General features: G+C 36.6%; 1 pseudogene; it reads left to right on the top strand.

Moving 5' to 3' along the window:
- Positions 1–134,115: 134,115 nt before the first annotated feature.
- LOC149225907 (tyrosyl-DNA phosphodiesterase 1 pseudogene) lies at positions 134,116–135,371 on the top strand (annotated as a pseudogene).
- The last annotated feature ends 8,808 nt before the right edge of the window (positions 135,372–144,179 follow it).

Genomic DNA, 144,179 nt, shown 5'->3' with positions numbered 1-144,179 from the left:
AAATAAATTTTATGGCCAAATGAGAATGAATCTTAAAAATCTAAAACATGAGTTTTTCTCTGAATGGGGTGAGTTATGTTTAGTGTGTGAGTTTTCCACACAATTCATAACCATTTGAGAGATTTTCAGGGTTCTTTGGAGCTTTATTTGTGAGGTTGCATGAAAACAAATGGTTTTCAATTAAATGCAGTGAGAAGCTAAGGAAAAGGCCATGGCGATCCAATGGCCTAGCCACAGAACCATGGCTAGCCGCCATGGCCAGCCACCCAGCAGCGTTGCCAAGTTGCAAAGAAAAAATTAATCAATAATTTTTTAATTTAAATTACAAAAAAAATATTAATTATTAAGAAAAAAAATTCTTACTGCAGGAATTTTGAGAAGTGATATTTTCATCATTCTTACAACTTGAAAAAAAGAAAAAAATATAAATAAAAAAATGCAAACATTTCCCAAGCTTTTATCGAATAAAAATTGGTTAAAAAATCTACTTTCTAGGCAAAAATGATGAGTTCAAAAGATATGAAAAATAATTTGGCAAATATTTTGGAATCCCATTTTCCTAAAACTCTTAGAAATGATGAATTCAAAAGATATGAAAAATGATTTAACAAATATTTTGGAATCATAGTTTCCTAAAAATCTTGGATTTAGATTGGCCACCTGTCAAGTTATTTCAATTTTCATTTTTAGAATAATTAAAATTTCCAAAATTCCATTAAATTCATAAATGTGATTTATAATCTATTGGCAAGTCATTCAAATTTCATAATGGGTGTGATGAGTTAAATTTTTTTGGGGATTAGAATTTGTTAATTATTCTATGATTTTGACACAACATTAATTAAACAACAATTTTTCCAGCACATGACAATAGAACATTGAGCAATGTTGCACATTCATCGCCACATCACAAGTCAAATAGTCAACATGTCACATCATCCATTTGCCATCTCACTATCACACAATCACGCTCTATCTACAAGCCCATTTTCAACACTCAAAATGGATCAAGAAGAAGAATGATAAGGGTGCCTCATCTACAGGATTATTGTTTTGCAAAATGCCTTGAAGAGAATCCTATAGATAAAAGATTGAATCCTGTAGACATGGGTTTTTGTTTCATAATTTTTTTTATATGATAATTTTCTTTGAGTCATGCAGGTATAGAAGCCAACAACATAAAAAACTAGAAAATTTTATGTCATGGCTCAGCCAAAGAAGATAGACAAAATTTTTAGATGCAAGAAGGGCACAATCCTCCAACTAAGAAACGTTATGGCAATCTTCACTGTTCACCCAAATTGCAAATAAGCACAAATTTCTCATACGACATCAGATTTCAATGATTTAAGTGTCGGTAGAAATATCTCGACGAGATCTACTTAATTCAAAATATATCATCAGAATTTGAAATGTTTTAATAATGAATAAATTTTCAACAAGATATAACAGGTAAAATGAGGCACTAATTTTGACACAGGTATAAATTATTTTGGTTTTTCTTTCATGAATTTCTTTTATTAGTAACAATTCTCAGTCCTTTTGTAAATGTCATAAATAGAGATATTTATCACCTCTCGCTTATGATAAACTTACATTTCATTGCAGAAAAATTACTAAGTTTTTGTAGGTTCCAGGAAGATAAACAAATCACGACAAGCAAACATTATCTTTTAAAGACCCCATTTCAAGAATAAGGAAATTATTTTGGGTAATCCAAGGGGGAGAATGTCATCGTATCTACAAAATCATTGAAAAGCCTCTCAAAGACTACATTTCTTTCACAAGAAAATGATCAAAGCAGCAACAAAGGTGAAACATCAATGCATGAGCACATTATGTTAGATCAGATCCATCACTTACAAGCCTTTCAGATCCCAGTGTCTCCATTGCATCCACGCTTCTCCAATCAATAAAACATTCCCCTCATTTCCCTTTACATTCATCATTGTATTCTTCCTTTTTCAATCAATAATACCTTCATTGAATTCTCACTTTTTCAGTCAATAAATTTTCCTTCACAGTCATTTTCCTGCTTCACTTTCACTAACTTGCAACCCATCAATAAAAACATTTAGCTCCTCTACAAAGTTGATTCATTCCATTTCATTTTCATTTTTCCAAATAAACCTTGATTGACTACACAATTTCTCATCCATAATCCTTCAATTATTATTTCATGCTCGATTTAGATGATGGAGGATTCCTTAATGCCTCCCTTCTAACAAGACTTGGCCTATCGACATCAGTACATTATCCATGTTCAAGGATATAGTCCTTAGTAGTACCTTGAGGCTTGTATGCCTTAATGATAGTCTCTCTTTCCAACAATCATGGGAATACACTAATGTCCCTTGATCGCTGGATCTTGCAAGCAACCTCATTGACATTAACGGTGAGTTGTCTCACATTGGTTAAAGACGTGCATCAATGGTCGGTAATCCAATGACTTCTCTTCATGCTCGACATCGACACATTTATTCACATGATTAGAATTGTACCATCAGGTGTTGTAACGATTGAATACTATATCATTTTAACAGTTTGTTGTAGCTCAATTTGTTATAGCAGCAATAAATATTCAAACCTTGTTATCAACAAAGAGAACATAGAAGAAGATCCAAATTCCTTTGTTTACATACTCCATGATCTGACAACATCAGTAGGCACACTCTTTAGCGTCCACAACTCATGTACATTGAGGGTATGTGAAGGTAATTGGTTTTCTAATTTTTAGTCACGAAATTCCTTAAAATGCTTAAAATTGTAACTTTGGAAAGTTCCTCACTTCCTTTTTCACATTGTCATATCTCTATTTGGAGGGGGAATTCATGTTCATACCTATTCACATTTCATGATATATGTCACATTCATATTCCATTATCACCTTTCATATTTCATATATGCCCTTTATACACATGCCATCCTAACCAACATACATTTCCAAAGAACTACTATTGTATTATAATTCAAAATGTTACATGTTTTCCAAATGATGATCATAGAATGAATGGTTGATTAAATGTTTTCAAAGTCTTTTGGTGCAACACAAAAATAACAAAAGTATTGTTACACAAGAACCAATAGTAGTAAAATTTTGTTGCAACACAAGAAACAACCAAAGTAATATGTTGCAACCAAATATTTTTCAAAAGGACACTTTGCAAAAGGAACAAAGTTATCAAATGATTATGCGAAGATTAAAGAAGAATTAACATTAGCCAAAGTTCATATAAAAGGAAGACAATTAAAAAGATCAAATCATGATTAAAGTAAATCAATGCAATAGATTGCGTGAGGACATGCAATAACTTAAGTTGGGGGGTATGTTGGGCCACCAAATTAGCATACACTTTCACTCCATTTCACCTTTATCCCTATTTTGTCACCTCATTTCATCACATTATCATTATATTTTCCAGTACCATATGGGTTCATATTTTCATTTTCCAAAGTTATTTATTTTATGTATTTAAAGTGAATTATGATTAAAAGGTAGAAAAATAACATGTATTTGCTTATACCTAAAGGTGGAATGAGTTTGGTCACCTGTCTAGGTGATTTGGAAGGTTCCAAGACACTCTTATGTGGCCTTCAAGACTCAAATTCGAATTCTCTTTCAGATTTGAAGGAGATTTGGGATAGGGGTCAAGCATATCTCGTGGAGAAAAACTCATGGATAAAGGAATATGTGTCTCATATTGATTGTAACAATATGAAGGATTTGTGGATCTAAGAGGTATTAGTGGATCTCCATTAATGAGTTAGTTTCTTATGTTTTGTATAAATAGGAGTACCTCCTCCATTCCAAGGAGAGGAATCTTGGAGCATGTATCCTAACTTATGATGGAATAGAATAAGGTTTTATTTCTATTGTTTTATATATAAATTGTCCTAATGTAGTATATGAATTTATGGAATAGTTTGTCACTATGTTCTTAAGAGAATTGAGCTGACACTAAAAGGATCAAAGAAACATTTTATTTCATTATAGATTTTATTTTCATTTTATTACTTAGATGTTTGAAGATTTTTCATTATTAAACAATGAATTTTAGTTTAAATCTTATCAGAATATGAAAAGCCAAACAAGGGTCTAAGTTAGGCTCTCTTCCATTTGATATGAGTAATAATTGAAATTCATTCCCTTTTTCTAGTTTCAAGTGATTTTCCAAATTTCCAGTTTTATAACAATGGCATCAATGATAAATGAATTTGTAATGAAGAACAAGAAGGACCTCCTTAGTTAGGAGCCTCTTCTATTATTTTCTTATGCATCTTAAGCTATTATCCCTTAGTGGTTTTTTATTTTTGTTCATGAAGTAGTATTCTAGAAGAATGACAGATTTGGTTCTCTTAAGTTAGGAGGCACTTCTCCTGCTTATTACATAATGAGTTAGAAATTACTTAGTTAAATTCTGTATTTGTAATATGCACTTATAATTAGTTTATAATTGCATTCCCTTCAGTTCCCATAACTTATCTTCTAAATTTGATTATAGTTGCATCTGAGGTCTCACATATTTTGGTTTTCTTCTAAGTTTTATGAAACCCCCGGGTTGACAATTAAATAATAGGGATTGAATAGGCAATTAAATCACCCAAAAAACACAATTAAGACAAAGAAGGAGACAGGAAAGTGGTGTGAGTTCCACAAGAGCCCCACCCACAACACAAATGAGTGTCGGGCCAAGCAATCAATGGTGGTTATAGTTAAAATATTCAAAGTCAAATGCATGCTCCTACTATTAGGCATATATTTAAAATGGGAACAACAAGGTTAAGTTGATTATTGATGTAGATCCCAATGCCACAATTGGCACCACTGAGGTCCTAAAGATTGATCCTAACTATTTAGAGGAGGGGCGTAGCCTCTTCCACTCACAAATGTGGGTGAAGGGTTCTTTGCTACAAATTATTGTTTATAATGGGAGAAAAAATAGCCTCATATCAGTAGAGGTCACTAAGAATTAGGGCCTGTTGAAAACACCACAACAATGCCCATTTACCATCCTGTATCTCCACCAAGGAGGAGATCTTCGCATCAGTCAATAGTGTCACCTTCCCTACAACATCAAGCCCTTCACAAATAAGGTAGTATGAGATGTTGCTTCTCTTTAAGTTTTTTAATTTATTAGGAAAACCATACTTTTAGAAGCTTCGTGTTGTGTATGATTCTATACCTCACATTTTTTTTATTACTTTGGTTAGAAAATTGTATAGCCCTTCCTACCATGTGTGATAGGGAGTGTTAGGGAGTGAGACATAAACACAAAGGATAACTAGTTCAAAATGCATGGAAATGAACAAATAAGAGTGTGTGATAGGGAGTGTCAGCAAGTTCCAAGTGTGCTAAGGAGGAGGTGACAAAGCCATATGCTAGGCAGTGCCAAGGCATGCAAAAGTTCTAGGACATGTCAAGGAGTGGTACAATGTACTAGGGAGTGTTAATTCATGCCAAGGAATGCAGGGTATGCTAAAAAATGCCACATAGTGCCAAGGGGTTGTTAAACATGCTAGATTTTATGGCATGTTAAGATATAAACTATGTTGCTTAGTTGTTTTATAGCAATGGTTGGACGTTATCCTTGACTTGGTAACTTGTTAAGCGGGATGAGTTAATATTAGAAATTAGTAGCCTAAAATGAAGTATAGGACATTATTAGCTGAACAAGTCATAGTATATTTGTAGTAGCTATAACTTGGTCAAGATGTTGTAGTCGAGGTAGAACTTTGTTGGTTCCCAAGTCTTAAAAGAGATAAGGGTAGTTATGAGGTCATAATAGCCAAGGAGTGACAGGGCATGCCAAGGAATGAAAATGTGTGCTAGCACATGCCATACAATGTCAATGCATATCGATGAGTGTTAGGGAGTGTGTGGGCATCACAAGGGAGAACTAGGTCAAGGTGCATGGAAACAAATCAATAATAGTGTCTTCCAAGGAGTGTCAGTGAATTCCAGTTGTGTCATAGGATAATTTCATAATAGGACTTGCTGTAGGAAATCCTACGATTATGATAAGGGGATGGAAAAAAAAGTTTTAAACAAAGGGATACTTTGGGCTAGGGAAAACGCAATTTTTTCAATGACTTGGTTGGGTTCCCAAGTCACAAAAAAAGTAAGGTTATCTATGAGGGCATGACAACTAGGGAGTGATAAGGTGTGAAAGGAATTTGAGGAAGTGATAACAAATTATAGAAAGTTCTAAGGTATGTGAGGCATGCCAAGATATTCCAAGTGCTAAGGCATGCCTAGATGTGATAGGTGCTAGGGTTTGGCATAAATGCATGCTAGGGAGTGTCAAGGAAGCACAAGGGAGGACTAGTTTCAATTACATGTAAGTGAATGAATAAGAGTGTGTGATAGGAGTGTTATAAAGTTTTGGTTGTGCTAAGAAGGGAGTGAGAATGTATGTTAGGTAGTTCCAAGGCATGATAGAGTGCTAGGAAATCATGTCGAGATGTGCCAAGTTCCATGGTGTGCAATAAGTGCCAAGTAGTGTTAAGGAGTGCTAGGGAAACACCAGGGATCACTAGGTCATAATGCATGGAAATGAATGAATAAGAGTGTGTGAGAGGGAGTGTCAACGAGTTCCAAGTGTGCTAAGGAGGAGTGACAAGGCATGCTTGGCAATGCTAAGGAATTTTAGAGTGCTAGGGTGATATGTGTCCAAGATGTGACAATGCATGCATGGAAGTATTAGCCTGGAGTGTCAAGGAAACACAAGGGAGCACTATGTCAAAATTCATAGAAATGAACAAATAAGAGTTTGTGATTGGAAGTGTCAGTGACTTCCAGGTGTGTTAAGGAGGGAGTGACAATGTATGTTAGGCAATGTTAAGGCATGCTAGAGGCTATGGAAACATGCCAAGGTATCGTAGATTCTAGGGTGTACCAACACATGCCAAGGAATGTTAAGGAGTGCTAGGGAAACAAAACGGAGCACTACATCAAAATGTATGGAAATGAATGGATAAGATTTTGTGACTAGGAGTGTAAACAAGCTCTAAGTGTGCTAAGGAGAGAGTGGCAAGGTATGTTAGGTAGCGCCAAGGAATGATAGAGTGCTAGGGTGACATTTCTAGATGTGCCAGGTGCTAGGGTGAACCAATGCATGATAGGGAGTATCACGGAAACATGAGGAAGCATTAGGTCAAAATTCACTGAAATGAATGAATAAGAGTGTGTGACAGGGAGTGTCAATGGTTTCTAGGTGTGTTAAGGAGGTAGTGACAAGGTTATAGGCTAGGTAGTGCCAAGGTATGCAAAACTACCAATGTGTGTCAAGGAGTGGTAGGGTGTGCTAGGGAGTGTCAAAGCATGCGAAGGAATGTAGGGGATGCTAACACATGCCACATAGTGCTAAGGAATTCTAAGACATGTCAGTTGCTATGGCATGTCAAGATGTAAATTATATTACTTAGTTGTTTTATGGCCACAGTTGGATGTCGGGAGCCTTGTCTTGGTAATTTGTTAAGTGTGATGAGTTCAGATTGGACATGAGTAGCATAAGATGATTTATAGGTAGTTCTTAGGTGAACGAGGCATGTGTTGAATTTCCATGGCATGTGAGAATATGGGTTCGGTCTTAGAATCTTCGAAGCAAATACACTCAAGTGCCAAAACACATCTACTTCACACAATAAAATCTACACACATCAGGGAATCAACTAATGCACATGACAATTTTTAACTTTTTCAAGCTCATCTTCATTATATTACAAACTATAATAGAACAAGCTAGAGCTCCCATACCCGAGATCATGGCACTTTACAATCACACTGATACACAGGATAAAACTAAGGCTTGTTGTTAGTCCTTTGAAAACTAATATACCTTGAACAAGACAACAATTTACCTACTTGTTAATGGTGGCCACATACAATCCTTTCAGTCCACGTGCCATGAACACATCTAGAAGGTCCTCTTACCTCCCATTCTATAACTTCTCAATCTGCCTCTATCAAAAACCTCAACTCCTTTAGGTTACTAAACTCAACTCAATAGAATTTTCCCTCTAGCTACCTCCCTTTCCCTTAAGGTCTATAACACTTAGGGTCTTTAATAAGTTTTTCACAACTCCATTCATGAACAACTCTTTGTTCTACCCATTTTTTCCATACTTTTGCTCCAAGATGACAAGTCTATGACTATCGAGGTCAACCTTCTTCTCACTGACTCAATCCTCTACAATAAAGTGATCTAGGGCTAGTTGGATACCCACTTGAATTCTACTTTATTCCTTAAAAGTTTGCACGTCCTTAGGCTCAATACACCTACCATTCTACCAGTCTTCTTGTCCTTCACAAGTAAATGACTTAGGGATCTTCTTTGATAGTCACCTAACAACCCTCCATCTATACTTGGACTTCCTTAAATTTTCCCAACCATAGTGAATTATTTTATTGATATAGGGCCCACAAAACTGCCCTCATCTAGGGCTCTTCAAATCTGACAGCTAATAGTGATTTCATTTCTCTAAAAATCACTATTGTTGTGTACCAATTTCATTATTGTCCAATATATGAAAATATATGAACTACTCCTTTTATGATCCTTCGAAAAATTTGTAGAGGACAAAACTAGTGTCATAAATCATCCACTAAAATTCCATTGAGTATTTTTTATAGGATTCTTCAGACCTCTACCGAAAATGCTATGGGCAGTCTACCAAAATCAACTCCTTTTCATGTCAATCGATTCATCATATGGAACATTTATTTTTTCCAATATTTTACACAGGTTCCACCCTCCTTTGGGTCTTCTATCTCCATGCATATTTTTGCTAACCATCTTGTAGATCTGAGGTTTTGTATTGTAGAGACAAACCTCGCTCCAAGGGTCACGACCCATTTTCTTCTACGCAGATTTGTCACAGTCTTAAGGGCATACCTTATGGACTAAAGATGCAAGGAAGCCACCCTAACTAGGGAATTATACTTATATTATAATTTCTTTAGAACAAATCCTATCCACCCATAGCGAAAACAACAACTCTTGCCTCCATAAGGGACTCAACCTAGCTCATATGGATCCATAGATCCTGGGAATTTATTTTACTTAATCTTGACCTAAAATTCATATCTTTATCACTGATCCCTCAAACTATGGTTACCTCGGTTAATATTACACCTGTGACTACTTCGATTTTGGTCCTAAATCCTAGTGTAGACCCTTCTCCATTTGTGTTGGTCTTTATCATAGACCTTGCAACCTACTAACTTCCACAAGATAGGGTCTCAACCTTCTATGCTATTTCATAATTTCATGTGACCTTCACACAAAAATACCACTAAAATCACATGCCCAAATTTTGATGAGCCAACTCTCTTGAGCTCAATCTACCAAAAGAGAGCAATATGTCATCCTACTAACTAGCTCAAAACCATTAAGATATACAACCTTCTTGTGAACTCTCACATGATGATCTTTCTCTTGGTCGATGATCATGGTCTCACTTTAGAAACCCTTACTCAACCCTCTAACTCAACCTACTTTAGGAATTCATCTCTCCTAGCCTCCTTGATCAAATAAGCTCCTTCTCACTTGATGTTCTTGCCTTCATACTAATTCCTCCCTAAATAGATTTTCCTAGCTAGGCCTCTTAGGAACCGTCTAGAACTTATGATTTTTATCCACTTAGACCTTAGGAAATATTAATTTTTCTTTTTAATTTTCTTTTACATTTTAAACCCCATCTTGGGTCCAAAAACCCTTCTCTTGGGTTCTTTTCTCATAAGGGATTTTGTGGCCAAACTCACACAAACACATCTCACTAAGCATGTGGAGTACCCCCCAGGCTACATAATTCAACAATATAGTCTAACTTTAGTAATCATAACTTTTTCAAGCTTGTAGTCAAGCTAGGACCTGGTTGGGTTCCCAAGTTGTAAATTAATTAAGCGTAGTTGTGAGGGCATGATAGCTAGGGAGGGTCAATATGTGACAAGGAATGAAAAGGTGTGCTAACACATGTCAAACAATACCAACGCATGTTTAGGAGTGTTAAGGAGCTCCAAGGCATAACAAGGGAGAAATATGTAAAAATTCATGGAGATGAACTAATAAGACTGTGTACAAGGGAGTGTTAGTGAATTCAGGTGTGCCAAGGGCGAAGCGTGTTAGGAGAAGTTCATAATAGGATTTACAAAAAGTAAGACTGTGGTTGAGATAATGGGCTCAATAGAGTAGTTTTATACAAAGGGAGACTTTGTGCTAGGTACATTGTTGCTTTTCCTTTAGATATTATTTTGATATGATATGATGAGTCACATTTTGGAGAAATGCTCGTGTTTTAAACTATTATAGACAATTGCATATTGTACATTGTTGTGTATAAGTTTTGGGGCACTCGGCTTGTGCCAACATATATCATGTGTGTCTTCTGCATCTTGTGGTTCTTTCAAAGTCTTAGTTAATTCTCTATTGTTTATATGAACTAGACATAGATATCAAATATGGTGTTTGTAAGCTATGTGGCTTAGTTGTTTTATGGACATGGCTAGATGTGATCCTTGTCTTTGTAATTTTTTAAGTGGGAAAAATGTATCTTTGACATGAGCAGCCTAATTTGATTTATAGACACTTCTTATGTGAACAAGGCACAATCTACTTGTAATAGGTTCAATTGGTTAAGTTATTAAGTTTGAAGAAGGCCAATGCCACAGGAACTCCAGTAGCTAAAGACTTGATTGAGTTTTCAAGTCGCAAAAAAATGTAAGGATAGTTGTGAGGGTGTGAGTGCCAAGGCGTGCTAGGGAATGCTAACTTGTGCTAGATAGTGTGAAGGCATGTCAAATAAGCTAATATGTGCCAAGTGCTAAGGCATGATAAGATGTGAAAAGGTGTCACAATATGTGTTAGGGGATATCAAGGAAACAAACAGGAGAAGCAAGTTAAACTAAAATTAAATGGACATACCAGAGGGTTAATACATCATCAATTTAGCTTTTCCAACAGGGTCATGCTAGTCAAACCCATACTTTGTGCCAATAGGTGCCAAGTGCCAAGTGTTAGTGCATTCTAAGTGCCAAATATTCCTCTGTTACTTCGCATCTACTTTCTAATAGTTTATCTAAAATAACTTTTAATATTAAACCATGCCAAATCATACCAAGGCATCTCAATGAATGCTAGACATGCTAAGACTTTTCAAGTTCCAACACATGCTAAGTGCCAATGTGGGTTAGGTAATGATACACATGTTATGAACTAACATGGCATGTTGAAGAGTGAAAGGTTGTGCCTGAGAGTGCTAATGCATATTGAGGAGTGTTAGGGAGTACTAGGGAAACACAATGGAGCACTTGGTCAAAATGCATGGAAGTGTATGAATATGACAGTGTGTCATGGAGTGTCAGCAAGTGTCTGACATGCCAAGGAGGTAGTGAAAAGGTATGCTAAGCATTGGTAAGTCATGTTATGGAATATCAAGGCATGTAAAGAAGTTCCAAAGTATGCTAAGGAGTTCCAATATGTGTTAACATGTGCTAAATAGTGCTAAGGCATGCCAAGACATAATAGAAACTAATGCATGCTAGGATGTGACGGGTGTTAGGTTATGCCAACATGTGACAGGGAGTGTCAAGGAAACATAAGGAAGAACCAAGTTAAAATGCAAGGAAATGAACACATAAGAGGGTTAATAAGTCAGGACATTATATTTTTCAAAAGGAGCATGCTAGACACACTAATAATAGGTTCCAATACATGCCTAGTGCCCATGTGTACCAACTACTAATGTATGTTAATGCATGCCAAAGTGTTCCAGGGCATGCTAGGGACTACATGGCATGGCAACACATGCTAGGAGAGTGCTATTCTATGCTATGGCCTACCAACATGTGCTTGGATATCCTATTCATGGTAAGATGTTCTATGTACAAAGATGTTCCAATACATGCAAGGTGCCAAGGAATGTCAGTGTGTGCTAAAACATGTTAATATGTGAAAAGAGTATTGAGGAGTGCTAGGTCTCTCTCATTAATAGAATTGATAGAGCCCAACCATGTATTAAATAATATAGTTCATACACACACTAGTGGAACTTTATCTAAATGGAATTTGTCAGATAATAAACGTAATAGAGATGAATCGTGCATTGACTCATAGGAAAATTATATTCCCATTACTCGAGGGAAATGACACACACTAATTAATTCTAACAAATTGACTGAGTCTAAACACTATGGCCTTAAACAGATAATGAAAAAGACTCCACAAAAATGGTCTTGAATAATTACCTTTTGACAAAAAATATAATAGCATGCACATTGCGTCATCAAAAATTCATTGGAATGATAAATGATGACGAACATTTTTTTACCATCACCAAAACTAACCAAAAAGAGAATTGGTGAGGGTCAATAAAACATTGTCACTAGAAGTGTCACAAAACAGAGAATTAGTGACGGACCTTTAACAACCCTCACTTAAAGTGTCACTAAAAATGGCTTTGGTGACAAACCTTAAAATACCATCACTATATGCACTTAAAACAATGCTTTTTTAAGGACTGTCACCATATGTGACATTTTTGACAGACCTTAAAGGTTCATCATAGGAACGCCCCTCACCAATGACCTTTTTTCTTGTAGTGAATATTGATTTAGCCAAATTGAAGCCAGGTCCCCATGCCGATGGAATAGTCGGATCGATCGATAACATAACGTCTAACATGTTAAGTCAATTTCAACAGTTGTCTTTATAAACTGCTTCTTCAATTAAGCCATCGTCATCTGTGCATATGCCTTCTCAACCTTTAACTATTAACATTTTCCAATATTCTAACCCCAAAGGAAATCAACAATCCGAGGGAAGAAAAATAGATGTGGTAAGAGGAAAGATAAGGATGGGAAGGGAAATGTTAACAAACCCAGTAATAATGTTGGAGAGGGTAAAAAGGAGTCAAAAAAAAAAATTAATTTTCCTTGCAAATTATGAACTGGAGACCATTTAACTTATATTTTCCCTAAGATACATCATGCTCAGCGCTTGTTAGTGCATCGGGGTTCTTCTAGCTTTGAGACTATTCTGACTAACCCTTCTCCCCAAGGGTAGCAAATGTTTGTTGGCACAAATGATAATACTTGAACCCCCACAGGGGCAAACTAGGAAGGATAAAATCCATCGAACATATACATGATGAGTTCCCATGTTTATGTTGCTGCAAGATCACATGATTATGATGAACCAGAATCGTCTAAGGCTAAGGCCGCTCCCAATGTTCCAGAGCCACTCCATATTCAGAGGCCGACAGTTGAGCCTATACCTCAGATGTTGAAAGGCTCTGTAAAATGTTCGACGATCAACCCTAATTCCAATGTTGTCGAGAACTACTCCATTGTTGAAGATTTGGCTCAAAGTCCTTGTGCGATGTCTGCATTAGAGGTACTCTAGTCATTTCCATCGCAAAGGAGTGTTGTGTTCACTGCGATCATGGCAATATATCTAAAAAAACACTATTATTATTACATTTTACATGTCAAATATTAATAAGAGACTCCCTCATCATATGGATTTGAAATTTAAATCTACATATCAAAATACCAATATCTTTCAAATTGTAGTTGATGAGGGAGCCTCCACATTTGTCATGTCGATTGCATGTTGGAAAGCTATTGTATCTCCTCAAGTTGTTCCTTCACCTACTCTCTTGACTGGATTTGATGGTCATTCTCATAGACAGCATGGAATTATTCCAACCTTTCCCACCTTTGTTATTGGAAAGGTGGTCAATATCGAGGTAGAAATAGGAGATGTGAATTTGGATTATAGTATTTTATTGTGACAAAATTGGATTTATGAAATGGATGCCATTGTATCATCATTATTGTGCATCCTATGCTTTCCCCATGAAGGGAGAATTGTTATTATTGATCCTATGGATTACTGTCCAAAATAATTTGATGCATCCTATGATTCTATCATTCCCTTATTGAAGAATGCCAAGGATCCTATTGAGAATTTAGGAGTCTGAATGTATTCCTCGTAGATCGGTATTTTTATCTTCCTTCTCCTATTACTTGAATAAATTATATTTCATGATCCAAGGCTTCTTCTTGAAAAGTGTTCTTCAGAACTCACTATTTTTCAGATCCTTGTCCCTTACCCTCTTCTACGACCACATTACAATAATCGAAAATGGGTGGAATGACATATCCCATGTCTGCAATTGAAATTTCTTATCAATTTATAGTTAACACTGCAGATTGCAATCCTACTCCTCTTTCATTGGAGGATTTGGATGGAGATGTGTCTCTGGCTTGGACTCTTGACTCTACCTCTTCTATGGAGTGCCATGATCCTGTTATACCATCTATGGAATAAATCCTAAAAGAAACGATGGGTATAGAAAGTCTATGAGATGATTTGCATCATCGATCATATTTTCTCCTAGATTTGAATGACGTAGAATCACATTTGTCTATCCCTTTGTCAACTGGTGGTGTTCACAAAGCTAGCAACCCTTTGGCCCCATCACAATTTTTTGTCGAAGGTAACACATCTATCATTTAAGAAACAGTTCTAGTGAACATCTCTAGGGATCCCAATATAATTGAGAATGTTTTCATTTGCGCCAAATGATCCCCTGAAGAAATTCAAATTTATACCAATCTTCTTGAAGAGTTTTGTGATGTGTTTGCTTGAACGTATGAGGATATGCATGGAATTGATCCATCAATAGTCCAACATGAGATCAAGACTTACATGAATGCAAAGCCTCTATGGCAAAAGCTTCAGTCGGTAAATCCTAAGAAAGGGACATCTATCAAAGTAGATGTTGAGAAGATGCTTAAGGTAGGTTTCATATACTCTGTTCTGTTATCTAAGTGGGTCTCAAATCCAGTAGCAGTTGATAAAAAACAAGGAATGATCCACGTTTTTAGGGATATAAATAAGGCTTATCCAAAAGATAATTTCTCCACACCTTTTATTGGTCATATTATTGATGAATGAGTGGAAATGAGATTCTCTCCTTCATGGGTGGTTTCTTGTGTTATAATCAAATTACTATCTGTCCTAAAGATGAGCATAAGACAACTTTTATTTTCCCCTTGTGTAACTTTGCATACAAAAAGATGCCTTTTGGCCTTCAAAATGATGGAACAACTTTTCAATGGGCCATGTACTATGCTTTACACAATATCAAACATATCATAGAAGCTTATTTGGATGAGCTAAGTGCTCATTCTCGAAAGAGAATTGATCATTCTCATCATATTCGACTAATTTTTGAGTGATGTCATCATTGTAAAAAAATTTGAACTCGAATAAATGTTTTTTTCGATGTCACGTCTGGTTAGTTATTTGGATCCATATTTTCTAATGAAGGGAGTCAGGTAGATCCTTTGAAGGTTGAGCAAATACTTAAATTTCCTCCCCCATCTACCATCCGTCAACTTCAAAGTCTCCAAGGACAAGCTAATTTATTGAGGAGTTTATCATCAATTATGTTGAGATCACAAAGGGATTTATAAGATTCATGAAAAAATGAGTCCCATTTTTATGGGACAATTCCACTTAGTACTCATTCGATACTTTGAAAAATACATTGACCTCTGATCCTTTACTGATTCCACATGATTATAGTAGGCATTTTCTATTATATCTATCTGTAGAAGAATAAACCATCGGTATAGTTCTGGTTCAGGAAGACAATTCTCTCCATTAGAACATGATTTATTTCTAAGTCAAGACTTGGTAGGTCTTGAATTACGATACTCTCCTATAGAGAAATTAGCTATGCCAGTTGTTCATTTTGTCCAGTGACTTTGACACTATATTATTCTTAGAAAAAATTTTGTCTTACCAGTTTTCAACCCATTTCAATTTCTTCTTTGTAGGCAAGTGATTGGGGGAAAATATAATAGATGGGTTGTTATTTTACAAGAATTTGAACTTGAGTTTGTTTCAGCCAAATTTAGGAAATATTTATTATTTGCAGAATTAATCTCATAGTTTCCTTGCGAAGAAGAAATGGTTTATGCAAAATCATTCCTTGATGAACATATTTTCCTTATTTCTTCACAAGATCCTTAGTATGGAGATATTATAATATATCTTCAGACTTCGAATTTTCCTCTCACTTTTTCAAAGGATGAGCGAAGAAAATTGCGCCACTTAGTTAAAAGTTATTTTATTATCAGTAACAGTTTATATTGTTGCGGGGTTGATTCAATCCTTAGATGTTTCTTAACCTTACAAGAAGTTGAGTTAGTGCTCAATGATTGCCACAGTGGAACTTATGGTGGTCATCCATCTAGGCTTGCTAGAACCCAAAAAATCTTGTGTGCAAGGTATTTTTGGCCTTTGATTTTCAAATAGTATGTTGAAGCGGTCAAAAATGTCATCCTTGTCAAGTTTATACTCAAAAAATGCATGCTCATCCATCTCCTCTCTTTCCTATTATTACCATCGGTCCATTCACAAAGTGGGGCATTGATTTTACAACTTGTAACTTGGCAAAGGGTCATAAGTATATTATTGTAGGAGTGTATTACTTTACTAAGTAGGTCGAAACTATGCCCACTTTTGTGAATGATGGTGAAACAACAAGCCTGTTTCTATTCAACCAAGTCATTTCTCGTTTTAGTATTACAAAGGAGACTATCACTAACCATGGTAGTCATTTCCAAAACAAGGCTAAATTTGCTCTCAAGTTGGGTTTTCGGCAGGAGCACTCATCTCCTTACTATCCTTAGGCCAATGGTCAAGTGGAAGCTATGAATAAATCCATAAAAGTAATCCTACAAAGGATAATTAATAAATCTTGATCCAGTTGGCATATCATATTATATCATGTGCTTTGGGCATGCTGGATGTCAGTTAAGAATGATACAGGTTTCATTCCTTCTCAACTAGTTTATGGTTTGAAATCGATCTTCCCTGTGGAATGTGAAATTCCTTCTCTTAAATTAGCTATATAACTTCTTGCAGACACTTCCAGTCTTGAAGAACGCCTTCTTTATTTGGAACATCTTGATGAGTAGTGTCAAGATGCAATCAAAATTAACGAAGCTCGTAAAAAGAGAGTGAAGATCCAATATGATAAGGTTGTGCATCCTAGGGTTTTCGTTGTAGGTGACCTTGTTTTGGTCTATGACCAAGAAAAAGATGCCTTGGGGGTAGGTAATTTCAAACCCATGTGGTATGTTCCTTTTATCGTTAAAAAGGTCTTGAAAAAAGGATCTTACAAATAGGTTGATTTTGATGGAAACGAGCTGGTGGAGCCCATAAATGGACTCTATCTTATGAAGTATTATGCCTAGGCTTTTGCCTAGCATTTTATTCATTGGAAATATTGTATATATTTGTGCATATTTTTCTATAGGTTTCATAATGATATCGATATTTTTGATCTGTTTTGGCAGGTATCGATGGATGATCTGGTATATCTAGGGTTCACCAATGGTGTTAGTCAAAATACTCAGAATTTGGCTTCGGTAGCTTGGGTGATATATTATCCATCTGGTCAGTTGCTGCTTTCAAGAGGCATATGTATCTACGCTAATTCTAACAATGTTCCTGAATATATTGTTGTTGTTAGCTTATTATATGAAGTAATATCTTTTGGTATTGATTTGTTAGTAGTATACTTGGATTCACAAATGGTGGTGTCTCAGTTAAACAACATCTATCATGTGAGGGATCCTTATTTATATCGCCAATTTATGAGAGTGCATTTATTACAAATATCATTTAATTTAATCACGTTTATTCATATCACATTATTAGAAAACTCATTTTTTGATTCCATATCTAATCACTCATTAAATTGGCATATTAATCATTCATCACATTAAATTAAAAAATGATAAAAAAACATATGTATATATGGTTGTCACATCATGAAACCATATGTATATAAATAGAAGTTATATGTTCAAAATATTATACAAAATCAGGACAAAATGTCTTACAAAATTAGGGCTTAAGCCCAATCATATCTACCAAAATGATTAGGACATCTATAATCTATATCTGTGGACCTTGCCCTGGATATGCATCTCAGAAGAAGAATATGGTAGTAGCCACCCATCGAAAAAGCACACCCAATCTCATGGTACTCCTACGACGCAGCTCTGCATTTCCTCTGGTAGATCCTCTACTGCTGTGATAGGTATCTGGTGAGTCAATCTCTCCAAGTTCCTTTGTACGGCATGGAGAACTCTCTCAGTCTCAGCTGTGGTACCCTCCGCGTATCTTCCATGATGAATATGCTTGGGTAGACCCTTAGGTCTTACCAGTCCCACATCTATATCATGATCAAAAAAATTTGTAAGAATTTTTCTCTCATAAAAAAATTTCAGTTCATAATTTTGAAATCCAAGAAAATCAAATAACATTAAAAAACATAAAAACAATTTTACCAATGGCACCCCATGCAGCGCCGGGTGGAAGCACTGGATCTGGATCTTCTCTAAAGTCCGTGACTTCATATGGGTAGTCCTCGATGGAAATGACTTTTTCTTCCCAACAAAGGAAAAACTCGTCATCAAATGACATTCCAGGGACCCCACTACACCCTAGTCTCTTCATTAGGTCAGCCTATCTACCTGTTCGTGGATCTCTTGGGCTGCTGATGGTGGTAATAATTTGGGTAGAAGTCTTGGTAGTCTCTCAAGGAAGAAAGTACAAAGAATAGTACCATAACCAAAATTTTTGGTATTAGTCCTCTTGATGGAGGTAAGTATCTTTTTAAGATTGGTTAGGAGGGTTGTGCAGTTGTCAAAAAATGTGGTAAGGCAATGTACTGCCAAGCTCATTATAACATGAGAAGCTTGGTGCAATGAGTTTGATCATGCTACCCTCACAATGGTGAAAAGGAGAATCTTTATGGGTAGAATTTCCACATGCTTGATTGTGAACTGTGTTCCTACCTTCGCGGGGTTTTCAGGGTGATAAATATGAATGTAATCATCCACACTAAGGCTTCCTCAAGCCTTCCCTTTCAAATTGACTAGCTCTCATCTCTGGGAAAGTATGGTAATGAAGTATATGTATTCTACTTCAATACACAGGGGAATTTGATCAATCATGAATGCATCTTATTCTAGGTTCTAGTAGTCGATGAGCATTTCCAACAACCTTGTATTGGTTTTCATATTTGGAATTTTGAAAAAATTCAAGAATGCACATCCTCTCAGTGCATCTAGTGCTAATGTATCATTCATAACTTCATTATCTATTGTACTATTCTCTCTTCCCTTACAAGTAGTTGTCATCCTGCAGTTTCAAGTATTTTGATCCATTAAAATCCGTGATTTAAAATCTTTGACCACACACACATGGGTTTGATTCATACACAGTCTCTTAAAGGGCTTCCAAATACATGACTTCGATATACCAAACCATCATCAATGCAAAGTAAAAGTCCAAAAATAAATTTCTTACAGTAAAATTATTGAAAAAATACTTGAAATGAATGAAATTTCATTAAGAAATCAAATTAGGAGATTACCTCAAAGATTGATATGTGTTTTGGCTAAGAAATTTGGTGTATTGTGATTGTTAAGTTTTTCTCTAGAGCTCGTGCACTCAATTGTATAAAACACAAATGAGGCTTGGTATGTCAAAAGGTCTGTTTATAAGTTGTAATTTCAAAAAATAAAAAAATAAAAATCCACTTTTGCAAAGTTTATGTTTTATTTTTATAAACTTTGTGACCTTTTGGCTTTGAGTGCTAGGATAGGTTGTTTTTCAGGTTAAATTGGAGACTTTGAAATGTTTTTTACCACTTCAATTCCATGATATCTAACCCATCATGGTAGGTATAATTTTCGTCACTGGCATATAGCTTAAGGAAGATCAATTTTCCATTGCATTATACATTATAGCCTCCATACTGCGATATATTGCCATAGGGTCGACCCCATTGTGTTATGATTCTTAAACCATTTTTACTTGCGAAATTATGAAATCATGACATGATGATAGAGCCATTCTTTACATGGTTTTCCTAGTTAGATCATCGCTAGCATATGTTTCCCATGCTGCAAATATTGAGTAGGATCGGGAATCCTCTTTAGTCCCGCCATCAATTTTGTGATGAAGCTTCATTCTGCTTCTTCTCCACTATATTTCTGGCATTATACCCTTGACGCTCCCACATCTTGATTTGTATTGCTGCATTTCATGTTGACTATTTTTACCTTTTAGCCTTAAGTTGCCTTCACTTGGACTCATGTATAAGCCACTGTTTAACCATGTATTTCTGTAAAATCAACCTTGCAATCAATTAGCCTCTGTAACTTGATATCTTATGCTCGTGCAAAGAACATTCCATTGAGTTTCATTCACCAGTTTTGTCACCTTGCATTAAGCATAGGAATGTTCCACTCCAAAGAACTAGCACATCTGTATTTGGACACTTGTTCTTTCCACTATACCATAGACATTATTTTATTCTTTTTTAGGACTTTTAAATATGGAAATGAAAAAAAAAATACATATTTCAAAAATGAGCGGGAATGAGACTTTACTTCTATAATCGATGGCAACAAGAGTTAGTTGTGTCACCCTTGAGCAAATCACTCAAATAAATTCTTTCCTCCATTAGGATGGGATTTAGTTTGACTTAGGAGAGCCATAACCTTTTCATTCAGTCAGTACTCCTATGGTTGGTTGTCTCTTCCAATCATATGGAGAGTTTTTTTATGCGTCCTGCATGAAAAAATTATACAAAGTTATCATATGCTACCATATAGTCATAGTTGACTTGTGCTTTTGTTTAAGGGAAGTAAACCTGAGTCGACCTTTCTACAGTGTCTCTTGACTCATTTTTAGTTGGCCATACGCGTTCTATCAAAGTTATGTTTAGTATCACATCAACAATTTAGTCCTTTTCTCATTATTATTAAGAAGGTCTCCATTGACTTCTTACTGACAGGTCTTCTCTTATCAAATTCGACAAATTACTTTCAGAGTAGGCCTAGAGCCACATCGTAGCCCTATTTCCATCAATGATAGGTGACCTTGTACTTAGCATCGATCAATATCATGGGTCTTTGACTGAGTGGTTTCCCTTTTGTTTAATGTCAGTGTACATGATCCCACATTGGGATTCATGTAGTACCTTGGTTTCCATTTGACCATATTGATGGATTCCTCGCCTCTGTGTCATATTTCATTACTAGTTGGTTCAGAGGGTTTCTGTCGTGTGCTAGAGACATCTTGTGTACATTGGAAACACGCTTCGGTATGGTTACTTCATATTTTCTCATCCGATTCTCCAAATTATTGGCCTATGGTTACACTCAAGCTGGATTGATGTGGGATGCCTTAAGGCCTTCCTTCTAGTAGATCTTTTCCCATCGAATCCAACTCATTACTCTAGGAATAAGGTCTAGAGTCCTTTTTTAGTACCTTAGGGTTTGTAGTAACAAGTGGAAGACTTCTCTCTATCAACAATGAGAATACAACAATGTATCCTAATTGGTATGTTTTCTCAAGTCTTCAACTTCAACTCATTTATTCACACTTATTAGATTCTACTGGGGTACCTTGACTCTCATCATCATTATCCATGAGTTGTCTTGTGGTTGTTAATGATATACATCAATGAATGATAACCAATTGATTTCTCACATGGTCAACTTCAAGTCATTTATTCCCATAGTGTATAAATGTAACATGGCAGTCAGTGAAGAGCTCGGGTTGCATCAACATTTGTTGGTTCAGTTGTCAGTTCCTCTAGTTTTCTACTAGTGACACCATCCACCTTATATGTTGCAGTTCATCACAACAACATTTTATATTTTGGCACCCAATTTGCATGAAGTACAATTATTCCACTTTTTGACATGGTACTTTGAGGACCATTTATGTGACATAAGTGATCATATATCTCCTTCAACATCATTGATCAGTTATTTTATATGTGATATTGTGCCATGGCCTTGATATGTATTTTTACGAATATGATCAAATGATCCACTATGTATTTCTCAGTTTCCTTTATACTTGTATACGTATTGGATCCACTCTACACATGATATGTAGACATTATTTACCATATATGAGCATGGGTATGCCCGCCTAAGACATGAGCTTTCTTTTTGATCTCTTCCACTGGATTGGCAGGATGGAATCTGGTGATCACCTCCCAAGTCCTCGCATGATTATTTCTATACATTTAATACATTTCAGTTATCGTGTATCCCTTTTGACCTCATATACTAGTGTGCATCTATTATAGCATCATTTATTAGCCTTGCATAATTGATTTTATGATTCATCATCTTGGGCATCCCATTCCCTTCACACTTGGTCCTTTTACTAAAAGACATTATTTTAAATTCCATACGCAATTCTCCCCTCCAAAAATCTCTTGCACACGTGATTCTAGACATACCCAACCAGCGTATATAATTTGAAATATTAAAAATGATATAAAATCCATATTTCATGGGAGAGGTTTATAGGTTACACCGCAAGACCACCTACAGGGGCCCACTACCTAACTGTATCCCAACTGAAACAATTATTTTGGGGTGATATAAATACAGCTCATGGGAAGCCTTAATGGGGTAGAAATATAGAATATTGATATTATATCCAATTGGTCCCTAATCAAGTTTGATTTATCCATGTGCTTCCTGCATTCCCAAGTATAGGAAGCCCTTGTTTCCTCATAGATATTTCCATCTCCTTTATATGGCATATATGTGTATGCATTCAAAAGAGGATTATTGAGGCTTGGGATGGACGAATCATGAGGAAGGTTTCACTTGGAGCCATGGTCAAATTAGGTTGTATTCTTCCACATTATTTGTAGACATCAATAAAAAATATCTGTCTTGTTCTTGATGCGATGATCTTTATGATTTAGGTCATGTTATGGTATAGTTATGTATGATATCATGTTATATATATATATATATATATATATATATATATATATATATATATATATATATATATCTGTGTGTATATATATATATATATATATATATATATATATCTGTGTGTATATATATATATACATACACACACACACAGACAGATATATATATATATATATATATATATATATATATATATATATATATATATATATATATATATATATATGAGTGTGTGTGTGTGTGTATGTATATATATTCTTATATGATCTAACATTCATATCTTGAACATACTTTGAACTACTTCTAGTATATATGTTTTTTTGGAATGAGTTGCAGGCTTTGAAGTATTGGAGGAAGAAGAGGGTTTGGACCATACGAAAACATCATCAAACATAAGACCTATAGGTACTATCTCTTCATCCCACTTTAGTAGTTTAAGCCTTAGGATTTCTTGCTTACTTGCTTCTTGTTGATGTTTTCCCTTCGATCTATTGGGGTTTTCAACCTAGACCCTAGGTTGTTTTATCCCATAACACCCTTTAACAATTATGATAGATTCAACTACAACCATACCAAACTGTGATGGCCCCTTCCTCTGGCAAATATCTTGTTGCCTCCTCAGATCCAACGGAGACACCAAGAGCTTCTTCTTCAAGCTTCTCTAAAATCAAAGCTTGGGATTTCTTTTCATATGCATTCAACCATCTCACAACCTCTGAGAAGGAATCAACCTTCAGAATCGGCCTCATTCAACCCCAATTAACATTTACAACACTTACAACACTCCAGGCCAGATTCCTTCCATGGTACTACTACCTCAACACTGGTAAATGGCTCCCATAGGGTTCCCTTAGTGCTACAGGTCCCAAACTGTTCTCCTTCATTAGCACGCCCTCTCACCATTTAGTCAAAAACTCAATTATAAACCAAGAAATAACCTAATGCTCTGATACCCTAAGCCTATTCAGAAGTATTCACATCCATTTTGCAATTTAAAAGATATATCATGTAAGAGTAGACGAAAATATGTGTTGATCTCTTCTATTTAGAATCTGATGAATAAGAGTACACTCTTAGTATATTATTACTCTTCTCTCTTTACTTCAACACATACACATTATCTGGGTTCTTTATTCCTCTAGAAAGGATTCTCTTTGATCCTTGCTTCTGAATGATACAACCTTTGGAGTTAAAGTTTAGTTCTTTTCATCCATCAATAATTTGTCTCACACTTAAGATATTATGATTTAGACCTTCACTGAGCCAAACATATTTTTCATTTGTCCTCTTCTCACCAATATTAGTTTTACTTCTTCCCAAGACTCTAGTGGTTTCTCTACCTTCAAACACAACATGGCCATTCTCAAGTTTATTAAGAAAATGAGATTTTCTCTTATCCCCTGGCATATGGCATGAGCATTAGCTATCTATATACCAAATGTCATCCTCATCATGAGAACAAAGTTCAATGTCACATCTTCCTAACTACTTCTCTTTCTTCCTTGTGCTCCTAAGATGCACATTTTCCCTTGACTGCTTCTTTTGAACAAATGGCCTCAATGATTTCATAATTTTATAATCCTTGGCCATGTGCCGAGAATTATGGCACACATAACACTCTATGTGACCAAGATACATAGCCAAAGGATCTAATCTCTTGCTGCTCATATTAGGCCTGCACCTTTTGACACTACCTCTACAATCAATGGTTTTATGCTTGAAAATGTTACAAACGAAACTGAAACCATTAAAATAATTTTTATACCTGAATGAAGGTCCTCCTTTTCGTTGATAATACTACTACATGGAGGAGGGAATTATCATCCTAGAATTAGCTGCCACATGACCAAATTTGTAACAATTGAAGCACTTAATTTCATCCATCAAGGGAGCAAAGTAGTTTGAATTTCTCCTTTGAAAACTGCTACCTCTAACCATAGGAGAAAATGGTCTTCTAGATGTAAAATATCCTTTTGGTTTTCTAGTTCACTGCAATGTTATGAAACCAGCTCACAAAAATATAAAAAAGATAGATCAACGCCTTAGAATTCAGCCTCTTCAAGGGGGAACCTCCTTTAACAATGTAAACTTTGAAACGGGAACTGATACTGTTACCCGTTTCGTAGAGGTGGCAAAAAAATGACCCGATTTTCAAAAGTGGTGATGCAGAATACACATGGTTTTTTTAGAACATGGTTTTTGGAACTTTAATTTTTTTAAATTCTTGTTATGTACATTGCGTTTTAGAATGGTAGTGATTTTCATGCCGATTTAAAAAAATGGTTATTCTGCATCAGACCCTTTTTTCAAAAACCTTGTTTTCTTGACTTTAACTTTTCTAATGTATGAAATGTAAACAATTATTTTGTAAATTTAATAATTTTGGAAGTGGTCTTCCTCTTCATAGTTTTTTGTTTCTATTTATTTATTTATTTATTTTTGTAGTGAGGTTTTTATTGATTTGTATATTTAAAGAAGAAGGTCGATATTTTTCATTTTCGATATTTTACATATTTATACATCGTTAATTAAATTTTCAATCCAAATGAAATAATTCTCTCTAAAAAACAAATAAAAAATTATATATAAAAAAAGGCAAAAATAAAAAATAAAAAATGTTAAAAAAAATATCTTATAAACCATAAAACAATTTGGAAAAAAAAAACAAAATTAATATAGATATATATAAGTCAGTAAAAATTGAGGGAAAAAAAACATGAGCAAAAACTAGGGAAAAAAATTAAAAACAAAATAATTAAAAAAAAATAATAATAATGATGAAAAAAATTTAAAAAATAGTAAAATTAATATTTAAAAAAAAATGTTAAAAAAATTATCTCACAAACCGTAAAAGGATTTGGAAAAAAAAAAAAAAAACACAAATTAAAAATATATATATATATATATATATATATATATATATATATATATATATATATATATATATATATATATTAAGTAAGTAAAAATAGAGAAATAAAAAAAAAAAAAACATTAGAAAAAACCGGGAAAAAAAAAAAATTAAAAACAAACTAGTTAAAAAAAAAAATAGAAATTAATGAAAAAAATTTAAAAACTAATAAAATTAATATTATAAAAGAACAAAAAAAATTTCAAATTATAAAAAAAAAACCCAAAAAAAGTGTATTTTTTATTAAAAAAAAAAAAAATGTAATTAATTTTTATTAAACATAGATATTTTGTTTAAAAAAAAATCAAAATTTAATTTAAAAAAAAAAAAAAAAAAAAACGTTTTTTATTATTAAAAACAATTTAACTTTTATTTCTATTTTTTATTTAAAAATAAAACTATTCAACAGATCTTTTATATTTAAAAAAAAAAATAAACCTATATTTTATATTTAAAAAAAAAAATTACATTAAATTTTTTTTTTAAACAATGTTTTAAAAAAAACAAAAAAAATTGAAATTCTTTTTTTTTTTAAACCATTATTTTTGGTTATAATTAAGAATAGTTTTTTTTTTTTAAACCATTTTAATTTTTTTTTATTTAAAATTTTAAAAATTATTAAAAATAAAAATAAAAACTTTAAAAATTAAATGGGTTTTTTTTTTTTTTAAATTAAAAATTTTAAAAATAAAAAATTTTAAAAATTTTAAATTTTAAAAATTAAATAAAATTTTAAAAATTAAAAAATTTACAAAATTAATATGGGTTTCTTTTTTTTTTAATGAAGAATTTTAAAATAAAAAATTTAAATTTTTTTTTTTTTTTATTAATTAAAAAAAAATAAAAAATAAAAAATTGGTGCCCGAGCGCAGAGCGTCGATTCCGGGAATCGACGCGCCCCCGGCGGCCCGCGGCGGCGCGGCCCGGGGCGGAGGGCCTGTGTGCAGCCCCTCCGCCCCGGGCCGCGCCGCCGCGGGCCGCCGGGGGCGCCAATTATTATTATTTTTTTTTAAATTAATAAAAAAAACAATTAAATTTTTAAAATTTTTAATTTTAAAATTTTTAATTAAAAAAAAAAAAACCATATTAATTTTTAAAATTTTTAAATTTTTAAAATTTTATTTAATTTTTAAAATTTAAAATTTTTAAAATTTTTAATTTTATAAAAAAAAAACCATTTCATTTTTAAAGTTTTTAATTTTTTTTAATAATTTTTAAAATTTTAAATAAAAAAAAAAATTAAAATGGTTTAAATTTTTTTTTTCTTAATTATAACAAAAAATAATGGTTTAAAAAAAAAACAATTTCAATTTTTTTTTTTAAACATTGTTTAAAAAAAAAATTAATGTAAATTTTATTTTTAAATATAAAATATAGGTTTATTTTTTTTTAAAATATAAAAGATCTGTTGAATAGTTTTATTTTTAAATAAAAAATATAAATAAAAGTTAAATTTGTTTTTAATAATAAAAAAAGTTTTTTTTTTTTTTTTTAAATTAAATTTTGATTTTTTTTTTAAACAGAATATCTATTGTCTAGATATCTTCGGCAAAATCACATAATCAATCTTTTGTCGATGCGTTTCGAACCAACCAGTGTGGTTCATCGTCAGGACAAGTTGAAGAACTGATCAGGCTAAGCTTGATTAAATAGAGTGTGCAGAGACTCCAACGGCTATATTGCAACGGCTAATTTTGACCTGAGGATCAAAGTCAAACCCTAGATTTTTATTAATAGAAGCATATAATTAATTATTATTAGTTAATTGAGTAATGAATATAATGGTCATTATATCATCATATTTATTAAATAACCTATATTTAATATTATCCCCAAATTATTTAAATATAATTAAATAGTATTAAATTACTATTATTCCTAGAATTTAGTTACAATAGGTAAGTGTGTATTAATTTAATAATAACTGTTTAAATCAAAGGGTCCAAAGGTAAACAGTTATTATTAAATTAATACACACTTACCTATTGTAACTAAATTCTAGGAATAATAGTAATTTAATACTATTTAATTATATTTAAATAATTTGGGGATAATATTAAATATAGGTTATTTAATAAATATGATGATATAATGACCATTATATTCATTACTCAATTAACTAATAATAATTAATTATATGCTTCTATTAATAAAAATCTAGGGTTTGACTTTGATCCTCAGGTCAAAATTAGCCGTTGCAATATAGCCGTTGGAGTCTCTGCACACTCTATTTAATCAAGCTTAGCCTGATCAGTTCTTCAACTTGTCCTGACGATGAACCACACTGGTTGGTTCGAAACGCGTCGACAAAAGATTGATTATGTGATTTTGCCGAAGATATCTAGACAATGTTATGGATCACAGAAGTCTAAATTCCTTAATAATTTCCCTGCACAGAATATCTATGTTTAATAAAAATTAATTACATTTTTCTTTTTTTTTTAATAAAAAATACTCTTTTTTTTGGTTTCTTTTTTATAATTTGAATTTTTTTTGTTCTTTTTTAATATTTATTTTATTAGTTTTTAAATTTTTTTCATTAATTTCTTCTTTTTTTTTTTAACTAGTTTTGTTTTTTCTTTTGTTTTTTTTTTTTTTTTTTCCGGGTTTTTTCTAATGTTTTTTTTTTATTTCTCTATTTTTACTTAATTAATATATATATTTTAATTTTGTGTTTTTTTTGTTTACCAAATCCTTTTATGGTTTGTGAGATAATTTTTTTAACATTTTTTGTTTTTTTATTTTTGTCTTTTATATATATTTTTATATTTGTTTTTTAAGTAATTAACATTTTAATCTTAATTTTAGTAGCTTATAATTTTTTTTTTAATTTTCTATTTTTTTTTAAATTTAGTTTGTTTTTAATTTTAATTTTTAATTTTTTTGTTTTTATTTTTTTTTATTTTCTATTTTCACCCACTATTTTTTTTTTTTTTTCCATATATATTTTATTTTGCCAATTTTTTTTGGTTTACAAGATTACTCATTTTTTCCCTATTTTTTTAAAATATTTTTTTTACTATTTAATTGTTTATAATTTTTTTTTTTTTTTTGTAGTTTTTTAGTTCTTATCATTAATTTCGTTCTTTTTACATTTTATGATTGATTTTTTTTTTCATTTTTTATTTTTGTTTTATATTTTTCTTTTAATAGATATTTTAATCTATGTTTTGTTTTTTTTTTTTTTTCATTGTTTTATTTATTTTTTATTTTTTTTATTTTATGTTTTCATTATTTTTTTAAATTTAATGTTTTTTCAGGGTCATGATAAATCTTTTTTTTTTATTCATGCCATTATTTCGAGATGTTGAAATTTAGCTTTTGAAAAAAAAAAGTCTTCTTCCAGAATCAACCCTTTTCATTTTGAGGGTGTTTTTTGGATAATTTTTGCGCAAAAAATTGGTTTTCACCGCCATTTTTAAAACAGCCGCAAAATTGACACCTAAAAAAAAAAAACATCGTTCCAGTATACACACTTTTCGTTTTGAGCACTGTTTTTGTGGTTTTTTTGGGGTTTTTGAGCCAGAGTTCCCGTTTTGAGTTTATAGTTCCCGTTTCAAAGTTTACATTGTTCTTTACATTACACAAATGAATGATTGTTTGATGATTCAAATGACAGAAACTCCTTTCTATATATACGAGTCAAAGGAGTCACAATATAACCCAGCCGACCTAACAATAATAATATAAAGGCACAAAAATAACAATAGAGGGATTCTATGGGGCACAGTAATAACAATATGGGGACAATAGGGGTACAACAATATTAATAAGGGAAAAAACTACAATAGTAATGGGGTAATCACTAGTATTATAGGGACCTAACATGCCCCTCCCCCTCAAAAAAGTGTTGTCCTCAACGCTTGAGTAGTTCTGGATGCTTCTGTATAAAATTCTCATCCTCCCATGTGGAACGTTTAGTGGATAAGGTCTTCCACTTAATGAGATACTCTGAAATTGATCGATTTCATAGCTTTCGAGTTCTTTTTTTTGTGACTGCTTCCAGTTCCATTATAATTTTTCCTTCCTCATCAAGTTCTAGCAATATTGTTTGAACTAGGAGCTTGTCACCTATAACCTTCTTTAACCATGAAACATGGAAAGCTAGGTGCAATCGAGAAGCTGCAGGAAGCTCCAATTTGTATGCCATAGTACCAATCTTTTGCAACACCTTGTACGAACTGTAATACTTTGGTGATAATTTATTATCCCTCTTAGCTTGCTTGAGGGACATTTATTTATATGGTTGTAGCTGTAGGAATACCCAATCACCTACATAAAAACTTCTTTCACTGCGATGTTTACCTACCTGTTGTTTCATTCTATTCTGCACCAACACGAGGTTATCCATTAAGAGTTGGAGGACTTGTTGTTGATGCTCGATGTGATGTTCCACTACTTGAACCCTTAGAATTTTCTCTTAAATATGATGTGATGTATGGTGGTTGATATCCATAAAGTGCCATAAATGGGGTTATTTTTGTTGCTATATGGAAGGAAGTGTTATACCGCCATTCAGATAGAGGCAACCATATGACCCATTGTGTATGTTTATCAGATACAAAGCAATGAAGATATCCTTCCAAAAATTTGTTTACTATCTCAGTTTTCCCATCAGATTGAGGATGATAAGATGAGCTATGAGCTAATTGAGTACCTAGACAAGAAAATAATTTTGTCCAAAAATTTCCAGTGAAAATGGGATCTTCATCACTTACAATAATCTTTGGGTTTCCATGTAGCTTTTGAATTGTCTCCATAGATGCAATAGAAACTGTAATAGCCTTAAATGGATGTGATAATGCACAAAAGTGTGCATACTTGGCAAGTCTATCAACTACCACCATGATGACACTCTTTCCCTCAGACTTGGGTAAACCTGTGATAAAATCCATTGAAACCTCCCCCTAACATTGGCTTGGAATAGATAAAGGTTGTAATAGACCCATGGTCTTAATTGTTTCAACCTTATTTTGTTGGAAAACCAAACATTCTGCCACAAACTTTTTAATATCAAATTTAAGGCCATCCCAAAAAAATTCCTTCTTAACCCAGTGGTAATTTCTTAAAAACCCTGAGTGCCCTCCTAAGGGAGAAGTGTGCAATTCCATAAGAATCTTTTGTTTGAGTTCAGAATTCTTACAAAGGTATATGCGATCCTTATACCATAACGAATCATCTTGCCTCTAAATGTATCATATGTACTGGAATCTTGTTGTAACTTTTGAATAAGTGCCCACACTTCTTCATCATTCTTCCATTCCTCCTTTGCTTCGTTTATCCAATCTAGTTGGATAATAGAAATGGTGCACAACAATGCTTCTAGATGCTCATCCTTTCTTGAGAGTGCATTTGCCACCACATTTTGCTTCCCTTTTTTGTATATGATTTCAAAGTCATAACGCAACATCTTTGTGACCCACTTTTGTTGCTCTTCAGAGGATAATCTTTGTTCTAAAAAGTATTTATGGCTATCATAATCCATTTTTACCTTGAAGTGTGTTCCCATTAGGTAGGGTCACCATTTCTTAAGTGCATGTAGTATTGCCAACATTTCCTTCTCATAAATAGCTTTGTGTAAAAACTTTCCCTTGATTGGATGACTTTCAAAAGAAATGGGTCTTTCATCTTGCATAAAAACATCACCAATTCCATTTCTTGAAGCATCAAATTCCACAATAAAGGTTTTTGTGAAGTCCAGTGTAGCTAAGACCGGTGCATGGCACATTGCCTCTTTAAGATGTTCGAAGGCCTTTGCTTCTTCTGGAGTCCATGAAAATGCATCTTTCTTCAATAATGTTGTTAGAGGTGCTGCTATTCTTCTGTAATTATTAACAAACTTGCGATAATACCCCGTCAAACTAAGAAATCCTCGCAGATGCTTTATGGATGTGGGGATTTTCCATTCCTTAATGGATTTAATTTTGCTAGGGTCTAACTTTACTCCTTCATGAGATACAATATGACCTAGATATTCCACCTCTTGTACTCCAAAGAAACATTTGGATCTTTTTGCATATAATTGTTTCTCCTCCAATAGTTGTAGCACTCCGTCAACATGTTCAACATGATCCTTCCAAGACTTGTTGTAGATTAGTATATCATCAAAAAATACTAACACAAATTTTCCAAGGAAGGGTTTGAAAATGGAATTCATCAAAACCTGAAATGTAGAAGGTGCATTGGTAAGGCCAAAAGCCATGACCAAAAATTCATAATGACCCTCATGGGTTCTAAATGTTGTTTTTGGAATTTCTTCAGTCTTCATTCTGATTTGATGATATCCTGAATGAAGATCCAACTTGGTGAAGTAAATTGATCCATGCAATTCATCCAGTAATTCATCAATGATAGGAATGGGAAACTTATCTTTAATAGTGAGCTTGTTGAGCTCCCTATAATCCAGACACATGCACCATGATCCATCCTTCTTGTGCACCAATACTACTAGAGGAGAGAAGGAACTTTGGCTAGGTTGAATTATACCAGCCTCTAGAATTTTTGAAACCATACGTTCAATTTCACTCTTTTGGGCATATGGATATCTGTACGGCCTGATGTTTGGAGGAACACTTCCTGGAATCAGATGAATAGCATGATCATGATCACGAATAGGTGGGAGACCTTTGGGAGTCTCAAATACCTTGGAATGATTGTCCAAGACTTTTTGGAGATCTAGAGAAATATATGATTTCAATGTGGAAACATCTAGTGAACATAATTATGCAATTACACCTCTTTGTTCCTTTTTTAGAAGCTTTGTCATACCATTAGAGCTGATTATATTTCTTGGATTCCTTGCAATACCCATTAATTCAGCTTCCTTTCTTATGCAGAAAATTTCACGAAAATTTCTTGAAAATTAAAAGTTATTTCACCTAAGGATTGTAGCCATTGGACTCTTAGGATAGCATTAACACCTCCCATTGGAATGGAAAGCATTGGGCTAGTCAATACATATTGTCCCATGGATAGCTTGATATTATGGCACTTTCAAGAGCAATTTATTGTTCCTCCATTTGCAACCATCACTTAACACTCTGGTGCTGGATATAGGAAGCAATTCAATTCTTTCGCTACCTTACAATGAATAAAATTGTGGGTACTTCCTGAATCAATCAACATTATTACCTTTTTCTTCTTGATTTGTCCTTCTATCTTGATGGTTTGAGGAATGGTAATTCTCACCAATGCATTACAAGATATGGTCAGATTCATTTCTTCTAAGATTTGTTCCTTGAGTATATCCTCTTCTTTTGACCTTTCCTGCTTTTCTTCTTCGTCTTCACAATCTATATAAAATAATTTCTTCTCAGCACACTTATGACCTTTAGTGTATTTGCTATCACAACTGTAACAAAGCCCTTTTTCTCTTTTTTCTTCCTATTTTTGTGGTGTCAACCTTATAGGTTGTGGAAGACTAGGGGCAACAATACTTCCCTCTTTATAGTTGTGAGTGGTATGCTTCCTGGTTGCCATAATTTTTCTTTCCATTTTTCTTGCTAACCTGAATGCCTTCTCTAATGAATCAGGTTCCCAAAGGTGAACATGATGTTGGATATTATCTTTTAAAGTTCCTATGAACACGTCAATCCTATGCTCCTCTAGAATATTTTTTACCCTTATGTTCAATTTTTGGAGCTTCTCAATGTGCTCCATTATTGAACCCTTTTGTTTGAGACTTATCAATTGGCTAAAAAAAGTGTTGCTTTTTGTATCCTCATAATGTGTTGTCAATTCTTTCGTAAAAATTGTCCAAGTGATAATTTTTTTATGAGAGCAAAGCAATTGATACCATACAAACTGATTTGGTTCTAAATATAAAGTGGCAAAACATACCTTTTGTGTGTTTTGCACATTATTGAGATCGAAAAATTGCTCCATCTGTAATATCCATGTTGCAGGATGCTTGCCAACAAACTTCCTCATATCGATTTTTGGAATATGGTGGGTCTTCGATCCAACATTAGAGTCCATGAAATCATGATTAACATTTCTCTTGTTCACATCATGAGTTTCCTTTACTACCCTTTCACCATTAGTAAGTATTTCTTGTAGAAAATTTGTCAAATCTGTCTTCAAATTTTCCATGTCTGTCTTCAAATGTATCTTCAAATCATCCATCTTATCTTCCATGCCATTCATATTAGCTTCCACGACCTTTATCTTAGATTCCACGCAATTTATCTTAGATTCCTCGCCATTTATCTTAGCTTCTGTTAGCTTTTGTGAGAGTGACATTTGTTGCACTTGGTCTTGAAATTTTGATATATCATGTACAACATTTCTTCCTCTTCTTCATGAGCCATGCTAGCACTTTCAGGTTGCTTACTAGGTGTTTGCATTTTCTTTCCTTGGGGCATTAGTTACTGATAATAATGCTCTACTATGCCCTTTGAATTCTTCAAAATAATTTTTCAAACCAAGCTTAAGAAAAAATTTTAAAAAATCTACACACAATTTTTCACTTTGTAGGAGCTCAATATTGCCTCTGATGTATCTCTGTAATTTTGGATCATCCAGTTATGAAATTTCAACCCATAGTAGCCCTCTGTGTCCTCTTTCCAATGCCAGTAGTGTGATCCAAATTGGATTCTCGAAGAAAGAGTTATGCCAAATCTCCCACACTGACCTGACTATAGACTAGTCCAGTAGAGCGAACTTGTATGACATGCTATGTGTCCCTGTTTTGACCTTTGGCTTTGAAAAATACATGCAAGAACTATAGTCTATCCTCTTTTTGCACCTTCTTACAAAACTTCAATCCGATGTTCAAAGAGAAAGTTATGACGATTTTCCTAAGGTCACATGTTTGGAATGTAATTCAGGAGTCTGCAAAAAGACCAACTTCCTCAGATCATATCCCTGTAAATATAGCACAAAAAGCTCTGAAGTTTAGACCCGAGGTTCAGTACGATTTCATCTCAAATGGGTTTTTCTTTTGCTTCTGAAATGCTTGAGAAAAAAAGTTATAGCGAAAATTCCACTATGACCTATTTGGAGCAATGAAACCCTAGAATCCAAAGCTCTCATACCAAATGTTATGAAACTAGCTCACAAAAAGATAAAAAGATAGATCAACACCTTAGAATTCAACCTCTTCGAGGGGGAAACCTCCTTTACATTACACAAATGAATGATTCTTTAATGATTCTGACTAAACCTCCTTTCTATATATAGGAGTCTAAGGAGTCACAATATAACCCAGTCGACCTAACAATAATAATATAAAGGCACAAAAATAACAATAGATGGATTCTATGGGGCACAATAATAACAATATTGGGACAATAGGGGCACAATAATATTAATAAGGGATACAACTACAATAGTAATGGGGTAATCACTAGTACTATAGGGACCTAACATGCGACTTGTGTATGACATTCTCTTCTGCAGATTTCTTTGGTTCTGCTTTGACATTCTTTCCTGCATGCAAAATTGACTCACCCTTATGAAGATTGCTGCCAATTTTTCTCACTAGTATGGTTTTCATAGATTTCTCCAAGTGTTGGTTCTTTTCCTCAAGCTCCTTTCTCAAATTTTCAATCACAAACTCAAGCACTTTAACATAATATTTTCTATATTTCTTCTCATTGAAATTGACTTCTTCTAATCTTTTTTATTCGGCCAGCTATTCTCTCAAGGAATTAATTTCTTCCTTGAGATTTTTCTCCATTCAATCACAATCCTATAATTTCTTCTTATGCTCCTTGAATGCATCTGTTAGTCTACAAATTTCACTAGAACATTCTTCAATTACATCCATGGAATATTCATATTGAGCCTTAAGAAGCATACAATTGTTGTCATCATCTCTATCGCTAAGCAAATCTAAATCATTATCATTACCACTATCTGAAGTATAACTCAAAAGAATATCACTATGAATTATACCTTTAGATTTGTTGTTCTTTGTCAAAGTTGGTTCATGAGGAGCTTCCTTCTAATTTTTGTTGCTCATCTCAATTTTTTCATAACTATTGATGTTCTTGGCTCCATATAACATATGCAATCTATCCCAAATTTCCTTGGCATATTTTAAATTCCAATTTTCTCCCAATCTACGCTATGGAGATTTTCGAACATAATTTTCCTTCCGTGAGAATATTTCTTCAATAATTTAGATGCATGAAAACCTTCATCTTTTCGTTCACAAACCAATCTCCAAATGTTAGAGCCACAATGCAACAATTTACTTTTCACATATTCTTGCCAAATCTTAAAATTTGCAGGAGTAAGAACCAATCTCTTTGGAGAACTCATTTTGAAAAAAATAGAAAAATAAATGCATTTTTTTGTGAAAATCTCCAAGATTCTCTCTCCAACAATCAAATTTCACCCAATAGCCCCTCTATGATACCAGTTTTTGGAAATATATTCACTACTGAGAGGAGGGGGTGGTGAATTAGTAATGATCACCTCTATACAATTTTTCAAAACACTAAAGTTTTCTTCAATGCCTATTATCCTTGCACATCCTTATAATTAGCTCATCAAAATACATATGCAACAATAAAATAAGATCATGACAACACGTGAAATAACCATGAGAAATATCAACACACATGACAAACATGCACACATAAGAACACTGATATTTTTGGTGTAAACCCTTCCAGGAGAAAACCACCCTGTTGTTGTCGCGCTGCTCAAATATTTTATTAATCTTCTTAACAAATATACATGGATTAGCTTCTAACCATAATATAGAAGAATTGGTCTCTACTACAATATATTGGCATCTATTATTTTTGAAATTTGTTCCTCTTACAGATCTATGGACTACCATCTGCAAGAAGCTCCCACGACCAATGATCTTTGCCCCACTCCAATGCGACTCTCCAACTCCTATTGGATAGAGAAATCTCTTCCTACTATGAATTGTGAAATTATTGTCTCTTCTAAAGCATCTTCATGCCTTCACTTCCTCAATGTCAACCAACTTTCACAATATCTTACACTGGTTTCATTTTCTCAACATGAGAAACCCCACGTCTTTAGCATTATGCTGACAAGTCTCTTCCCAAACACTTCTCTCGAATAGTTGTTGCATACTTAGCTCACTCACAACACTCTCACACAAGCATACTCACTTACTCTCTAAGGACTCAACCTTAACATACATAACAACAATACATTAGTTGTGAATAATAGAAAATAAGAAACAATAATATGACCCATTGCTATAGCTATGTAACTCAATTCTCAGTCCCTGCATTAACAAATAAAACAATTATCATCAAGGAGAAATTATCTCCTTATCTCTGCTTCCATCAAGAACTCAAAATATGCAATAGAAACATGCTTTTAACTCAAGCATTAGCCTCTGAAGATATTTAGCAATTCCAACTTGACCTACAGGCTTAAGCTCTGCAATATGTGTAGCAAGTGACCCCAAATGATAGAGGTGCTGCTCTATTTAAATAAATTTTTTATATTCTCTACTACTTGGTACATTAAGGGTGTTCACAGTTATAAACAAATGAAAACATGTTGATTAAGTCAATTTGAACCTTTAATGAAACCTCTCGAGCAAGATATAACATAAAAACCAATTAATACATCTGAGGAGCATGAGAAACCTAGAGAAAAGTCATCTATAGGCCTCGATGCTCCCATAACACATTGTGTATGCATCTTGGGCCTTCGATGCTCACACAATCATATATGCTAGTGCCTAAGGACTTCAATAGTCTCCCACAAGCCTATGTGCCTGCATTTAGGCCAAGAACCATCCTTTTTTCTCAACATGGACCAAATTTTGAAAAAATGCCAATTAGGAAACTAATTTGATGCATTTTGCACAAAACCCATCGCTCACAATTTTGAGATCCATCTGCATTTGCTCAAAAAATCCAATGAAAATATTTCACTTCTATCCAAATGCCATACTAAAAAACTAGACCATCAAACTTCTCTGCTACAACCCTACCATCAATATGTTGCTCCAATACCTATCACACATCCTCTAACACATGTACAGACATCTAAATCATCCATTTACACATCTATATTCTCTCGAAGCCAAAGTTATAACATCATCATCGTACAAGAACTAATCAGGAGCATGGAGACCAAGGAGACCAAGGAGCCCTAATCATCAAGGCTCCTCAACTCTAGACTTTGTAGCAGCCGCCACTATCTATGTGCATCAACATGATCATGAATACCATCATCATGGGAAGACCTCCAAGCTAGTGTAACATAATATCATCCAACCAAGGGCCATCTACACCTCAACTATCATCTCCAAGCTAGTCCAAGCTAGTCCAAGCAAGTAGACATGCTAAAGACCATCTACACATCATCCATACACAATCAACCTATAGTCACACATGCACATGGAAACCAACACACTTGTAATCCAAGAAACCAGGTTGACGTCAATGACAATAAACCACACATCTTCAATCCTACATCATACATCAATGCCAACAATATCCCCCTTTGGCATTGATTTGAACCACTCAGCTGAAGAAATCATCTGGTCGCCATCCTTACATTCTCACCCTTTGACAACAATGGCAAAGGGACAAACATGTCAAAGATGAATGTTATAAACTCTTCTACATGCAAGGGGCTGCATCAGCAAAACCATGAACTCCACTCACAATCAGATGCAGGTGATGAACAATGTAGTGCAAAACTGACATAAAACAACGCTCCCCCTAGAAGTTGTGTGCACTAAACTCCCCATTGACATAAGTTATGTCCAATCATCAACACACTAGGAGTAGCATACATCACATAGTAGTAGAATCAATAAAATTTTGATAGCAATACCAAACACTACAAAACACATTCTCTCCCCGTTAAGAAACAACAACATAATCTATGTCATAGCAGCACCAGATCAAATAACCAACACATAACAGAAACAACATAATGTGACCTACTAGTAGAAACAACAACATTTTTCAACACCATAGCAGCAACAAAAAATATCCATCCACTTTGGAGCAACAACAACAAATATATCTTATCCATAATGTACTCCCTGGAAGCAAAAAAATGCATACATAACTAGCATAAGTACGACATATCTCTCAAGTAGACATGGTAGAAACAACTACATGATTACAGGTCACAGCAGTATCATCAAACATACTCCACTGAATGTTATCATCTCCATGGCTAAATGTGCACTGATATACATAGTCGTCAATTCCTCCTTGCCACATGCAAGAGGCTACTCCAGATGGATGAAGAGTATGACAAAATGATATCCAATGAAATACATGGCCTCATAAGCTTATTACACGACTACAACAATGTTAATACATGATTGAAAAGGTACATCAATAAGCCCATTCGTGGCTGAATTATTAGTCATATGACTCTAGAAAGTCCTTTCATGACAAGTATGAGAGTATACATGAAAAATATGGTTGTACCGACATTACTAACAACCCATATAACATGACTAAATCTCATGAGTCAATATACATCATATGCCAAACATGGCTCTCATAATAACTCTCACATCAATGCATGTCTAATACTATGTCATGATACAAGTACATGGATCATATGATCAACCATAAATCAATATTCCAGTAACAGTAACATATCACATCATTCAACCCAACACATCATCTCTTCATGATTGTACATAGCAGCAATAATAACCATCATATGGAGCATGAATAAGCATACATTGATAGCAACAACTAGACAAAGATAGCAACAACATCATATCAGCAACTATAAATATCATCCACCATCATGCTACTCCATAACAACATCACATGCAAAATGTCATTGAATGTAGTAGCAATAAAATAAAACGCGTCCATCACAAAGATATATATCAAGGACGATCATTTATGAATTTGCATGGCACAACCACATGCATAATCAAAATATAAACATCTGCAACACATAGGCATGGGAAGCATGTCCAACTCCACCAAGGAGACACATAAGCATATAAAGTGGTCCCCCTGAACTTGTGTGATCTCTCCTCCTCATCACACTTCAACAAAAACACCAATGGAAAAAATAAAAAGTCATCATCATGACATAAAAATTATAAAAATTATAAATAGATAATCATAAAAAATAACTACATGCAAAAACAATAAGTTCCATATACTCCCCCTAAGCTTATTCAGAAGCCTTCATATCCATTTTACAGTTTAAAATATGTCATGTAAGATTGGACTGCAATATCTGTTGATCTCTTCTACTCTTAATTTGAATAATAAGGGTACTCTCTTAGTCTCTTCTTACTCTTCTTGCCTCTCTTCAACACATACACATTATCTGGGGTGTTGATTCCTCTAGCAATGATTCTCTTTAATCCTTCCTTTCGAATGATACAACCTTTGGAGTTAAAGATCATGTGTTGTCCTCCATCAACCATTTGGCTCACACCTAAGATATTATGTTTTAAACCTTCAATGAGCCAAACATCTTTTTCATGTGTTCTCCTCTCACAAAGATTCGATTTATTGCTTCCCAACACTCTAGTGATTTGTCTACCTTCAAACACAACATGGTAATTCTTGGTTTTATTGAGAAAATGATATTTTCTCTTATCCCTTGACATATGGTGTGAGCATTGGCTATCTATATACCACATCTCATCCTCATAATGAGAACAAAGTGCAATTCCACATCTTCCCAACTAATCACCTTTCTTCCTTGTGCTCATAAGACACACATTCTCGCTTGATTGCTTCTTTTGATCAAATGGCCTAAATGGTTAAGTAATTTTACAATACTTGGCCATGTGCCCAAAATTATGGCACACATAACACTCTATGTGACCATGATATGTAGCCAAAGGATCTAATATCTTGCTATTCATATCAGACATCCATCTATTCACACTAGATCTACAATCAATGTATTTATGATCAAAAATGTTACAAAGAAAACAAAAACCATTAAAATATATTTTATACCTAAATTAAGGCCCTCCTCTTGGCTAATCATACTAAATGCAAACTTTACTCACCTACATGAACATTGCTATCAGTATTTCTCACTGGTATAGTGCCCTTTTCTTTCTCCAATTGTTGGTTCTTTTCCTCAAGCTCCTTTCTCAATTTTTCAGTCACACCCTCAAGCACTTGAACATAGTATTTTCTATATTTCTGATGCAATTGACTTCTTCTAATACTTTTTTATTTTTCCATCTATTCTCTCAAGGCATTAATTTCTTCCTTGGCATTTTTCTCCCTTCGATCACAATCCTACAATTTTTTCTCATGTTCCTTAAATGCATTTGTTAGTCTACAAATTTCACTAGAAAATTCTTCAATAATGACCATGGAAGATTCATGTTGATTTTAAGAAGTATATAGTTTTGATCATCATCTCAATTTCTAAACAAATCTGAATCATTATCCTTACCGATATCTAAAATATAACTTAGAAGAACATCATTATAGGTTATACCTTCAGATTTGCTGTTTTTTGTGACGGATGGTTCATGAGGAGCTTCCTTCTGAATTTTTATTCTCATCTCAGTTTATTCATTAGTATTTTTTCTGCTAGCTCCATATAACATATGCAATCTATCCCAAATTTCGTTGGCAGATTTTAAATCCCCAATTTTCTCCAAATCTGCACTATGAAGATTTTTGAAAATAATTTGCGTTTCTTGAGAATTTTTCCTCCGTAATTTAGATGCAAACTAATCTTCATCATTTCCTTCATAGAACAACATCCAAATGTTAGAGCCACAAAGCAATAATTCAGTTTTCACATTTTCTTTCCAAACCTTAAAATTTACAGCAGTAAGAACCAATTTCTTTGGAGAACTCATTTTTAGAAAAAAGCATGCAATTTTTTGTTCAATGCTCCAACATCCACTCTGCAAAGATGAAGTTTCACTCGGGAGCCCCACTCTGATACCAATTATTGGAAATATATTCACTACTGGGAGGGTAGGGGTGAATCAATAGTGATGGCCTTAATACAAATTCTAACCAAATTAAAGTGTTTTTCAATGTCCATTATCCTTGTACATCCATAACATTAGTCCATAAAAACATATATGCAGCAATAAACTAAAATCATAACGACATGTTAAATCACCATGAGAAATAGAAATATCAACACACATAATAAGCATGCACATATAAGAATGCAGATATTTCTCGTGGAAACCCTTATGGGAGAAAACCACCTTGTTGCTATTACACTACTCAAATATTCTATTAATATGTTGAGAAAATATGCATGGATTTAGCTTACAACCATAATATGGAAGACTTGGCCTCTACTGTAGTATGTTGGCATCTATCATTTCATAAATATGTTCCTCTTAGGGATCAATGGACCAGCATCTGCTCGAAGCTCCCATGACTAATGATCCTAGCCCCACTCCAATGGGACTCTACAACTCCTATTGGATAGAGAAATATCTTCCTACTATGAAGTGCAAAATTACTCTCTTCTAAAGCCTCATCATGCCTTAAATTCCTCCATGTGAAGAGTGTTTCACAACATTTCACAGTAGGTTCATTTTCTCAATGTGAGCAACACAACAGCTTGAGCATGATGCTCACAAATTTGAATCAAAATATTTTCCAAAACACTTCTCTCAAACAATTGTTTCATACTTATCTCACTCGCAATACTCTCACACAAGCATACTCACTTAATCTCGAAAGGGCCAACCTCAACATACATAACCATAATACATTAGCTATGAATAATAGAAAATAAGCAATATAAATATGACCAAATTCTATAGTTAGCCCCTGCATACAAAAATAAAGATCTCATCATCAAGGAGAAATTATCTCATCATCTCCTCTTCCATCAAGAACTCAAAATATGCAATAGACACATGATTTTAACTCAAACATTAGCCTTTGAAGATATTTGGCAATAGTAACTCAACCTATAGGCTTAAACTCTGTAATACGTGTAGCAAGTGACCCCCAAATTATAGAGGTGTTGCTCTATTTAAACAAATTTTGCATCTTATCCACTACTTGGTTCATTAAGGGCATTCACACTTCTAAACATATGAAGACATGTTGATTGAGTCAATTCGAACATTTAATCAAACTTCTCAGGAGAAATATAACATGAAAACCAAATAATACATCCAAGGAGCATGAGAAACACACATAAAAATCATTTAAAGGATTGTATGCTCCCATATAACATTGTGCATGCGTCTAGGGCCTTAGATGCTCCCACAAGCCTCTGTGCCAGTGTCTAAGGACTTGAAGACGCTCCCACAAGCCTCTATGCTTGTGTCTTGGGAGAGAATGTTCCTTTTCTCTCAATATGGACTGAATTTTGAAAACATTCTCATTAAGAAACCAATTTTGTCTATTGTGCACAAAACCCATGTCTCATCATTTTAAGTTCAATCTTTATTTTCCCATAAAATCCAATGAAAAATTGTCACTTCTATCCAAACACCATACTAAACAACTGGCCCATTAAAATTCTCTGCAGCATCACTACCATTAATATGCAACTTCAATACTTATCACACATCCTCCAACACATGTACAACCATCTAAAGCATCTATTTACATATGTAGAATCTCTCCAAGCCCAAGGTATAACATCATCATCATCATAGGATACCTAATTAGGAGCATGGCGACAAAGGAGACCAAGGACACCTAATCGTCAAGGCTCCTCAACTCTAAAATTTATATCATCGACTGATATATATATGTAGCAACATGATCATGAAGACAATCATCATGAGAAGGCGTACAAGCTAGTGCAACACACCATCATCCAACCTCCAAGTTAGTGCAACATACCATCATCCAACCTCCAAGCTAGTGCAACATAACATCATCCAATCTAGGACCACCTACACCTCAGCTATCATCTCTAACTTAGTCCAAGCTAAAATACAAGCCAAGGACCATCTCCAAGCTAGTCTAAGAAGGTAGACATGCTAAGTACCATTTCTACATCATCCATACACAAGCCACGTGCAGTCACACATGCACATGCAAACCAACACACCAGTAGCACAAGTAAAGCAGGTTAACATCAATGATAATAAGCCACACGTCTATAACCTTGCAACACACATCAATTCCAACAGCACTTCGTCATGGAATCCTAAATGTCCAAGGGTGTAGTGAAGGGATTAGCACCTAATTTCTATGGAGAAGCAACATAGGTATTTCAGAGGTTGGTATTTTTTAAATCCATTGTAATTAAAATTTGAGAAAGTCTCGATAATAGGAAGCTCTGATGTGACTAGTGTTTGGTCGTGGAGAACCAAAAAAACAAGGGCATCGATAGATAACACATGGAGATAGGCCCCTGGTAGGATCTTGAAGAGCTTAGCCCCAAAGTGTTATGCCACCTTTCATAACACCCAGTCCCATGGAGGAAATGTGATAAGGGTCTGAGAAGGAGAGGCTAAAGGCAACACTTGAGGTTTAAGAATTTTGTAATATAATAACATCACTTTAATAAAAGGTTATGAAATGTTGGAGCCCCGAAATTCCAATACAGAGGTGTATGAAGCTGTCAGTCATAGCATGTGATCCTATGGTGGAAAAGAAAGAAGAGGCTAAGAAGAAGGGTCTAAAGGCCACGACTGAAATTTCATGTTTGGATATCATCAAAATAATAAAAGTTATGATAGGTGGAGCTATGATATTGTAGTACAAAGGAGTATGAAATATGTATGAGTTAGAAGATAAGAAGTAATTGTGCATAAAAGAGTTGGTAGTTGGAGTAATGGAGATAGAGACAATTATTGTTGGGTCAAGGGAGTAAAGACTATGATTGTGCGGAATGATTTAAATGGAGCCTTTCATGCACTGAGAAGTAAACCACCTCTGATCTTCCCATGCATGATTCATCGAATTAAATGAAGATCAGACCCTTAGGGATAGGAGATTAATTACAAAAATAATAGAGACATGTTGGAGCACATTCTGACCATTGATATCAAATGAATAAGCATGGAGAGCCTCATTGGAGTGTGTAGGTGGACTAGGGATTTATTTCTCAGCATGAAAACTCTTAGGAGACCATTCCCAATGTTTAATGTGGCTGAATATATCAGGAAGTTTGATCCAAGAACAACATGAACATCGACAGAGGAGTACTCTTGGGTTGTGTGAATGGAAGGTTAATGGTCAACAGAGAGAGCATCGTTCCTAACACTAATGAGGAACAAAATAGAGGAGAAATGTTGAGCAAAGTGGTATATTATTGTTGTGCGAGTTGAAGAGAGTGGACCAGAGTATGTGAAAGTTGTGAAAATCACTCGTGTTGAATTGAGATAGAGTGTTGCAGAGAGTTGTGATTAAGAGCTAAAGGAGTAACAAGGAGAAAAATTCAGATGATAATTACAATGGATCATATTTGTATTTCTCTGTATTTGTATTTTCCCCTAGTTTTAGTTTGAAAATTTTATGAAAGGTATGTCAGTGGCTAGAGCAGGTGGTGGCCTGCATTTGTAAGAGGTTGGTGCCTCTTGGCAAGTAGGTGCTTGCTATCTTAAAGGGGTCAGTGCCTCCTATGAGTGGGTGCTCACAAAAAAATTAATGTAATTAAGTAGGTACTTAATTAACATCATAACAACAAACATATTGGTGGTTTTTTCCATTTGGGTTTCCACATAAACATACCTATGTCAATATGTGTATGCTACTCATGTGACAGATTGTATGTACATGTGAATGCCTTATCTTGTTGATCACTTTTATTTCATATGAAAGATCTCACAAGTAACTCGCCTTAGTGAAAATATTTAAATACTTATACTTAAAATTCGAAAGAACTTCACTATTGCTGATTCAACCCCCCTCTTAGTAATTCCTTATTCCAACAATTGGTATCAGAGCCAAGTTCCTTCAGGAATAGTCTAACCACTAGAAGGTACATCCATAAATAATTATGTCTAGGCAAAAGATTCAAGATGCTTACTCAAGAAATATACCAATCTTTGATGGGACAAACTATTCCTTTTGGAAAGTTTGGATAGAAGTTACCTTATCTTGTGTCTCTAGGAGTATATGTTTGGAGCTTTGTACTAGTATATTATGATGTCCCTGATGGCCCTCCTACTAATGTAGATGGTAAAACATTGTATGGAAATAATGCTAAAGCCAAGAATTCCATTCTATTTGGCATTAGTCAATCTAAACTCGTAAATATTATGCACTGTAAGTCTGCCAAGGAAGTGTGGGTGAATCTCAATCAGAGTCATGAAAGAGATGATAAAGTGAAGCAAGACAAACTTCGATCCTTTAGAACGAGGTTTGAAAAGTTAAAAATGAGCGAATAAGAAGCCATAGAAGAATACTTCCTCAGAGTTGATGAAGTAACCAATATCATTAGAGGACTTAGTGAATAAGTCAAGGACTATATAATTGTTCAAAAGGTCTTAAGATCTATACCCATGAGATTTAATGCCAAAGTCTCTACTATTAAAGAAATGGATGATTTAAAGAATCTCAAGATAGAATCAGTTGTTTGGTACTCTCATAGCCTATGAGATGAGAGTATGAAGAGAGAAGTTTGAACCCAAGCAAGACACATTCAAAGTGTCCAAGAATTCCAAGGAGCAAAAATATCATCAATATTGCTCCAGTTGTGAATTTGATCAGGAGCTGCCTGAATTTTCCAGAAAAATAAAGCGTGGCTCAGGGAAATATAAAGCGAAGTTTCCCTTTAAAGTCTGTCACTGTGGGAGAGTTGGAAATTTTTCATCCAACTTCCATTACAAAGAAAGGAAGAAAAAGGAATATGATAAAAAAATAGAAACAAATCTCAAAGACATATGAAGAAGAAGTTTTATAAGAAAAGGGGGCTCTACTCCAAACAAGATAGTTCAACACTAGAGTGAGACAATGAAAACTCTTCAGAAGATGATTCAAATAAGTATTTACTTATGGAACTTGGAATATACTCCAAGAAAAGAAAGATTATTGACGCTGAAGAGGAAGAAGAGCAAGTAGGAGTAGTGGAATTTGAAGGGAAACTCATTAACACTCCTAATGAGTAAAAGAAGGTAAGGAGAAAGAACAAGTAGCTGAAATAACAACTAAAACATGTTGAAGAAGGTATGTACAACTCTAAAAAAGGGGAGTTTTTTTATGAAAAGGAAAAATCTGAATAAGCCATTAAAATCAAGGATAATTTAGCCTTTCTACTAGAAGAAAAACAAGGAACAATTGAGAAACTAGAAGAAGAGAACAATATTAAAAACAAGAGTTGTTCAAGGTAAAGAAGGAAAAGATCACCAAAAGATGCAAAGATGATTTTTTTTTGCTTGAAAGTCAAATTATAAGAAGTTGTTGAAGCCCCGAAAATCGGGTCGACAACAAGGGGGATACCCACCCGGTCTGGACCTTGGTTAGCAGCTCCTTATCCGTTTGGTATAGCGGGTCCGACTGGGGATAATGGGACTAGTTTCCCAATTTAAGGGTGTGTGTGTGTGTGTAGAGTTGGATGGTGCTGATCTAAGAGTACTTAAAGCTAATTTAATTCAAACTTCTAAACTAACTCTATGCTATTGTAATCTAATGAGAAACAACACATCTAATCTATGCTAACCCGGGGTGTATTTCTTCTATTATGCGATCTAAAGGGAATTCAAACAATAACTGGTAATAAAGATCATTCAGCTATCATAAGAATAGAAATCAATTAAGATAAACCACTTTGCATGAAAAGTTAGGAAAAACAGTTGTGAACAGCATATCGCATAATAAGTTATTCATATATCAAACATAAATAAATGACTCCACCGTACAAAAGTGCCAAAAATGGTAACTCATACATTCATGCAATAACATATAAACAACTAAAAACTGTATATAACTTTAAGAATATAAACAGAAATGGTCAAGAGATAAAAGTACCATTTATGACTGGTTCCACTCATAAGCTTCAAGCAACAATGATTTATCTCTCCTTGCTCTAACATCTACTAAGAGTATAGGAGTGCAACATCAGTAGCAGATATCAAATTCAAACATTAATAAACCTTGATCCATCCATTCATCAAAACCCCCTCCGAGGGTGCAAAAGTGCATGTTCTGAGGACAAGTTTTTTAACAAATTTCTGGACCCTTCTCCTAATGCCTGAGAAGGGTTTAAATACTGCTAACTAATTAACTTAATTACATAAATTTAGGATACGGTTTTAAATGACCGCCCTTCTGCTCAAGCAAAACTATTTCTAAAAATTGAATCTAATTCCTAACCATTTCTGTATTTGCTCCTTAGTGCTGCAAGCATGCAACATTCGCCTGGGAAGAGTCGGCTGGTCGCCTTCTGCTTTCGTTTGAGCTATGAAAATAGAAATAACAAGTGTTGGCACCACTTTCTGGTAAACTAGAAGATATTTTCGAGAATCTTCCTCTTGCTGGACATATTCACTGTGTGTATACTTGGTAATAACCCAAATTTCTCTCAAACTGATTCTGCTTTTGCTATTTCAGTTTCTGGCCTTGCGAATGACTGAATAAGTTAGGGACTTTGCTCTCTGAACAATTTTCTGCATCGAAAATTGCCTCCGTTCTTTGTTCCGGGCTTTTCTGGTGCGTTTTCCTTCTTTAGCGCCTTTTTTCTTTTTGCTTTACCGGGCATAAGCTTCAGGATCTTTTGTAAACATGCTGCTTTTGTGCGCCTTTGACTCTGAGTTTTGGATGGCCTATTGACATCAGCATCTGTTGAGTGATACTCTGGAATCTGTGGTCCTGTTGCATGCGGCATCCGTTTGTGAAGGCATCTCTTCTCTGTTCTCCGAGCATTGACGCTTTCCCCTTTTCCTTAGATGTTTCCTGCACATTGCTTTATGTTATTTCCTGTCTTACAGTTTACGCAAAGGAAAAGAGTAATGATAATAAAGATTGACATGAAAGCTTTAAGCTCTTATGAATGCATAATCATGACACCCATAACGAACTGACTCTTCGAAAAACACAAAACTGTCCTTCTTGAATACTTTGGCGTACAATAATTAATTTCTTTTAAGGCGCGCTCCGAATTTTGGTCTACGGATAGCTTTCCTTGAATACTGCGCCGAGGAAATTTTGCGATGGGTGATTTCTGCGACTCACATCGTAGCATCGCAGATCGCGTCGTTAAGATGTGTCATCGCAGAAATTCATGATTGCATTTATCGCAAATCGCATTTGTCGCATATCGCAGCATCGCAGATCGTAGATCGTGCTTAGTCATTCAATCATTGTGTGTTGCTTACGCGATGTTGCGATATGCGACGTCGCATATCGGTCGTCGGAGATTCCTTAAGTTTTTTCATTTAAGAGCGCTTCATAATGTATGCGATGCGATGAATTTCGCGTCGCTTCTTCGCAGCTTATTATGCTCATAGAAAAACATTTCATTCCCTTCTCGCGATGCGATACAGCTCTAAGGAGTTAAATACAAAAATTTTCATAATTTTTTTTTTGGATTTTTATTAAGGGTCCCCCTTTGCTTGGTGTTATTGCTAATACCGAACAAAGAGGGGGGTTGTTGGTGGCCACAACAGAAGTTAAAAGGAAAAATTTCTTCAAGATTTCATCCATGGACGAGAAGAGAATTATGAGAGTCTCAAGGCATAGGTCATCTCTATGAGAAAAAATATTGAGAAAATGAAGATCGAGAGAGGTAAAAATGAAAAATCTATAGAAGGAAGAAGAAAGCTAGATCGGATTCTAAACAATAACAGGTATTCAAGAAACAAAATGGGCTTGCGATACCCCAAACCATAGGAATATTCTATGGGAAGGATGAACTTCAAGTCCGAAGGATTTGAGGATCTGTTGATGTCAAGATATGAATTAGGATTTCACCCTTCCCCATATTTATTGTCGACCCGGGGCTCATTCATTTTTTCTAGGCTACCATGAAAAGTATTTGAAGGCCACGGGTTCCCTACCCAACATTGAGCATTCAAACAAGCATAATAATTGAGTAAGAACAAGCTAATGATAGTAACAACAAATTAGAGTAACAACAATCTAAATTGACAACAATACGAAATTGATAAATCATTAAAAAGAATAGGAAATAAATCATAACAACAAAACAAATATCAATCTATGCACAAAACTAATCCAACAACACCTAATCAAGAGAGTGGGCCCAACTCTCCAATCAATTATGTGGCAAAGATTGAATATTACATTGTTGGACACCTAATCCTCAATGGGTTTAGTGCGGAAGCCAAATAGACAAAAGGAAGTCCAAGAGACATTGGATGTGAAACCCAACGGTCAAACCATGTACTATAAATGTATATGTTTTGTTAATAAAATTGTACTCTCATGTTTATCTTTCCTATTTTGTCTTTGCCATGTGTGTGTTTAACATGGTATCAGAGCAGGTGCATTGTAAGGACTCTGGACACCACATATTTCCACAATGGTATGATATTGTCCACTTTGGGCCTAAGCCCTCATGGATTTGTTTTTGGGCTTTACCCCAAAAGGCCTCATACCAATGGAGATATTTGTCCATCCTTATATGCCCATGATCCTCCCCACTTCTAGTCAATGTGGGACTTTGGTCGTATACCAACAATCCTCCCCTCAAACAAAGGACCATCGAGCCTCCCCTCAAATGATTATCCATCCGTCCACTCTCTACCAACCAGAATTCTCTGCTCCAATGCGTTGGAAGCACACGCCTTACATGGAAGCACCACCTGCCTCGAGAGCTTGCTTTATCCCAGGTCAACTCCTCTTCACCGTGTTGGGACCAGGACATGTCCATGAAGAATCCGGAGCGCACCGCCTGTCTAACCAAGCTCATCCACGTATCCCATCGTGATATTACCGGGGCCCACCACCTTTGTTCAGCATTCTAAGGATTCATCCACTTGGCCAACTTCGGAACTTGGCTCTGATACCACTAGTAAGGACTCTGGACACCACATATCTCCACAATGGTATGATATTGTCCACTTTGGGCCTAAGCCATCATGGATTTGTTTTTGGGCTTTACCCCAAAAGGCCTCATACCAATGGAGATATTTGTCCATCCTTATATGCCCATGATCCTCCCCACTTCTAGTCAATGTGGGACTTTGGTCATATACCAACATGTATTCCTACCCTACAACATTACTTTGAGCCATTTGTTTTTTGGCCTTTATGTGCAGGTCATTTCTGCCATCACTTATGCATTTCATGAATATTTTCTTATCTAAATTCTAGCTCCAACCTCTGTCATTTATCCATCCATATTTTTAGCATTCCTGCCCTTGTAACTCCCTTTTCTGCCTATTTTCCTATTCTTCGTATGTTCTACCCATATTGTAGAAATTGACATCACTGAAATGGTATAGAGCTAGAGCATAGGTTTCACATGTAGGTTTCTGCAACGTAACTCCACTGCCATTATTGTCTGTCCTCTACCTCTTTCCCTTGATCGAAAATCTGTCTTGATTCCTTGTTTGCCATTTTGTTTTAGACTCATCCTTGCTCTTTACCGCTACCTGCAGTTAATCAATCTCATAACCTAATGAAACTCTGAGTAGTGAAGAAGAAACAAGCTTCTACCAAGAAGAACGAATGTGTTCCTTGATCTCTATGATTTTTGTTTTGATTTTAGTTTATATTTGATTCTAGGAGAAAGCATCAAGATTGATTTTGCAACAATGCTCTAAGCATTTGCCATAGGAGTGGTTGAGTTGAGCCTCAATTTGGCAGCAACATCAACCAAAGAAATTTGGGAATAAGAAATGTTGATATTCTGAAGTCCATTTCTTATCACACTGTGTCGTAACCCTATAATCAAATTATGTGTTCTATATGCATTGAATGCCTTTGAATATTTATCTCCTTTTTGTGTTCATTAGGAGGTAATCACAAAGCCCTCACAACTTCATTGTGCATGTTAAGACAAAAATCTATTCGAGATTCGAATGTTTTGATTCACTCAAGATCGGTCTCATAGCTCCAGAAAAGACTCTGCAATTGATCCAGCATAAAGAAAAATGTTTGTCTATTCTCTGCACACAGGAATACAAGTTGTTATATTTTGGTATGTTAAAAAAAAGATTGTTTAGAGAGAGTTTTGATACTTCTACAGTCATTTTTGAATGACTTATTGGTTTTGGAGCTTGATACACTATAGGCTATCGGTTTTCATCTAAGGAAGATTCAACCTTGATGGAGAAGTCAAGACTATAGTATAATTTCTCAATGTCATTCAAAGTAGCCGCAAGGGTGAAATTCGTATGAGTGATGAATGTTACATTAAATGTGTGGAGGTCAAAACCACTGCCACAATTAACCATTATGCATTGAGGTTAAGACCCTTCATCTCAACTATATGTGGTCTGCTACCTAATGGTGTAATGTTGTGTATTGATTTTCATATACAATAGTACAATGGTGTTTGATTACGTTGAATAGTTTTGAAGTCATGGTGTTGCGTGGTTGTTTTGACTGTTATATGCTTGAACTATGCATTGGAGAATGATTTTGAACTATGTAGTGAAAAGAATGTCAAAATCACGATGAACAATACTCAGTGGAGAGGTTGAGCCTGCTGATACTAGAATTAATGCCTATACTAGAAAGCCTTTGATTGCACTTGAATTGTCTTTCAAGCCAATCAAAAAGTTTTTGGATTCGCTTTCAATGTATCTTTTGCAATTCTTATTAGATTGCTGACAGTAACTTTTCCATCAATGACTAAATCTCCTTGGAAAAACCAGTGTCTAGAATGCTCACGTTAGACTGAACAATGTCAAAAAGTTCTACGTTGGTGGGGTTGCGCTTGATATCATCTCAAAAAAGCCTCATGTAATACACCAAGTCAAAATCATCAAAATCAAGTCCTATTTGTTTGTTAATCTCCAAAGATTTCTTTCCTTTCTCAAGTAATGGCACCTGAACGATAGGTTCCGGCACGACATTTGTCTTAAACGATAATAGCTTTTAGGGGTAAATACATTTTGTCATTTTATCATGGACCATTGCCACGAAGTCATCTAGCTGGCTTTGTTGTAGTGCAATGGCACTTATTTTTAGACATAACAAATATCATCTTGATTTATCTATGCGAGTGACTTCAGTCATTATACAGGCCTGCATATTGATACAATGTTTACTGACCATGTAATAGTAAATGAAAGGTGAGGGCCTACTTCAACTAATACACTTGATCCAGTCCACCATTATTATTACCGCTTTGAGCGATTCTACTCAATCTTGTCTATTGAGGGAATGAGCATTACCTGAGGTAACATGTCTACTGAGGATGTAATCATACGAATCGATTTTCTAATAAAAAAAGATTGCATGGGCTCCTGCATTTCTCGGAAGAAATTGTTGAAGATTTTTATAAAGTCTATGGGAGAGGAAGATGCCATGGAAGCTGTCAAATCGCTTCATGACTCCATACAGATTTTCATAGTCAGTGATTGTGTCTATCTACGACCCCAACAGATGTCAAGGCCAAAGGCATAAATTTATGCATTGTTTTGATATATATACATTGTTTTCATAACTGTTGTTTTGACATATATATGTTGTTCAGCTTTGGCACACCACAACAAGCAATTTGTAGTTTATGAGATTATGTACAGCTCTTTCTCTGGCGATCTGTAATCCCACAATTGTAGTTGTTCCACATGCTATCATCGATGGTTACGAGAATGTATTAGCAGTCACTATTGAACTTGACTATTGTTTTCCACTAGCCGAAAAAGTGAACGAGTATTTGAAGGATCCAAACAAGTTTGCAGTTGCTACTGCCCCAGTGTGGCATTGTATTTAAAACTCATTATAGTTTTTTGTCTACATATATATGCATTGATTCCTTGATTTGACTACTACATAAGAGTTTGGTGGGCTGTATAAAGGTAATGATTGTCTTGACAAATAAAGGTAATCTTCTGTGGAGAAACGTTTAGTCAGTTGTATTGTCAGAACATAGTGCTGGTCATGAGTAAACTCTTATTTTTATGTAATGAATTGAATTGGTGGAGTTACTATGCAATTGAATTGTAATTGGTGCTTGCTGGTTGCACACTGATCATTTACTACACATTTATAAAGGATATTGCTAGTGGGTATTACTTTTCAGCATTGAGTAGTAGTTGTGATCAGCTTTTAAGGTGTAATTATGACATTAAAGAAAGAAATGGCCAGAATAAGTGAAGTATTAGAGTTTCACAAAAATCTGATATTGTCTACTACTCATGATACATTAAAAATCAGCAAAGCTTCTCTCACAAACATTTAGGTCTGTCTACAAAATGCACAAGAGAAAATTTATTTTTTGCAGCTCGAATCTTAGCTACAACAAGAAGAATTAAAACAGAAGAGTCATTCTAAACATGTTTCTATTCAGAATATTGAAATAGACTCCCATAAAGCAGTAAGGTTACATGCAAATGAAAAATTTTAGCTTGTACTTCCCAAGCCTGTCATCAAACCTTGGGAAGAGCTTTTCCACAACAAACACAGAACTGGCCTCGGATATGAGAAGGACTTGTCCTTTCATATTCCAGACTACTCAAAGCCCATTCAGTTTCAGAGTGCTGGATTCCTTCATGACAGTTCACATCCAGCTGTTCCAGATTCTACTCATCTTTCATAGCAACAACAACAAATTGTGAAATTCCAACACTGTGACTGAGTTCGCCATTTGAAACATCACTGTTTTGATCTTCATCCATGTAAGCACTTTCGTAAAACTAGTCACTCTTCAAACAGATGCTTTAGAAACAAGTCTTCTGCAAGAAAAAATATTCATCCAGGATGGATCGCTTCTTGGCAATGGCCATCAACAGCCAAGAAGATATTGCAATCACATCTCAAAACTTTTGTTAGAGTATTGAACAGTCTTGCAGCTAAGTTTTCTCCATCATCTCACCTTGTATCTGATAGGGGGAAATGATGGTCATTTACAAGCTTCAAAGCCACATCAAGTGAGGCTGAGCCACAAACTACCACACCAGTTTCAAAGTTGTAGCCAAAAACAAAGATTCCCCTAAGCATGCCATCAGTTGGTAAACTGGGACACTTCCTCTAGCAGAATACTTTAGCTTCTTGCTAGTCTTAGAAGAATTCTAGGAACAAAATTGAGAACACTTCCTCTAGTAGAAGACTTCATCTTCTCGCAATTTTTGGAAGAGTTCCAAGAAATTCATTAAGCATTCCAGAGTTGTTGGTCATCCTTAAACCATCACAGGTTGAGGCTTCCCTTTACAAGTTGAAGTTCTCCCTCTTAAGTGGGGTGAGACCTCCCTTTATTGGTTGAAGTTTTCCCTCTTCAAAACATCAGGAGCACTTCCTCTAGCAAAAGACTTGAGCTTCATGCGAGGCTTGGAAGAGTTTTGGGAACTACACTAAGCATTCTAGTGTTGGTGGTCATCCATAAACCACCACCCTTTATACCAACATTTCAAGGAGCACATTCAGCCTAGTGTTGCCATGCATTTTTGCATATTTTGTATTACAACTCTCTTATTGGACTCATACATAACCCATCAGATTAAGGGGGGAATGTCGGATAGCTAGTCCTCAATGGGTTATTGTGGAAGACGAATAGACAAAAGGAAGCCCAAGAGACCTTGGGATGTGAAACCCAATGGTCAAACCATGTACTATAAATGTATATTTATTGTTAATAAAATTGTATTCTCATGTTTATCTTTCCTATTTTGTCTTTTCCATGTGTGTCTTTAATATACATGAAGTTCATGAAATTGGAATTGTAATCAAGAAAGGAGTACAATAATGTTTGTTGCTACACTTCTTGGATCGAGTGTCCACATTTCTACCCTGACAACCATTACTTATACATTATATCATTATAGAAATAATATTAAAAAAATCATAAATTACTACAGCTTTCTCTGCTTGCAAATATATAGTAATTGTTAAAACATAAACAAAAATGCAAAATATAGAAACTGTATCAATCCATCAACTCCTCGTTGGTTGAACATCATTGCATCCCCTATCCTAGAATAGCACTGCCATCTCATTAACACCAATTGCACAGATGCATAGCCTATTGGTCATCATTATCTTGATTCTGCAAAAGGATTTTAATCAGTAAGTCGCATAGGAAGTGTTCCACTAGGACTACATTTTACTAATCAATGTTTCAAAAGGACATGCCAAATTAATATACCTTCATTATTTTGAGACATAAGTTAACCTCGCAAGACTATGGAATGGGTAAGGTGAAATGGCTAAAAGCAGGAAAAAATGGGAAAATTTATTAAAAAGCATCTCCCCCCAACTGACTTATGTACATGTCCTCATGCAGCTCATTTCCTACAAAGGTCTAGGTTAGATCTATTATGGATGACATGGAGCTATGTAAGATCATACCATGTGGCCATGTCTAACTTGGGAGATTTAAATCCATCCAAGTGAATGATATCCTTCCACCAATCCTCATATGCAACATAACTCACTTCGTACTGTTCCGAAGGGAGCCAAATAATGGGAAATTGGAACCTTCACCCTCTCCACCAGATGCCATAGTGTCATATGCAGGCGATATAACATGGAATTATCTTCAATGCCCTAGCAAAATCTGGGGTGCCATAAGTTTCTTACATCTGAACTGCTAATGATTACAACATCCAATGATTTTGACAAGTCTCCTTGTCTTCCTCCTAATAGGTACAGATTTTCCTCATACACATGTCAACAAACCACCCTTGTTTCCTCAACATTTAGTCTTTTCATCCTTCTAGCTAAAGGAACCCTTGATGCCTATTATAAATATCCATAGATTGACAATGTTCCATTCTGATCACAAGTGGCTGATTTTCTTGTTTTTCTTTGAACATGTCGAAAGCCTTCTTCCACTTAACTTGATTAATTTGGAAGGATGTGAATGCTCTCAGTTGAATGTATCCTACATATGGTACTGGATTGAATGATTGATCATTTTCGAAGATGTAATTATGCATAGAGTGCTCACACAACAAATTTTGGTTTAATTGATTGTGAGTTCTCAAAATACTCAGGAATTGAATGGATTCTTCTATATCATGACTACTTTTCTAGTGGGTGCTTTCCAGACAAAAAAACAGATATCATTCATGCAGTTAAAGGGCATAGCAATTATGAGGGGGTCTATATTCCACTATTTTCTACCTGAGGGAGAAAAACTCATCCTTGTTTGTCTTTAGTAATTGGACTTTCCCCTGCAACTCTTCAATATTCTTATATAGCGTTTCCTACTGCTACTTGGACTTTCCACGTGGGCCATATGATCAACCACCACTCTTGTTGGTTTCTCTTGGATTTCCTTCACTCCTTTCGAGTAAGCTTTTATGGGAATTGATCTGCATTGAAGACTAGAAGCAGTGGCCATCCATTTTTTAATTTTTCTTTTCAACGGAAATCCCATACCTCTACCAAATGAAGAATTGACTTAGTCTACATAGATGTTGAAGTGATTTTCTTATCCTCTATTTGCACTGCCACAGAGGTTGTTATGTCAGTTCCATAGGTTATCGTAGCTTGACCAACGTTGCATTTTCTCTTTCTATCCCATCTCTACAACTGTATTACATGTTTTCTTAAATTAGTAATTTCCATTTTCAACTAAATGTTTTCTCTGAACAACAATCGATATCGGCTCTGGATGGGGCATTTCCTTTTCACCTTCTTCTCGACAATTTCTTGTTTTATGACAACCTCCTCTATTTTTCTTATGGCTGATGTTGGGTTTGGTGGATTAGCACCAACAAATTCATTGACCGATTCCTTCTTTACTATCACTTCCTCCACTTTTTCGACTACCAATATTCGTGGAACAATTTTAGCATCCCCTTCTAGAGATTCTAGTACCGTAAGATTTCTATCTGGTGGCTCAAAATCTAGTATATATTCCCAAAGAGTAGTACCATAAATATTTCCCTCCTGTAGTTGTTCTGACGCCATAATTTCTTCTCCTACTTGCTTAGGAATCAGTACTGATTCCTGTAGGTCAATATCAACAACCACTTCTCTTTCCATCTACTCAACGGTTAACACTACTTCTTGTGGAACAATGTCAACATTATATCTTTCTTTTGTTTGTTCAGCGGTTGACACTGGTTCTTGTGGGATAGTGTCAAAAAAAAAATTCTCTTTATATTTGCTTAGAATTTGACATTGGCTCTTGTGGGACAATGTCAAGGGTGGCTTCTTACTCCATTTGTTCATTAGTTGACATTGGTTCTTTTGGGACGGTGTCAAGGGTGGATTCTTCCTCATTTGTTCAGCAATTAACACCTATTCTTGTGGGAAAGTGTCAAGGGTGGCTTCTTCCTCCATTTGTTCAGCAATTGACACTGGTTCTTGTGGGACAATGTCAAGGGTGGATATTTCCTCTATAATTACTATGACAAGCCTCATTTCTTGAGGAAGGATATATTATTTTCCTGTGCGGATAGGCGAACAAAATTTCCTTTCTCCTATCAGCAGGGAGGCCAAGAGTGGAGAATAAGGAGTAACATCCTCAATTTCCATTCTACTAACACCCACTACCATAGTTTCCCTAGCTCCATCTCAATTCCCTGAATCATCTGGATGGTTTGTAATCTCTTCATCCCCCTCTTCTTCTACTCCCTCCAGTAATTGTCCCATCAATTCTTCCTCCAGTAATTCTTGTTCAGCCAGTACTAGAATCAGAGTTACAACCTCTTCTTGTGCTAGCTCAACCAATTGTTTCCAAGTCAAAGGGGTTTGTAATAGGGCATGCATCACCAATAGTTTGACATGTCCATGATTTGTGAGGACTGCTAATGCTTGGTGCGACCAATTTGCAAACTATGCCATCACTTGGATATTGTTCCAAACGAACAAAATATCTAGGGGATGCACTTGACAAAATCAGAGACATTCTAAAAGCTTAAAATGATACTTAAAAAGAGTAGAGAGTCGACCTTCAAAGGTGATGTACTGCATTATGAAGTATGCAACCTCGGTCTATGGATGTGGCAACTATTTTTAATCATATCCTTTCCCATTCTGTACCACATTCTCCCCTACCTACAGGACTAATTCTGGAAATTCTGGCATGGGTGCTTTTCCAGCAAACCACTTATGCCCTCCTTGCAAAAATCTACCGATGGTTGAAATAAATTCTTATGTTACCCGAATTTCTAGTCCGCAGACTCTGGAACAATTCCCTTCCAAATTTAGTTCCAACTCAATTGTCACGCCTTCTTTGAACCTCTTAACCTTTCAAAGCAAATGTTCCATCCCGCATCCTGAAATATCTGCCATATATCTGGTTGATGTCGAACATCAGTTGTGTTTTTTGGCTCGTGTCTAATGGCTTGGTTGCCCATTCGGTTAATTGTTCTGTAGCAGCACTTGGAGTAGTAGCAACTCGTTGAAGGAGTTGCTAGCAGTTAAAATTTGAGGTTATAGGGATGACTGTGAATTCAGGTAAAGGTTATGGTGAAATCGGTGGTAAATACAATATGATTATGGCAATTATTCTAACACATTGGAAAATATCGCATTTTAATGTCGGCCTACATATTCGTACATAATGCAATTTTTGATGCGCGTGGATATATGTGAAGGGTACGGTGAAGGTATAAATGGACAGTGTTAATAATGAATGGTTAAAGTGAGATTTAATTAATAATGATGAAAAGGAAGCATTATTATTAAATACGATATCTCCCCCCGACTAAGGTATGGTCATCTTCGGTCATGGTTGATCGTGTCATAAATCAAATATCAATCAAATCGACAGTCATTTTGTAACATACTTGGCGACTTACCTTAGAAAAGTATCAGAATCGATGGAGTAACAACACTAGTGGAGTATCAACATTACGGAGTAAAAACACCAGTGGAGTATCAACATCGAAGAGTAACAACACCAGTGGAATATTATCATTGCAAAGTAACAACTGTTGGGTATTTAAAATGTCATTCATTTCCATTACACTTTCACTATTATTTCCATTATATCACCTCCATTTCTCTTCCATTTCACTACTATGTCACTACATTCATCCCACTTTCATTATCATTGGGCCACATTTATGTATTTCCAAACTTTATTAATTCTTAGCCTTTTTAAGTGAATTTGTGGTTAAAAATTAGAAACTAATGTGCATATCCTTATACCTAACAAGTGGGTTGAGATTGTTGACATGTGTAGGTCAAAAGGAGGCTTTAGAAGACCTTTATGTGGCACCCTAAGGCCAAATTCGAATTTGAGTGGAAAGAATCATGGGATCATGAGGATAGGTGTCACATCTCTTAATTGTATTAAAACTCTACGATGACATGTGTCTTATCAGTTACTATTTTGATTAGGACTCTAGTGGTAGAGGGAGAGATTCATGGACTCTCATTAATGAGATGGCTTCTCATCTTTTTGTATAAATAGGAGATCTCTCTCCTTCATTTGTTAGCTTGGCTTTTTAGTTCTTTAGCTTGTAGTTTGTAGTTCTTCCTTGATGGCTTTAGAAAGCTTTGGAGAGCTTTGTTGTACTTTGTAATTTTGAAGAATTTGAATAAAGCTTTGACGTTATCAACATGGAAGGAGATGTGAAGTAGATGTCATAGAGTATATTAGAATGTAAGGTAGAGTAGATTTTCTTGTGTAATTTTTCTTTGATTTCAATCAAGTATGTCATTTTATTGCTTTCAAGTTTGATAGATTAGAGTTTCCACTCATGCAAGTGTGTTCAACCAATTGATTGTAGATTAGTTTTTCTTTACATGTTCTTGTATTTGCTTATTAGTTTTTGCTTGAGCTTTTTAATGTAGTTTTTGCATCAAGTGGTAATATGAGACTTGCTTCCTCTGCTAAACTTTAGCTTTTAAATTTCAGTTGTTATGCTTTGGTTTTAGTGAGATTTTTTTTCTGCTATTAGCTAGTTTAGACATCAATTCTTGATGTTATTTGACGTTATCTCTGGTGCCATGGCTTAACCGGAAAAGTGAATTGGTGAGCTATTAGATTATAAGTGAAGTAATTTGATTTTTCTTTCATTAATTTGCAAGTAGGTAATCTAGATATAAATTCTTCATGTTATTTGATGTTATCTCTGGTGCCATGGCTTAACTTCAAAAGTTAATTGGAAATTTATCGGATTATAAGTGAAGTAATTTGATTTTGCTTTCATTAGTATGCAATTTTTGGTTTTGAGTGTAGTAGTTTAGTTTTTATTTCTGTAATTAGATGAACAATAGAGACAACAACTTCATGATTAGCACTTCATCTTTTGCTTGATTTAAGTAGCTGCATATTTACACTTTTGTTCAAGTACTGATTTTATCAATAGCATGTTTTGAGATCTTTTGAAGTGCTAAGTTTTGGAAGTTACCATAAGGGACATAAACCTTGCCTTGAAATCTACATCCATACATGACCTTTAAAAGTGTTCTTAAGACTTTAGAATATGATTTCCATTTGCATTAGACACTTTAGGAGATCAACAAGAACAAAACCCCAAAACAAGATAAAAACTATAAAACAACGAAGTAAGAAAAAAGTTTAATTAAGCACATATGGTGCATCACACTTCATCAGTTTACGATACCCAGATTGATAATTTATGTAGGGAAATTTAAGACATTAAATTGACTAGACATTTTGGCGCCATTGTCGAGGAACTGTAATTAGGAGACCTTATTTCTTACATCTAAAAGAAAATTTAATAATTTCTTGAGTATGCTCTCCTCCTGCACTTTGTGTGACTTGGAGGATCAGAAAAAAGAATTGTTATGTTAAAGAAAAAAAGAAAAAAAATAAAAAGGGGACAAAATAAACTTCATTATTTCATTCGATTCAATTAAAAAAAAAATAAGAAACCCAACTACTTTGATAGGTTCAACTATCCAATATTGACTGGTTATGGTTTTTAGTGGTCCTCAAAACATTGTGTCCTATTTTAATAAGATTTTGCAAATTAGTTGTGGAATGCAACCTGATTCTGCAGCTAACTGTGAATTTTGAAGCTAATTCCAAGGTTTAGCAAGTTACAAGCATCCAATGAAGAAACCGACCACATGGGCATCTTTGGAATCATCCCGACATGTATCTTATCCTAGTCACCCAGCCCAGATTGATAAAAAAATCAGCTTAAGACTTCAGTCAAAGTCCTGTTTTTAACATATTTTACTTGAAGTCTTTGCTGCCTGAAATTGAAAATCATTAATCATTCTTATAAAATTTCACAATTTCAGAGAGAAAAAGGAAATAATCAATGGCTATCCTCAATTCCAGTTTCCACTGTGGCCTCAATAGAAAATCTACATTCATGTTTGAAGCTTTGGCCTTGAAACAAACCTTCAAGAACATTTAAAAAAAAAAATCAAAAGTGCAAATTCAATAAATTGAATTGCTTGAACTGTTGTAAAGAAAAATAAGATGATGCCAATTGAAAAAAAAAAAAAAAAAAACTCTTGTATGGCTTTCAAAATAGTGTTTGCAGTTTCCTTCGCTTGGTGTTATGAATCGCTCTCAAGTAGATATCAACAAAAGTGTTGAAATGGTTGTTGCAAAAAGAAGAGAGCTGGAATATTTTTCAAATAATCCAGACTATAAACATATAGCACATAGAATGGGATTATAACATCTTGTGAAGATGCTTTCAAATCATCTTGAAATTGTAATTAAGTCACCATCCCAAGCCTTAAGTCATTTACCAACAAAACTATTGTTGATATTGAAACAGAGTTGAGTCGACTTGGAAAGCGGATTGCTTCTGATGCTAGAGGATAATTGTATTCCATTTTGGAAATTTGTTTGACTGGTTCATACACTGAGAGTACATCTGAAAACAATTTTTCTCTCAGAAATTCATTTCGCAGCCGAATGCAGCAACTCAGGGAAAACGCAAAACGCTGAAAAATGTCAAACTTTAACTACACGGTCCAGCCAAAAATGATGAATATGGGAAAAATAAAACATGGGTTGTTTCAAAAGTAGGGTCAATCAGATAACCCAAAAGTAATTTTAAGAAATTTGAAGTGGTTTCGGAGATTTTCGCAGTTCTTTAAAGCCCATTTTTTGCAGGTCGCAAGAGGAAAAAAACATAATTTTAAATAATAAATTGGCAGCTTGATTTAATTTGGCTGCCTGGGGAAGGGAATTCCAATTAGGAATCATTAGTGTGCTAGCATTTAAACATGATTACACGTCTCCCACCTTTTGCCACCATCTGTACCTATTCTGTTACTTCTCGTTTAACAACAAGATGATTGAACACGACAATGGTTAATGTGAACAAGTTGAATACGACTCTTCACAGCCGATGGATGGATGTGGAAAAGTATTCAATGCCAGGAGTATTGTTGTTAAGAATCTTAAGCACGGTTTCGTGGCATCTAGCAAAGGAAAATACCAACTTTACCGCATAGGTTATTATTATGAATCTGGTTATGCCCCTGTGTTGGATTGCCATACTTGCCACATTGCCGTCAAGTTTGAAACCTTTGCTGAGTATCCCCATTAGGTCATTTTGCAGTCAAGGATATGCATCAGATAGTTGTTATAGGAGTCATCAAAGCTGTTGAAAAGATCATACATTTCCATTACTCTGATATATTTTCATCACTAAAACTGTTTTGCTTCATATACCATTTACAAAGTTTTTTATTTTTTAGGCAGATAGTGAAGAAAATTATATATATATATATATATATATATATATATATATATATATATATATATATATATATATATATATATATATATATATATATATAGCATATCATGAATAATTGGTCTTGTGCATCAGCTATGATCTTAGGCTCTCTCTCCCTGGTACTTGGCTGCATAAAATCTCTTTTCCAATAACTTAAATCAGAAAATTGATGGTTGGCTATCTTTTAGCTATGGAATGCAACCTGGTTCTACAACTAACTTGCAATTTCGCAGCCATTTCCATACTTCTATAGGTTATAGGTGTCAATAGATAGAACGAACCACATGGGTAGCTGGGAAAATGTCAATACATGGATGGTGTCCTATTCATTTGATCCAAATTGATGAAAAATACCCCAGTCAAAGGGAATTCAAGGTGTGTGTTATCACTAAGTTGCCACACTAAGTCGTCACATGTCTAGAAATTTTTTTTTTGAATCAATGAAATAAATAAGTTATTTACTCACTTTTCTAAAGGTATTGATAATTTTGGACTGATGATGAAAATGAATAGCTATATTTTTATTCAATATTTTTAGCTACAGAAATTGTGCGTGTTCCACAGCTAAAATCATTCTGTAGCTGTTCTCCAATTCCACAGCTGAAAAACCTCATCGTTCAAATCAGCCTAAGTTTCTCATACGAAATCAGATTTTGATGATTCAAGTATCATTAGAAATATCTCAACAAGATCTACACAATGAGAAATCCATCATTAGAGTTTGAAATGGTAAATAATGAAATAAATTGCTGAAACAAAGCAACATTCGACTTGAGGCACTAATTCCAAAGAAGGCATAAATTCTTTTGATTTTTCCTTTGAGAACTTGCATCACTAATACAAATTCTTAGTTTTGTGTGTAAATATCATAACTAGAGAGATTGGCCATCTCTCTCCTTTGATAATCTTACATTCCATTGTAGAAGAAGTATTAGTTTTTTTTGCAGGTTCGAGAGGAAGGACAAATGACTAAAAGTGAATGGTGTCTCTCTAAGAGACCAATTTGTTTCATAAGAGGATAATCAACAACAAAGAGGAAATATGCTGATGTAAAATGAGATCCAAATACTTGAAAACTTTCAGATACCATTGTCTCCATCACATCCATACTTCATAATAAACCATTCACCTCATTTCCCTCCATATTTTCCATTTACATTCATATCCATTTTCCATTACTTTTTCTCCATTCCTAACCCACAAATACAATAAAGAGGCTCATTCACATGTTTATTGCCCATTGCCATTTTTGCTCTCCATTGCCATCTTCCATTTTCATCTTTCCTTTCCTGTCATTTTCATTCCGCAAATAAGTGCTGCTTCAATGCAAATTGTTGAGTCCATAGTCCTTTGAGTCTAAGTTCATTGTAAAAACACCTTGAGGCTTGCATGCCTTAATGGCAAGTTCTCATGCTAACAAACAATGGGAATACATTAAAGTCCCTTGTTCGTCAAATCTTCTAGGTGACTCGACATCAGCAAAAACTATTCGTACCTAGCAAGATGTGTTTGGGCTTCTTGACTCTCATTATCATCAATGGTGCGAGTTCTCGTGTTGACTAGTGGCATCCATTAATGGCCACTAAGTCAACAATTTCCTAGTATGTTCGACATCAAAACATCTTTTCACAGAGTAGGAATTATGCCAATGAGTTTTGAAGACATGAACACTATTATTTTCAGCATTTTGGAGCAGATTTAGCAAGTTTTAGTAGAAACAATAAAGAGTCATCTTAACTCTTTATCCATGACTCTTCTTGTTCAGCCATTTGAAGTAGAATATGATCAGAATTTTGCAGCCACCATACATACAACTCATCCATTCCAAAGGGTAAGTTCAGGTATGCCATTTTCTAACTTTTGACCATAGAATTCCATAAAAAGCTAGAATGATAATTGTTGGAAAAACATTTCTCTTCCTCATTCCACAAAATTGCCAATACCATCAGTTGGGGGGGAATACATTTATCTTCATATCTTTCCATGTCCATATCATACTCAGGAGCCCACATACTTCGAACATATATTACCTATTACAATGTTATTATGAGCATACAATGGTTGTTCAAAATGTGCTTCAAGGATAAATTGGACACAAACAAAATCGTGGTTTTCACACAAGAACCAACCATCATGCAATCCAATAAAGATATACTTTGCAACAAAATCAAAATATCATTATGCAAAGTTCAAAGATCAAAATAGAATGCAACAACAAAAAAAATGGTTGTAACACAAAAACCAACCATGTTGCACTTTGCAAAAATATAAAGTTATCAAATGATATCATGCAAAGTTAAGCCAAAGCTCAAGGATCAAAAGAGTTAATGTAATATATATTGCATGAGGACATGCAACAACTTCAGTTGGGGGGTATGTCGGGTCTTGAAAATGTCATTCATTTCCATTACATTTTTGATATCACCTCCATTTCACTACTATGTCACTAAATTCATCCCACTTTCATTATCATTGGGCCACATTTATGTTTTTTCAAACTTTATTAATTCATAGCCTAAGTGAATTTGTGGTTAAAATTAGAAAATAATGACAAATGGGTTGAGATTGTTGACATGTGTAGGTCAAAAGGAGGCTTCTAGAAGACCTTTATGTGGCACCCTAAGGCCAAATTCGAATTTGAGTGGAAAGAATCATGGGATCATGAGGATATGTGTCACATCTCCTAATTATATTAAAACTCTAAGAAGAAATGTGTCTTATCAGTTCCTATTTTGATTAGGACTCCAGTGTTAGAGGGAGAGATTCATGGACTCTCATTAATGAGATGGCTTCTCATGTTTTTATATAAATAGGAGATCTCTCTTCTTCATTTGTTAGCTTGACTTTTTAGTTCTTTAGCTTGGAGTTTGTAGTTATTCTTTGATGGCTTTAGAAAGCTTTGGAGAGCTTTGTTGTACTTTGTAATTTTGAGGAATTTGAATAAAGCTTTGATGTTCTCAACATGGAAGGAGATGTGAAGTAGATGTCATGGAGCATATTAGAATGTAAGGTAGAGTAGATTTTATTTTGTAATTTTTCTTTCATTTCATTCAAGTATGTCATTTTATTGCTTTCAAGTTTGATAAATTAGAGTTTCCATTCATGCAATTTTAATTCGTGCAACTGTGTTCAACCGGTTGATTTTATATTATTTTTTCTTTACATGTTATTGTATTTTCTTATTAGTTTTTGCTCGAGCTTTTTAATGTAGTTTTTACATCAAGTGGTGATGCGAGACTTGCTTTCTCAGTTTAACTTTAGCTTTTAAATTTCAGTTGTTATGCTTTGATTTTAATGAGATTTGTTTGCCGCTATTAGCTAGTTTAGAAATCAATTCTTTATGTTATTTGACATTATCTCCAGTGCCATGGCTTAACCCAGAAAGTTAATTGGTGAGCTATCAGATTATAAGTGAAGTAATTTGATTTTTCTTTCAATAATCTGCAAGTAGGTAATCTAGATTTCAATTCTTCATGTTATTTGATGTTATCTCCAGTGCCATGGCTTAACCCGAAAAGTTAATTGGCGAGCTATCGGATTATAAGTGAAATAATTTGATTTTTTTTTCATTAGTATGCAATTTTTGGTTTTGAGTGCAGTGGTTTAGATTTTATTTCTGTAATTAGATGGAAAATAGAGACAACAACTTCATGATCAGCACTTCATCTTTTGCTAGATTTAAGTAGCTGCATATTTACACTTTTGTTCAAGTACTGATTTTATCAATAGCATGTTTTGAGATCTTTTGAAGTGCTAAGTTTTGGAAGTTACCATAAGGGACATAAACCTTGTCTCGAAATCTACATCCATACTTGACCTTTAAAAATATTCTTAAGACCTTAGAATAGGATTTCCATTTGCATTAGACACTTTAGGAGATCAAGAAGAATAAAGCCCAAAACAAGATAAAAACTATAAAACAACGAAGTAAGAAAAAAGGTTAACTAAGCACATATGGTGCACCACACTTCATCAGTTTACGATACCCAAATTGATAATTTATGTAGAGCAATTTAAGACATTAAATTGACTAGACAACAACACCAGTAGAGTATCATCATCATGCAGTAACAACACCAATGGAATATCAACATCATATAGTAACAACATCAGTGGAGAATCAACATCGATGGAGTAATAACACTAGTGGAGTCAGCATCGCTAGAGTAACAACACAAGTGGAGTATCAACCCCTACATGAAAAATAAAGGAGCGCTACTCATGAAGTAGCAACATAATTTTAACTTTATTATATATATATATATATATATATATATATATATATATATATATATATAAATGTTATATTATATTATATTATTTATTTATTTTAATTCAATATGAGGTGTAGAGGAAGTATTTTCTACACAAATGATTTAAAAACCTGAATTATCATAAATATTCTTAATGAAAGAGTCCCTAGAGGTAGGGCAATGATATAATCTATGGCAATGTTTGTTTACAATTAAAGGAGTATGTGCCCCATCTATTGTTGTAAGTTTAACAATCCCATTGTTGAATATTGTGTCAACCTCACATGGTCCCATCCATCTAGAGCAGAGATTTTCCTTGGAGTCCTTGAATTGGAAGTCATAGAGCAATGCCCAATCACCTTTTTGGAACACCTTTTTCTTGATGAATTTGACATGCCACTTGGTTCGTTGTTGTTGAACTGCAACAGTATTCTTTACAACTATCAGATGAATTTCAACTAATTAATTGAGTTGTTCCAGTCAATGATTTTGGGTTGGAGTAAGATTATGAGGCTCCCTCCTAAGGTCCTCTAACTAAAACTAAATTTCTCTAATTTTAAAAACAATAACATGGGAAATAACTAATTTATCTCAAAACCTTTATTTGATGATAATATATCATTAAAAGTTATTTACAATAAATTAAATAAGTAAGAATTTCATTGCAACCATTTACATAAGTAATTAATAGATGGATGAATACATGTTCCAATAGCTTAGCTGAGATGCTCCTCAGCTCCTAACTCTGTAGGGATGATCCTCTTGACTACCCAATTGGAATTGTCTCCCAGCCAACTAGGAAGTATTTCTTAGCTTAGGGAACCTCCATAGGTTCTCTAGCCCTCCAAGTCCAAGTCCAATCAAATGTAGAGTGTCCAAGTTTAACCAACACTCTCAAGATCAAAGTTTGATCTCCCTCCCCTTTCTCCACATCCCTCCTCCAAAACAAAATCCTCCAAAATTGAACCAAAACAAAACCAAGACCAAGGGTCCCCCCCCTCCTCTCATCATCCTTCCCCTTTTATGCCTCTTCCTCCCATCCACCTCAACCACCAATAATTAATGTCATGACTACCCCCTCATCCTTTCATTTAGTATCCTTGAATTTTCTTACCATATCTTCTCCCAAGTAGATTTGAGAAGATATTTGGGATAATATATGGATATTTAATATGGAAATTAATTGGAGAAAACCATATCTTCTCCCAGGAAGATTTTGAGAAGACATTTTTGGAATAAGATATGGATATTTAATTTGGAAATTAATTGGAGAAGATCATATCTTCTCCCAAGTAGATTTTGAGATGACACCTTGGGATATGGATATTTAAATTTTCATAAATAGAAGGAGACCATATCCTATCCAAAATTAAATTTGAGAAGACAAGTTCGGAATTGAATAATAACAATAATAAAATTTATATCAGTAAATAGAAATTATAGTTTCACAAATGTAAGTATATATCAATATTTCATGATAGTTATAATTCAATATTTTCATGTAAATAAAATTTTCATGATAAGATTAAGTAGGGAATCACATACACCCCTCCTTCAGAAAACTTCGTCCTGAAGTTAGAGTGAAAAAGATACAAGGAGCTCGAAAGCAATTTGACAGTAAGGCATAAAAAAATAGAGAGAGAGTTATAGTAGTAAAATGTAATAAGTCAGGCATGATACCACTTCCCATCAGGAATCTCCAAATAATCTATATCCTCCTATCCTTCCTAACCTACTTCCATTCCCACCCTATCCATCCTCTATTGTTATATATTATGGCATCGGCTATACCAATCTAACCACTGATAAAACCAATACGGCGAAAGCGTCAACTATATCAAGTTAGCATTCCTAGTAGGCAACTGGCAATCATCATCACACATCTACGGGAGTGTGTCCATCACTGCCCTCGCACGATTCCAAGTTTGGAGGTTATACGGTAGGAAATACCTCCACCCATCCTTACATTTGGGTCCACACAAACTCGTAATCATCATCACATGTCTAGGGGAGCGTTTCCATCACTACCCTCCCACGATTCTAGGTTTGGAGATTAGACAGTGGGAAATACCTCCACCCCTTCATACACTAGGGTCAACAACCTAATATGGACCACACTACAATGTTGGTTGGATACTTGTCATCGAATAATCCAGTAAGGTAGTCTTCACCTACCATTTACATTTTACCTATGCCATAAGAGTGCATACCAGGTAGATACAATGTACATCATACCTTTCCACATTAAATGTCTCGACCTTCCCTAATGGAAGAGTATATCTTGTTTATCATATAGTTCTTTCCAATCTGCAGGTTCTCATTCATGCATATATATAACAATATATATATATATATATATATATATATATATATATATATATATATATAGAGATATTAAACGTCATGTTATTATGTCTATTATCCACATGTCAATTTTGTAGTTCATACTGGAAATAAATCCTACATTAGATAAATCATAATTTCATTAGGTCATTTATTAGATAAATCATATCCACTTAAGCCATACATGAAACAACAATAACTCCAAGAAGTTATGCACTAGATAAATCATAACCAAGTAAGTCATACATTAGGTCATACATCAAACATTTCCATCATCAATACCTAATCCATCTAATGATTTATATAAGTAGTATCACTTGTCCAACTAAATGCATCAATATTACATAGTGTTCATAAATAAATAACATGGAACTACAAAATAGAGCCTTAGCATAGGTAGCTATCTAAGTCAAAATGGACATCATAAATGGTGAAAAGTGAGGGGTAATTGCAACATATAGTATTTCCATCCTCCCAAGTAGTAGATATTGGGTTATACTTGTCCCATTGTATCTTAACTTGGTCCACCAAGTGATGCCTGAGCTATCCAACCCTATGGTATAATATGCATTTTGGTTTTATCATTATGGTTCCCACATCTGAGACCTATACTTCCCTCAATTCGAGTTTATTGGATTCATAAAAAACATAATGTTATAGGATAGATACATAAAAACATCATGAGTTTTATGCAAATGGGGTGGTAGTAAAAGACAATATAACACTAGTCCAATTTTCTCTTTGATTCTAAAAGGTCCTATAAATCAAGGAGACAACTTCATCCCTTTCCCAAATTGAATGGTTCTTTCATTGGGTTTGATATGAATAAAAACTTGGTCCCCTATTTCATAACTTCGATCAGTCCTATGTGAATCAACATAACTCTTCTGCCTATCTTGTGATTCCTTTAACCTTTATCGAATCTGCCTTACTTTTTCCTCCATTTCTTGAACTAATTCCGACCCAATTATTACTCGGTCCTCCAAATTTTCCCAACTCAACGACATCCTACATGGTCTCCCATATGGAGCTTGATAAGGAGACATCCAAATTGAAATGTGGTAACTGTTATTATAGGAAAACTCTACCAATGGTAAGTACCTTTCCCATTGAGCTTGATTATCCATGACGTACATTCTAAGCATGTTCTCCATAACCTGAATTACTCTTTTGGTATACCTATCCATTTCTGGATGATATGCAGTGCTCATGTTTAATTGAGTCCCTAGTGTTGACTGCAAACTTGTCCAAAACCTAGATCTAAATCAAGATTCTTTATTAGAAATGATCTTTGTGGGTAACCCATGTAGTCGAATAACTTCTTATAAAGACACATGCCACATTAGTAAGATCTTAAGTGTCTCTTACTAGGATGACATGGGCAGCTTTGGTCAATTTATCAACTATAACCAATATAACATTGTGCCTCTATGACATGAGTAAAAATCCACAACAAAATCCATAGAAATTACCTCCCATTTAGACATAGGGATGTCATGTGGTTGTAGGAGTCCTATTGGATGGCGATGATCCGCCTTCACTCATTGACGTTCAAGACATTTTGTGATAAATTGGACTATGCCATGCTTCATGCCTGCCAAAAAGAAGAGTTTTTTTTCATCTCTGCATACATTTTCTTCACTCCAAGATGTGCACAATAGAGTGCTCCATGTGACTCTTCGAGGATGGTTCTTCTTATACCCCCTTCCTTAGGTATGTACATTCTCCCATGAAATCTCAATAGTCCATTTGGTTCAAGGACATATCCCTCAAAATTTGGTTCTATATGCTCCCACTCTAGAGTTTTGATATAACACTTAGATACCAACTATCTTCAAAGAGTTTCTCCAACACATGTTCCCTCAAATTGACCCTCAAGGCTACTAGGGAGAAGGTTCGCGGCCTCCTTATTAGTGCATCGAACACCACAGTCTCCTTTCCCTCAATGTATGAGATCTCAAAATCATACTCGCACATAAATTCGCTCCACCGCCTTTACCCTTACAAAGATTGGCATATTTCTTATTCTCAACTTTACCTTCACCAAACAACTTTTCCCATGCCCAAATTGCCAAATCACAAAAAGAATCAAAGGTATATTTCTTATTGTCTTGTTTTCTAGAAACCCAATTAGCATGAAATATTGAATGAAAAACATTATAACGTCTCTTCATACTCAACCAATTTATTTATATAAATGACCATCCTTCTTTGGGAAATCCTTTTCCCACTTATCCAACTTCAATTGTTGCTCCTTCAGAAAAGATAAATAATCTTCAATCTATCAAAGGAGAGAAGGTCAAAAGATATCAACCCTTTCTCAATCTGCTACCATTCACTTTTGTTGATCCTATCAAATGGATTCTTCAAGAACTAAAGGACTCAATTTGAACAATCAATCTTGCTTGTATGATTGCAAATCTCCTTGGAGAAGTAACAATCTTATCCTTATTCCATTAATAATGGACTTGAAATGATGATCCTTAAGATTTGAAACCACAGTCTTCGTGAATGCCAAAGAGCTTTACCCTTTGATAACATTTCTACATATTGTGCCCACATGCCATCATTTTTGCCACTTATAACCATTGTCTATGCTTATAACTCATAATCACTTCAGATACCTTAATCCAATTTACAAGTCTTTACCTAAGTTAATCTACTTCTAAGATATAACTCAAACAAGAGATCATATGCACAAATAGCCTCCAAAATGACTAATGAGCACCAGTATTACAGTAAGGATGCTGCAACTCTTGGGTAACCAACTCTACTTATCAACCTGGGGTTGATAAAAAATTCAAGGTGTAGTGCTATATGCACAAGTAAAATTGAAGGTCTTGCCTATTGTCAATGTTCATTTGGCAAGAGACCCCAGGGGTTCCAAGCCAGAATTCTATACAAGGAAAATCTTAAGGATGGAAGTTTATCTTAAAGTTTAGAAACCTTAGCGAATCTTACTAGTCCCCATATTATCCAAATATTAAAATGATTTACTGTAATTCCATAAAAAGTGTTTTTTTATAATTATTTTATATTAGAAAATATAGAATATTTGTGATTTTAAAGGTAAAATAAATATATACTATAAAAATTGGGCGAATTCATTTTTATAAAAATGGAAATTGCCTAATCTTTTTGTTTGGAAAAAGCGTGGAATATTAGCCCACCTGTGAATATTAGCCCCTAAGATTTTCCATGCTTCTATAGAGTCAGAATAAGCTTGATCCTTTGATGGAAGAAGAGCAAATCTATTCCAAAAGTGCTACTCTATTGCAGTAATGAAGAAACTAACATGTAATGCAAAATCACACCATATACTCATTAACTTTTTAAGCAACTGCGCTAAGCATAATTGCTAAATCAACACTAACTGAATGCCACTACTTAAGCTACAAAAGTAAATAGCATCAAAGCATACTAATGTGTAGACAAGAAAGCTAAGCTAGCTCTATTTTCACCTTTTTTGGTCTTTTTGACAAAATCAAGTATGCAAACTAATTGTTCTTGTGGATGTGACAGGTGGATGGAAGGTGATGGAGGATGGATAAAAGGTTTTATAGAGTGGTTTAATGGTGTGGAAGGGTCCTAGGAGGATTTTTGTGACTTCCTAGAGGTTCCCCATTAATTCAGCCTCGAAACAGGCTGTTTCAGGAAAACCTACGAGATGCACTAGAAACCTATAGGATGATTGTGTAGGAATTATAGGAAACCTATAGGATACAATCGAGAGCTAATTGTGAGGTGTTGGAGGTGTTTGGAAAGGAAAAAGGTTTGTGATGAGTAGGATAGGGTGTTATAAGGTCTAGGAACACTCAGGAGTCAATATCCAAGAGAAGAGATGGCTAGATTCGCTCAATGTGCCTAGGGGAATTTCAATGAAAAAGGACAAAAAAATTAGTGAGGGTTATGGTGGAACAAGATATGGTTAAGGTTGATGAGGTGGAAGATGGATGTTGGAGATGAAGTCTAGACCTCCTCCTGAAATACTTGCAGTGATTAAACATGTGTGTCTTTTAATAACTATGCAACAAGATACATCTTCATAAACTAGAAAAGCATGAATCAATTGCCCAATGTATTATGCATGAAGAAAGTGCTAAAGGAAATGAGAACATAAGTGAGATCTTATTGCAAAAATAGAGTAATGGAAAAAATATGACAATGAAATGAATCAAATGTTGAATCAGGACAACAAACTCCAAAGCTCATGCAAGAACTAGAACTCTGTGTTTTTGGGGCTGCTTAAGGGTCTATCCCTCAAGTCATGGTCCCAGAGGGAGGAAGTGAGGCCGGGGCACCTGCTAAACAACATTTTGGTGATCCATTTTCTCCTTGCTAACCTGCTAACTAAAATAAGGCACAAATGGAAGCAAACTGACATACAACCAATCTAATCTACAATGTTGTAATGGAAATGCAGTTACTTAAGCAAATGAACAATCAAGCTATGAATCTATGCTAACATACATGTACAATAAATAGGAGCCTTGGCTGTTAGGGTTGGGCCCCAACCCAAGAGCTTTAGCCCTCTGAGCTAACTCAGTGTTGGCTCAAAACAAAACTCATTCTTATTATCAAAAAAATGGATTACATCAAAAACTGTCACAAGTCTTGCAGCTCGAAAATAGAGTAGAGTTTTACAATAAAAAATATGAATCCTATTTAGGTCCTAGGCCTCTCTAATTATACATCTAAAGTCTCCAACGAATTCATTAAAAATAGGGTGGCTTAGCTCCCAAACTTTGAGATAAATTGGTGTTTTGTCTTTCACTTACTCAGCTACCTTCTAGTCCTCATGATTTGGTTGTTTGCACTCCAAGCTGATGGAGGAATATTTGAATGGAGGGGTAGTAAATGAGGAGGATTTACCTCCTATAATTACTCTCCCTTGTCACATTTGAGTTTTGACCAAGGTCTTTGACAAAATTCTTTGCTTCTACCCTTTAATCCTGCATTAAATGCACATTAGACTACAAAGAAGAATATCCAACTCTGACTCATCTCATAAAAAAAATATAATCAAAAGTATGTAATACATTGTCAGAGTAATTGGTTTCACTAACCTAGGAGGTGAATATGGGACTATATAATTACCCAATGATGAGGCTCATCATCAACCCCCTACTGAAAGTGCTGCTCATCATATTAACAACTTAGTAAATGTCCATGTCCATGTCCTTCATGGCTCTGGAAGCCTCTCTGACATCCCATGTCTATGTTGTGGTCTCTTCTTCTTGTTCATAGAATCCTACTTTCTTTTCTCCCTCTTCCACTGCCTCTTTTCTTCTTCTTCTTTTCTCCCTTCTAGCATCCCTAGGACTAGTGGTGGACTGAGTTTTAGGCCTATCAAATTGACCTTTAACCTTTGCATTGATTGCTTATACATAGGTTCCCTATTGAGTGCCTCTCTCAACCTTTTAGGGGAGTGATATTGTTTGATCTTCAATCTGTGTGGCAATGTGTTCCATCTTCTTGGGTAGGCATGTATACTATCATCTCCTAGCAGCCTAAACATATCCTCAAAATGTGAATTGCTTTCTCTTGGGTAACATGATATCTAGGTTGCAGTTGAGGGTCATTTGCAATCAAATTATGGGTGTTGATTAGGGCCATGGGGTTTGATTGTTTAGCTCTGATGAAAAGAGGTTAATTTGCTCTCTGGCCAATATTCCTTTCATCTCTGTAGCCCTTGACTCCTCATGGTTCATCCATGATTCCAAAGCCATTAATTGTAGATCTCCTACCTTGGCATTAGGGTCCCAAACATTCATGTCTATGAGTCCCATGTTGTGCAAATAAAACTCAACCATGTTGGCCCTATCCTCTAGTGTACTTTGATCACAAAGATCATTAAACTGTGTGTACTCCTGAGATGGCATGGTGCCCCTTTATGCTAGTGCTTTAATATGAAACTGTAACCACTTTTCTTTGTGGTAAAGACCATAGGATTTAGCTAGCATCCTACACTAGATTGCCTCCAAGGATAGGTTGGCCATACATGCTAATTGGTTCTCCCTTCCCTGTAGTTGTCCTCCTCAGCCATGAATTTTCCCTCTCAAGTTGATTTGTCATTATTGCTTCTCTGTCGCTTAAGCCACTTAGCTTTTTTTTCCATTTCTTTGATCTTCTCTTCCATGTGCCAATTGTGTTACACCCCTTTTGACTTGGTGATTTTCATCCATCAGTGGGTTCTCACCCTCGCCTTCTCAAGCTCAAAAAACAATGGGATGGAAAATTTTGAGGTATCACCTTGCCTCCTTCAATAAACCAGTAGTAGGAGTCTAGGTTAGGTTAGGGGCTTGGTTCCTTTGTTTTAGGGTCTTCCTCTTTGGTTTCTTGCTGCTCCCCTACCTTGCCTTCCAATTTCTATGCTTCCTGTAGTTTTTGTAGAGTATCTTGTAGGACAGTTTTTTCTTCCTGTAGGTTTTCTTGTGCATCCTGTAGGATGGCCTTACCCTTTACGGAAGTTGATCTGGTACTAGGCCTCCTTACATAGTTGATTGGTGACTTAGGGGAAGGAATGTTGTCTCTTTGTGTAATGGAATCTTCAATCTCAATTGGAATTTTTGTTTATATTTGTTGCTTCCCTTGTTTGATTCTTGTGCTCTTTCTTGTTTTGAAATATAATGGTGCTTGCCTCCTTTTCCATTTTTTCTTGACTGGGGTGCTGAGAGCAGTGAGGGTGGCTATTGCCTCCCTCTTAGTAGCCTCTGAGGATAGCCTAGGGGATTCCTACTTGTTTTCTTCCCTTTCTATTTCAATGTTTATTCCTCTTTGTTTTTCTTATCTTCTTCCTCTTGATGTTCTTCCTCATCTCCATCAGTTTCTTCCTTAGTTTCCTCCTCTGTTCCATCATCATCCTCCTTCTCTTCTCCCTCTTCTTATTTTTCTTCATCATGTTCCTCTGTATTAGTTTCTTCTTCATCCATATCATCCTTATCTAGCTCTATATCTTCTTATTCCGTTTTTCCTCTTCCTCACTGATAGAGCGACTAACATGATAAGTGATGGTTTTGATGTCATCCTCTACTGGAAAGTCTCTGAAGACTAACCATGTTATAGGGATTCTGAGGTTTTGGAGGGAATTCTCAATAAGGATCCTAACCAACCCATGGTGAGCCAATTGTTGGGAATTCCCTTCCTTTACATTGTTGCTAGAGTCTATGAGTGATTGCATAAAGAAATAGGGTATGCTGAGTCTTTGGTGAGCTGGTGTTTCTACCCCAAATCTTAATTCCTCAAGGATCCTAAAATGCTAGCAATAGACAACAATATAACTACCCTCACATGCGATATATTTGATGAGTTGGTAGTGTACCTCACTCCAGGGGTATGGTAGACTGTCCCTCCTTACTCCATTTTTATCCTTTATGGGTTCTTCACCTTCTAAAAAGAATTTACTTTTTACCACCTGACTGTCTCATTTGTCTTCTTTTCTCCATGGAATTCCTAGCAGAAGTGTGGTGACCCTACTGATGAGGTCTGGGGTGACATCTATAGTGAGGCCTCTAACTAAAATAGTAGCATGGATTCTACTGTGTGGAGTGAGGGAATGAGCAAATTCTTGAGCCACCTCAGCATCACACCCTGTGAACTTTTCAGAAAACCCCATCGAGTTGTGTCTTGTAAAGATTTCAAGCACTTGGGGGTGTTGTTGTATCCTCACAGTGTTTGTGGTTTCTCTCATATTAAACCCTCATATCATCTTGCTTGTGAGGCTCAAGGAGAAAATAAGAGGGTTGACAAAAAAAATTTAAATTCAGGAGGAAAACAAAGTTTACTATGTATGTAATTCAACTCCCATGGTTGCTAAATTCACTAGATTTTAGAGATTTCTAGTTCATTTGCTTCTAAATGAGGATAGAGTTTTATAGCCTACTTCTTTAGAATGGTGGCACTGGACAATTCCTGTGATACCCTCTTGAACTCTTCTCTGCCTATCCTGTAGACAACCTCTGTGTATCCTATAGACGGATCCTGTAGACTATATCCTATAGACTCTTTCTGTAGGATTTTGTGTCCATGATCTTATATAAATTCTCTTCTAGAACGATGGATCCTTGCTTCCAGTGGGTGGCTAGAGTTATGATAGCGACTTGAGTGAGGGAGTTTTGAGGAGGTGAAATGCATGAATGCATGCAAACAATGTTTTATTTCCCTTTATGGTGTTTCCGGGTGAGGTGGTGTGCTGGCAGCAGAGATACGTTTCCATTTTTGGACCATTGGTCACCACTACCACCTCATCATTTCTCACTCCTTGTAATCATCTTCCACCTTATAGATCCGTAGTTAACCACTTCTTGTCCTACTCCTCCTGTTAGAAAATTATATATTACGAAGCAATGGAACACATAAAATATTGCAGAAATATAAACATAGAAAACACATAAAATAAGAGAGACACAGATATCTGTGGTCCACCCATTTTGGGCTACATCCACAGAGAAACAGCAAGTCCTTCTCTTATTATATTATCCAGCAAACTGAAGAGATACAACCTACAACAGATTCGTTGTAACACCCTTTTCGCTCTCAATCTCCTCTCTCTTCCTCACTCAAAATACAGATCTCCATAGACGTAATACAATTCGCTCATATATAGTGAGGGGTTGCCTTCTAGGGCAAAAAACCCTAAATTAGACATAACTTCTACCATTAGATCATCTACCTAATGAACGTTCCAGATTGACTACAAAATTACAACATTTTGTTGGAAATAATACTGAGAGGGTGGGTGAATCAGTATTATTAAGTCAAATATTTTTTATTTCACACCCAGATCATATACGCTACTTCATTTAGAGAAGATCGCGTATATACAGAACTTCAAATAAGGAAACCAACATATACCATGCAGACTTATAATTTAATGTATTCTACAGATGTTGATCATTAATCTGTACATCAGAGTCATATAAATAGTAACTAGGAACAGTAAAAGCAGAGTAGAAGACAATCACACACAAGAACACAAGATCTAAGGTAGAAACCCAATGTGGGTGAAAACCACCTACTGCAATTCATCTCGATCTTCTTTTAATTAGAAACTTCTTTTTACAATGATTCTGTACTGGTGCAGACTTATACCAGTACGCAGGCTGCAACCTGCAGAGAGCTACAACCCTCTCTCATTCTCCAGCTTCTTCTGGAAGGGAGCTACAACCCCCTTAGCTCTTGTACTAGCTGAGATACTAGTACATAGGTGCTGACCTACAGAAGCTTACAACCTTCTCTTCTCTTCCAGGGACCATGTTTCATCAATTTCTAGACTGGATCCATGAATATCAAACAAACATCAAGTATATGTGCATCAACCAATCTCCGTTCCACAAACACTACTGAATCAACCAATAACTTCTCAAATGTTGTAACCAAAAACAATACTAGTAACCAGACACCAATGTTGAACCCAAAACACTGTAGTAAAGTAGCTAAACCATATTTCAAGATACATACGCTACTTCACTGTGTATAAACCTACGTATATACGTAGTTGAATCAAGGTCAACCAGCGTATACGCTTTCTTCTCTTGCTGAACTTGCGTGTATACGTGCCTTTGCAGAGCCAAACCTGCGTATAGATCTATTAAAGACAATTCACCCTTTACACTTAAACATAATTCAATTATACTCAGATTATCATATTTTTAGATCTAATTATGTGTCGATTATAACAGATCAATTCACAAAAGATATTACTATTCAAGCCTTGAGATCTCAACCCATCAATAGAACTTATCTATCTTGTAATGCTTATGTTCCTCCTTGATTCAAATCCAGCCCCACAAACCAATCACTTGCACGTCTTCAGATATTCAATACATCCAATGATTCTTGCCTAATGATCTCCTTCCTCTTTTATAGTCTTAGACCTTTCACAATACCACGGTCCAAAACCATAACAAACCAATACCATGGACCCAATACTTGGGATCAACACATCTGACGAGATACTATGGTCCAAAACCATAGGTTCATATACCAAGGACTAAATACCATGGACCAAACATAAGTTCTCCCACATGTACGTGCTTTTCCTTGGGTGAAAGTGTTTGTATACGCATACGCGACTTTTGAACATCTAACTCGCGTGTATATGCGGCTTGATCACGATGAACCTGCGTATATGTATTTTTCCTTCATTCTGAGAGCCTGAACTGAGATTTGTTACTAGAGTGAGTTTCCCTCAAGGAAAACACCTGTGCCACACCTGTGCCATAGCGCCAAACCTATGTCATAATGCCAACAATCTCCCCCTTTGGACATGATGGCAACCTCAAAGTCATTCTCCCCCTTTGTCATCAAGGGCAAAGGGTTATGCTCCCCTTGAGTACATGCTGGAATCTTTGCTCTGTTGTGCTGACCATGCTCGCCCTGACTGTAGGCAAGATCTGCAAAATGATGTTCTTCAAGAACCATGACTTATACATCATAGAAGACCTTCCTATCACTAGAAGACTCTATACAAACATCCATCACCCAACCAAGTGGGGTTAATCCACCCAAACAAGTGGGAATACATCAAAAGTTTACATATGAAAACCAAGTACATTACATCATTCATCCCAGGCATAGTGGGGAAACCAAAATAGGCCATTACATGACCTTGACAATAAAAGACATACATGACATAGAGATGAAAAATTTAGAGCAAGACTATGAAAGTGACCAATAACAAATATCAGCAGCATCATTATTCAGATCAGCAACAATGTTCTCCTTCTGCACCCCTTCTGCAGCTGATCCACCTGAGCCCAAATAGCTTGTGTACTCGAACTAAGAGCTTCTAATGTAATGCCATAAATGAATTATTAGAAGATTATCTGCTCCCCCTGAACCTGTGTCAGATGGTCTCTCTTCAGAGCCATATCAGACTCTTATTCAACCAAAGTCTATCCCCACTGATTTCCTTCAAACCACCATATACGCAACTGTATCTGCATAAATCGGCATATGTACGCAGATCATCCTCATGCAACTCGCGTACAACCACATTTTTCTGACACAGACAAGTTTAAGCAGCAAGATGATGCATCAACTACCCCTAGCTTCTGTCTGAGGTATTCAAATGTCTCCCTGGGCAGTGGTTTGGTGAGAATATCAGCAACTTGTTCCTTAGAGTGAACATACTCCAACTTGACCTTTTGCTCAAGCACTTGTTCCCAAAGAAAATGGTATTTGATAGGTATGTGCTTGGTCTTTAAATGCATGACAGGATTCTTTGAAATGCTGATTGCACTTGTATTATCACAAAAAATGGAAATAGGAGGAGTACAAGTGATTTGAAGATCTTGCAATGTTTGCATCATCCAAAGGGGTTGTGTGCAACAAGATGCAACAACTACATACTCTGCTTCAGCTGTAGATAAGGAAATGGAACTTCGTTTCTTGCTGAACCATGATACTAATCTAGGACCCATGAAGAATGCACCACCACTAGCGCTTTTCCTGTCATCCACGCTACCTGCCCAATCTGCATTTTTATATGCATGAAGTGTGATATATGTATCTCTAGGATACCATAAACCATAGTTTTGAGTCCCTTGAAGGTATTTCAAAATTCTCTTGACTTCCTGAAGATGAGTTTCCTTTGGATTTTCCTGAAACCTTCCAACTATCCCTACTGCATGCATAATGTCTGGTCGGGTACCTGTTAGATAGAGTAGACTACCAACCATGGATCTATAAGTAGGATGATGTACAGCTGCTAATTCATCATTTGTGTTGAGACTGCATCCTGTAACCATAGGAGTACATACTGCTTTCGAATCCTCCATCCCATATTTCTTCAAGATCTGCTTGAGATACATGGTTTGTGATAGAAAAATGTCCTCTTTGTTTTGTTGGACTTGTAAACTAAGAAAATATGTGAGCTCACCAAGCATGGACATTTCAAACTCCTTTTGCATTACCAAGGAAAAATTTTGACTCATGTCTTCTTCATTTCTGCCAAAGATGATATCATAAACATACACAACAAGTATTAGCAACTTTTCATTGTCAACCTTTATATATAGATTGTTGTCTGTTGATCCTTTTGCAAAACCTTGTTGATGGAGGTACTCATCCAACTGAAAATACCAAGCCCTTGGAGCTTGTTTTAGACCATAGAGAGCCTTTTTGAGTCTGCATACAAGATTTGGATCATTTCCAAGGATGAACCCATCTAGTTGTTCAATGTACACTTCTTCATTCAAGTCTCCATTCAGAAAGGCAGATTTTACGTCCATCTGAAATACTTTGAACTTTTGAAAACTAGAGAGAGCAAGGAACATTCTTATAGCCTCAAGTCTAGCCACTGGTGCGAAGGTTTCTTCAAAGTCTATGTCTTCTGGTTGCGCATATCCTTTACACAGAAGCCTTGCCTTATTTCTAACCACATCTCCATTTTCATTCAGCTTATTTTTGAAAATCCACTTTGTCCCTATGACATTCTTATCTTTTCGTCTAGGAACCAACTCCCAAGTGTTATTCCTTTCAATCTGCTCAAGTTCTTCATTCATTGCCTTGACCCAGCATTCATCTTTGCATGCTTCTAGTACATTTTGTGGTTCGGTGGAGGAGTGCAATGCTAGATAGATTGAAGCTTATGAAATGGTTCTCCTTGTTTGTACACCTACCTCTTTCTGCCCCAAAATTTGAGATTCTGGATGATTCTTCTGAATGTATCTGGATGGAGTCTTTTCTTCTATTCTTATTTGTTCTTCTGGAGCCTCATGGGTTTCTTCATCATGAATCTGATTTGACGTTAAGGGATAGTCCTCATCATCTTCGAAAACTTCAGATCTTTCCTGCCTAGAGGTATTTCCTTCTTCATCAATCATTACATCAATACTTTCAATAATTTTTCCAAGTATTTTATTGTAACACTTATATGCTTTGCTATGGGGAGAGTAACCAAGGAGAATGCCTTCATCTGCTCTAGCTTCAAACTTGCTAAGATTTTCATCAGTCCTTTTAATGTAGCACTTGCTTCCAAAAATTTTGAAATATTTCACCGTGGGAGTCTTACCATACAAAAGTTCATGAGGAGCCTGAGTGTCGTTTACCCGGACATTTGTCTTGTGAAGAATAGTTACTGCAGCAAATGCGGCTTCACCCCAGAAGGTTGCGGGAGTTCCAGATTCATCGAGCATAGCACGAGCCATTTGTTGAACCATTATGTTCATCCTTTCCACTATTCCATTTTGTTGAGGTGTCCTTGAAGTAGAAAATTCCCTTCTTATGCCATGTTCTTCACAAAAATCAAAAAAATCATCTGAGGTAAATTCTCCTCCTCGATCATATCTGAGATATTTGATTCATCGATCTGATTCGTTTTCAACCAAGGCTTTGAATGATTTTAACTTTTCGAAAGCTTCATCTTTATACTTCATGAGTCCTAACCAACATATCCTTGAAAAGTCGTCAATAAACAATATGAAGTACTCTTCACCTCGAGGTGACTTCTTCATAGTTGGACCACATATATCAGTATGGACAAGTTCAAGTGGCCTGCTAGCTGATCCTTCCTTCTCAGGGAAATTAGTTCTTGTTTTCTTACCAAACTCACATGATTTGCATATTGTATTGTCTGGAATTCTAATGTCAGGAAGGTCACGAACCGCCTGATATTTGCATGCTTTCCTTATCTGAGAGAAGCTAAGATGCCACAATCTTCTGTGCCATAGCCAGTGTTCATCATTATTTCTTAGATAGCATTGATGTTGTCCTTCTTTGAATATGTATAAATTATTTGGAGTTCTTATGCCTTTGATCATTTTTTTTCCTGTATCAAGATCACGAACACTACATCCATTTGATCGAAATATTACCTCAGTTCCTTGGTCACACATCTGACTGACACTTAATAGATTGTGCTTTAAGCCATCAACATACATAACATTTCCAGCTTTTACCTTTTCTTTCAATTGAACAGAACCTTTACCTTTTATGAACGCATGGGTGTCATTTCCAAATGAGACCTTCTTTTCCTTTTCTAAGGAACTATATGATTGAAGTTTTTCTATATCACCTGTCATATGTTTCGAACATCCACTGTCGATATACCATTGATTTTCCTGTCCTTCTGCATATAAGGCTATCCCACATCTTTCTGGTTGCGGTTCTTTCATTCTCCATGTTTTTGCACTTGAGACTTGTTCCTTCTGAGTTGTCTACTAAAACCTACTCCTGCATTCAGAATCTTCCTGACTGAAGTTGTTACAAATAGAACATTCTATTTAATTTTCAAGAGCAGAAAAGTTATTGTAGGTCCTTTTCATGATCCCAGTCATACTTCTTTGTTTTTGATCTTCTCTAGTCATGATTGTCTTATAGGAAACACATTGAGCTGCTTTGTGACCAAAGTTATGACAAGAGAAACACTAGCCATTGAAGAAACTCCTGTGATTATCAAATCTACCAATCGAATGGTTGTAGTTTCTATTGACATCCATTCTTGAGGAAAATTGAGAATGTTTTACCTGTGGCTGGTTGTAGCTTCTGCCCATCCTTAAAGTAGATTGCCCCCAATTTACCTGGTAATCTCTGTTCATTCTTGAGATAAATTGTCCCTTATTTACCTGGTGATCTCCATTGTGCCTTTGCTGTCGATTGTCAATTTGTTCACTCCTCCTTGCTGCGTCAAGATAACTTTTGGAGGTGGATGGCTCCTATGCTTGAGACGCTTCTTCATTATATCCCAAACCTATCTTGATTAGTGGAGAACGCTGCATTTTGATAATCTCATCTAAAGTTTCAGACCCTTTAGCAAGTCTGAGATTAAGTGCTTTTGTTTTCTCAATTTCTTTTCTAAGTCCCACAATTTCACATTCTAACTTATCATTGTATTTATCTTTTTCGGCAAGTTGGACTGTTATAGTATCTATAATCATATTCTTTTCCTCTAAACAAACTTTAAGTCTAGAAATCTCTTCATAAAGACCTTCTTCATTTATAGCATCCAAGAAATCATCATCTTCAAAAGCCATCAAAAGTCTGTCATCATTACCTCATTCATCTTCATCACTATTTGACAATTCATCACTGTCTTCATGCGTGTAATAGCTCTTCTTATTATGCTTTCGGTTCCATCTGATAGGTTCCTTACCTTTGTCTAGTTTATCTTTATGAGGACATTTTGCAGCATAATGACTGACTCTTCCACAAGCAAAGCATTTGAAAGGCAGCTTACCTTTGAATCTTCCAGTTCCCCATTGGAGGTTCTTAACAAAATTTGATTCTTCCTCTTCTTCTGACATATGTCCTAACTCATAGTAATCTCCTTTTCCTGAAGCCTAGATTGCAACTTCTCTCCTGTTTGCTGGTCCTCCTTTTCTCATTTCGTAAGTAGTTAGAATTCTGTGCAACTGTGACATGGTAAGGCTCTATAGATTTTGCTTTTCTTCTATGGCAGAAACTTTTGATTCAAACTTAGAAGACAAAGATCTTAGAACCTTTTCAACCAAAACAACCTCTTTTATTTCTTCACCCAAGTTTTTCATACAATTAACAATCTCATGTATACGAAGGAAATAGTTAGCCACACTTTCATCATTGTGCATTCTGAGATTTTCATACTGAATTCTGAGGGTTTGAAGTTTTGCTCGTTTTACCTGTTCATCTCATTCATAGCTCAGAACGATCTTGTCCCATATTTCTTTTTCGGTTTTGAGTTGCATAATCTTGACAAATTTTGTTTGAGATAGAATCCCTAATAGAGTATTGACAGCATTTGCATTTGTTTCATACTGCTTCTTCGCAGCCAGATCTGTAGGAATAGCTGATGGAAATGTGTACCCTGTATCTATGATATCCCAAACTTCTGTACCAAGAGATTGAAGATAGGCTGTAATTCTTACCTTCCAATAGACGAAGTTGGTCCCATAAAAAATTGGCGGCCTGATTGAAGCTTCTCTCTCGTAGTTGCTCATGATGATATATCTCCCTTCAAGCGATCAAGCTTCTTCTGAAGGACCTGCTCTGATACCAATTGTTAGAAATAATACTGAGAGGGGGGGTGAATTAGTATTATTAAGTCAAATATTTTTTATTTCACACCCAGATCATATACGCTACTTCAGTTAGAGAAAACTACGTATATACGCAAATTCAAATAAGGAAACCAGCGTATACCATGCAGACTTATAATTTAATGTACTCTACACATGTTGACCATTAATCTGTGCATCAGAGTCATATAAACAGTAGCTAGGAACAGTAAAAATAGAGTAGAAGACAATGACACACAAGAGCACAAGATGTAAGGTGGAAACCCAATGTGGGTGAAAACCACCTGCTGCAATTTGTCTCTATCTTCTTTTAATTAGGAACTTATTTTTACAATGATTTTGTAAATGTGCAAACTTATACCAGTATGCAGGCTGCAACCTGCAGAGAGCTATAACCCTCTCTTGTTCTCCAACTTCTTCTGGAAGGGAGCTACAACCCCCTTAGCTCTTGTACTAGCTGAGATACTAGTACGTAGGTGCTGACCTACAGAAGGCTTCAACCTTCTCTTCTCTTCCAGGGACCATGTTTCATCAATTTTCAGACTAGATCCATGAATATCAAACAAACATCAAGTATATTTGCATCAACCAATCTCCTTTCCACAAACACTACTGAATCAACCAATAAATTCTCAGAATGTTGTAACCAGAAAATAATACTAGTAACCAGACACCAATGCTGAACCCAGAACACTGTAGTAATCCACAAAAGCAGCTAAAACATATTTCAAGAGACGTATGCTACCTCACTTTTTATAAACCTGCGTATATACGCAGCTGAATCAAGGTCAACCAACGTATACGCTTTCTTCTCTTGCTGAACTTGCAGGTATACATGCCATTGCAGAGCCAAACCTGCGTATAGATCTATAAAATACAATTCACCCTTTACACTTAAACAAACTTCAGTTATACTCAGATTATCAGATTTATATATCTAATTATGCACCGATTATAACAGATCAATTCACAAAAGATATCACTATTCAGGCCTTGAGATCTCGACCCATCAATAGAACTTATCTATCTTGTAATGCTCAGGTTCCTCCCTGATTCAGATCCAAACCCACAAACCAATCACTTGCACGTCTTCAGATATTCAATACATCCGATGATTCTTGCCCAATGATCTCCTTCCTCTTTTATAGTCTTAGACCTTTCACAATACCACGGTCCAAAACCATAACAAACCAATACCATGGACCCAATACTTGGGATCAACACATCTGATGAGATAATATGGTCCAAAACCATAGGTTCAAATACCAAGGACTAAATACCACGGACCAAACATAAGTTCTCCCATATGTATGCGCTTTTCCTTGCGTGAAAGTGCGTGTATATGCATACGCGACTTTTGAACATCTAACCCGCGTGTATACGTGGCTTGATCACAATGAACCTGCGTATATATATTTTTCCTTCATTTTGAGAGCCTGAACTGAGATCTGTTACCAGAGTGAGTTGCCATCAAGGACAACACCTGTGCCATAGCACCAAACCTGTGTCATAATGACAACAAATTTTACAAGGCAATTTTACATCTATTCTTAGCTTCAGGGGCACTGCCCCCAAACCCCTGTCGGGGGACAGCTGGCCCCCGGACCCCCCAGCCAGGGGGGATTAGGCCCCCCTAGACCTTGCAGTGGGGACAAGTCCCCCATGTGTGGAGGGGTGTATAGTCTTCCTGGGGTATACATCTGGCTGAGACCTTTGAATATAGAAGATAATCAGGCTCCACACCCACCAATATCCCACTTGGAGATGGATTATAGCAAGTCAACCACCACTTCATTTTCTAGACAATGACTCCACTTTGGACCTGGTTGTTTCTCATCTTCTTCATCATACTTGAATACCAGTTGAAACTGAGAAAATTCTCAGTTTCTCCCTGGTTAAACTTTTGTTAGCATATCTATAGGATTCTGGCTAGTGTGTATCTTTTCCAGCTTCAATTGTCCATCTTCCAATGCTGACCATATGAAATGGTACTTGAGATGTATATGTTTAGTCTTGGAATGAAACACAGAGTTCTTTGCAAGATGTATGGTACTTTGACTGTCGCTATATAACCTGCCCAACTCTAGCTTTTTACCAAATTCGTCCAGAAACCTTTGTAACCAAATCATTTCTTTACTAGCCTCTATAGCAGCAACATACTCTGCTTCTGTTGTTGAAAGTGCAACAACACTTTGGAATCTGCATCAACATATCCCTGTAGAGCAATGTTTGAACCACCAAAGCATAATGCTTGATTTATGGTACCTCTAAAATACCTAAGAATCCACTTCACTGCCATCCAATGTTCTTTTCCTGGATTGTTCATGTACCTACTTACAACTCCCACTGCATGTGCAATATCAGGCCTTGTGCAGACCATTGCATACATTAAGCTTCCAACTGTTGACGCATATGAAACTTTAGACATATGAGCCATTTCTTCCTGAGTCTTGGGACATTCCTCCTTACTTAATTTGAAATGGCTAGCCAAAGGTATACTAACTGGTTTTGCATTCTACATATTAAACCTTTCCAACATGTTTTCTACGTACTCACTTTGAGACAATGTTAATTTGCGATTCTTCCTGTCTCTAGTTATTCTCATACCAAGGATTTGTTTTGCAGCACCCAAATCCTTCATTGCAAATGAGTTTGCCAATTTCCTTTTGAGGACATTTATTTCCTACATGTTAGAACCTACAACAAGCATGTCATCTACATACAATAACAATATAATATAGCTGCCATCATTTTTCCTTTTCAGATAAACAGAATGATCAGAGTGACACTTGGTATAACCTTGTTCAGACATAAACCTATCAAATTTTAGATACCACTGCCTTGGAGCTTGTTTCAAGCCATACAAGCTCTTCTTCAACCTGCACACTAGTTTCTCCTTCCCTTTTATCTCATATCCTTGTGGCTGTTGCATATATCTCTCTTCCTCCAAATCCCCATGGATAAAGGTTGTCTTTACATCTAACTGCTCAAGATGCAAATCTTCAGCTGCTACTAGACTTAGAATAGTTCTAATTGAAGTCATTTTTACAACAAGAGAAAATATCTCATCAAATTCTATGCCTTTTTTCTGTGCAAATCCTTTCACGACAAGTCTAGATTTATACCTTTTTCTACCTTCATCTTCTTCCTTCAACTTGTAAACCCATTGATTGTGCAATGTTGTTTTACCTGCAGGCAACCTGACTAAGACCCAATTCTGGTTATGTGCTAAGGATTCCATCCCTTCTTTCATGGCTTGCTCCCACTTCTTCCTAATTTCTACCTGCACTGATTCTTCATAACATTTTGGTTCACCAGAATCAGTCAAAAGTACACAATATAATGAAGGAGAGTATCGTTCAAGGGGTCTACTTATCCTAGTAGATCTTCTAACACCACTTTTAGGTGTTTGAAGTGATTTTTGTTGTTGTAGTTGTTGTTCTGGATTTTGATCATTATGATTTTTAGGCACCAACACTTTTTCTGTGATCTTGTCAAGCACTGTGTATTCACTGTTTTCTTTTTCCTGTTTCTTTTGTTGTTTTTGATCCTTATACAAAACCTTTTCATTGAATATGACATCTCTGCTCCTAATGATTTTATGTTTTTCATAATCATAAAAGCAATAACAAAAATCATTAACACCATGTCCAATAAAGGTACATTTCTTTGATTTTGCCTCAAGATTTGTTCTATTTTCTTTATTAATGTGGAAAAAGGATTCACAACCAAAAGTATTTAAAAAAGAGTAGCTTACCTTTTTACCTGTCCATGCCTCCTCTAGATTACCACCATTCAAGGAACTTGAAGGCCCTCTGTTTATTAGATAAACAATAGTATCTACAGCATCTACCCAAAATTGTAAAGGCAATCCTGCATGCAATCTCATGCACCTTGTACACTCCATGATTGTCCTGTTCATCCTTTCTGACACGCCATTTTCTTGTGGCGTTCCTGGAACTATCTTCTCTCTACGAATTCCATTCTCTCGACAGTACCTATCAAACTCTTTTCTGCAATATTCACCTCCATTAGCTGATCTGAGACACTTCAACCTTTTTCCTGTCTCATTTCATCCAAAGCTTTCCATTCCTTGAAAGTATCAAATACATCAGATTTATTTTGAATACAATAAATCCAAGTATTTTTGGTTGGATCATCAATAAAAGTAACATAATAACGAGAGCCACCAAGAGATGATACCTGAGCAGGTCCCCATACATCTGTGTGCACAAACTCTAATTTTTTTCTCTTCTTTTCTTTTCCAACTCTAAGGAATCTGACTCTCTTCTATTTTCCATAAACACAATTCTCACAAAATATTAAATCAACATGCTTGAAACCTGGCAACAAATTTCTTGAGTGAAGACTTTGCATCCCCTTCTCACTCATGTGCCCGAGCCTATGATGCCACAATGCCATATCTTCTCATGTAGAGGTTAAAGCATTAACAAAATTAGAAATACCATTGCATAAGTACAATGTACCAACCTTTCCTCCTTTCGCTATTACCAGGGATCCTTTAGTGACCTTCTAGGTTTTATCTGTGAAAGTAGTTACGCAACCTTTACCTCCCAAGTTCCCTGTTGAAATCAAATTTTTCTTCAGATCTGGAACATGCCTTACCTTCTTCAATGGACATTGATTTCCATTCTGTTGTTTTATGAAAACTATACCCATTCTAATGATTTTACAAGGTTTATCATCACCCAATCGAACCTGTCCAAAATCTCCTTTAACATAATCATGAAAATGTTTCCTATTAGGTGTGGCATGGAATGAGGCCCCTGAATGTACCACCCAGGCATCAATAATATTTTCTAATGAAAGAATCAAAGCATCTTGCAACACATCACCTATTACATTCGCTTCATGATTAGTTTCTTTCTGCGCATCTCCTTCTTTTCTCTTCCGAGACTTGTAGTCTTTCTTCAGGTGTCCTTTTTCCCACATTTCTAGCACATTATCCCTGATCTAGACTTGGATCTTCCTTTTCTTGACTTATTGTGATATCCAGATCTCTTTCCTCTTTCCATCTTTCTTCCCCTAGTCTTTGCAGTCAAAGCATTGCCTGATGTCTCACCGGAGCTTTTCCGTCCCATTTCCTCGCTAAGAATTGCACCAACAACATCATCAAACTTTAAAGTACTAGATCCAAAGATAGTGTTACTAATGGACATAACTAAACCATTGCAACTTTCTGGCAATGAGCACAAAAATAATAGAACCCTAACTTCATCATCAAAATTTACCCCTATAGAACTTAACTGACTTTTAACTATATTAAAATCATTTAAATGGTCTACAACAGATCCACCTTCTGACATCTTCATTTTAAATAAACGCTTCATAAGAAATACCTTATTTGAGGCTGAGGGTTTTTCATATAGTTTGGCTAATGTAGACATTAAACCCCCTATTGTCATTTCCTTTGAAATATTAAACACTATCGATGCCGCTAGGCACAGCTGTATTGTTCCAAGTGCCTTTCTGCTGAGAATATCCTATTCTATGTCTGTCATACTTGTCAGCTTCTTTGTCTTTCCACTTAATGGTAGGTACAGATCTCTTTGATATAGATAATCTTCCATCTGCATCTTCCACATCTTCTAGTTTTGGTTGTTGAATTTTTCGACCCTAAACCTACCATCTTCCGCCATTGCTCCCACTTGAACCGGGAACCCTTCTCTCTTATGAGTTTATCAGCCAAATAGACCTTCGGCTCTAATACCATTTGTTAGAAGATTATATATTACGGAGAAATGGAACACATAAAATATTGCAGAAATATAAAGACAGAAAACGCATAAAACAAGAGAGACACAGATATATGTGGTTCACCCAGTTTGGGCTACATCCACTGAGAAACATCCAGTCCTTATTTTATTATATTATCCGGCAAAATGAAGAGATACAACCTATAGAAGATCCGATGTAACACCCTCTTCACTCTCAATCTCCTCTCTCTTCCTCACTCAGAATACAGATCTCCATAGACGTAATACAATTCCCTCATATATAGTGAGGGGTTGCCTTCTAGGGAAAAAAACCCTAAAGTAAACATAACTTCTACTGTCAGATCATTTGCCTAATGAACCACCCATATTGACTACAAAATTACAACATTTTACAAGGCAATTTTACATCTATTCTTAGCTTCAGGGGCACTGCCCCCGAACCCCCACTGGGGGACCACTAGCCCCTGAACCCCCTAGCTGGGGGAATTAGCCCCCCCAAGACCCCCGCGGGGGGGGACAAGTCCCCCCCGCTTCCCCCCGCATGGAGGGGTGTATAGTCTTCCTAGGGTATACATTTAGCTAAGACCGTTGAATATAGAAGATAATTAGGATCCACACCCAACACCTCCTTTGTCTTTGAGTTGACTGTAGCCACATGTGAGAGGACACCCAGTTTTGCATGTGATGAATGAACAAAGGTGGCCACGTTAACTGGCCACCTTTTCACTTATAAACCAACTATCTCATACCTTTTAAAATGTTTTATTAAAAGATGCATATGAGTGAGTGAGTGGGATACTTACCTATGCTTTTGATGCCATGCTACAATTGTCAAAGATTAGAGGTGTTGCATTGTTTATTTACTACATGGTTATTCCTTTTCATCCTCTTGTTGTCTATTGATGGTTTCATGGCTTTTGCAGGTATCTGTGACTAAATATCTGATGTTTTTGCTACTTTGGAGCTCCTAGATCATCTTAGTGAAGACCTGTAGCTGATGATTGACATTCTATGGGATAGGCTGCTACATGATTCCCTACAGGATGTCTTGTAGCTTCTTCTCCCTCTGCATTCGTTAATAATTTCACTGGCTATTGTTGTGAGGATGGTGGGATGAATGGACAGAGGGAGTAGGAGTGTGTGTGGAGTAAGGGACATTTAGGTATTGCTCTTGCTCTCTGTTTTTCTCCTTTTTTTTCTTTTTTCATAACGGGCATAAACTGAACTCTTTTTGTTTTGAATGCTGAGTGTAGGGATGATGATAATGGATGGGGTGAGGTTTTAGATCATGTGTAGGATGAAATTTAGGGAGCTAAAAAAGGTACAATGTGCCCTCAGATCGCTTCTTGTAGGTTTCCTAGGCCACTGTAGTTCCTATAGGATTATCCTGTAGGTTTTTAAGGGATCCTATAGGAATACAGGGGATCCTATAGAAAACATAGTCTTCGAATAAATTGAAGCAATGGAGTGGAAAAACAATAGAAATGATGGATGGATGCATGGTAAGGAGTGTAGGAGATGGATATGTATGAGGCAGGGTTCCCTTTGGAACCTCTTTTTTCTCCTTGACTATCTTTCTCGCCCACCTACAAATACCAATTATATCTTTTTCTCTCTTTTTTTTTTTGAAAAACACCTAGGTTGCATCAAAGAGGTTTTCACCCTACATTTTTGCCTTGGCTACCTCAAGGAATGTTTTCACCCACGGATCTTCTTCTTCTTATTTTTTTTCTTTTCATCATTGGGCTACCTTACGAGGTTTTCAATCCAAAGATGGTACTCAGGCGCCTCATGGAGGTTTTCACTTGAGCCCTTATTATTTTTCTTTTTCAGTGACCTAATGAGGGAGGAGCTGGAACTTTCTCTATCATCATCAACGTTTTATTGATATTGTCAATGAACTCTTGCTTTGATAAAGGCCTCTTGTACATTTTAAATCGGTGTCCATTGACAAGAAATGGAATGGCTTCTTCATCTATTGTTCTGATTTGCACTAAATCATTATCATGGCATCTCTCCACCACATAAGGTTTGAGCCATCTTGTCCTTAGATTTCCTTTGAATTATTTATACCTAGAACCATATAACGATGCCTAATCGCCCTCTTGAAATTGCTTCTACTTAATATGTTTATCATGCCAAATCTTCATCTAAAGCTGAAATACCTCTGTATGTAAGAGGGACTGCATTCTGAATTCATCCAAGCCATTAAATTGGAACAATATTTCTTTCTTTGCATGAAAAATATCCAAATCTAGTTGGGCTACCATCCTCAATGTGTTATATTCAAAATCAATGGAAAACAAATGTTTTTTCCCAAATACTATCTCATAGGGTGTAAATCCAATAGTGGTCTTCCATGTGGTATTATAGGCCCAGGTGGCCTCAACTAGTCTCTCTGCCCAATCCTTCCTGTTGCTGCTCAGTACCTTGGTTAAGATGCCCTCTAGTGCCCTGTTGGTCACCTCCACTTGCCCATTAGCTTGTGGATGATAGGGAGCGGAGGTCCTATGCTTGATTTTATGATGGCTGAGTAGTTCTTCAATCATGTTGGAGGTAAACTAGTTGCCTTGGTCTGTGACTATCTCTCTAGGGTACGCAAATTTGTAGAATACATTCTCCCTTAGGAACTCAACCACCTTCTCTTCTGTTGTTTCCTTAATTTCCTTGGTTTTGGCCCACTTACTCAAATAATCAGTGCACATAAAAATGTATTTTTTTTCCTTTAAAGGAGGGTTGATAGGCCCAATGAAATCCATGCCCCACTTGTCAAATGGCTCGAAAGTCACTTGAGGCTATAGGGGCATTTCATCTCTTGGAGTATGATTTCCCATCCTCTGGCACTGATCACACTGACTAGTGTACTTTTTCACATTTTGATGAAGTGTGGGCCAATAATTGCCTTCTTGTAACACTTTGAATTTTCTTCTCTTGCCTACAAAGTGACCTCCACAAGGCCCATCACGACAGGTTAGAAGGAAGTCAAAAAATTCCTCCTCCCTTACAGACCTTCTCAAGATTTGATCTAGGCCAAGTTTGAAAAGATTGTCCCCAATCCAAGTGAAGTGGACTCTTTTCCTGACTATCTTGCTCTTTTCTTTGGAGGGCAAGTTTGGTGGGAACTGTGTTGATACCAAATAGTTTGCTATATCAACAAACCATGGAGAGAGAACTGAAATACTGGTCATCCACCATTCCTTCTTCAGCTGTAGGCAGATTCACCCTAGATAAAATGTCTGCAACAACATTTTCTTTACAAGGCTTATCAATAATGGTTAGATAAAATGGTCGTAATAAAGAAACCACCTTATAATTCAAGCATTAACATCTAGTTTGTTCATTAAATATTTGATTACAACATGGTAAGTATACATAAATGTTTGATAGCCTGTCTAAATTTGTTTAATGAATGCACAACAGCCAGGAATTCCTTTTTGGTCACTATATAGTTTAGCTCAGGCTTTGACAAGTTCTTACAGATAAAATATATGGCACAGGGTAGATTCTCCCCTACCTAACCTAAGGTTGCTCCTATGGATTTGTGTGAGGCATCAACATTAACATGAAAAGGGAGGGTCTAGTTTGGGCCTTGGAGAATTGGTGTAGTGGTTAACTTACCCTTTAGAATGTATAAGGCCACTTGAAAAAATTTTGACCATATAAACTCAGAATCTTTGGCTAACAACCCAAATAAAGGAGAGACCAACTAATGAAGTCCTTTATGAACCTTCAGTAGTATCCAGCTAACCTAAGAAAATCCTGAGATCTCTCTGCTTTTGTGGAGGTGGGACCCTTTGGATTATTTTTATTATGTTTGGGTCCACCCGCAGTCCTTGTTGAGATATTGAATGACCTAGCACAATCCCTTCAGTCATTAAGAATTCACATTTTTCTGGACTGAGAGACAGGCTGATTTCAATGAATTTGTGCAGTAATTTGCCTAAGTTAGTTAGGGCTTCCTGAAAATCGCAGCCATAAGGTGTAAAATCATCCATATAAAGTTCCACTGCATCATGTACTAATTCAATTAAAATACTCTAGACTACTTTCTTGAAAGTGAAAGGAGCATTGCATAGGTGAAAAGGAAGGACCCTGTAGGAAAAAGTACCCTAAGGACAGGTGAATGTGGTCTTGTCATGGTCTTCTGGGCATATTTGGATTTGGTTGTACCCATTGAATCCATCTAGGAAAGAAAATACTTTTTCCCTGCCAGGTCATCTAGCACTTGGTCAATGAAGGGTAGGGGAAAATGATCCTTCATTGTGGCTTTTCTCAACTCCCTATAATCAACACAAAGCCTCCACTTACCATTTTTCTTGGGAACTAGCACTAAAGGAGAGACCCACTCACTATCGGAGATAGGGTAAATGAATCCTGCATCTAGCACTTTTTGCAATTCTTCTTTGACTATATCTTTAAGAGCTAGATTCATCCTCCTTTGTGGTTGCCAGACTAGCTTGCAACCTTCTTTGATGTATATGTGGTGAGTACACACTGAGGGGTGTACTCCCTTGATTTCCTTGTAACTCCAAGCAAAGGCTTCTAGGTTTTATTTTAACATGTTTCATAGCTTTTCCTATTTGAGAGTAGAAAGAGATTGGTTAATTTTCAAGGTTTTCCCTGGGCCGAATTTTATGGTTTTTGCATGGAGTGGGCTGGTATCGGCCAAGCATAAGTTAATTGGATGATTTTTCTGGGTTTCCTTTACTTCTTATTCTAATCGTGATGAACCAAGAGTTGGACATTGGAGCAGGTGTTCAATTAAGTCATCCTCATCTTGCTGTCCTCCTCCTATGGTTGCTTCCAAAGCATAAAGTTGGGCAGAATAAACCTCATCTTCTTCCTCCTCCTCCAACCATAAAGGTAAATCATGCTCTAGAGATGGTTGAGCAGGATGGTATAGGACTAACTATTTGGACATATGCATGTTCTTGATGGTCATATTCCCATCTCTGCAACTAATGTAAGAATCAACTGTGGCCAACCATGGCCTCCCAAGGATCAGAGGATAACCAGTAAGTTTAGCCTAAGGATGGAGAACTAGAAAATCTACAGGGTACTCCCAGAAGCCAATGGAGACCATTACATCCTCCACAATTCCCTCAAGGGTGACTTCGGAATGGTCTGCAAGTTGCAAAATTGATGTGGTCTTCCTCAATGACCCTTGGAGGTTGAGATTGAGCATGGTGTCATTGGTCATCACATTAATGGTAGCCCCAAGATCAATGAAAGTGTGTGGGACGATGGTGCCATTGATGTGCACATCTACTACAGGGCTTCCAGGGTCCAAATATTTCGAACATATTACTTGGCCCAACATTAATTCGGATAGTTTCCCAATGACATTAATGGTAGGGGCATCCATTTTTCTTCTTCCTGGATGCTTGAAGTGTTTCTCCTTAATCAACTTATTGTAAATGGGAACATCTTTTATTGCCTAGAGAAAGGGGATCTTTACACATGGACTTTTGAATTCTCCTAGAAGTTTAGTTTCTTCTGGGGTAGGCTGGAGTGGTTGGGCTAATCTCTCAGGAAAGCGTGGATTTACTTTAAGGTTTATTTCCTCTCTTTCTTCCTCAACCTCTCGTTGGTTATGCAGGAGAATTCTCTCAGATCTTAGGTTGATCAACAATATTTCTACAACATAAGTTGGATATGATGTCTCCCCACTATATACTTGTTGAGCCTACCTATTTTTCGGGTTTGGATTTGGTTGGGAAAGCATCTGGGGTTGCTTGGGTGGAGCACAGTGTAGGAATTGTGGTTGGGTAAGTGGTGGAGGGAATAGGGTTGGAGCATTTTTCTGTTGGGGCTTCCACCATTGGAGTGGTGTATTCCCCTGAGGTTGTGGCCAAGAGTAAGGTTGAAATGACTAGCTAGCTGGTTGGGAATGATACTAGGATGCATAGGACCAAGGAGGGGGTGTAGACCAGGAAGGATGAGAAGGGGGTCCTCATGAAGGTATATTTGTGGTTTGGTTGGGGTTGTAATATGCATGGGATGACCCTCGCATGCCCTGTTGGTATGGTCTAGGCCTAGGAGGACTCCTTTGGTTGATGTAGCAAAGCTGCTAAGTGACACCTTCAGCTCCTTGGTATACTGATTTGAGTCTGGGTAAAGAAGGACACTTATCTGTGGAATGGCTTGATTGTGGCAAAAACTCATAGTTAAGTGTGCTTGAGCTAGAGAGGATTTAGGATGGGTGACCTCCTAGGAAGTCCTGGTTACCGAGTGCAAGCCTCGGAAGTGATTATTGATGCTATGTGATTTATTTCACTAGTTTCAATCCCACTTCTTCACCCTATGAGCATCACTTGATGCAATGAGTGCTAAGTAAATATTCAAATAATGAGAAATTAGTCACTTGCGACTACCTCTCAAGGAAATGGTCATATGCAAATGACTTACTTAACATTGTTGAATCCCAAAAAATGATATCTAAAATATCAATACAGTTAAATGGACATCCGTTGCTAGGATGCCTCCTAGTGCATCTAGGGAAAAACATGGCCAAGGCTCTCTCTTCTTCCTCTTGCTTCCTTTTGATGTTCATGACGTCTAATTGCAAGGAAATGGTTTGCAGCATCTCACTTTTGAAATCTTCCAGCATATTTCCAATGGCACCCTTGATGGATGAGTTGGAAGATGATGTACTAGCCATTGGTTGAATACCCCTACCCTTTTTCCTGGCTACCCTAGAATGGTTTATAAAGATAGTCTTGATATCCTCACAGGGTAATTGGTAGATATCTCCTCCTGCTAACAAGTTTAAGGTATCAAGAACGTATTTTCTTACTCCCCTGAGCAGGACCAACTTTAGGGACTTAGGGATAAGTGTGCACCTAGCCCTTTTGTAACTGAGTTGGAATCTTTCTTCATAGTCCTCTAACGATTCATCCTAGCCTATGGTCATCCTAAAAATTTCTTCTTTAGTATACTTTGACCTGCAGTAGTCCAGATATTTTTTGTTAAAAGCCAGTTGCATCTCAACCCAAGTTGTGATGTTATCTCCAGGTAAACCCATGAACGAGTGCAATGTTGCATCCTTTAGGGTAGAATATGTTAGTGTCAGTCTTTGCAGCCTTCCTCCAGTGATCAAACATGCTCTTACAAAGTGATTTTAAGGTGTCAAGGTCAAATTTTGTCATTTCAGTGAGTCTTCAAGTAAAATTTGATCACTAGGTATTAGGTCTAGGATTTTCATTCACTCCTTTCAAAGTTGTCCAAATTTCAGTCCATGTAACCATTTAGTTGAGTGTACCATCATTCGGAGGGTTGTCATCATCATGTCAGGTTCCAATGGGTCATTTTACACATTGTTCATGCTTCAGTTGTGCCTAGGTAAGGTTCATTTCCCTCTCCTACGGTTTTGAAGGTAATTTCTCTTGGATTGTCAAATCATCAACAAAACTTGTATCCTGATGTTCGTACACCTTCCCCTATCCTTAATGTACCTTATTAAACACTTCCCATCACTGATATCCCTCAAATTCCTAACTTTTGCACAAACCCTAGTTTCTTGCTCCAATTTGAGAATTCTCTAGGTTGGGCTTGTGTTTAGCCCTATTAGACCACTTCCCCTAACTCAATATTTGAAATTCCACTTTCTCCTATTTCCTAACATCTCTCCCTACTTCCCAAAATTTTCTCAAGAATTTAGAAGCCCCTTATCCCCTTCATTTCAATTCATTTCGACAAATCCTCTGTTCCACACATCGGGATAGGTTTTACTCCAATGATGTTTCTGAGCAAGAAAAGATGAATTCTGAGAGAGGTTTTTGTCCAAAATAGGCCAGGGAAGAAAAACCTCCTTCAATTTTTACACAGGTGTCATGGTTTTAGGGAAATGTCAAAAATACAGTTGCCCTAGGAAAATTGCTGCACCTCTGAAGTGGGCTTGGGAAAATCAAGATTTCGCCTAGCTTGCTTGGCCTAATGACTTTCTTGATGAGTCAAATGATAAATAAACACAAATATATTTCAAATGAGCTATCATGAGTGCAATTTGGGGTTGAGGAATACCTTCAAACGTTGACTGCAACAACACTCTACCTTTAGGCAGCTTCATTTTGCACATTTTGGCCAGTCTTGGAATATTTGACCTCTGATAGGGCAAATGAACTCCAAATTTAAAAATTCAAGCTGTTTTTGAAAGTATACTTAATACGATTTCAAACAAGTTATCCCATGCCCAATTTGGACACTAGGAAGGGCTCCAAAACGGGTTTGCAAAAAGACACGATGCACTTGGGTAGTGGCGCGGCGCAGCTGCCTGCTTAGCCTTAATATCACTCAAATCATCTTGCAAAGCCCCCAAATCTTGCAAAATTCTTCCTTCCAAGTAAGTGAAACATCCTAAATTTCCTTTGGAAGAGTTTTAATCCTCCTTGATGGTGTTTAGATAGGTGAAAATTCAAACCCTAGTTTGTTGCACAGTCCATTGAAAAAGTTCTCTAGGGTTTGCAAAAATTGTCATTGTTGTTTTTTGATCCCTACAATCATTTTCACATTCCTCCACTACACTCCTCTCATTTCATATCCCTTACCCCTCTCATTCACACTCATCTATCCCCGTATCGCCAAAACCCTAATACCTAATTCCTACTATTCCCAAACCCTAATTGGCATCCCCAAACCCTATCACTCCCTAAAAAATACTATATCCAGCATCAAAACCCCTTTTCACTCTTTTATTACCCTAACAAACTCCATTTATCCTAGTTTCCCATATCCCACTCCCCTAATGTAACTAATTCCCTCATAAAACCCTAAATCCCTCACTAAACCCTAATCTTCTGAAACTATTCCTGTCTTTCCCCAATTTCATTTCTGTTGGATAGGTAAATCCCCCTTGCGGACAGAGGCGATCCCACTAGCCTAAAACAGAACTAGCCACAATCAATTCACGCTGCCACGCAAGTTCCTAGTTGTACATTAAAGGTGAATTAAGAAGACCAACCTGGAATCCAACGCTATAGTTGAAGTAGAGTTGGTATTCCCGCTCCCTCGCTCCGGCAGGTCACAATCCTTGCAAACGGACACCTGCACATGCAAAGGAAGAAACAGATACAAGCATAAAATCCACCAAGGCACAACTATATTTCAGTCAGAAAGGAAATAAATCAAACATCACTATAATAGACAATGAGATTGGAACTATAATAGCAGTCGTTCATTAATGAATAATAGACAGGAAAAGTTACAACCAAGGTTCTGACGTTGAACCTCTCCTCTGGCTGGGCGAGCAACTATATGTGTCTTGCAATGTACCTCCTCTCCGGCAGCATAACCTCTCTATGCTTCACTATCACTCATGACAAGCGTAACCACAACTAGCATTCCTTCAAAAACTTTAGAACTCAACAACTAGCTTGTCTAATGCATGAGGGCAGATATTTATAGATGGACAAGGGAGAAAGATTCGATGAACCAGGACACTCATTGTGGATTGGCATTATCTCTGAAAAAGCCACTGTGGATAGATGTTAAGGATAGATGATGACTCTCGACCTCTATCAGATGGATTTTACCCTCAAAAGACTTCGTGATCTGAAGGGAAAAAGCAGATGGGCATGCGTTTGTCAAAAATCATTACCAAACTGGGCTGGCGCGAGTGTTGTTCTGTGATAGAGCGCCAATGGTTGCGCCCTCTTTTGAGGATCTCAGTGATTGGCGCGGGTAAGATACTGTGGACCTGCGCCAATGGAAAAAGAGTACTTTCTAGGGATAATTTGCAGAAGGTGTCTTCAGGGAACATGAAGTACATACTCAGGGGAACATAATGCAAGTGTTTTTGGGTTATGTCACTACTCACAGGTCCCGAAATGCGTCCTCCAATGTATGGAAACGGGGCGATAGGGACGGTGACCAATGGTGACAAATTACTGTGTAACAATTTCCCAACAGTAAAATCTCTTCATACTCATCCCCATTGTCCTCTTCATCCCTCTTTCATCATCATTTTTTCCACCATACCTTCATCTCATCATTTTCCTAAGACAAGCACTATGAGGAAGAGACACTCAGTGATAGTTCTATGGAGAAACATAAGCAGAAAAGTAAAGGCAAATAGAAGATGCACGAGGTAGATGACAAACAAGAAAGAAAACAAACAGTTGGAGGATAAGGAAAGCCTAATGGAGCTAGAAATGTTGAAACTGAAGAAGCAAAATGGCGAAGAGGACCATGTCACTTTGACTTCCATTGAACAAGAGATAGAGAATGACAAGGAGTCTTGACTTAAGAGGGAAAACATGCACTTGGAAAAGATGCTAGAGAAGGCCAATAGAGAGAAAGAGATGCGGAGGCACATGGACTACCATTACTTGGCGAGAAACAAGGTGCGTAAAGCAAGAATTAGGATTTTGAAGGCCAAGTTGAAGAAAGCATTGAAGAAGAGAAAGGATCAAGATAGACTCCAGATCTTGGATGAGGCTTCCTTAGCCCAACAAAGCACTTAATGAAGGACACTCACCCTAAATTTCAAGAAATTTGGGAAACTTTTTGCAAATTTTGGATTTTTAGCCTAAAAAATAGGTTTTTCTCCCTAGTGCACCGCGCCACCTGGCATGTGCTTTTGCTAGGGAAGTCTTAGCATTTTTGGATTCCTCATGGAAAAATATGAATTCCCTCATGTGGCCAAGAATTTCTGATAAGTTTTGAGCTTCCAAAAGGGTCAAAAACACCTCAAAAATGACCTTTCTGCCCCTTTTTGGCCACACAAGAAGTAGTGTTGGGAGAACTCACTTTTGGAGGGGAAAATGGATACCAAATTCAGAAATTCCACCTGTTCTAGCAATTAGACAGACATACCTTTATAAAAATCCCAGTTGGAGCAAATTTTGTGCACGGAAAGGCCTCAAAAATCAGCTGCAAAAAGGCACGATGCACAGGGACAGAGGCGCGATGCACAGAATGGAAAATTGACTTTTTTGCCAAAAAACTCTGTTTTTTCACCTAGTTTATTCTCAGTTTGACTTTTCTCTCTCTAATAGTCAAACCCATGATGTAACTTGATGGATTTTTATGTAAATATGCTAAAATTTCACTCATTGAGGTAGATACATCATGAAAAGGCAGTTTGCAATTGAATGAACCAGTTTCCTAGGTTTTAGAGGCAAGTTGTTGCACTCCATACTTTTTAGTTCTTAGTTTATATCTTATTGAAACAACTCCTAAACTCATGAATTTGACCCCTAAATCCTAGAATGATTTTTTTGTTTCCTATATCTAGTAGTTTTTCAGTCATTGGTAAAGGTTGGACTTTTGTGAAAGCCTTGAGCAACATTGTACACTCATCTCTGCAGTTTGGCGAAGGAATAGACCAGGGTTTGCAACATTTTGTGGGATTCTTGTGGCAAGTTGATTTGGTATTCTTTCTTCTTCTGTAATTCTAGTTTTACATGTGTTTATGTATGCCATTCTTTCTCTTTTCCAGCTGAACTAAATGAATCAAGGATAATGGTAGAAATCATTGAAGTTGCAGTGCACTACCTAGGGTTTGTTTAGTTATTTATGTTTTCTACTATTTGAAGAGGATCCCTAAGACTCTGATGCCCTCTCCAACTCCTCACTAGTCCTAAGACTCCCCATCTCATTCAATTTGGAGTACTAAGCCATTTGCCTACCTCGCCCCATAGAGATCTCTGCAAAACTGAGTCCATTCCCCCGACCCAAATTTGCCTTTCACATTTGAGCCAACAAAACATCATCAAACTCAATCAAAATCCTTTGAACACATACCTAGCCTAAAATTAGTCTTTACATTAGTCTTGTGAATCTTTAGTGATCATATTTTCTTGAGATTGACAAGGAGAGAGCCCTCTCTAGACCTAGTAAGGCTAGCTACTAGGTTAAGCGTGGTTGGATGTTACCCTAGATCTTGCCTTTCTCAGCCTAAGGTCGATTAAGCACTAACATAGTGGCAACCATGCTGGGGAAGAAAATTTTAATTGTTTGTTAGTTTTCTTTGCTTTATAAACTACAGACGAAGCCTGAAGTTTGCCAGGTAGCCTTCGAACTACGCTTGCTTTGCGAGTGCATAAGTAGATGAATGTTGCTTCAATCAATCCGGTCTAGTTTTATAAGCTGAACATCTGACTTGCAAATTGCCCCAGTACATTAAACTAGGGAAGAGGTGAAAAGTCTTCTTCCAGAAAGATCATTCAAGTTGTATATCTGATCGTTGATGGTGGACAATGATTAGACATCGAAAATGGTGAAAGCATTCACCTGGTGATTCCAAATCATTTTCGAGATAAGATCCAAGGACTCCACTGGAGGATGAACTTGACCAACAGAAACATGAAAGGACAATATGGAAAGATCAAGTATTCATGTTGGAATTTCATCCAAGACATTTTGTTCTTTGTTAGAAATTATTTATTCTCTTTTCCCGAGAATGTCAAGAAGGCTTTTCAAAGTATATTGTATTTGAGAAAAGATCCTCGGCCTGCATTTGATACCTTCCCTTTGAAGATTGTGAATACCAAAGATTTGCATGATTTTGAGCTTGACCAAGACCCTTTTTCTAAATTTTCTGATGACCATCTTCAAACTGATGAGCCTAATGAGACCAGGATTGATTCTACAGCTTTTGTATATACTCCTACACCTCATAAAATTCTAGATCGATACAAGCCTCTCATTTTACCTCTTATATCCCATGCTTTCCCTAAAAATCATGACCAATATCTACCAAGATTTGATGGTGAATGCGAAAACATCACTGATGAGAGACATGTATTGAATTTTGAGTCTTTTCTCAACCTTTTTGAAGTTGATGAAGAAGATGTCAGTATTAGGCTTTGTTCTCTTTCTTTGCAAGGAAAAGCCAAGAGTTGGTTCCAAGCCCTGCCTAATGCGAGCATCTTAGATTACCAGTAGTTCATCAAAGTTTTCCTTGACAAGTGGGTGGTCAGACATAACCCTTTCCTGATTATAGAAGAGTATAACCAGTTGAAAAGATTTCTAGGGGAGACAGTACAACAATTTTCTGCCAGATTTAACCAAGTTTATTATTCAATCCCTGTTGATATAAGACCTCCTCCTGGATCCACTCTCTTACACTACCGAGATGCCTTGGATTCGGAAATGGAGTTTCAACTGAGAGAAAGGAATCTTGCAACACTTGAAGAGATGCAAAATAGAGCAGTAGATGTAGAGGCTCATTTCCTGATCCGAAGCGCAAAGTTGAAGGAAGAAGAGATGAAAAACATAGATCTGGATGAATCGACATATCTAGAGGTAAAGCTTGACATTTTGGTAAGTAGAGTGGAAGAGATGATGCAAAGGATCACCACAAGGAATGAGTATAATGTTCAAGCCCATGGCTCGCTGATTGAAGAAGAACAAGTTGCTGATCCAAAACATCTTCTTTCTTATCCCAGTTGTCATAGACCTGATAATGATTGTTTTATAGATCATCTTGGAGAAGAGAGATCTGTTGATATGACATGTATGCTTGATGATGTGTTTTATACTGATGATTTGCCTCAGTTTGATCAGTATGATGATGATTATGTTCTCCAAATAGAAGCTAATCTTATAGACAAACCAACAGCTAGTTTGTGGGAGGAAGAAGTTCACTTTTAGCAACTCAAATACAATGTCCAGTCATCACATATCAGTTATGGAAATGACGAGGAAAGTGCAGAAAATTTTGAAGTAAGTGAAGGATATTTGTCTTTTTGTTTTGCTTCATTTCAGTTCATCAGAGACAAGATTCATGAAATCAGAAATCAACTGTCGACAAGTCTTGATCTGAACCTTTTTGAGGGCAATGAAAACCTTGTTCAAGACTTCTCATATCTAGATTTGTAGCCGTCGAATGCCATTGATTTTCAAGTTGTAGATGAGGACTTGGAAGCTGGTACATATGATCAAATGATGCAAGATGATTCTGTACCTTTTTTTTTAATCATTTCAGTTTTTGAAGGGAAATTTGCATAGGATATCTTCAAATGAGCAGCCTGTAGGAAATCATGTAATCTCATCGGAACCAATAGAAAATGGGTTGCAACAATATTTTCAAGCTTTTTATGATCCAATAGCTGATGTGTTGGATGATGTCCGTAATCAAAGTCCTTCTCCTATCTGTAATCTTGACGAAAGTATTGATACAAACTTGATTCGACAGCTGGTTCCTTTGTCATTTTCAATAGAAGTCTCATCACAAAGCTCAGATCAAATTTTGCATTCATGGTATGAAGAAAGGAGAAGTAGTCCATTAGATGAGCTAAGTCCCAGTGTGCATGAATTTCAAGATCCTTATGCAGTGTTTTTGGAGGCGGATAAAGAATCCATATCATTCAACGGATCTATTCACAAGTTTTCATGGGAGTTTCCTTTCAGTAGTTCTCTCTTGTTGTTCATAAGCAAGCACTTACAGAGAATTCAAACAGCAGCCAGAATACTTACTTGGTTTCATTGGTTGTTTCCTTTCACTTGATCAGGTGATGAATGAAACTATTAAAGTAGGTTTTGATGAATAAGCTCCTTTGAGAATCATTTCTAGTTTGCCAGTTGTGTTTAAATATCGAGTTAGTTTTTAGTTGAGTGAGAGTTAGTTTGTGTTGTCAAGTCGTCAGTTTTCAGTCATGCATTTCAGCTTGAGTTTTTGACTCCATTGCCCAATGGATAAGGCACTGGTCTACTCTCCCAAAGATCTGTTGTTCTTGGCACCTCAAGGAGCTACCATCCCCATTGGAGCCAATGTTAGTGTCAGTCTCTACAGCCTTCCTCTAGTGACCAACATTCTATTACGAAGTGATTTTAAGGTGTCAAGGTCAAATTTTGTCATTTCAGTGAGTCTTCAAGTAAAGTTTGGTCACTACGTATTAGGTCTAGGGTTTGCTTTCACTCCTTTCAAAGTTGTCCAAATTTCAATCCATGTCACCATTCATCTGAGTGTACCATCATTTAGAGGGTTTTCATCATCATGTCAGGTTCCAATGGGTCATTTTACAACTTGTTCATGCTTCAGTTATGCCTAGGTAAGGTTCATTTCCCTCTCCTAGGGTTTTGAAAGTAATTTCTCTTGGATGGTCAAATCATCAAAAAAACTTGTATCCTGATATTCATACACCTTCCCCTATCTTTAATGTACCTTATTAAACACTTCTCATCACTGATATCCCTCAAATTCCTAATTTTCTCACAAACCCTAATTTCTTGCTACAATTTGACAATTTTTTAGGTTGCTCCTGTGTTTAGCCCTTTTGGACCCCTTCCCCTAACTCAATATTTGAAATTCCACTTTCCCATGTTTCCTAACATCCCTTCCTATTTCCCAAAATTTTCTCAAGAATTTAGAAGCCCCTTATACCCTTCATTTCACTTCATTTTGACAGATCCCCTGTTCCACAAATCAGGATAGGTTTTACTCCAATGATGTTTTTGAGTAAGAAAAGATGAATTTGGGAATACTAAGAGTGCTGTTTATCCAAAATTGGACAAGGAATAAAAACATCCTTCACATTTTACACAAGCATCATGGTTTTAGATAAATGTCAAAAATACAATTGCCTCAGGAGAATTGATGCACCTCTGAAGTGACCTTGGGAAAATAAAGATTTCTCCCAGCTTGGTTGGCCTAATGACTTTCTTGATGAGTCAAATGATAACTAGATACAAGTATATTTCCAATGCCCTATCATGAGCACAATTTAGGGTTGAGGAAGACCTTCAAAAGTTGACTGAAACAACACTATACCTTTAGGCAGCCTCATTTTGCACATTTCAACCAGTCTTGGGAGATTTGACTTTTGAAACGGAAAATGAATTTCAAATTGAAAAATTCAAGTTGTGTTGGAAGGTAGAGTCAATACAATTTCCAACGTGCTATCCTATGCCCAATTTAGACACCGGGAAGGCCTCCAAAGTTGGTCTGCAAAAAGGCGCGGGGCACCTAGGTAGTGGTGCGGCGCACCTGCCTGCTTAGCCCAAATTTCACTCAAATCTTCTTGCAAAGCCTCCAAATCTTACAAAATTATTCCTTCCAAGTAAGTGAAACATCCTAAAGTTCCTTTGGAAGTTTTTTCAACCTCCTTGATGGTGTTTAGATAGGTGCAAATTCAAACCCTAGTTTGTTGCACAGTCCATTGAAAACGTTCTCTAGGGTTTGCAAAAATTGTCATTGTTATTGTTTGCTCCCTACAATCATTTTCACATTCCTCCACTACACTCCCCTCATTTCATATCCCTTACCCCTCTCATTCACACTCATCTATCCCCATATCCTGAAAACCCTAATACCTAATTCCTACTATTCCCAAACCCTAATTAGCATCCCCAAACCCTATCACTCCCTAAAAACTACTATATCCAACATCAGAACCCATTTTCACTCTATTATTACCATAATACACTCCATTTATCCTATTTTCCCATATCCCACTCCCCTAAAGTAACTAATTCCCTCATAAAACCCTAAATCCCTCACTCAACCCTAATCTCCCAAGACTATTCCCTTCTTTCCCCAATTTCATTTCCCAGGAGTAAAATCTCTTCATACTCATCACCATTGTCCTCTTTCATCCCTCTTTCATCATCATTTTTTCCACCATACCTTCATCTCATCATTTTACTAAGACAAGCACTATGAGGAAGAGACACTCAGTGATAGTTCTATGGAGAAACATAAGTAGCAAAGAAAAGGCAAAGAGAGGATCCACGAGGTAGATGAAAAACAAGAAAGAAAGAAAATAGTTGGAGGATAAGGAAAGCCTAATGGAGCTAGAAATGTTGAAACTGAAGAAGCAAAATGACGAAGAGGACCATGTCACTTTGACTTCCATTGAACAAGAGATAGAGAATGACAAGGAGTCTTGACTTGAGAGGGAAAAAATGGACTTGGAAAAGATGCTAGAGAAGGCCAACAGAGAGAAAGAGATGCTGAGGCACATGGCCTACCACTACTTGGTGAGAAACAAGGTGTGCAAAGCAAGAATCAAGATTTTGAAGGCCAAGTTGAAGAAAGCATTGAAGAAGAGAAAAGAGCAAGATAGACTCTAGATGTTGGCTGAGGCTTCCTTAGCCCAACACAACACTTAATGAAGGACACTCACCCAAAATTTCAAGAAATTTGGGAAACGTTTTGCAAATTTTGAATTTTTAGGCTAAAAATAGGTTTTTCTGCCTGGTGCACCGCGCCACCTGGCGCGTGCTTTTGTTGGGGACCTCCTTTTGAAGAAAAATCAGCATTTTTTGATTCCTCATGGAAAAATATGAATGGCCTCACATGGCCAAGAAATTTTGATAATTTTGGAGCTTCCAAAAGGGTCAAAACACCTCAAAAATGACCTTTCTGCCCCTTTTTGGCCACATAGGAAGCAGTGTTGGGAGAATTCACTTTTCGAGGGGCAAATGGACACCCAATTTAGAAATTCCACATGTTCTGGAAAGTAGGCAGACAAACCTTTCCAACAAGCCCACTTTGAAAAAATTTGGTGCATGGGAAGGCCTTCAAAATCAGCTGCAAAAAGGAGAGATGCACAAGGATAGAGGTGTGACGCATAGGATGGAAAATTTAATTTTTTTGCAAAAAAACTCTGTTTTTTCGCCTAGTTTTTTCTCATTTTGACTTTTCTCTCTCTAATAGTCAAACTCATGATGTAATTTGATGCAAATTGATGGATTTTGATGTAAATATGTTAAAATTTCACTCATGGAGGTAGATAAATCATGAAAAGGTAGTTTGCAACTTAATGAATCAGTTTCCTAGGTTTTAGAGGCAAGCTGTTCCCCTCACTACTTTTCAGTTCTTAGTTTATAACTTGTTGAAACAGCTCCTAAACTCATGAATTCAACCCCTAAAGCCTAGCATGAGTTGTCTGTTGCCTATATCTAGTATTTTTTCAGTCATTGGTAAAGGTTTGGCGAAGGAAGGCATGGGTTGAGCAGCGTTGTACATTCATCTCTGCAATTTGGCAAAGGAATAGACCAGGGTTTGTAGCATTTTGTGGGATTCTTGTGGCAAGTTGATTTGGTATTGTTTCCTCTTCTGTAATTCAAGTTTTACATGTGTTTATGTATGCCATTCTCTCTCTTTTTCATCTCAACTAAATGAATCAAAGATAAATGTAGAAGTCATTGAAGTTGCAGTGCTCTACATAGAGTTTGTTTAGTTATTTATGTTTTCTACTGTTTGAAGAGGATCCCTGAGATTCCCATTCCCTCTCTAACTCCTCACCAATCCTATGACTCTCCATCTCATTCAATTTAAAGTACTAAGCCATTTTCCTACCTCGCCACATAGATATCTCTGCAAAACTGATTCCATTCCCCAGACCGAAATCTGCCATTCACATTTGAGTCAACAAATCATCATCAAATTCAATCAAAATCCACTTAGCACATACCTAGCCTAAAATTAGTCTTTACATCAGTCATCTCAAGCTTTACTGATCATATTTTCTTGAGTTTGACAAGGAGAGAGCTCTCTCCCGACCTGGTAGGGCTAGCTACCAGGTTAAGCATGGGTGGATGTTACCCTAGATCTTGCCTTTCTCAGCCTAAGGTCGATTTAGGCACTAAGAGATGGAAAAAATTTTAATTTTTTCTCATCATTTGTATAGTCATAGGTTTGGCATATAACAACAAACTCAAATAGAAAAGTGTCGAGGTCGTCTATGGTCAGGCCATGGAAATGGGGTAGGGTAGAGGGGCTTATATTCTCCATCTTAGTGTCCCCATTGGTTTCCCTAATGGGGAAGGCACCCTCAACTCTCTCTCTATTCCCCTTGTCATTTCGGTTTTTAGCCATTGGTTCAGTAGGAATGGGTTCCTCTTCTTCTTCTTCCCCTATAGGTTCTTCAAATATGTTAGGTTGCTCACCTAAAGGTTCCTCCAGTTCACAACCACCAAAGGAGAGAGAAGGTTGGTTGTCGGATGCAGTGAGGCTCTATAGAAAGAATTTCCCTAAATTGTCCCTATTCCTACAAGGCATGAAAGGAAATGTTTTTAGGTTGGTTTTTCTAAGATTTTTTTAAGCTGGAAAGTTCTTTGTAGAAATAAAATTGCTAACTGAATGAAAAATCACTAACAGAATGAAGAAGCTACTTGCTGAATTGAAATTCTACTTGCATAATGGAAAGGAAAGAAGATAATAAGAGATGAAAGAAATGAAGCTACCAGATTACTTTTGTAGAAATAAACTAATGGTAGAAAATTGAAGACAAGAATTAGAAGAAAGGAAAGCAGTAATCGCATTCTACTCAGACAGCACCCCAGTAACGCCACCAAAAAGTGATGAGTGTCAGTATTGCAGCAAGGTTGCTACAGCTCCTAGGCTACTAGCTTTACTTATCATCCAACGGTTCGTACAAACTTGGAGGTCATAGTGCTATATGCACAGCTAAAAGTGAAGGTCCTGCTTGCTGTCACTGTTCACCCGGTGAGGGACCCCAGGTGTTCCAAGCCATACTTCTATAGAGTTAGAAGAAGCTGTATTCCTTGATGGAAGAAGAGAAAATCTATTCTAAGAGAGCTACTCTACGGTAGTAATGAAGAAACCAACATGTAATGCTAAATCACACCATATCCTAATTAACCATTTAAACAGCTATGCTAAGCAGAATTGCTAAATCAACACTAACCTAATGCTGCTATTTAAGCTACAGAAGTAAAGAGCATCAAACCATACTAATGTGTAAGCAAGAAAACTAAGCTAAATTTGTTTTCACCTTTTTTGGTTTTTTTGGCAAAATCAAGTATGCAAACTAATTGTTCTTGTGGATGTGACAGGTGGATGGAAGGTGATGGAGGATGGTTAAAAGGCTTATGGAGTGGCTAGATGGTGTGGAAGGGTCCTAGGAGGATTTTTGTGGCTTCCTAGAGGTTTCACATCAATTCGGCCTCAAAATAGGTTGTTTTAGGAAAACCTACAGGATGATCCTCTAGGAATTACAAGAAACCTATAGGATACAACTGAGAGCTAACTGTGAGGTGCTGGAGGTTTTGGGAAGCTAGAAAAAGGTGTGTGATGGCTAGATTCAATATCCAAGAGAAGGGATGGCTAGATTCACTCAATGTGTCTAAGGGAATTTCAATGAAAAGGACAAAAAATCTAGTGAGGGTGATCGTGGAACAAGAGATGGTTAAGGTCGATGAGGTGGAAGATGGATGCTAGTGATGAAGTCTAGAACACCTCCTGAAGTACCTGTATTGCTTAAACATGTGTGTCTTTCAAGAACTATGCAACAAGATACATCTTCATAAACTAGAAAATCATGAATCAATTGCCCATATTATGCATGAAGAAAGTGCTGAAGGAAATGAGAACATGAGTGAGATCATATTGTAAAAATAGAGCAATGGAAAAAACATGACAATGAGATGAACCAAATGCTTAATCAAGACAACAAACTCCAAAGCTCATGCAAGAACTAGAAATATGTGTTTTTGGGGCTACTGAAGAATCTCTTCCTCAAGTCATGGTCCCAGAGGGACGAAGTGAGGTCGAGACACCTGTTGGCAAGGTTGTGATGATCATTTTTCTCCATGCTAACCTGCAAAATGAAAGAAGGCACAAATGGAAGAAAACTAACATATAACCAATCTAATCTACGTTGTTGTAATGGAAATGCAGTTACTTAAGAAAATGAACAATCAAACTATGAATCTATGCTAACATACATGCACAATAAAGAGGATCCTTGGCTACTAGGGTTGTGTCCTAACCCAAGAGATTCAGCCCTCTAAGCTAACTCAATGCTGGCTCGAATCAAAACTCACTCTTACTATCAAAACAATGGATTACATAAAAAGTTGTCACAAGTCCTGCAACTCAAAAATAGATTAGTGTTTTACAATCAAAAATCTAAATCCTACTAAGGTCCTAGCCCTCTCTATTTACATATCTGAAGTCTCCAATGACTTCCTTAATATTAGGGAGGCTTGGCTCCCAAACTTTGAGATAAACTAGTGCGTTATCTTTCACTTTCTTGGTTGTCTTCTAGTCCTCATGATTTGGCTGTTTGCACTCCGAGCTGATGGAGGAATATTGGAATGGAGGGGTAGTAAATGAGGATGATTTACCTCCTATAATTTCTCTCGCTTGTCCCATTCAATTTTTGACCAAGGTCTTTGCCAAAGTTCTTTGCTTCTATCATTTAATCCTGCATTAAATGCACATTAGACCACAAATCAAAATATCCAACTCTAACTCATCTCATAAACAAAATATAATCAAAAGTATGCAATAAGTTGTGACAATAGTTGGTTTGGCTAAGCTAGGAGGTGAATTAAGGCCCATATAATTACCCAATGATGAGTCTCATTAATGACTTGTAGAAACATAGTCTAAATCTTAAACCACTAGGTCTAATGTCATGTTGAAAAGCTAGGGAATTATAGAAGTGATTAGCTATGAACTCCTTGCAAGAGAGGTGGTGTCAAAAGACATCATTACAAGACCTACCAGTTGAACTTTAACAATATCCAAAATGATTAGCTCTAGAAACTACAATTTCGGGAAGATCCTTTTGTTCTAAAAAATGAGATAAACTTGAAACAAAAAGAAGTGAAAGGTAGTGAAAATTAAGTCACAAATCGCTTATCTGGGAAAAGAAGGAGACACTGCACTAACTTAATTTTAGTGTTCATCTTTCAATATCTGAAACATATGCGGAGGTTATGCAAAAAAAATAAAAAGACCATAAAGATAAGTTGTAAATAGAAATTATCTAACTCAAAATTTTCTTGGAAAAGCGGCATAGTCCAACCTTTATAGATTCAAAATCCAAGTATTTTAAATAGCATTATATGCCTTGAACAACAATTGGAAAAGAAAGAGGAGGGAGTAACCATATGAAATTATACTAGCTACATACCTTAGAATCAAACCTACTAAAAACATACAAACAACATTCCCTGACTGTAAATGTAAAATATCAGGACAACCTTATTAATTTATATTGTTGAAAGATATTGTTGTTACATTTGTAGTACCCAACCAACTATAAAAATGTATTCCTTGAAAGTTGTGGAAGTTAACAAGCTATTTTCTTATTATCTTTTTTAATAGTAACAACATTTTGACTGTCAATTCTAACTCATTTTAAGAACTAGACATAAAGTGTTAATCTCCAAGAACTTTGATCTATTGTTCCAACCTTTTGAGAAGAAGGTAAAGATGTGAAATTTTAGTATATTTCAGAATACCCCAAATAGATGTTCTACAATCCCGATTCATGTTTGAGCACATCGATATATTCCTTTTAATATGAGAAGACTATGAATCAAGCATTATTCTTAATTTTTAATAATGAGAAGAAGATATTTTCAATCCTTTATTCTAAAAGAAGCGTAGTTCTATTGTGAAGATGCTAAGATTCATAGTGGTTTTTGAAAAAAATAATTTACTTAGCTTTCCTAGTTCCCAAACTCAACTAAATCTTATGGGAAAACAATGGGGTGTGTACCAAGGAAACAATTTGACGTGTAGGAAGGAATGATGGTAAAAAAAAAATCAATGGTTTTGTTTGATTAATTTTTCCAAACATGGAAGCACTGCCAACAAATGGTGTGTTCTTTCATGGTCCTATAATTAAGCATATATAATCCAAGATTAGTAGCTATTACAATTCTTAAAAGGTTAAATAGGCAACTAATAAATATAAACAGATAACTTCTGAATCTCTTCAACATTTGAGAGTCATCAGCAAAAGGTGGTATTAGTATTGAGCTAAAAAGGATGCTACAAGGGGAATATATATATTATAAAGGTTATATTATGGACTTGTTGGTTGAATATTAAATATTTTCTCATTTTGTAACTATGGGAAGTTAGGATCATCGACTAGATTGTTGGGCAGAGGCTTAGTTAGGAGGGTCTAGATATTTTCTTGCTCATAGATTCAGCCATTTAATATTTATACACAGGTCAAAAAAATGGCAGCATTATGCTAAATTGAATGTTTTTCCTTCATTTTTTTTCTACTTGGGGTTTCATAGATTCGCTAGTATCTTCTTAGCCTATTGCAGAACATCGTGTGAAATAATTAATGTAATCTTATCATTGCAGCTAAATTGACACAGAACCTCTAGGTGATAAATAACATAGAAATCTAGGTCAGAACCTTGAATAAGAATCGTTTTCAACCACAGTTATGCTATCTAGTACTTACTTTTTGTAGTATGCAACAAATAATGCCACACAAATTTTTATAAGAATCTGAAAATTTGGACAAAAGAATGAAAGTCAAATGGGTTATACTAATAGTGACTATTTTGGTGCCCATAATCCATTTTTACTCTACCATGACTGCTAGGCCAAGCTGCAAAAGGTTTAACAAAACTTGTAAAAAAAAATGTGATTGTTTCTTATACAATATGTATTATGTTGTTTTTGTTGCACTTTAAACATGTGAAATACCATCTTGTTGCATCCTTCATATATTCTGCATAAAGACTTCACCAACTAACATTTAATCTCTTTGACCCATAACTCTTTCTAGTAGTCACTACGATCAAGGGCCATGAAGTTCTCTTCTTGGAATTTGGAGTCTTTTGATTCTTGGTGAAGTTTTTTCTTAGAGGAAATCCTCATTGTTGGAAATAGATTGTGTCTTGATGTGAGGAGAGCGGCCCTACCGCTTGAGACAACTTACTTGGATTGACAAGATAATGAAAGGATAATGAAAGGGGTTGTTGTGCTACCCATTTAGGTCTGTTTCATAGTTATGACATGCTTGCCTCTCATGGGCCAATTTGCCTCCACAAGACCAAATCATGTGGATGGGGCCAGGCACTTCCTGGGTGACTCTGATAGAATAAATTTGTGACTGGAACAAGCTCAAATTTTGTTTATTAGTTGTTTAAAGTCTAGTTAGTTTAAGTTCATATTACGAATTCATTTGGGCCCATTATTCTTCTTGATTTTAATGTAACTCACTTACAGGAAATAGTAAATATATCTTCTAACACAAAAGAATGTAAAGGGGAAAAATCCAAATGCAAAATTGTATCTTTTGGAGATATTACATAAGTAATTTCAAGTAATTGACATTGGCTTTATGTGAAACAGACTGGATCAGGAAAAATTAAGAACCAAAATAAGTCTCACATATTTCATTCTAATTAAACAAAGAAATTTTAAAACATGCCAAAGAGGAAAGGCATTTTATTTGTATGTTGATAGCATCAAATGTTAGTGTGAATTTTAGTTCACACTGTGTTTGTAAGAGTGTGGTGATGAGCCCTAGAAATGGTTAATTATATGGGCTCATTCAACCTCCTGATTTGACTTAATCCACCATTCTCATTAGTTTATTGCATGTTTTTTATTATATTTATGCTAATAGAGTGAATTGGGTTAGTCATTATGCCAAAAAGTCTAATGTGTGCTTTATGCAGATTTTTGGTCAATTTTGAGACAAAATCAAAGGTTTAATGAGCACTTGGCAGCCAAATTTGTGGAAGAACAAGGGAGAGGATTTGTAGAAGGTGTCCCCTTCATTTATAAGCCCTTATGTCGAATTCTCCATCAAAAACTTGAAGCAGAAGGGGCAGCCAAGCAAGTCAAGTAGGACTGTTGTTAACTGCAAGTTTTGGTAGCTGCGTTCCTAAAGTTTAGGAGGACTGTTGGGGTCCTCAATTTGTATAAATAAGAAGGCTTAGGGCCTCAGTTGGTTAGTCAAGAGTTAGTTAGTTTTTAGTCAAATTTTTATTCAGAAGTCAGTCAGTTATTGGCTAGTAGGTTAGTCATTTTGTTATTCTATTTTCGCACTTTAGTGCAGCTCTGTATCAACGCATTTTCGAGCTTTTTCTTGCAGACAGTTTTTGGGATGTAACTATTAGTTTTTGATCAATAACGATGAATCCAGCTTTGCACAAGCTCTAATCTTTCTTAGGAGGTTGTAGCTCTTTGGGTTGGGCCCAACCCAAGTGCCAGTACCTCCTTTCTAAACTTTTATGTGTCTTTGTTGCATTCATATAATAAATTCTGTTATTTAGGTTAAGATCTTGCTTTGCTACCTAGGTTGTTTTTGATGGTTAATTTAGATTTTCATGCTTTAGGTTGATTTGATAGTTTGGTGAAGGAAAAGATCTTCAGGAAAGGCCATCAAGCAACCCTTGATCTCACCTCTCCATCCTTGGGACCATGAGCTGAGACCAAGGCATCCTTGCTGCCACAAAAACACTGTTTTTGCCTCTTCATGCAATTTCTAGTGTTAGATTTTTAGTTAGGAAAGTTGATAGCAGTTGTACTTGCATGTTTAGAATAAGTTCTTGCTTAGTTTCCATAGTTATCTTGCATGATTTTCTGCCAATAAACCTCTATTCATCATGTTTCTAGTTTTTAGGTCAAAGTAGGTCAAAATAGCTAGATCTTTGGTTTTCCTAGTCTTTGTTTGATCAGTTGTGGAAAATAGTGTCTAGAACACCTGTGATACACACCCTTCGTCCATCAGAAAACCTGCTCCAACCCCCTAACTCAGATTCCTCCCCTTCATTTGCCACATTTTCTCACTTTTCCCTAATTTCTACATTCTTGTGCAACATCGCTTCCTCCATCCTCGAACAAATCCAATCGCCTTCATCACTTCTTAGCTTCATTTACCAGGCCTTAGACCCCTTCACATCATCATCCAACCTCCATTTCCACTTTTCCACCATTTTTTCACCATCAACCCTCCAAAATCCTCTTTTGGAACATCCTGTAGAACCCCTGTAGACTTCCTGTGGAAGATCACGAGAGCATTTTTTCAAGACCTGATCACTGTGAGACTCTCTAGAAGGGTTCTATGGACCCCTTAGGCCCTATTCTCACCTTCCGAACCTCCTACAAGTGCCTACCCCATTTCCTTTCACCAATCAACCTCTGCACAGTAAAAAACAGTTAAAGCACATGCATAATAATTCTACAAGATTACTCAAAAATACAAAAAGATGTTCCTTTTCAGGCTTCACTTCAGAAGTAGCTTAGTCACATGCACTTTACCTTTCCAAGTGTCAATGGTATCCATTTCTGCATCTTTCATCCCTTTTCTTGCACCAATAGAGTTAGTCGGTAAAACTAGGGTTTGCTAGGGTTTGCATTTCCTTTCAGCTTTCTGCTTCTTTCTGCAAGTAGATTAGCCTCTGTTGAGTTAGCTTTCATCCATCATAGTTAAAAGCTTCTTCTAAGAGCTCATAGAAGTTGGCTTAAGCTCCTAGCGGACTTGTGCCAGCTGATCAAGTGACAGCCTGCGGCAAGAGCTAATACTTGTGCATATAGCACGGTAGCTTCCAAGTTTGTTACAAACTACTGGGTTGATAAAAGCAAAGAAGGGAGTCCCAGACTTGTAGAATTATTTTTGCAATACTGGAGCCCACCATGTGGCACCAACATGTTTACTGTTACTGGAATTTATCTCCGGACATCATTTATAAGAATTGTCCTTAACTCAAGAAAAATAACAGAGTAATGGAAGCACATATTTTGTTATACAACCTTTATTGTAACAACCACTCTAATTTTTATCGTAGGAGATTCTTGGATTTCCAAACCCGAGCTTTGAACATAAACTAGAACATAAGGAGAACAACATTTGACATAATACGGAACATGTAGGTGCAAAAACAAAAACCAAAAGGTTTAACTTCAAAAACTTTTGTCGATCTAAAAAATAGATCGACTGAGCATTCTAAAGAAATGCTATAATTAGGTTTTAAGTTTATTTCATAGCTTCATTGGTTTAGCACCATTATTGAGATGGAGTTTTAGTGCCTTTGAAAGATAATGAAGAATAAGGTTCTTCAAGCCATCCTTTAACAATTTTTTTCAACGTTCAACGACAGTTGGGCGCAGTGACCTACCAAACATCAATAAGAAAGTGAGCCGTAGGCATATCCATTTGAATGGTTTAGCTGATGGCTCTACTGAAATTTTTGTGGAAGGTTAGAATCAAATCAGTTTTAGGTCAGGGAATTCAAGGAAAAATCTCTCTCCATGTTATAGAATTTTTGGGCACTGCAACCCCAATCATAAATGTCCATAAACCAAGGGCTCTTAAGTCCCTAAAAGTGTTGTTCCAACCTCTAAAAGAACAAGGTCAACTGATTACATCTTCTCCCAGAAGTTCTCCATGAAAAACTACTCAAAACTGGACCATCTCACCTGCTCCATGGTCAAAGTGCGTTGCATCCCACCTAAATACACATGGGAGGCGTGATGCATACTAGAAAGCCCTTCTATGGGGTGCGATGGGTGAGATTAGACAAATGGGAGGGTCAATCTACAAGGTGGAGGATCATGGAATCTTCCAGAAACTTCTCCTGTGACACTTGACTCTCTGCATTCACCCAGGGATGAGTAAGAGATCATCAATCTCCAAGTGGAATCAAGAACTATCAGAGAGAGGACACTAATCAAATCTCAAATGCTGACTCGCCCCCCTTGCAAACATCTATATATGGATCCCTCATCCTAGAGATCCAGGAGGCTGGAATTTTGTATCTTGTAAGGAAGAGTTGCTCGTTTCTTGGTGCAACATCATAGTGTTGGGTGATCTAAGGTTTTCATGAGGTGAAGAAGGGCTTTCTTGCTGAGAGGATGATGCTGGGTCAGAACAATTGGTTGTAATCCTCTTTTCTATTCTTGATTATTAATAAAGCTTTTCAAGTTTTCCTCCACATTCTTGTATGATTGATGATATATGCATTTGTGTGGTCAATATATATCTGGTCCTATATTGTTTATGATAATAGATCTATGTTCTTGGATAGTGTTATGTTGCTCTGATTCTACAGGTGCTCTTTGAAGCTAGGTAGACGAGGAAGCGAGTGGCAAAGATCTATTAGAAGGGAGAGGAATCAAGCAAGGAACAAAGCGCAAGATAGAGGTTGGTCTCCTTTATTCCCCTCTTATCTATTTCTCATAAAGGAAAACGAAAGTAGTTTTAGTTTGTTTGTTTCTAAGGTAGCTACCAACCTTAGTGGGACTAGCAGATCTGCATAGACACTAGATTTCCTGAAAACAAAATGGCAACACCACTGGGGAGCGAATAGGTTGTTTGTTTGTCTATATTTGTTTACTTTATAAAATTACAGATGGAGCCTAAAGTCAAGCCAGCTAGACTTCGAACTGCATTTGCTATGCAAGTGCAAAGTAGATCAATGATGCTTCAGTCTATCTCCGAGTTTTGTTTATGAACTGAAAAATCGATTTACAAGCTCTCTAATTTCCCTTGTGGTGGCTCTAGTAACCTCCTTAGATCTACCCATGTGATTTATTTACTGATTACCATTTTCTCGGCCTAAATCCTGAACTAAGCTGCAAACTGTAACCCAGAACCCAGTTGAAGTCTCGTCCCTGGACCATCGCACTATCTCTTCTTTGGATTCTAGATGCATCGCAGTTCCCGAGTATAGTAGGTGTGCTGCATCTCACTTTTCCTGTGTTACAGGTGCGCTGATCAGACAGGGCCTCTTTTGCTCTTAGATTTTGGTTTCTGTGTTCACTCTTTTCAGCTCTATTCATGAGTTTTGCTATCTATAGTCAGTATATCTCTGCTAAAACCCCCTTCCATGCCATTATTCCACCTCCATTGTGCAATGAACTGTAAATGTTTTTATGTATTTTGAGCCATTTTCAGTTCTCTTTTAGAAAGAAGTAGCGTAGTTGCACTGTTTTTTCTTGATTTGAAAGTGTCGCAAGTGTCGTTTTTCAGTCATAGAAGAGAATCCGATTGTTCTTGATAGTCGATTACACTGTTACTCTTGTATTTGATTTGAATTAGTAGTTTTTCAAGTGTCGAAAGCAAGTTTTCAATTCCAAATAACAAAGTGTCATCATTGTCTTCATTTTGTCTTGAAATGAAACTTGTTAGTAATGTCGCTTTGAAAAATAATTCAGATTTGCGCTTAGATTTCTTTTTATCATTCACAGATTAAGAAGGTTGAAAACAAATACATGCATATGCATTTGCATTTAGATTGTTTGTTGGTTTGATTTAGGACAGTGAATATAGTGTGTGCTCTCTGCTCTATGTTGAAAGAATATCATCTCTCTTTCCTTAGTAGCTAGGATTTTGATTACAAAAAGAAGATTAAATGATTGTTTATCATCTTAGGTTGCATTTTAGGAATTGTACATCTACATCACGTGGTGAACCTGCAAGGCAAATTTCTTAAGCAAGATCAACTGTAAAATAAATTTAATGAATCTAAAAACGCTTTGGAACCTAATGCACAACATTTAGAAGTCTAGGCTAGAGACTTATTCCGGTGTCATAAAGCCTGGTAACTGTTGTTTTCATTGATGGTTGGGTGATTCCTCCACTCTGAGATGATAAGTGCCAGTACGTACCTGTTCTCCCATGTACCGTCGAGTATATATTGGGAGACTGTAATAGGTTTTATCCTTTATCGATAGGAAGCCGTGTCTGCCGCCCTATCGATCGCAATGCACTAAACACAGCATTCGGGAAGATTGACTGCCGTACCGTAAAAAGTATTTGCAGTTTTGCGATTGGTTTGGTAATCCCTCTACCTAGATTTCCAGAGCAATCTCTTTCGTTCCTTTTTAGACTCCTTAAAGGAAAAGGTTCATCTGAGCACTTGTCACTTCAAGCTCATTAAAAATCGAAGGCGATTAGAGCCATCTTTTGTTTTTTCTCGACTCTTAAAAATGGAAAAAACAAGCTGTGTCAAAGCATCTAAAGTTCATTTAATTCGGAAACATATTTCCCCTTGATTTTTAGTTGATCGAGTAATCTGCAATCGTGGAAGAAAGTCAATTGAAACCCCGTCGTTCGCAGAGGCTTACGAGTCAACCATCTTTGTCTCCAGAATCGAAACTGTTACGGACAAAGCGAACTCGTTTAACCGGTTCCAAATCCCTTGGTAAAGTTAGAACAAGTGTTCCAACACCATCGGGGACTCCGGTTACTCCAAAACATTTCTGTTATCCCTGCCTTTATAGAAGAAGTTCAGCAGCCACCAAAGGACAATAGAACTGATCCTAGTGTGAAGGTAAACGCTTGTATTACTGAACCAGTTCCATATACAGCTGATTCAGAAGGTGTTATTCCCCAAACATTTGTCACTACAGATTCTATACCTTCTTCGGCACCAGAAATATTATACAAACCTAACAGTCTACCTCTTCCACCTGGTTTGATTGCTATAGAAGAGATTGTGGAGGATCCTCCATCTAGTACTCCATCGTGATTTGGAGTCGGGATCACTCTATATCCTTCTTCATCAGAAATTAGTCTACCGTCATCAGAAGCTCCTGTAGAATCACTAGGCAATCTTTTGGATAGACTAGAAATGTCTGAACAATCGTCGACATCTAGGACTGTGTCATCCAACACAGCAACGACAGAACTTCCTGATGTCACTCCAACAATGTTCGCGCGGCATACCATCTATCCCAACTAGCTCTCAATCGCTAGAAGGGGCCCACTCAGGGGCTATTTCAACAGTATGGTCCGTTCCTATTTGTTCATCTGGAATAGTATCCGAGAACTCTTATGTTGAGTCTCAGCGAATTGATCCTTCAGGGTGTCAATTTGGGTAGTCTGGTCCTCAAGGACAAACAATTCCTTTGAGTACAGGATTACTTCCATATGGGGGGAAATATACCCTTTCATTGTCTCCTCTGGGAGAACGACCATATGGGAGTTCACAACAAAATTCAGGTTATGCTGGAATTACATCTAGCGGTTGGGTGCCAATACTACCTCAACAACCAAAAGTTGTATATTCGATGCAACAACGTTTACCTATGTCAAATATACCAACTACGCCAGCTATTGTGACGGTGTCACAAGTACAAGCATTGCCTGTTGTATGCCAACCTTAGGTTTCTTAGGTTGTAATGCAACAACCTCTTGTCCCTGCGACTCAACCACAATCGCCAACTAGTGGAATGACACAGGCCCAAACGGGTACAATTACCCCTCATCTTGGTCAAACGGCCAGTATTGGACAACAGCACATGGCTTCACAACCATGGTTGGTGCAATACCAACAATTGCAATTCCAACAAGTATACCAAGGATCTGAGCAACAAATCTTTGCAAATAATGGGCAGTCGTATATTCAAAACGGTCAAAATCAACCATTCTACAATGGTTATTCCCATCAACCTTACCAAAGTTACCAGCATCAAATGCATTATGCTGGTATGCAAGACTGCTCAGGCCATTCCATCCTATCCTGGGTATGCTTCGCCAAACCTGAACCAATAGTTACCCTTCATGGTAACTTTAGAGTTACCATATCTAAATCAGCTAACGAACGATCCAATTGCTTACGCCCCTTGGTGGCCAGCGATTTCGCATAAGCTTCCGTCAGATATTCCTAAATTTAATGGAAATCTGGGTGAAGACCCATCGAATCATGTGATGACCTTTCATCTGTGGTGTTCATCAAACACCCTAAATGATGATTTGATTAGGCTTTGCCTTTTTCAGAGGACATTAACTAGTCCAGCAGCAAAATGGTTTATCGAATTACCTAGATCATCGTTTGACAACTTTAGTGCCCTAGCCACAACCGTTTTAACCCATTTTCAGTTACCGATAAGGTACAGAACAGGAACAGAACTTCTTACCAATTTCAAGCAAACAACGGCCACTCACATATCCGATCATATTCATGAGTGGCGACGCAGTCGTAGAATGGTAAAAATGTATGTTCCTGATTAGCTTTTAGCTGAATGGTTTATTAAGTCATTATTACCTTCCATTATAGAAAATGTGGCAAAAGGAGGAGTCGTCACTGAAAAGCAAGTTATTGCTTGTGCACAATATTTAGAATTGATTTATACTCAGTTTGGCATGCTCTACGATAAAATCCCTGATGCTCTCAGGCTGGAATTTTCCGTTCCTCCTCCTCCTAAATCGAACAATGACTCTCATGCTGGTGATGGCCTGATTGGTACGACAGACATGAAATTGACAAAGGCTACATCTAAAAAGGCCCGTAAGATTTCTAGTCAAAATGCAAAAGAAGAACTTCTCGCCTCGGAAGTAAATTCGGTCTCAACTAACAAAGGCAAAGAAACCAAGCAACCAGGAGGAAAGAAGAAAAACAAAGGGGAGAAGAAGAAATAGGGGGAATCATCACCTAAAAAATCTTCTGCAAACCCTTCTGGAGATAAGAAACCAAGTCGTCCATGTCTTATATGTGATGAGGATCATTGGACAAGAGATTGTCCATATAAAACTGAGCTTAGAAAATTCTTCAAGAATTCAAAAACCTCGGCGGTATTGACTGATTCGTTTCCAAATCCTGGAACAAATCTGGTTGCTAGTGAAAATGCTTCCCCGTCCCAAGTGGTGATGTTGTCGATTTCGAAATAGCAAAATGATGCTTTGATATCGACAAGGAATAAAGATTACAGGAATCCACAGCTGTCGAACAACAAGGATAAAGATCAACCTAGTAGTTCGACAACAACTTCGACAGAAGTTGCGTCGACCATCATTCCAAAGCTAACAATAAAACCACCAAAGCGAGTAGTACACAAGTCGACATTTAATCCTCGTGCCAGAGCAACATAACATTATAATATAGTGGAATATTTGGCCCAATCGCCATCCGCTATGTCGACAAATGAAGTACTACAAAATTGCCCCTCCCAAAAGCAAGCTTTATTATCAACAATAGGTGGGATTGACCCAAAGGATTCTAATCTTGTGTCCTTTAATCACAAAGGATATGATCCTCAGTTACCAGCTCAACTAGCTTTCCTCATTCAAGTGAAAGCCCTCAACAAAATTGTTCATAGAACAATTATTGATGAGGGGACATCTACATGTATTATGTCGATGAGTTGCTGGAAAACTATAGGATATCCAACCTTGTCGCGATCATCGATGACATTAAAAGCATTTGATGGATGAACATATACCCCATATGAGATTCTAAGTAACTTGCAAGTTGAACTGCGGGGAAAAATAGTAGAAATAGATGTTGAAGCAATCGACGGAAACCTCGATTACAACATCCTACTGGGAAGGCCCTGGATATATGCTATGGCTGCGGTTGTGTCGACATACTTTAGGAAGATTTCATATCCTTTCCAAGGAGGAATTACAATTGTCAACCAACAAACATTTCTCCCCAATAGTTCCCAAGTTACAGGAAGCATTCCGATGATCCATGGAAGCCCCCATTCACTTCAAAATATCGGAGTAGGCCTACTAAAAGACCCTATATTAATGGGGACTTTTGCCCTCCCACCTCCAATCAATCTGGTGGAAGTGGCGACGGTAGGAACCTGCAATATGATATCTTCGATTCAAAAGATCTCAGAAAATGATATTAACATGGATCATCTGCAGGTATTGCCCCCAAGCCCAATAGAAATATTGTAGCAATCAATGTTTTTGGCATGGGAGGCAGACCCGAATCAACGCTTATCAAGCGTTTGGATAGATAGGTCTAAGGAATATGGCACCCCTTTAGATCCTTGGTCGCAAGTGCATTACACCGACGAAGGAATTTTTCAGTCAACGATAATTGAAGGGGTGCCATGGGAAGATTACCACCATCGTTCCCATCTTCCGGATTGTCAAGAAGATACTCCTGATGACCTTCATCATCCTTCATTTTTTTATTTCCTATCAAATACTGCAAACAAGGTGGATTCCAAGCAAAACTTGTCCAATATTGAAGAGACTATCGCCATAAATATCTCTACCAAAAGGGATGTTGTAGAGAATATTTATGTTGGCAAATGTTGTTCTCCTTCAGAACTGGAAATATATAATGCTATTTTTCGCGAATTCATATATGTCTTTGCTTGTTCATATGATGAAATGCGAGGCATTTACTTGAGTATAGTCGAACACGAAATAAATATGTATCCAGATGTCAAACCAGTACGACAATGGCTACGGCAGGTGCACCCCAAGAAAGCCACTGCCATCAAGGCAGAAGTTGAAAAACTTCTCCATGCTGGTTTTATTTTCCCGGTTCCTCTAACTGATTGGGTATCAAACATTGTTCCTGTGATGAAAAATCAAGGAACAATTAGAGTGTGCATCGATTATAGGGATGTAAATAAAGCTTGTACAAAAGACAACTACCATACACCCTTTATTGACCAGATAATTGATGAATGTGCCAGATGTGAAATCTTTTCATTTATGGATGGATTCTCCGGGTATAATCAAATAAATATCTGCCCACAGGACCAGTCAAATACTGCATTTATTTGTCTGTGGGGCACATTTGCATATCGAAAATTACCCTTTGGTTTAAAGAACGCAGGGGCAACATTTCAGAGGGAAATTAATTATGCCTTCCATGACATCAAGAACATCGTTCAACCATATCTCGATGACCTTCTGGCTCATTGGCGAAAGCGGACCAATCATCCACAGCATTTGAGAGCAATATTTCTACGTTGCTGACACTACAAGATATGACTCAATCCACACAAATGTGTGTTCTATGTCAGTTTTGGTCGTTTGCTTGGCTTTGTAGTCGCAAAGGACGGGATTCGTCTTGACCCATGTAAGGTTTAGGCAATCATAAATTTGCCTCAACCTTCAAATTTGCTTCAAATTCAGAAACTCCAAGGGAAAGCAAACTTTTTGAGGAGGTTCATTCCAAATTATGCTGAACTTGCTAAAGGTTATACACGTCTATTGAAAAAAGAAGTACCCTTCGTCTGGGATCAGGTCGCGGAAGCTTCCTTTGATGCTTTAAAAGAATCCAAAATGAAAGCATCATTAGTGTACGCTCCTGATTATCAAAAAGACTTTAACCTGTATCTGGCTGCAGTGGATACAACCATCGCAATGGTTTTAGTTCAAGAAGACAACGGAATTGAACATCCTATATATTATTTGAGTAGGAACTTAAATGATATAGAAAACAAGTATTCCTATGTTGAAAATCTGGCTCTCGTAGCTATTCAAGCGATACAGAGATTTCGACACTATGTCCTCTTTCGAAAAGCTACCATTTTGTCAGATTGGAACCCCAAGACTTATATATTGTCACGACAGTTGCTGGGGGGAAATATTCAAAATGGATAGCAATTCTTCAAGAGTTTGATATGGAATTCATAAAACCAAAATCAAAGAAATCCCTGGTTTTCACGGAATTACTATGCGATCTCCCATCGTTGTCCAACGATGAAACATCCGAAGAAACCATCGTGGATGAATCTTTGTTTCTAATATCTTCAAGCAATCTGTGGTATGGAGATATAATCATCTATCTCCAAACCCAAAACTATAGGTTTAATACCTCCTGCTTGGAACAAAAACGTATTCAATACCAATCAAAAGACTACATGATCGTCGGTGATACACTTTACCGTCGTGGTGTCGATACAGTTCTGAGGAGGTGCCTCACCCATGAGGAGGCCGAAAAAGTCCTGAATGATTGCCATTCAGGCGCGTGTGGAGGGAATCAATTTGGTTACGCTACGACGCAAAAATTTTTACGAGCAGGATACTTCTGGCCAACAATGTTCAAAGATTGCATAACCGCAGTCAGAAGTTGCCATGCATGTCAAATTTTCGATAGCAAAACTAGAAAACCACCCACACCCCTGCAACCGATAGTTTTTGTTGGGCCATTCGCCAAATGGGGCATCGATTTCATGACATGTAGCCCCACCTCGACCGGGGGGCATGGGTATATCATAGTCGCAGTAGACTATTTTACCAAATGGGTTGAGGCGAGGCCTACATTAGATAACACTAGTGAAACAACTGCCCTTTTCTTTTTCAATCATGTAGTCGCCAGATTCAGCATTCCATAGGCCATAGTCATAGATCATGGATCACATTTTTGCAATCATATGATGGCTGAATTGGCTACCAAATTAGGGTTGTCCCACGACAGCTCTACTCCATATTACTCGCAAGCCAATGGACAAGTTGAAGCAATCAACAAGGTCCTGAAGCGAATGCTGCAAAGGATGATTGGAGTCCATAAAAGGAGTTGGCACCTGATCCTGTACTCAGCCTTGTGGGCATACTGAACATCGGTAAGGAATGCAACTGGGTTCACACCTTTTCAACTGGTGTATGGCCTAGAAGCAATCTTACCAGTTCAGTGTGAAATCTCGTCTCTCAAACTCGCAGTTGACCTTCTCCCCGGAACTTCAAAAGAGGAGGCTTGTTTCTTGGAACTAATCCAATTGGATGAAACCCGTCGTGATGCTGCTTTGGCTAACAAAGCCCATAAGAAATGAGTCAAGGTGCAGTTCGACAAAAATGTCAAACCCCGTGTCTTCTCAGAAGGTGACATGGTCTTACTTTACGACCAGGAATCCGATAAATTGGGAGCAGGTAAGTTCAAGTCTTTGTGGGTGGGCCCCTATATTGTTAAGCATGTATTAGCAAAAGGAGCCTATGAGTTAATGGATTATGATGGGATTCCATTGGCGCAACCCCGTAACGGGTTGCACCTTAAGCGTTACTACGCATGATTCAGTGTGGTAACCCATATGCTTTTGTTACATTTTTGTTTTTGCTAAGAGTAATTGTTTTGGTCAAGTAATCCACTTTTTACATTTGTCGCACATGTCAAACCTATTGGAATCTTTGTTGGATCTGCTGACAGAGCAATTCGTAGTTCACGGAACCTATCTTCTGCGGCCTGGGCCATTTTTGATCCAAGTGACAAGTTAGTGAGTTTCAGAGGGGTATGTATTGGTCGGTCAACAAATAACATCGCTGAATATAGTGCGTTGATAGAACTCCTCTCTGATGCCATCATACATGGCATAAGCCGACTTGTCATCAGGCTAGACTCACAGCTCATCATACTACAACTCACTGGTATCTACTCCGTCGAAATCCAGCTATCTATCGCATGTTCCTAACGGTCAGGATTTTGGAAAGGCAATTTGATTTTATTCAATATCAGCATATTTCTAGAAAATTAAAAACATTAACATACTCATTGGAAAATTATGTTTTAGATAGACATTTGCAACATTTATAAAAAGAAGCATTTCATCAGTATTTGCATCAGGATCATGTAACTTAACCAAAATAAAACTCCAAAAATCAAAAATATATATATATAACTGTTTATGGTTTACACATAATGTTCTGTAACCAAGACAAAATTGGTCAAATGACCCAAAACTCAAAACGCTAGGGGGCACCCTAGTCTAATGATGCTGGTGATAACAAGTCACCGCCTGTGCAATCATGCGTAAAAGCCTAGTCCATCGACTCGGCACGCCGGTAGTATTTCGCTGCAACCTCAGAGGCATCTTGTCAGTCCTCACGTCTGGAATACCAAGAGTGAGGCCTTCTACCTGATCCTGCAATGCTGAAAGAGTCTCAACCACATCAAGGTCGCGAATGATAGCCCTTTCCACACCCTCTCCTGCTGGAGTAGCAACTGGCACTCTCAGGCATACTACTGGCCAAACTGGTCCAACATCCGCATGAGCACATGAGTTTTGATTAGTCCTGATAGAAGAAAGCACAAGAACATTATAAAGAGAAACAATAAATAGAGATATGGTCAGAGAATTTACCGATGACACCCCACTGCTCGCCAGGCGACAGTACCAAATCCAGATCACCCCAGAAATCCATACCAGCATATGGATACTCAGAAAAAACCATCTCCTGATGGTTGAACCACTCTAAAAAGGTATCAGAAAAGGAAACCTGGGACTGACCAGCATGTCTGGCCATAAGGTCGACCCATCTCTGCATCCTTGGCTCAGTCGGTGGAGGTAAACCAAGTGAAACATACTGCAGTTGCATCAGCGGGATCTTTTCCAAGGTGAAAGCTATCAAGATAGAACCATATCCAAAGTTCTTCAATATTCCATTTTTCACCTTGGTCAGTTGTTCTTTCATCACAAAGAGTAATTCATCACACCAGTTGAACACCTTTGGTTCAAGGAATTCTAAGGCGTACTGCATATAAGACTTGTTGGCCACGTGAAGTGTCACGCTACCATCCAGTCTAGCAAAAGTGAACAGAATGGTCCTCAGGGACCTGTCAGTGACATATTGGATATTCATCTTGCCGTCCTTACTCGGCTGAGATCCCTCTCTACAATACCTGTGAATGTAATCTCTCACAGATTCACTCCCACGGGCCGAACCTGATAATGAGATAAGGGTACCCCGCCTTGATAAGCTGATCAAAAAATAGATGTCCACGATAGTCAAGGGGATGGACTTGCCCCTAATCTAGAACACCTGGGTGGTAGGATCCCATGCATCGAGAAAATATTGCAACAGGTTGATTTGTTGCCTCATGCAAGAGATGCAGAAAAAACTTGAACAGGCCACAGTTACGCAATGCATTTACCGTAATCGGATCATGTAAAGAAAGCATGTCCTCTTCTTCATGCTCATGTTCTCACCATGTAACTAGCATTTTTCTCCAATGAATCTCTGAAACAAGCAAGGGAAGAGTTAAGATCTTGATTTGGTAAAAAACAGGCAAAAATTTCCATGAAAAACTGTGCATAAATTGCCCTCTTTGCACCCATCCCACCCCCAACAGTGTTCTAGGTGGGATGCATGTTGATTGGCCAATGGTGAAGCCAGCGTGCATCGCACCTTTTGATATAGAAGAGGTGCGATGGAGCCAGGGCGAGTTTTTCAAACCCCAGAGGCTCAGAAAAACTAGAAACGTGCTTAGAATTCAAAAAGGAAAGGATGAAACTAAAGAGCTCAAGTTTAGCTCCTACCTGGTCTAGACGGTGCCGAGAATCATCCATAGAATCTCCGGGAATCAGCTAGTGAAAATCAAGGGGGAAAGCACCTCCAAAGCTCCAACAAACCAAGGTTCAAATGAAATCGTAAAATTAGAGGTAAAAAGCACTTTTAAATTACTTTTCACGTAATTCAAGTAAAATATTAGTGTTTTAACTCATTTTTCAAATATAGATTGTTCGTTTCTAACTAGTTTGATGAAGCAATTGAGTAGGCAGTACAACCTTTGAAAGAACAAAGTTGTCAATGGTAAAATCAAGATAATCAATGACCATTATATCGAGCAGTTTTAACGCGGAATTCAAGCTCGTTAAAAAATAAACATAAGCAATGAGCAAATGTTCCCCCAGAGTTTAAGCTCATTTAAAAAATGAACCATTTTCCAGTAAATAACCTTCATGAATGTATTATCATCAGCCTTTGAAGCCTTGGTCATGCTCTCATCATCACCTCCACTCTGTATTGGCCGATCATTCACCTCCATTTGATTATTTACCCTTTTTGAGGAACAGCTGCGAAGAGTGATCCTGTTAGCCATCCTTGTGACACTGCCATGATTGGAAAATGCCAAACTTTACCTAGAATCAGCTCCTACCCGAATTTATCACTCGTTCGTCAAAAAACGAGTCTTCTTTAAGCTCTTTTCAACTAACTCGTAAAATATGAAAAGATTGCCGAGAAATTGGCCTCTCCAGCTCGTTAAAGGGACCGGAAGTGCTATCCCTCCTTTAGATTTTAATCTTTTTGGACTTGAGGGATCATTACACAAAAAGATCGAGCGCTTGTTTTGTTCGGCTCGTTAAAAGTACCGAAAATTCATTCCTTTTGTATTGTTTTATACATTTTCGGACTCAACGGATTATATGACGAAAAAGGATTATTGGAGTTTTCTTTATGTCCCTTTTTTAGACTCTCTAAAATTGAAAAGGATCGAGTTATCCTTGTCGTTAAATGCATTAAAACCGAATAGCGACAAACTTGTCCATACAAACAAGAACGAGTTTCACTATCGCTAGGCTCATTGAAACATAGTGATGGGTTTGCCCGAAGGGAATATTATAGAACAAGCATATGTTATCCTCCTCAAGCTTGAAAAAAATAAAGTGGTACTGGTCAGCAATGACTGGGGAAAAATTGGGAAGAAAACTTGAAGAAACTTTATTGGTAGCAAGTCGCTCTTGAACATGACACTTTCACTCCGCATCTGAGTTGGGTATGGTTGTTCTGTTCACTGGTCATCTCACCATGGGTCCATCACACCATCCATATTTGGGGTTAACGCTACCAATCCATCATGTCAGTGTCACTGATATGTTCATGAGAAGTCACTCAGAGAATTCACCTGTGTCTCATCCACTGCAATACATTTACGCTCCATTCTTTCATGACCGCCACCCTGAACCTTATATCATCAAATCATTTTCACCTCCATTAAAATCATTTGCTCCGTTCCGTGTCATTGATGTGGGATTCACTAAGGCCCTCCTATGACAGATAGATTCTTGTCGACATCAGCTCATTATCCAAGAAGTCGATCTAGGAACAACCCTTTCAGTACTTTGAAACTTGCATGCCCCAATGGCATGTTTCTCACTTCCGGCGACAGGTTTACATCAATGGCCTTCGACCGAAAGATTTTGTGTGGTGTTCGATGCCAAGTCCCTTATTCACACCACGTGAATTGTACTGTAGTACCTTGAGGGTCATCATCATTATCGGTGATTCCTCTCACGCCTGTTAACAGATTACATCATTGGCTGGTAATCAGGTGATGTCTTTCCATGTTCGACTCCAGAACATCTCTCACATGGATCGACTTGTACTTTGAGTGAAGATCGAATGAGATTAAAGACCCCAGATCTAGTTTCATCCATCCAGGCTGCGATATATATATTCAGGAAAATAAAGACATCAAATGTACATCATTACTGCACAGATAATCATCCAATCCAAGGGATGATGGCTCTACCAGAATCATCAGTCTACACTCAGACGATTGTCTGTCTTATGTACATGAACATGAATTTATAAAGTTGAGCATGGGAATGCTCGTCTCAGCTAGATCATGAAAATATTATGAAGATAATGTATTGTATTGTATCTTATTACAGGTCGCCTTCCAGCTTGAAAAACTTCAGATCCTCATGATAAAGCATTTCACCCAACATCAATAGATTAATGACCTCATGCTTTAGGGGGCAACTGTTATAGACATTTTTGGGCACTGCAACCCCAATCATAAATGTCCATAAACAAAGGGCTCTTAAGTCCCTAAAAGTTTTGTCCCAACCTCTAAAAGAACAAGGTCAACTGATTACATCTTCTCCCAGAAGTTCTCCATGAAAAACTACTCAGAACTGGTCAAAACTAGATCATCTCACCTGCTCCATGGTCAAAGTGCGCTGCATCCCACCTAAATACACATGGGAGGTGTGATGCATACTAGAAAGCCCTTCTATGGGGTGTGATGGGTGAGATTAGACAAATGGCAGGGTCATTCTGCAAGGTGGAGGATCATGGAATCTTCCAAAAACTTCTCCTGTGACACTTGCCTCTCTGCATTCGCCCAGGGATGAGTAAGAGATCATCAATCTCCAAGTGGAATCAATAACTATTAGAGAGAGGACACTAATCAAATCTCAAAAGCTAACTCACCCCCCTTGCAAACATCTATATATGGATCCCTCATCCCAGAGATCCAAGAGGCTGGAATTTTGTATCTTGTAAGGAAATGTTGTTGGTTTCTTGGTGCAACATCATAGTGTTGGGTGATCTAAGCTTTTCATGAGGTGAAGAAGGGCTTTCTTGCTGAGAGGATGATGCTGGGCTAGAACAATTGGTTGTAATCCTCTTTCCTATTTTTGATTATTAATAAAGCTATTCAAGTTTTCCTCCACATTCTTGTATGATTGATGATATATGCATTTGTGTGGTCAATATATATCTGGTCCTATATTGTTTATGATAATAGATCTATGTTCTTGGATAGTGTTATGCTGTTTTGATTCTACAGGTGCTCTTTGAAGCTGGGTAGATGAGGAAGCGAGTGGCAAAGATCTATCAGAAGGGAGAGGAATCAAGCAAGGAACCAAGCGCAAGACATAGGTTGGTCTCCTTTATTCCCCTCTTATCTATTTCTCATAAAGGAAAATGAAAGTAGTTTTAGTTTGTTTGTTTCAAAGGTAGCCACCGGCCTTAGTGGGACTAGCAGCTCCACATAGACACTAGATTTCTTGATAACACTCCACATGAACAAGGTACTCTTGTAGATGGATATATTATAGAATTGATTCTAGGAAGCCTCCCTCTCAACTATAAGGTTGCAGTTGATGATAGGGAAAAAGAGCCTCCATCAACACAATGTGGAGAATCCAATGACCACATTGAGTCCTTAGCTGATGTTAAAGAGTCAATTGAAGTTAAAAAAAGCACTTTCTCGAAAGGAAACGATAGGTTCTTGATGATGAAGCATTTGCGAGGACTTTGCAGGAAGGGGCTTCAATGGAGGAAATTCTCCTTGGATTCCAATTTCAATAATTAGAGATGATATTGTCCTCATTGGACAACTTATATCTGTTTTCACCAGTCCAAGAACAACTTTTTCTCTCTAGGTTGTGCCTTCATCAGATGTTATCCATTGTTTCTTTCTTGCAAGAGAAGTTTCACACAAATTCTCCTTCTTTTGTTCTTAATAGAGAACAAATGCCTTTTTCCTTTACTTAATAGAGAAAGGCTATTGAAATTGAACAAGCAACTAGTGGTTCAAGAATTGCTTCTACCTCAATAAATGCAAACAATGTTAGTCATGATCAAGGTCTGATGCATGACATTGACTCGAAAAGAAGAATCGTTCAATTAAGATTGAAGAGACAGGGTCGATTCAAGATTGTAATATCCTGGAAGAGATTTAGTACTCAAAATTTCAACTCATGTGAGTTCAAGGTTTTCCTACATGGACCAATACTCATCAATTTCAATTTTTGATGTGATTCAGGGAAATGTTCTTGTGGAAATCATTTCGAACTACATGGTGGACATGGACTGGCTATTGTTTTCTTGTCCAATTCTAAGCACAATTCCCTGTGTATTGGTAATACATGAAGAAAGTTTGAACACATTTGAAAATATGAAGAAGGAAAAACCTACAAGCTGGTTTCTTTAGAAGCCACCATTATGCCTCTCTTATGGAACACATCACTCCAAAGCTATGCTTTTGGTGTACTCAAGAGGAGCTTGAGTTGTTGTGCACACAACAACTCTAATTTATGTTGGCCAGAATAATAAGGCACAGGGTCTGTGGATGCAAGACTTCCTTGTAAAAGAGCAAAAGATATTGGGAAAACATCACCATTTGAGGATGATCTGGTTGAATATCTGGAGGCTTTCGAGAGGTTTGGATGCCATGTCACATTGCCAAAAATCGGTGATGTTAAGATCAATGCAACATACTTTAGGAGGTTTGACTATAGTAGTTCATCGTTCTGTTTGGTGGCATTTGTGCCTAGCTATCATAAAGCTACTGAGATTAAAAAGTGGGGGCATATGAAGCTTTGAACAATTTTGCAAGAGCAATGCTTTGGAAACAAATTCCAAGGTTCTCTGCTTGTCTACCAATTTTATTCTCTTGGATCTTTAGATGAGAAATGGATGATGGAGTTGGATTCATCAATGAGCTCAGGATCTACTTGGGATAAACAACCTTTTGGTCTTGGAAGTGTGCAAATAATTTAGCCTATGGTTGAAGATGTTCAATGCTCAATTGAGGGTTATGTTGCTGGTAACGAAATTCCTAGGCCGCAAAATAATGTGGAAAAGGAATTTTTGAAGAAATATTAGGCTCGCTAGAAAGTAAATCACATAGGCCGATGTCATGCAATGCCTCATATAAAAACATATGCATGCTACAATGGTGAGGAGCTTGGATGGTTTCTTCTCATGTCTTCAAATCGCAACAAAGCTACTTGGGATGTACCTCAAAAAAATAGTTCTCAAGTCATGATCGATTCTTATGAGCTAGGTGTTTGTGTCATAGGTTGCAGTAGCAGTTGTTGCCTTACATGAATGATTCCAACTAAAGTAAGGAATAAGTGGACTAAGAAAATTCAGAAGGCTTTCAAAATATCAACTATTAGCTGAGCATAAAAATGTCATGAGGAAGACTACAGAGGGGCGGAAGGGCGTTCCGATTATAAACCCATACTTGAGCAGGATGGCCTTATAAGGCAATGTTCTTCCTATCAGATAGGTCTTGGTGGGTATATTTGTATGGCTCAATGAAGTCTCTAGTTCAAGTCTAGGCTACACCATTGTTGTTCAATTCCAAGCGGTGCAATTTCTTTTATCCTCCATGTTTGAAAATCTATCCAATTGAGGGCACCCAATGGAGCACCTGGCGAAAGCAAGGTGAAATCTGAAGAAATTCACTTTCTATCCTCTGTTGGTAACACTAAGTTGCCATCATCCTCGGGATTTTCTCACTAGGATTGGATGTCAGACTCAAGGCCTTGGAATGTAGTTAATATGTTTCCTGCGAGAGGGAGTTGTGGGTATGGTGAAGAGAGCAGCAAGTTGTCTGCAGGTGCCAGCTTTCCAAAAAGCATGCCTGAAAATATAGTCAAGGAAGGGCTTCTAAATAAAGTTGAATATCAATTTGTTAAGGGTATGGATAAAATAAAACTTCCCACAATGCATGAATGTGGATTTCAAGCCATAATTTTTTATGACAACAAGCCAGATTCTTGGGGTTTGGGCACAGTGATGAAAGAATATATGTGGGATTGATTGAAAAGTTACGGGCAGAGAAGAAGGAGGATAATGTTGAATATGAAGATCCAGTTCATGAACCCAAGGACAATGGCACCGCCACAGGGATAGTAGTGCATGAGTTTGAAGGAATTTCTGGAAATCACTTTGAAGATGGGCATGTTGCTAGTATCACAACCCAAAATGTATATATTAATGTTTAAAAAAAAAGATTAATTCATTATGATTAAGTCGGTTGGTTTGGCCCCAAATTTTGAATTTGAAATTGCAAATCTCTCTCTCTCTCTCTCTCTCTCTCTCTATATATATATATATATATATATATATATATATATATATATATATATATATATACATATCCTAGTAGGTAAGTTTCAAGGTCTAGATTTTGAACCTAAGCTGTGATATCATCTGAGGCTCCTTCCTAAGGTCGTCTAACTAAATCTAAATTTCTATAATTTTAAACACAATAAGACGGGAAATAACTTATTTATCTCTAAACATTTATTTGATGATAATATACTGCTAAAAGTTATTTACCACATATTAGATAAGTAAGAGTTTCATTGCAACCATTTACATAAGTAATTAATAAACGTAGGAATACATGTTCCAATAGCTTGTTTGAAATGCTTCTAAGCTCCTGACTCTATAGGGATGCTCCTATTGACTACCTGATTGGATTTTCCTCCCAAACAACCAAGAATATCTCATAGCCTAAGGAACCTACACAGGTTCCCTAGCCCTCCGAGCCCAAGTCCAACGAGATGTAGTGTGCCCAAGTTGAACCAACACTCTCGAGATCCAAGTTTGATCTCCCCCCTCTTTCTCCACATCCCTCCTCCAAAATTGAACCAAACCAAAACCAATACCAAGGATCCCCCCCCCATCTCATCATCCTTCCCCTTTTATGCCTCTTCCTCCCATCCACCTCGACCACCTATCATTAATGTCATGACTACGCATTCATCCTTTCATTTAGTATACTTGACTTTTCTTACCATATCTTCTCCCAAGTAGATTTGAGAAGGCATTTTGGGGATAAGATATGGATATTTAATTTGGAAATTAATTGGAGAAGACCATATCTTCTCCCAAGTAGACTTTGAGAAGACATTTTGGGGATAAGTTATGGATAATAAATTTGGAAGTTAATTGGATAAGACCATATCTTCTCCCAAGTAGATTTTGAGATGACACCTTAGGATATGGATATTTAAATTGGACTAAATTGAAGGAGACCATATCCTATCCAAAATTAAATTTGAGAAGACATGTTGGGAAGTGAATAATAACAATAATAAAATTTATATCAATAAATAAAAATTAGAGTTTCACAAATGTAAGTATATACTAATATTTCTTGATAATTATAAGTCAATATTTTGAGGTAAATAAAATTTTCATGATAAGATTAAGTAGGGAATTACAAAGATCCAGACCTAGCTCAAGATCTGTCCTAAGCATCTTAATTTCGAATTCCACCAGAAGCAAAGGAGATTTTCCATACACAAGATCATATGGTGAAAACATTGTTGTATTCCACCATGTAGTTCTATATGCCCAAAGTGCTTCAGGAAGTTTTTCAGCCCAATTTCGGCAATGGTTAGCTACTGTCTTTGTGAGAATGTTTTCCAATACCTTATTTTTGCTCTCAACTTGACCATTCTCCTAAGGATGATATGAATATGTCACCCTATGTTTGATTCCATATTTTTCCATAAGTGTTGCTATTAAATGTGATGTACACTATGCCCCTCCACATGAAACTATTTCTCTAGGAGCCCCATAACGAGAAAGAATTTCTTCAAATAAAAATTTTGAGACAACTTCTCAAGTGGCCTTTGCAATGGCTTTGGCTTCCACCCATTTTGTCATTTAATCTGTGCAAATCAGAATATGGACTTTTTGATTAGAAGGGGGCTTAAACAGCTCAACAAAATCGAGAGCCCACTTTTTTCAAAGGGTTAGAGGGCTAATTGAGGTTATAGTGGAATTTCATCTGATTGATTAGGCTAACCCAACCATTGGACACTATCACACCACTAGACATATTTCCTATCATCATGGAAAATAGAGGGGAATAGTATCCCATTTGCAAGACCTTATGACCAGTTTGTTTGTCTGCAAAATACCCTCCACAAGGACTATCATCGAAAAATTTTAAAATATCTTGAATCTCGTCCTCCCCTACATAGTGCCAAATTCGCTGATTTGGTTGGGTGTAGAAGAGATATCCCTCTATCGACGTATAGCGAGCAATTCGTTAGATTATTATTCATTGTTCCTTGTATGGAAAATGATGAGGTACCTTACTTGTACCAAGATAGTTAGCAACATCTACATACCAAGGGGTGTGAGTAGATATTGCAAAAAGATGCTTGTCAGGAAAACTATCCTCTATCAGTGTATCTTCATCATTTATATTGAGCCTAGATAGGAAATTTGATACCACATTATCGTTTCATGGTTTATCTAGAGTAGTAATATCAAATTGTTGTATCAATAAAGACCATCTTGTAATTCGGCCAAGAGTTATAGGTTTGTTCATCAGATACCTAATGTCTAAATGGTTTGTGTGTGTGAAAGTGGGGTACCCTGTAATATAATGCCGACATTTATTAACAACATAAATTACAGACAAACATTCTTTTTCATTTACCATATAATTGAGTTCAACAAGAATAAAATTCTTGCTAACATAGTAAATCACATACATCTTCTTATCCTCTTGCTGTCCCAAGACTACCCCTACTATTGTATGAGAAGTGTCCGTGGAGATATGAAAAGGGAGTTTCCAATGAGGGCCACCTAATATTGGATCTTTACAGACTAGTTTCTTGATTTTTGAAAAAGTTGATTCACATGCATCAATCCACACAAATTTGACATCTTTAGGTAGTAATTGGAAAAGTGGAAATGATATTTTAGAAAAAAAAATATTAAGTTTCAATAATACCCAACATAACCAATAAAGATACGTAACATTGTTGGTGTCTTCGGTGTAGGAAAACTTAAGATTAATTGAACCTTAGCATGATCAACCTATATTCTTGTAGTTGAATGTAAATGCCCCAAAATTATCCCTTCTTCCATCATCATATAAAATTATACTATACTAAGAGAAACATGAGTTTGTTTAGATCGTTTTAGTTATTTTTCTAAATTATCCAGACCTTCCTCTAAAGAATTGTGATATGGAGTAAAATCATCCAAATAAATTTCAAGAATGTTGTTAACTAAATCAAAAGTAAATCCCAGTATCGCCCGTTGGAAGGTAGGAGGTGCATTACAGAGGCCAAAAGGAAGGATCCAGTATGAAAGAGTTCCCTAAGGGCAAGTAAACGTAGTTTTATCCTAATCCTTAGGAGCTATTTGGATCTGGTAATATCCACTAAATCTATCAAAAAAGGAGAATAACTTTCTCCTGGCTAGTGTCGAGGACCTGATCAATAAAAGGTAAGGGAAAGTGATATTTTTGCGTTGCTTTATTAAATTCCCTATAATCAAAACAGATCCTCCACTTTCCATTTTTCTTTGTAAAAATGACTAATAGGGATACCCATTGAATTTCTGAAATTGGATAAATAAACCTGACATCCAATAGGTTCTGCAATTCCTCTTTGACAATTTTTTTCAAAGCAGGATTCATCCTTCTTTGCGATTATCAAATAGGTTGACATTGTTCTCTTATATCTCTGTGTGTGTGTGTGTGGGTGGGTGAGACGGGTACATAGATCAATAGGGATTCCTTTCATATCTGTATATTACCAAGCAAAGGCTTCCTTCAGATCCCGAAGAACCTTCAAAAATTGTTTAGTCTGGGAAGGTGAAAGATTAGGATTAACATTCAACATTTTCCGTAGATCGATTTATAATAGAATATTGTTATGGGGTGCGGTGACAGGAAAATTTTCAATTTATGTTTCTGGTTCAATATTTTCCTAAGTTGTGTAGCTCATAACATACTATAATAGTTATCGAGTTGAACCAGAATTGGAATTGGGACCACTAATAAATGTGCTAATAATATCATATACCATTTCATCCCTAAAACAAAGAGCTTCACCAATGGTAAGAAATGGTCTAACATCTTCATTTCCAGGTTTACTCTCATCCATGGATGGAGAATTTTGTGCTAGGGTAAATGTTTGTTTCACCAATGGACTTGGTTCCACAGGTGGGTAAAGAACAAGGTTATTTGTGATTTCTCCATTGAATATTACCATATTTCACTATCGACACCCAATGTAAGTATTTGTGGTAGCAAGCCAAAGCCTAGCAGAATCAAAGGATGTCCCCTTGCTGGAGATTGAGTGTGTAGCACCAGAAGATTGACAGGGCATTTCAAAGTATCTACAGAGATGGTCATGTCTTCCAACTTCCATACCAGTCTTACAATGGATTAGTCTGCAAGTTCTAGGACTGTAGGGGTTGGTTTAAGGTAAAGTAGGCCCAAGCTAAAAGCATTGGTTGATTTTATAAAATTAATTACATATCTTAGGCCTACCAACACATTTTGGATATCAACTCCATTAATTTGCACTTTAAGAATCAGGTTTCCTGGATCACCATATTTGATGGGTGTAGGTTTTGCCAACATTATGTCGTTCAATTTTCCAATGACATGAATAGTGGGTGGATCTTTAGTTTTCTTCCAAGATTTTTAGAAAAAAAATTCTTAATAATTTCAGCATAGATTGACACATCCTTCATAGCTTGAATTAATTGGATCCTGAAAAATAAGTTTTGTAATTCCCCCAAAAATCCAAATTCAGGGTCAGGAATTTGTTTGCTCGAGGATAGCCTCTCACGATAAGGTGGGTAAGTTTGAAATCCTCAAGTCACAATTACTTGAGTGGTGGACTATTGTTCCATGGTAATATTTATCAATTCACCCTCAGTCCTTGTAGAGGCATTTCTAGGTTCTAGCTCTAGGACTTCATCATCAGTATGTTCAACAATTATTGGTGAAGTCTTAGTATTTACCACCCATCTAGATCAAAGATTCAATTCGCTGCATTTTGCATTAGCAATACAATATGCAGGAAGGTTGAATGTCTCAACCTTTTGGGCTCCCATATTACTAGGGTTCAGGTTGGATTAATCAGGCAGTTGTAGATGAAGAGGAGGATTTCTAGTGGAGGCATTAGATGGAAGTTGAAACTGTTGTGGTGCCATAGGCTAGAAAAATTGATTTGCAGGAAGAGTAGGTCCACACAAACTCTCCGACCACAAAGGTTCTAGACTATGATAGTATTATGGCCACAAAGTGGAAATGGTACCGAATGGGATCCAAAATTCAAACTATTAAAATACTGAGAAGGATCTTGAGACATACCTTGATTCATATTATGTGTTCGTAGTTTCCATGTATTCTTTGATCCCATGAAGTAAAGATGATGTACTTCTTCACTTTCTTCTTGAAATAATGCCTTCAACCCATGAAGAGATGGACATGTGTTGGTAGAATGGATCTACTCACATATTGCACAAGTTTCAATGTTGTTGAGTGGACATTCCTTTAGCGAGTGCTTCTTTCTTCATTGAGGGCGTAAAATGGCCATTGCCTTCTTGGATTCCATCTCTTTTTGTTTGTCCTAAAAAACATCCATATGTGAGGACAATGTTTTTAGAATATTAGTCCTCAAATTACCCAACAAGTTCCCAATTTCAACTTTCGTAACCCCTCTACTGGATGTCTTGAGAGCTTGTATTCCTTGCTTATGACTTGTAGCTCCATGAGAACATTTGATACACAACTCACATATGGTGTCGAGTTCTTCCTTTGAGATATCTCCTTTTCCTACCATGTTCAAGAGTTCCAGGGATTCTTCCTTTAGTGCTCAGAGAGATGTTATCTTTAAAATATCCTTATCCAAGGCATGATGGTCTGATATTTGCAGGTTGTATTTAAAGCATTCCACAAACTCCTCCATGTTCTCATCGTCCTTTTGTGTAATCTTAAATATTTCCTCCTTAATGTCTCGAGACTTGCAGTAGTCCTGATATTTTTCAATGAAACTTTCCTTCATGTCATCCCATGTTGTAATAGATTTTCCCGCTAAACCGATAAACCATTTGGGAGATGTTACTTCTAGAGTAATAGGGGATATATTCAAATTTTAGCATCATAAATATAATCATATTCTCGACAACCAACATCGAATTCGAAGGGGAATGTGCCTGGACCTTCGGAAGAGAGACCATGGAAATTAGGTAATGTTGTGAAAGGAATAGGATTCATAGATGCATCACCTCTAATATGTACAATTGGAAATTCGATCCTAGAAGTTGTATGGGCCATGAATATCTTCCAATGTTCACTTGGGATCTCAATAGGTTCTTGTTGTTCTGTAATGTGTGGTTGAGTTTGTCTAATAGCACTCCCTCGATCAAATGGTGGAGTGAATTCCCTTGAGTCTCCTTCCTCTTCTTTTGAACTTGCAATGCTCAATTCCTCAAATCCTCTACTTCATATTTCTTCCTCCCTGAGTTCCACTTTTATTATTGGGGAGGCTCTAATTGTGAAATTGACTGTCCTTGATATCGTGTATGAGATCTAACCCTAACAATAGCTCATGATGATGGTCCTTACTCAGCTCTCCAAATGATCTCTTGGATATAAATAATTATATCTTTCCTCCCTCTTTTTGGGGGTCTTCCTTTGCCCCTTTTGTTCATTTCTTTGTTCATACAATCTAAAAGCAAAGGAAAAGGACCCAAAAAAATATAAGGCTCATGCCCTGGAATAGGGTAAAAAATAAAAAAAAAATCCTGACCAGGATGAGAGGATAGCCCCTACAATTGACAGAAAAATAAACAATCCAACAGTTTACACTCAGGCCCTGGAATAATTTTAGTTCAAACATCACCTAACTAAGGCAAGAGAGTGTTCCTAAAATCAACAAAATAAAATAAAAATAAACTAGTTTCAAAATCTAAAGCTTGGGTCTTAAAAGATGTAAGTACTCCCTAATGAGGATGAGAGAGTGTTCCTTCGGTCAATATTGGTCGTACTCTGTGCATTATATAGCCTCCCCGACAATACCACCAAAATGTTGGTGTTTAGGTATGAATTATGGATTTCTCCCTTCCCCACATTTATTGTCAACCCAGGGATCATTAATTGTTTGAAGGCTATCAGGAATAGTCTATTCAGGCCATAGGTTCCCTACTGATAATGGAGCATTTAAACAAGCATAATAATTGAGTAACAACAAGCTAATGGCAGTAACAACAATCTGAGTTCACAATAATACGAAATCAATAAATCATTAACAACAATAGAAAATAAATCATAACAACACAACCAATATAAATCTATGCACACAACTAATCCAACAACACCTGATGAGGAGAGTGGCACTCACTCTCTGATGGGGGTTGTGGAAAAGATCGAAGATTACATGAAGTTTAGGGAATCGGAATTGCATTAATCAAGAAAAAATTACAATAGAGATGATACTACACTTCTGGGATCCAGTGTTTGCATTTCATCCCTGATAACCATTACTTATACAATGTATCACTACATAAATAGTATTAGCAAACTCATAAGTTATGACATCTCTTTCTACTCGCAAATATACAATAATCATTAGAACAGAAACATAATGAGAAATATAGCAATTGTATCAATCCATCAAATCCTCGTTGGTTGAACATCGTTGCAACCCCTGTCCTAGAATAACACTTTTAGCTCATTAACAACCATTGCGTTGATGTGTAGCCTACTAGTCATAATTATCTCGATTTTGCAAAATAACTTTAATAGAAAAGTCACATAGGCAGTGTTCCCCTAGGAGTACATTTCATTAATCAATATTCCAAAAAGACATTCCAAATTAATATACCTTCATTGATTTGAGACATAAATTAACCTTGCAAAACTATGGAATGGGTAAGGTGAAATGGATCAAATCAAGAAAAAATACAATTTATCGACCAATAGGAACCTCAAATCTATGCATAGGTGTATCAAGGAAGAAGCAATCAAAATAAAAAGGTAGCAATATAGAGAGGATTTCATCACTGGAATAATAATTCCATCAACCCCAAGGAACCATGCTAGTGGAGAATGAATCAATCAGCTAGAGAAAAGAG

This window comes from Pinus tabuliformis, chromosome J (genome assembly GCF_031772625.1).
Source record: "Pinus tabuliformis cultivar Carrire ecotype Pingquan chromosome J, CPIR1, whole genome shotgun sequence".
NCBI lineage: Eukaryota > Viridiplantae > Streptophyta > Pinopsida > Pinales > Pinaceae > Pinus > Pinus tabuliformis.
This window is presented reverse-complemented; position numbering and strand designations above follow the sequence as displayed.